Source organism: Cupressus sempervirens, chromosome 7, assembly GCF_028749045.1.
Source record: "Cupressus sempervirens isolate cs-2001-9-10 chromosome 7, ASM2874904v1, whole genome shotgun sequence".
Lineage (NCBI taxonomy): Eukaryota > Viridiplantae > Streptophyta > Pinopsida > Cupressales > Cupressaceae > Cupressus > Cupressus sempervirens.
Window position 1 is genome coordinate 343718878 of NC_143124.1, and position 144179 is coordinate 343863056.

General features: G+C 36.1%; 1 protein-coding gene across 1 annotated transcript; it reads right to left on the minus strand.

The window, feature by feature from the left end:
• Nucleotides 1-20870: 20870 nt before the first annotated feature.
• Nucleotides 20871-118916, minus strand: LOC149546834 (protein ABA AND ROS SENSITIVE 1-like). Its single transcript, XM_089791379.1, has 7 exons — nucleotides 118614-118916; nucleotides 118401-118500; nucleotides 77813-77996; nucleotides 76822-77128; nucleotides 21649-21724; nucleotides 21389-21435; nucleotides 20871-21250 (listed from the first exon to the last, which is right to left on the minus strand). The coding sequence occupies exons 1-7, from the start codon at nucleotides 118694-118696 to the stop codon at nucleotides 21070-21072; spliced, it is 978 nt and encodes a 325-aa protein (XP_089647505.1). The 5' UTR covers nucleotides 118697-118916; the 3' UTR covers nucleotides 20871-21069.
• Between the last annotated feature and the right edge of the window lie 25263 nt (nucleotides 118917-144179).

Genomic DNA, 144179 nt, shown 5'->3' on the forward strand with positions numbered 1-144179 from the left:
AAAGACAGTTGCATTAGCAATCAAGTCAAGTCATTTCTATTCTCTAATAATTGCAGCAGTGAATCAAATCTCCTAACAGAGTTAGCTTTATTTGAAAAATCCTCTAACAAGGTGGCATTTCTAGATTGAAGTGTCTAAAGACCTCTAACAAGGCCACTCTTAATAGGGTAAATTAAATCCTCTAATAGGGTCACACCTAATAGTTTGTTTTGTAACCTTTAATAGGGTTGGATCCTAACAAGGCTCACTTCAGAAGAGTGAAAAATGGTAACTAGTTGCAATTGGCGGTTTACCCAAATTGGGTTTCCACGTTAAATCTTAGTGTTTCATATGTTCATGTTATTTTCCTTATGTTTTTGCAACTAAGTTAATTAAGGTTAATCACATTTAATATATTAAGATCTCCATATTCAATGTTAACCGAGTGATAGTAATATATTTAGTGTTAACTGAGTGGCAATAATATATTCAATGTTAACTGAGTATCAGCAAGGATTTGTTTTAAAGTTGTGTTGACATCTTAAGGGACTTGGATTTGTTTTTGTGGTAACTAATTCACCCCTCCCCTCTCAATTACTCCTTTGCATTTCCAACAATTGGTATCAAAGTTGATGGTGCTTGCAGATAAGGTTTCAAGGACCTAAGCTAAAGATAAAACAGTCTTATAGAAGGGAAATTCCTAAGCTAAACAGAGATAAATTCCAAACATGGAAAGAACTCATGAAGCTGCATTTGGTAACCATTGGAGACACAAGCCTAAAATACCTAGAGAACAAGTATGTGGCACCTACTGGAACTTTGACTATGGAACAAATTACAAAAAAGAAGAATCACAACATAATGATGATTGACATTGCTTTCTACTCTCAATTATGTTGAATTTGATGAAGTTAAAGATTGTCCTACTTCTCACGAAATGTGGATCAAGCTGAAAGATATCTATGGAGGAGATGACAATTTGAGGAGAGCCAAGGCAGAAATTCCAAGAGGTCAGTTTGATCAAATGAAGATGAGAGAAGATGAAAACATTGCACAGTACAGTGAAAGAATCAAAGCAAATCTGAGTGCAATTAGAGCCTTGGGAGGTAAAATAGATGATGTGATAGTGGTCTACAAGGTTCTTAGAATTGTTCTTCATATTTATGCAATTAGAGTTTTGGCTATTCAAGAAATGAGATGTAATCCCAAAAATGGTATAACTTTGGATGCACTAGTGGGAAGGTTGACAACCTTTGAGTTGGACAACTTTGATAACTATGTTCCTAACTGTGGTAGCATTGAGTCTACATTTCAAGCTGAACTATCACTCAAAAAGAAAGGTGGAGAATCTAAAGGCAAACAATCTGACAGTGAAGATGAAGAGGATTCTAATGATGACCTTGAAACCATTGAAACTCTACTTGCAAGAAGATTCCCTAAAGGCAAAGGAAAGTACAAAGGTAAAATGCCCCTAATCTATTTCTCTTGTGTATTAATAAGTTGGTCATATTGCTACAAAATGTCCAAACAAAGAAGGAAAAGAAGAAAAGAAGTACAGAAAGTACAAAGGCAAGAAAGATTTCAAAAACTACAAAGATAACAAGGATAAAGGTAATAAGTCTTTTTACATGGCTAAAGATTCTGATAGTAGTGATGATGATGAAATGGTTTACATTGCTATTAAAGATGAATCGGATGATGAAAATGATAAGATGGCCCTCATTTATCATATTAGCAAGAATGGCATATGAATCATAGATGGTGATTGTTCTCACCACATGACTGTTGTTAAAACAAAATTTGAGCACTCAGAACACTATGATGGTGGAAGTGTCAGATTTGGAAATGATGAACTGTGTTATGTAAAAGGAAAAGGTTGCATTGCATTAACTAATGAACTCATATGTGATAATGCATACTGGGTTGAAGGACTAAAACACAATCTACTTAGTGTGGCACAGTTGAACAACATTGAATTCAAGGTAGAATTCATGAATGGAAAGGTCAAGTTGTTGGATGGGAAAGGAAATCTAGTTGGGACTGGCAATCAAACAAAAGGTAATCGATTTTATCTCAATCTAACTGAAAGTTCATGTTTCCTAAATCAAGTGGAGGAAAGTTGGTTGTGACGTAAAAGATTGTGTCATGTGAATTTTGATAATATGGTAAACATAAGCAAGAATAAAAGAGTGAGAGGCATTCCAAGCCTAAAGAAACCTGATATCTAAGCATGTGCAAGACTTGTCAAATTGGAAAGATGGGAAAGACAAGCTTCAAAAGAAAGAATTATCATTCTGAAGAAGTTCTTGAGCTGGTTCACACAGATCTTTGTGGACCTATTGGCATAGAAAGCTACTATGGAGATGAGCACTTTATTTTATTTGTTGATGATTATTCTAGGATGATGACAATGATGTATTTGAAAGATAGATCTTAAGCCTTTCAAAAATTCAAGTGGTATCTGGCTAGAGTGGAGAAAAAAATAGGAATGAAACTTGAAATGTCTAGGATCATACAGAGGAGGAAAATTCATCTCAAATGAATTCAATGAATTTTGCAATGAAAGAGAAATCAAAAGACAAGTATCTGCACCTAGTACACCTCAAAAGAATGGCATAGCAGAAAGAAGAAATAGATCTATTATGGATTGTGCAAAGACACTGATGATAGAGAAAAATGTTGCAATCAAACACTGAAAGGAAGCAATCAGTACAACAGTTCATACCTTGAACTAAGTTCAACTGAAGAAAGATTCAAATCAAATACCTTATGAATTATGGTATGGCTATAAACCTAATATAGGTTATTTCAAAGTATTTGGAAGCAAATGTTATATCTTAAAAGAGACAAGAAAAATTTGATGTGAAAAGTGATGAAGGCATATTCCTAGGATACTCCAACAAAAGCAAAGCATATAAATGTTTGAATCTTACTACTCACAAGGTTATAGAAAGTGCACATGTAAAAATTGATGAATTTGCAAAAAAGAGTGAAAAACAAAATAGCAAAGAACCTGAAAACTATAGAAACTGTGTCTACTATGAACCTAATACTTTACCTCAAGTTCAAGCAATTGAAAATGGGAATTAGCAATCTTCACCACCTGAGTCCCCTAAATCTCCAGTTCAACCCGAGTTGCAGCCAATGCAACCCAAGTCACACTCTAAGGGACCTGAGTTGCAGCAACCCAAGTGACAGTCTGAAGGACCTAAGTCACAAACAATGAGACCCGAGCATGATTCAAAAGATCATTTTGAGCATGGTGAACTGAGTGGATCAAGTCCAAAATCCAAAAAGAAAGAACTTGTACTTGCTAGATATGTCAGAAGGCACCATGCACCCGAGAAAATCATTGGAGATCAATTAAAAGGCACAGTGACAAGGAACAAACTAAAAGGTACATGTTTCCTTATTGAGTTTGAACCTAAAACTGTTAAAGATATATTAGACAATGAAAGTTGAATTGAGACAATAATGAAGAGAATGAACAAATTGAAAGGAACAAAACTTGGACTCTTGTTCCTAGACACAAGGCATAAAATGTAATTGGCACAAAATGGGTATTCAAAAATAAGTTGAATGAAAATGGAAAAGTATCAAGGAACAAAGCAAGGCTAGTATGCAAAGGTTATACTCAAGAAGAAGGTATTAATTATGAAGAAACATTTTCTCATGTTGCAAGACTAGAAGGTGTTAGAACACTACTTGCTTATGTTGCACATAAAGGATTCAAAGTATATCATAAGGATGTAAAGTTAGCTTTCATGAATGGAATCCTAGAAGAAGTCTACATTGAGCAACCTAAAGGTTTCATAGGTCCTAACAAAAGGAATGTGGTTTGCAGATTACACAAAGCTTTATATGGTCTCAAACAAGTCCCTAGAGCTTGATATGAAATATTGCATAGTTATTTGGTAAGTGGTTTTCCAAGAACAAATGACAACATAAGTCTATACATCAAGGAAGGACTAGAAAAGAAGATATTGCTGGTAGAAATCTTTGTAGATGATATATTATTCATTGGATATAATGACTTGTGAAAATCTTTTTCAAAGGAAAAGAGTAAGGAATTTAAAATGTCAATGTTTGGAGAGATAAAATCTTTGTTGGCCTACAAATTCAAGAAAAGAAGGATGGCATCTACATCACTCAATCAAACTACATCAAGGAGATATTGAAGAATTTTGGAATGGAGGATTCTAGACCAATTGGAACACCTATGTCTACTAGACATAAGCTTTCCAAAAATGATGATTCCAAAGAGGTAGATCAGACTACATATAGATCAATGATTGAGAAACTTCAACATGTAGTACACACAAGAGTTGATATTGCATTAGTAGTTGTTATAGTGGAAAAAAAAATTGCTAATCCAAAGGAAAATCATATGATGGCAATAAAAATATTATGAGGTATCTAAAGGTACTAAAAGACTATAGTTTGTGGTATAAGAAATGAGGAAACCTTGAATTAAAAGCCTTCACTGATGTTGATTGGACAGGAAGTATTGATGACTAGAAAAGCACTAGTGGTGGAGCATTCTTTCTTGGAAAGAGGCTAGTATCTTGGACAAGAAAGAAGCAGAATTGCATCTCTCAATCTACAGCAAAAGCACAATATGTTGTAGCAGTAGTCAATTGTTCCACCATCATTTGGTTCAAACAACCGTTGTCAAGTATGAAGGAAGAAATCAAGGATCCAATAGTTATCTTCTATGATAACACAAGTGCAATTAACATTTCCAAGAATCTAGTGATGCATACCAAGACAAAGCACATTGTAATAAAATATCATTTTCTGAGAGAATTAGTGCAAGAAAAAGAGGTGAGATTGGAATATGTAAATACAAAAGAACAAATTGCAGACATATTCACCAAGCCATTACCTAAGGATGCATTTTTGTATCTAAGAGGTAAGATAGGGATCATTCCCCTATCTGAAGCTCACTAAAAAAAGATTAGTGATGCATCAACTGAGCATTTGAAGATCAGTCATGTTGATGCAGTATTGTCAAAGAAAATTCCATATGAATCAGTACATCATGTACATGGAAAATCCATTGATTGTTTTCTTTTGCATGAGATGTCAATGAGGGAGAATTTGTTATCATATCAGAAAAATCAAATAAATTTGAGAAAATCATTTCAAAGGGAGAGATTGATGTCAAAGGGAGTTCTCACTGATAGAGAGAGTTCTCACATGGATGAGAATCAAAATCAAACTAAGGATATTACCCTTACTTCTATTTTTTTCTAAAATTTCATTGTAGGGTATGTGCAGGATCATGGTGTGCCAAAAAGTGGCAATGTGAAAAAAATAGAGTTTGAACATGTCTAAAAGCACTTCAAAATTCGTTTTGACTTTTTTTCACCTATCCAGGTACCAAACCTGAAAAGTAAGGCCCAAGCCTTATCGGATATCTGATTTGAGATCGAATATCCGATTTGAGATCGGATATCGAATCTCATATCAGATATCGGATCTCATATCGGATATTCGATATGAGATTCGATATCCGATAGCGGTGGCATAAAAATTGGAGGGAAAAGACACAAAAATTAGAGGGAAAAATAAATTTGTAAGTGATATAACTAATTTGAGTTAAGAAATGTGTAAAGATATAATATATAACCTATAAATATATAATATAATAACATAACTATTATATATAAAATAATATATAATCTATATATATATATATATAACGTAATGTAAAGATATAATATATAATCTATTAATATATAATAATATATTATGTTATTATTATTATTATTATCTATAAATATAATATATATTATTATAATATATTATTATTATTTTTACTATATTTTTATTAAATATAATAATGTAATATATTATATGTATGTTATTAATACATATTATTATTATTATCATATATAAATTATAATCTATAATATATTATTATTATTATTATCATATGTAAATTATAATATATAATATATTATGTTATTATTATTATAATCTATAAATTTTATATATATATGATTGTTATACTATATTATTATTATTTTTACTATATTATTTCTAGTGGAGTCATTTATATGGGTCAAAAGGGCTCACAGGATGACTTATGACCCCTTTCGACACATTCCATGATGACATATGTCCCTAAGGGATCCTAAGACCCCTAGGGACATATTAGAATAGTTTATATGGGTCGAAGGGAGTCACAGGATGACCTATGAACCATTTCAACATATTACAAGACGACATTTGTCCCTAGGGGTTCTAGGACACTTAGGGACATATTAGAATCATTCATATGGGTCGAAGGGAGTCATAGGGTGACCAATGACCACCTTTAACACATTCCACGATGACATATGTCCTTAGGGGTCCTAAGACCCCTAGGGACATATTAGAATCATTCATATGGGTCAAAGGAGATCATAGGGTGACATATGACCCCCTTCGACACATTCCACGATGACATATGTCCCTAAGGGTCCTAAGACCCCTAGGGACATATTAGAATCTTTCATATGGTTTGAAGGGGATCATAGGGTGAACTATGTCCCCCTTTGACACATTACATGCGACATATGTCCCTAGGGGTCCTAGGACACCTAGGGACATATTAGAATGCTTCATATGGGTCAAAAGGGGTCATAGGTTGACCTATGACCCCCTTTGACCAATTAAATGATGAAATATGTCTCTAGGGGTCCTAGGACACCTAGGGACATATTAGAATCATTCTTATCGGTCAAAGGGGCTTATAGGGTGACCTATGACCCCCTTTGACCTATTAGATGACAACATATGTTGGACATATTAGAATCGTTCTTATGGGTCAAAAGGGGTCATAGGTTGACTTATGACCCTCTTCGACACATTACATGATGACATATGTCCCTAGGGGTCCTAGGACACTTAGGAACATATTAGAATGCTTCATATGGGTCAAACGGTGTCATAGGTTGACCTATGACCCCTTTCAATCCATTAAATGATGACATATATAGCTAGGGATCCTAGGAACCTTAGAGACATATTACAATTGTTCTTATGGGTCAAAGGGGGTCATAGGTTGACCTATAACCCCCTCTGACTCATTACATGATGACATATGTCCCTAGGGGTCCTAAAAACCCTAGGGACATATTAGAATGTTTCATATGGGTCAAAGGGGTTCATAGGTTGACCTATGACCACCTTCGAACCATTAAATGACAACATATATCCATAGGGGTCCTAGGACCCCTAGAGACATATTAGAATCTTCGACCCATTACATGGCGATATATGTCCCTAGGGGTCCTAAAATCCCTAGGGACATATTAGAATCATTCATATGGGTTAAAGGAGGTCGTAGATTGACCTATGACCCCGTTCAACCCATTACATGATGACATATGTCCCTGGGGGTCCTAGAATCCCTCAAGACATATTAGAATCATTCATATGAGTCAAAGGGGGTCATAGGTTTACCAATGACCCCCTTTGACCCATTAAATGATGACATATGTCCCTACCGGTCTTAGGACCCCTAGGGACATATTAGAATTATTTTTATGGATCATCTATGACCCCCTTCAACCCATTAAATGACGACATTTGTCCCTAGGGGTGCTAGGACCTGTAAGGACATATTAGAATCATTCTTATGGGTCAAAGGGGGTCATAGGTTGACCTATAACCCCCTTCGACCCATTACATGACGAAATATGTCCCTAGGGGTCCTAAGACCCCTAGGGACATATTAGAATCCTTCTAATCAGTCAAAGGGGGTCATACCCTATGACCCCCTTCGACCCATTACCTGACAACATATGTCCATAGGGGTCCTAGGACCCATAGGGACATATTAGAATGCTTCATATGGGTCAAAGTGGGTCATAGGTTGACATATGACCCCCTTCAACCCATCAAATGACGACACATCTCCCTAGGGGTCCTAGGACCCCTAGGGACATGTTAGAATCATTTTTATGGCTCCAAGGGGGTCACAAGTTAACTTATGACCCACTTTGACATATTACATGATGACATATGTCCCTAGGGCTAGGACCCCTAGGAACATATTAGATTCGTTCATATGGGTCAAAAGGGGTCAGAGGTTGACCTATGACCCCCTTCGACCCATTAAATGATGACATATGTCCCTAAGGGTCCTAGGAGCCCTAAAGGCATATTAGAATCATTCTTATGGGTCAAAGGGGGTCATAGGTTGACCTATGACCCCCTTTGACCAATTACATAATGACATATTTCCCTTAGGAATGTCTTAAAATTGTTCGTGACCTATTACATGATGACATATGTCCCTAGGGGTCCTAGGACCCCTAGGGACATATTAGAATCTTTCATATGGGTCTAAGGCGGTCATAGGTTGACCTATGACCCCCTTCGATGCATTATATGACGACATATGTCCCTAGGGGTCCTAAGACCCGTAGGGACATATTAGAATCGTTTATATGGATCAAAGGGGGTCATAGGTTGACCTATGACCCGCTTTGACCTATTAAATTATGACATATGTTCTTAGGAGTTTTAGGACCCTTAGGGACATATTAGAATCATTTGTATGGGTCAAAGGGCGTCATAGGTTGACCTATGACCACCTTCGACACATTACATGATGACATATGTCCCTAGGGGTCCTAGGACCCTTAGGGACATATTAGAATGCTTCATATAGGTCAAACGGGGTCATATAATGACCTATGACCCCCTTTTACCCATTAAATGACAAGATATGTCTTAGAATTATTCTTATGGGTCAAAGGGAGTCTTAGGTAGAACCATTACATGACGACATATGTCCTTATGGATCCTAGGACCCCTACGGACATATTAGAATGCTTCATATGGGTCAAAAGGGTTCATAGGTTGACCTATGACCCCCTTCGACCCATTAAATGGTGACATATGTCCCTAGAACACCTAGGGACATATTAGAATGCTTCATATGGGTCAAAGGGTGTCATAGGTTGACCTATGACCCCCTTCGACCCATTAAATGAAAACATATATCCCTAGGACCCCTAGGGACATATTAAAATCATTCTTATGGGTCAAAGGGGGTCATATGTTGACCTATGACCCCATTCGGCCTATTACATGGGGACATATTAGAATCATTCTTATGGGTCAAAGGGGGTCATAGGTTGACCTATGACCCCCTTCAACCTATTACATGATGATATATGTCCCTAGGGGTCCTAGGACCCCTAGGGACATATTAGAATCGTTCTTATGGGTCAAAGGGGGTTATAGGGTGACGTATGACCCCATTTGACCCATTAAATAATGACATATGTCCCTAGGTGTCCTAGGAACCCTAGAGACATATTAGAATCGTTCTGATGGGTCAAAGGGGGTCATAGGTTGACCTATGACCCCCTTCGACCCATTAAATGATGACATATATCCCTCGGGGTCCTCGGGACATATTAAAATCATTCTTATGGGTCAAAGGGGGTCATAGGTTGACCTATGATCCCCTTCGACCCATTACATGACGACATATGTCCCTAGGGGTCCTAAGACCCCAAGGGACATATTAGAATCCTTTTAATAGGTCAAAAGGGGTCATAGGGTGACCTATCACCCCCTTCAACCCATTACGTAATGACATGTCCATAGGGGTCCTAGGACCCCTCGGGACATATTAGAATGCTTCATATGGGTCAAAGGGAGTCATAGGTTGATCTATGACCTCCTTCAACACATTAAATGATGACATAGGACCCCTAGGGACATATTAGAATCATTCTTATGGCTCAAAGGAGGTCATATGTTAACCTATGACACCCTTCAACATATTACATGATGACATATTTCCATAGGGGTCCTAGGACCCCTAGGAACATATTAGATTCATTCATATGGGTCTAAGGGGGTCATAGGTTGACCTATTACCCCCTTCGACCCATTACATGATGACATATGTCCCTAGGGGTCCTAGGACCTATAGGAACATATTAGAATCATTCTTATAGGTCAAAGGAGGTCATAGGTTGACTTATGACCCACTTCGACACATTACATGATGACATATGCCCCTAGCGGTCCTAGGACACCTAGGGACATATTAGAATGCTTCATATAGGTCAAAGGGTGTCATAGGTTGACCTATGACCCCCTTCGACCCATTAAATGAAGACATATATAGCTAGGGGTCCTAGGACCCCTAGGTACATATTACAATCATTCTTATGGGTCAAAGGGGGTCATAGGTTGACCTATAACCCCCTTTGACCCATTACATGACAACATATGTCCCTATGGGTCCTAGGACACCAAGGGACATATTAGAATGCTTCATATGGGTCAAAGGGAGTCATAGGTCAACCTATGACCCCCTTCAACCCATTAAATGACAACATATATCCCTAGGGGTCCTAGGACCCCTAGGGACATATTAGAATCTTCGACCCATTACATGAAGACATATGTCCCCAAGAGTTCTAAGATCCCTCGGGACATATTAGAATCATTCATATGAGTTAAAAGGGTTCATAGGTTGACCTATGACCCTGTTCGACCCATTACATGATGACATATGTCCCTAGGGGTCCTAGGATCCCTGGGGACATATTAGAATCGTATATATGGGTCAAAGGGGGTTCTAGGGACTTATGTCCCTAGGGGTCATAAGGACTTATTGGAATTGTTCTTATGGGTCAAAGGGGGTCATAGCTTGACCTATGACCCCCTTGAACACATTACATGACGACATATGTCCCTAAGGGTCCTAGAACCCCTAGGGACATATTAGAATAGTTCTTATGGGTCAAAGGGGCTAATAGGGTGACCTATGACCCCCTTTGACCCATTACATGATGACATATGTCCTAGGGATATATTAAAATCGTTCTTATGGGTGTAAGGGGGTCATAGGTTGACTTATGACCCACTTCGACACATTACATGATGACATATGTCCCTAGGAGTCCTAAGACCCTTAGGGACATATTAGAATGCTTCATATGGGTCAAAGGTTGTCATAGGTTGACCTATGACCCCCTTCAACCCATTAAATGATGACATATGTACCTAGCGGTCAGAGGACCCCTAGCGACATATTAAAATCATTCTTATGGGTCAAAGGAGACATAGGTTGTGCTATGACCCCCTTTGACCTTTTAAATGATGACATATGTCCCTAGGGGTCCTAGGACCCCTAGAGACATATTTGAATTATTCTAATGGGTTCAAGGGGGTCATAGGTTGAACTATGACCCCTATGACCCCTTTCGACAGATTACATGATGAAATATGTCCCTAGGTGTCTTAGGACCCCTAGGGACATATTAGAATTGTTTATATGGGTCAAATGGGGTCATAGTTTGACCAATGACCCCCTTTGACCCATTACATGACGACATATGTCCCTAGGGGTCTTAGGATCCCTACGGACATATTAGAATCATTCATATGGGTCAAAGTGGCTCATAGGTTGATTTATGACCCTCTTCGACTCATAAGAAAGATTCTAATATCTACCTATGGGTCTTAGGACCCTAAGAACATATATCATCATTTAATAGGTCGAAGGGGATCATAGGTACCCCTATGCGCCCTTTTGACCCATAAGAACGATTTTAATATGTCCTTAGGGTTCCTAGGACCCCTTAGGGACATATGTCGTCATGTAATGGGTCGAAGGGGGTCATAGGTCAACCTATGATCCCCTTAGACCCATAAGAATGATTCTTATATGTCCCTATGGGTCTTAGGAACCCTAGGGACATATGTTGTCATGTAATTGGCCGAAGGGGGTGATAGGTCAACCTATGACTGCCTTAGACCCACATGAACGATTCTAATATGTCCCTAGGGGTCCTAGGACCCCTAGCTATATATGTCATCATTTAAGGGGTTGAAGGAGGTCATAGGCCAACTTATGACACCCTTTGACCCATATGAAGCATTCTAATATGTCCCTAGGTGTCCTAGGACCCCTAGGGACATATGTCATCATGTAATGTGTCGAAGAGGGTCATAAGTCAACCTATGACCCCCTTTGACCCATAAAAATGATTTTAATATGTCCCTAGGGGTCCTAGGACTCCTATGGACATATGTTGTCATATAATTGGTCAAACGGGGTCATAGGTCACCCTATGAGCCCCTTTGACCCATAAGAACTATTCTAATATGTCCCTAGGGGTCCTAGGACCCCTAGGGACATATGTGCTCATGTAATTGGTCGAAGGGGATCATAGGTGAACCTATGACCCCCTTCGACCCATAAGAACGATTCTAATATGTCCCTAGGGGTCCTAGGACCCCTGGGAACATATGTCATCATTTAATGGGTTGAAGGGGATCATAGGTCAACCTATGACCCCCTTTGACTCATAAAAATGATTGCAATATGACCCTAGCTGTCCTAAGACCCCTAGGTACATATGTCATCATTTAATGGGTCGAAGGGCATCACAAGTAAACCTATGACACCCTTTGATCCATATGATGCATTCTTATATGTTCCTAGGGGTCTTAGGACCCCTAGGGACATATGTCATCATGTAATGTGTCGAAGTGGGTCAATTGTCAACCTATGACCCCTCTTGACCCATAAGAAAAATTATAATATGTCCCTAGGGTTTCAAGGACCCCTAGAGACATATGTCATCATGTAATGTGTCGAAGCGGGTCATAGGTCAACCTCTGACCACCTTTGACCCATAAGAATGATTCTAATATGTCCCTAAGGGTCCTAGGATCTCTAGGGACATATGTCATTATGTAATGGGTCGAAGGGGATCATAAGTCAACCTATGACCCCCTTCGACTCATATGAATGATTCTAATATGTCCCTAGGGGTGTTAGGACCCCTAGGGACATATGTCGTCATGTAATGGGTCGAATCGGGTCATAGGTCAACCTATGATACTTTTTGACCAATTTGAATGATTCTAATACGTCCCTAGGGGTCCTAGGACCCCTAGGGACATATGTTGTCATGTAATGGGTTGAAGGGTGTCATAGGTCACCCTATGACCCCCTTTGACCCCTAAGAATGATTCTAATATGTCCCTAGGGGTCATATATGTTGTCATGTAAAAGGTCAAAGGGGGTCATAGGTCAACCTATGACTCTCTTTGACCCATACGAACGATTCTAATATGTCCCTAGGGTTCTTAGGACCCTTTTGGATATATGTCATTATGTAATTTGTTAAAGGGGGTCATAGGTCAACCTATGACCCCCTTTAACCCATATGAAGCATTCTAATATTTCCCTAGGGGTCTTAGGACCCCTAGAGACATATGTCATCATGTAATGGGTCAAAGGGGGTCATAGGTCAACCTATGACCCCCTATGACCCCCTTTGACCCATATGAACAATTCTAATATGTCCCTAGGTGTCCTATGACCCATAGGGACATATGTCATCATGTATTGGGTGAACAATTCTAATATGTCCCTAGGTGTCCTATGACTCGTAGGGACATATGTCATCATATAATAGGTCAAAGGGGGTCATAGGTTGACCTATGACCCCTTTTGACCCATAAGAATGATTCTAATACGTCCCTAGGGGTCCTAGGACCCCTAAGGACATATGTAGTCATGTAATGGGTTGAAGAGTGTCATGGGTCACCCTATGACCACCTTTGACCCATAAGAATGATTCTAATATTTCTTTAGGGGTCCTAGGACCCCTCGGGACATATGTCATCACGTAATGCATTGAAGAGGGTCATGGGTCAACCTATGATCCCCTTTGACCCATAAGAACAATTCTCATATGTTCCTAGGGGTCGTAGGGACATATGTCGCCATGTAATGGGTTAAAGGGGGTCATAGGTCAACCTATGACCCATTTTGACCCATATGAACAATTCTAATATGCCCCTAGCGGTCCTAAGACCCCTAGGGACACATGTTGTCATTTAATGGATCGAAGGGGATCATAGGTCAACCTATGACCCCCTTCGATCCATATGAACAATTCTAATATGTCCCTAGGGGACCTAGGACCCCTAGGGACATATGTCGTCATGTAATGTGTCGAAGGGGGTCATAGCTCAATCTATGACCCCCTTTGACCCATAAGAATGATTCTCATATGTTCTTAGGGGTCCTCAGGACATATGTCGTCATGTAATGGGTCAAAGGGGGTCATGGGTCAACTTATGAGCCCCTTTGACCCATATGAACAATTCTAATATGTCTTTGGGCGTCCTAGGACCCCTAGGGACATATGTCATCATTAAATAAGTCGAAGGGGGTCGTAGGTCAACCTATGGCCCTCTTTGATCCATATGAACAATTCTAATATGTCCTTAGGGGTCCTAAGACCCCTAGAGACATATGTCGTCATTTAATGGTCGAAGGGGTTCATAGGTCAACCTATGATCTCCTTTGATCCATATGAACAATTCTAATATGTCCCTACGGGTCTTAGGACCCCTAGGGACATATATCGTTGTTTAATGAGTCGAAGGGGGTCCTAGGCCACCCTATGACCCCCTTTGACCCATATGAATGATTTTAATATGTCCCTAGGGGTCCTAGGACCCCTAGGGACAAATGTCTTCATGTAATGGGTCGAAGGGTGTCATATGTCAACCTATGACCCCCTTTGACCCATATGAATGATTCTAATGTGTCCCTAGGGGTCCCAAGACCCCTAGGGACATATGCCATTATGTAATGTGTCGAAGGGGGTCATAGGTTGTCATAGGTCAACCTATGACCCCCTTCAACCCATAAAAATGATTTTAATATGTCCCTAGGGGTTCTAGAACCTCTAGGGACATATGTCATTATGTAATGGGTCGAAGGGGATCATAAGTCAACCTATGAGCCCCTTCGACCCATATGAATGATTCTAATATGTCCCTAGGGGTGCTAGGACCCCTAGGGACATATGTCATCATATAATGGGTCAAAGGGGGTCATAGGTCAACCTATGACCCTATTTGACCCATAAAAATAATTCTATATGTCCCTATGGGTCCTAGACCCCTAGGGACATATGTCATCATTTAATGGGTTGAATGGGGTCATAGGTCAACTTATGACCCCCTTTGACCCATAAGAATGATTCTAATATGTCCTTAAGGGTCTTAAGACCCCTAAGGACATATGTCGTCATGTAATGCGTCGAAGGGGGTCATAAGTCAACCTATGACCTCCTTCGACCCATAAGAACGATTCTAATATGTCACTAGGGGTCCTAGGACCCCTAGGGACATATGTTGTTATGTAATGGGTCGAAGGGACCTATGACCCCCTTTGACTCATATATATTAATAATATACATATATATTAATAACATACATATTAATATAATAATATATATTAATAACATATATATATATGGTTATTATATTTAATAAAAATATTACGTTATTATATTTAGTAAAAATAATAATAATATAAATTATATTTATAGATTATAATGAGAATAACATAATATATTATTATATATTAATATATTATATGTTATATCTTTACATGACGTTATTTTATATATATAATATATTATAATACATATTTACATAGTAATATAACAAAAATAATTTATAAATCATAAGCTATAAAATATTATGTTATAATATATATTACGTTATTTTATATATTAATAATATATATATAAGGTTATTATATTTAATAAAAATATTACGTTATTATATATAAATTAATAACATACTTATATATATATATATATATATATATATATATATATATATATATATATATATATATATATATATATATATATATTATGTTATTATATTTAGTAAAAATAATAATAATAATAATTATATTTATAGATTATAATGAGAATAACATTATATATTATTATATATTAATATATTTTATATTATATCTTTACATTACGTTATTATATATATACAATATATTATAATACATATTTATATAGTAATATAACAAAAATAATTTATAAATCATAAGCTATAAGTCTTAAATCCGGTTTTCTCTCCAAAATGGGTTGGGATTTCAAATTTTTCACCAAAATTTACCTGACCATATCGGATATCCGATTTCAAATTCGATATCCGATTTGAAATCCAATATCCGATTAGGCTTGGTATTTACCAAGCCTACTCGGTCAACCCAAAAGACGTGTTTGAAGAGGGTTTTAGTGATACTCAGACTTCGGGTAGTCGTCTGACAATGTTATTTTAATTGAAATTGAATGAAACGAAAAGAGTTTTTTAATATCGCTCTCAAAATTCCATCAATATAATTTCTGTCAAATTCTGAGATCGATAAGTATTTATTAGTTAATTATCAATGAAGATTATTGTAAAGTGTTGATTGACGTACTGATTGAAAAACAGCTATAATTTTCAAACGGTGTAACATTTTTTAAATCTAAAAGTTGTGTCACATTCTATGCTTTGCCTAGTATAAGAAAAAAAAATTAAATTAAATTTGGTAAAATTTTCTATTAGTTAAGGTGGTCAGACACGGGACTTTTTTTTTTCCAAAAAAGTTTTGGTAGAAAATTCATATTTAATTATTTATTTGGAATAAAAATACCAAAAAATATGCGTCACATCCAGACATGAGTCTACTTTTCATATCTATAATTATATTAAAAAAATATTATCATTTGATTTTGATTAAGGTGGTCAGACATACACCTACTTTTTATTTTTGCCCTGAAATTTTTGTAGTACTGCATTAAAATTCAAACTTTTGACCAATCAATTTTTTTTTGTCCTGATAAGGCCTAGTAGTTTAGAAACTACATTCAATTTCCTACAGATTATTTTCTTACAACTTTTTGATATAAAGTTCATAACCACTTTAAAATTATGTATCAAGTTGACATAACCTTGATTTTCTGATTTTTCACTGCCACTTAAGGCCATAGTTTGGTACACCATGATCCTACACATACCCTGTACTATGACATGTTGTGTTGCCATCAACGCCAAAGAGGGAGATTGATGAAAACAATTATTCAATTGTATGTTGTCTTTGATGTTACACAAAATGTCAAGCCTTACCGAGTAGTCAATGTTAGTCGAGCTCACTCGGGCATTGAAGACAGTTTCGTGTGTATGTCAAGCATTCCAGTTATAACCAAATTTAGAGTCAATATTGACTGAGCTCACTCTGGCATCAAAGGAAGATCCTGTGTTGACTGAGTTTACTCAGTTACCAAAGGAAAATTAGCATGGATCTTGTGTTGACCGATTTTACTTGGTTACCAAAGGAAAAACAACACAGAGTCAGTATTGACCAAGTTGGGTTGGTTAACGAAGGGTTTTTTGCATTGACCGAGTACTCAATTTTGTATTAGCCAACTATTAGCATATTGAGTATGATAGATTTATTGGTTAATGCTAGCTGACTTAAGGGATGATAATTGTTTGATTAAAAGTGTATTCAAGCCGACTTGACAAGGTAATTCATATAAGGTCAAGTTGAGGATTAAAATATGGAATTGAAGAAGATGAATTAAGGAAGCGAATTGGACGAATATCTGCAAGAGGACAGAGTATCTGAGTTGATCGAGCTGCAAAGAACATTCCGATCAAGGAGAATCAAATAATCAAGCCAAAACAAAGATCTGAATCAACAAAGATAGTTGCATCAGCAATCAGGTCAAGTCATTGTTACTTTCTAATAATTGTAGCAGTGAATCAGATCTCCTAACAAAGTTAGCTTAACAGCTATTTGGCAAATCCTCTAACAAGGTGGCATTCTAGATTGAAGTGTCTAAAGACCTCTAACAAGGCCACTCCTAATAGGGTGAATTGAATCCTCTAACAGGGTTACACCTAACAATGTGTTTTGTAACCTTTAACATGTTTGGCTCCTAACAAGGCTCACTTCAAAAAAGTGAAAAACAATATCTAGTTGCAATTGGTGGTTTTCCCAAATTGGGTTTCCACGTTAAATCTTGGTGTCTCATGTGTTCATGTTATTTCCTTTATGTTTCTGCAACTAAGTTAATAAAATTAATTACATTTAATATCTTAAGATTTGCATGTTTAGTGTTAACCGAGTGATAGTTATATATTCAGTTGTTAACCGAGTGATAGTAATATATTCAATGTTAATTGAGTATTAGCAAGGATTTGTTTTAAAGTTTTGTTGACATCTTAAGGGACTTGGATTTATTTTTATGGTAACTGATTCACCCCTCCCCTCTCAATTACTCCTTTGCATTTCCAACGCATCCTTATTTATGGAGGTTATTCGCAAGTGGTTACCATTGGTTCTTTGTTTTTATCCTTCAATTGGGCTTGATATAGATTTTTATGTGGCATATTCAAAAAATAATGACATGGTGACATGTGAGACAATTTAAAGACTTGTACTTTTTTTGGATTCCACTCTCTTCTTCATATCTATAATGGGAAACATTCTTACATATTGTTTACTTGGTGTATAGTTCTTCTTGAGGGGAGACATGTTTTTAGTTATTAATCTATGTTTTTCCTTCAAGCACTTACCATACTTGGAGGAGATTCTTCATTATGGGGAGACATCATGTATCCTTTGTTCCTTCCTATTCAAGAATTATTTGTTGTATAGGTAATACATATATCATAAATAGGGGATCTTGATTACTCCATCCACCCATGCATCTTTATTTATTGTTTATCTCTTTTGGAGGGAGGGTTTTTCCCATGAGTATTTCCCTCTTTCTTTGTTTTATGAGATATCTTATTTTTGTGTGTTAACTTACTAAGAATAATAAGCTCCCAAAAATAGCAACTCTACAACGAGATAGCCCTTACTAATACACTTTGGTAATATTTTTGGGTCATCCAAGATTGTCCTTACACATATCAGTTCCATTGAATAAGATGACACATTAATTTTATGTCTTTTGTTATGGAGGCACATAATTTGACTCGTGTTAGTGTTTCCTTGTATTGACAGCTTATGCAAAATCACACTTCCCAACATTTCCTAGATTATTGGTGCCTTTTACATTACACTTAAAAAACTAAAAAAAATCATTAGCTTCATTAACCAATTATATATAATACTATGTACAAAGGACACACATTTGGAACACACAATGTAATAGGGAAAGACATTTGGTATGATCTATTGATGTTTTAATGGGGCATGTGAATCTTAGGATCATAAGTTTCATCTCAAACCCAATCGTGTGTTTGTTGAGAAAAAAACATGGCATTGCTCTTTCATATGCAAATATAGGGGACTTGTGAATGTTGCTATAAAGGTCATTTGGCCACATTGTATCTTGATTGTGTTTGGCATCTACTATTGACAACCATTAATCATCTACTATGATTTCCGAAGTGTTTTGCAATCTTTGTGAACCTTGTACATAATCAACTAAACATATAATGATTCATATGCATTACCATCAAAAATATTATCTTTGGCCAAATCAATGACCTTTGATATTGTCCTACATGTTTGACATATCCTTAACAAAGACCAAATTGCTCATCTTCAAGCTCTAATAGAGAGGATGGACTCAATTCAAGAAGACTGTTAATGCTCCATCTACTCCTTGAGGGACCGTTTGGCTGCAGGAATACAAGTGGAATAGGCATATGTAAATTCTTAAAATTTTGAATTCTCCATTTGGATGCACCAAATCAGAATTGGAATAGGAATAAAATAGGAATATGTATTCCTATTTTAGCCCAAAACGAACATTTGCAATTCCACCTAAATAGGTGAAATTGAAATACGTATTCCTATTCCAGTTTTATTTATTTTAAAAAACATAAATTTTTGGATTAGTGAATTTCCCATCAAATTCTGGCTAAACCAAACAAGAATAGAAATACGTACCCTCATTTTTTATTCGAGAATAAGCATTCCCAAATAAGTAATCCTATTCCCATATTTATATTCCCACAACCAAACGAACCCTAAACTAATATTTTTGCTTAGGGTCTATCCTCCTCTTTTGATAGAGGTGTAATATGGTGTACCCACTCTTTCTTGTTTAGAATTCTAACAAACTGCATAATATATCATTCTACCTCTTTAAACATAACTAAATTTTATTTCTATTGTACTATATCTTAGGTGTTGATGTAATTATTATTTTTTAACCTTATATTTTAATTTACCTAATGCACTTTCTATTCTCTCTTACTTTTATAAATTTCAAAAACATAGCACATATCATCTTAACTGATGCATGTGAGAACCTATGTACATATTTATGTCCTCCCAACTTTTGAATTATGTATCGTTAGAGACGTAATATTTTTTAATCCAACACTAGCTGTCTTATAGTTTAGTGGTATACAGATTCGTTCATATACTTGTTAAACGATGCATAAGACCTTTAGCAAGTGCAATCTCCGCTGCAGAAATACAAAATGCAGTAATCAACATTAATACTTTCACCAGTAGATTCTACACTTCCAAACAACGCTACGTATAGCATCGTTACCATGAAAGAACATTTATCTTATTACTCTATATCTAACGTTGCTTTTCCTTGTGATAATAAAACAAACATATCCAAATAGGCTTGGACCTTTCCAGTAAAATATCGTCTACAAGCATCCTAAACCCGTACAAACTGGTTTTGTAGGTATTTTACTAACACCTCCGAGTTCTTATTAGACAAAAAGTGTCTTACAAAACACACTGGTGGGGACCAAATGTTTTCTATTCAGATGGACCAAAATGTAGACATGGAATATCGGTTCGTTTCGAATATTTCGTATTATCTCACTACTAAATAGAACTATTTTTGGCTAACAATAACCCAAGCATATAAAATTCTTTCATGTTTAATGGCTAACTGGATGAAAGTGCATTACAAAAATACTTGAGTAGAGGCTCCATAAACTGGTTTCCACTGCAGGGAGAGAAGAGTCCTCGAAAAATAACAGCGAATAAGAAAATCCAGACAAGAACGATAGCAGCAATGAGAATGACACCAAGAACAAAGACAACAACAGTAAAACAATGACGACAACAACAACTACGTCAATTATTCATATATAAAATTAAATAATTGAACAAAAACGAAAGCATGGATAAACTATTTTTTAAAATGAAGTATTGAAGAATTAGAAAACAAAATTAATGATGTAGTTCAATCCATGCATCAAGTTACAAGCATCTTTCATCATAAAAACTTTGACCGTTCACTATTAATTGATGTTCTAGAAGCGTTTAGCTCTCCAATCAATCAAATAGTTCTCTTCGTGTTCATCTTCATCACTTGAAGAAACATCACTACTTTCTGCGCCCATATACGAGGGAGATTTGACTTGTGCAGAAGCTTTCGACCTGGATAGTTCCTGTTGCTTCTTTTTCAACATTTCTACACGCTCCACATATGCCCTGCAAAACCGTTTTTCAAATTTTTAGTCCTTACAAGGCAGCACAAGAACACCTTTAAAATGGAAACATCTTCGTAGAAAGGATTTAAAAAAGAACAAATAAGTAGAGGATATTGCGAGAGAATGTTATGTAGCAAACCTCTGCTCTATAAGTTCAATCTCCTCTCTCACCTCAGCGGCATCAAACTGTAAAAAGAGCTTCATACCATAAGTGTAATACATCTGATAACTCATATAACAATAAAGAAAATAGCTGGCCACATAATACAAACTTATCAACAAGAAAACTGGTCATCTAAAATTCCAAATGCATCAAAGAATTCAGAGGATAAAAGTCACATCAACGACATAAATAAATCGAGGAAATAATCTGACATGTAAACAAAAGAAAGATTGTACCTCCTCTTCTTCCAGGCGATAATCTACTTCCTGCAAGTCCTCTTGAATGGTCTTTTGAAATTCTTTCCATTCATCCCTGCATCATTCATTAATACAATAATTAGCATACCATATATCTCTTATACGTGGCAATCAATTGTTAACCCCATATACTCTTCAAATATGCATTTCTTCTTTTTTCTCCAAAAGTATCAACCGAAGTAAATAATCAAGAGGTTTCATCTCTTATTGATAGGACAATTGGTGAACTAATACAGTTTATTTATAGACATCACGTGCTCAATAAAAAAAACCACTACAATGGTTGACTTCTAACGGGAGAAATTATTGGGAGACAAAAATCGTGAACTTTGGAGACAATCATTCATATTCACATGTCTATGATAATCATGATACCCAGCCTTACAATCATTCAGTACTTCTATCAACAACATCAGTTGGATGTGGATGACAAATTATTTTCATCGTGGTTGTATCCAACCCATTAATGAGTATTCTGAAGACACAGATAAATCAAGATTTTGTATTTTTTGCATGTACTCAAGTTAAATTCGAATCGGAAAGAAAATGAATTGCTGCCATCATTATTTACATGTCATACAGAGCGATCCTAACCATGGCTTATCAAATAGGACAGCTGCAGATAGGGATTGTGTGCACCACAAAATGAGATGACCTTTATAACATGCATGTTATGCCAAAAGGACAATTTGAATGAATCATACATTGAAAAGGCTAACATGCTGTTAACATTCAAGTTTATATTTTCATATATATCTATATCAACATGGGAAATCTTGCAAATGTGGGAAATGACTTGCAAGATAACCAACCTCTAAGACTTAGGAGCCAGCTCTTCATGTGATTTTCAATGGGTTTATTATTCTATAAAGGGAAAAAGGCTTATGAACAGGATTGAATAGAAAGAATAGAAACTTTGAAGAATTGGCTAAGTGTTAAATATCCATCTCCAAATCTCAAATGCCCCAATGGAAGAGAATTGACTAGAGATGTAAAATTGAAGTTCCTGAGGAGATATTTTGATAAAACGTAGCATTCTTGACAAGTTAAGAGGATGAAAGACATCAGTGCAAGAAAATCCAGTATAAAGAAGTACAGGGACAACATGAGAAATCTAGTTTAGGCATTTGAATTCCAAACATTCAAATTCCAGAACTTCAATTAAAAACAATCTAGTTCAGGGCATTCAAGGTTCAAGACCTCAAAGATCAAAGTGATGGAAGCATTGTCATTGATTTCATAGAGTTTCATGAGTAATGAACAAAACTATGTGTTAGTATCATCAATGTCAAAGGTTTGAAGAAGTCGTCATTGAAGTCAAATATAAGGAGTTGACTAATATTAAAATGATAAACAACATTACTATATGCTATATTCAAAAGTAAAACATTAACGTGGAAGAGACTAACGAACAATAAATATTGAAGCTGAAACAGATAGCAGCAGAGAGATATGTATAGTTATTCAATGTTATATAAATATATATACATTCAATAAATGGTAAAGTAAAGAGTACATATAATTAATACATACTACATATACAGTAGTATGAGAAGTTGCCATACCAATTAACAGTATGAAAGACAACAATCAATCACAACAGAAGCACATCAAGACAACACTGAAGACTAGTGTAAATTCTATGGCATAAATAAATAAGCAGTGATATATATAATATATCTGCAACAACATGTTTATTTCCTATGATATGCATGAGGAATCAAATCCTTAAAGACATCCAGCACCTAAAGAAAACAACGAATAGGATTTTGGCAGCAATATTAGAAGAAAAGATACATTGAACAATGGAAATGAATGCCAGCCCAAAAAAATGTTTGTCTGCAGCAATGAAGCTACAACTGTTTACAATCAAGCAAACAATGGAATGCTAACATATTAGATACAAGAATAACAGTCTGCAGCGATAAAGACACTGTTAGATAATAATTATTGAGTCAGGAGTGTTGGTCATACATCTTGGACAAAGCAGCGACACATAGATGGGTTGAAATATATAAGACGAAGGCTTAGTTAATATACGCTGGGTTTCAAGCAGCAACAACAAAATATGTAGCATCCAATACATTTCATGAAGCCACACAAGCAGCGACAACAAAATATGTAGCGGCCAATACATTTCATGAAGCCAAACAAGCAGCGATGTCAATGTTCAAACAAGAGTAGAAGTCATGAATGGTGAGTGCATCATAAATTGATAGTAAGAAGTTGGGCATTGGAAACAATGGAATAAGATTGTGGAACCTAACATGGAAGGATACCATACAGCGATGCCCTGAATGTAAACAATGCCAAAAACATCATAAGATCGAAGCCATCGAGCAAAGTGTATAACGTCGAGCAAAGCTATATGAACATTACGCAAACAAAAGCACCTTCTTTAATGCCGTATTCAAAGTGCAGAGTCAGCAATGTTCCAGAAAACCATAAACAAAAACTTGAAGAAAATAATGTGAGGAGTTCAAGATGTATCCTGGGAAAAACCCTCCTCAAAGAGGGAAACAACCCAGACTTTACTGATTATCTAAAATCAAGAGCTACAAGTCTTTTGCTTTCATCACATCTCATGTTTCATAGGAGGCATACAATATAGCAGAGATGAATACGCCAGTAATAAACGGATGGGTGTGCCTCTTCATGAAATGAAGCTCTGCAAGAGTTTATGATCTGACATAGGCTATACACTCTCAAAGATTATACACAATCATATCATTGCTCAAACTATTGAGCATAAAAAAAATGATTATACCAAAGTTGCATGGATATGGATGCAGATACAAATACAGATACAGTATTGGGTATGGATACGGCCATTTTTTAAGACCCCCTATATAGATATGGCTGGACACGACATTAATAAATAACACATACACATATATTTAACATAGTTTTTTAAGTTATTGTAAGAGTTTTTCATTACTTCAAAAGAAATATTGACACATAAATATTTATAAGTTAATTTAATGCTTTACAATATGTAAACATAGTAGAGTTGCATTCTCATTCGGTGGAAGTTTTGTTTATACTATTATTATTTTTTAATTGCTTTAATATATTAAAGGGAAGATCTACGTCAAATCTTTTTTTTAAAAATCCCATAGTATTTGGTATGGTTTAAAAATCAAGTTTACTAGGCAGACATGGGTACAGTATTCAACGTGTATCCGGGCAGTATTGGATACGGGGATACGCGTGCCCAAGGAGGGAGGGACATAGGAGTTTCCGGCAACTCTGGATTATACGCAACTTATATAATAGCTTGACAAATAATCGCAGAATACATTTAATAAAAGAGTCCATCTTCTGGCAAAATCTTAGACATAATCTCAGCACACCCAATGATGCACAACAAACAGATAATATTAAGAATCTCTGCTCAGACGAATTGACGTGCACAGGTTACTGTCGCATCATATAATGTTTCCCACCACTCACAACTTTCAACAACAAAGATAATTGAAAAACCAACTGAAAGTGAAATGCCAAAAACTGAGAAGCCTTTACGCGGCGAGCACATGGGAAGACAGTTACATAACTGAGCTGTCAAGAGTCCTCAAACATGCATATCATTCATGCTGCCAACAAGGATACCACATGGCAATCCTAGTCAGATATCATAATAACATTAAACACATTTATATTGAAGATGCTGCCTCATAAGAAAATACAGAGACAATCAAGAAGCTGAGAATGGAGAGTATGAACTGTCTCGAAGCTATACTATGACAATTAGGTGAAGCATGGACAGAAGCAGATAATCAAGTAGATGAACTGTCTCGAAGCTATACTATTCAACACTCCCTCTTAACAAGAGAGAGTTCTTCAGAATGTCTTCTCAAGACAAGTGCAGGTAGCTGCAATCAAAGATAACTGTTAACCCAAAATTTATCATAGATTTAAGATTGTTATCCCATTATAACAATAATCATCATAGCAACTCTTATAGAGTAAAAACTAAAACTGATGTCATGAAGTCACACTCATGACTTTCATCATGCTTACTAGCAAAGGATGAATCAAGGGATTTCACCTCAAACTTCTCTCTTTGAGAAGAACTCATTAACAAGGGATTGCACCTCAAACTTCTCTCTCAGACTCTCTCAGAGAAGAACTCGTTAAATAAAATTTGTAGGATCACTGAAGGTGAATTTCCTTCTCAGCAAGGAACTCATTTTTCACTATACCAAGCTTATCTCTGAAGTAGAAGGACTTCACTCTCAAAAGAGGTTTGGTAAGAATATCTGCAATCTGCTCTTCGGTATAGATGTACTTAAGTTCAATAGCCTCCCTTTGAACCATCTCTCTTAAGTAATGGTATTTAATTTCCACATGCTTTGTTCTGTCATGAAATACTGGATTAACTGAGAACTTCACATAGCTTTGATTATCACACAAAATTACGCTAGGTTCCAAGAATTGACTTAATAGATCTATAATTAACTTACGAAGCCACACAACTTTTTCAGCCGTAGAGCCTGCAACATATTCTGCTTCAGCAATACTCTGAGCCACACAAAATTGCTTCCTGTTGTACCAAGAAACCATGGCTGATCCTATACTGGAACAACATCACTAAGTATTTTTCATGTCAGGAACACAACCTGCCCAATCAGAATTAGTGAATCCTTGTAGGTTCAACCCCACGTTAGAAAAATATTTTAAACCAAATTCAATTGTAACACAAATATATCTCAGTATATGTTTCACTGCCACAAGATAAATTTGTCTTGGTTCACACATAAACTGCCTTCGCGTATTCACTGTATAACATATATCAGGTCTTGTGTTAACCAAATACATTAAGGAACCGATAGGTTGTCTATACATGGTAACGTTAACTAAATCTGATACAACAGCATCGTCATAAGATTTTTTCAGAATAGCTTCCATAGGAGAGTAACCATAGATTTACACTCAAGCATTACAAATCTCTTCAATAAACCTATTGCATATTTTCCCTGGCTGAAGATAATTAAATTTGATCTTTGCAAACTTCAAGTCCAAGGAAATAATGAAATATCCCAAGATCTTTCATTTCAGATTTGGAAGTAAGTTCTCTCTTACACTTGACAACGAGATCATCATCACTAGTAAGAAACAAAACACCAACATAAAGGACTAAAATCAGCATTTTGTCTTTATTTACCTTTAAGTTTGGATCAACATCATTCTTATTAAATCTAAAGCTAAGAAGATAGTTATCGATTCTCTCATACCATTCACGAGGGGTTTGTTTAAGACCATATAGAGCCTTCTTCAGCTTGAAAACATAAGACTCCCTGTCATAAATTACAAAACTTTCTAGCGGCTTAATGTAAACTTCTTCAAATAATCTATTTAGAAAAGTTGTTTTTACATCCATTTGATGAAGTTTCCAACCCTTTACTGCTGCAATTGCAATTATCGATCTGATAGAAGAATAGCTAGCAAGCAACAGGAGCAAAAGTTTCTTCATAGTCTATTCCTTTCGTTTCGGAAAAACCTCTAGCAACAAATCTGGCTTTATATATCTCCATACTACCATCAGCAACATGTTTAATTTTGAACAACCACTTGAAAAAACTACAGATTTATCTTTTGGTCTTGGAACTATATCCCATACATCATTTTTAATGATAGCAAAATACTCTTCCATCATAGCATCTTTCCAAACTTGTTAATTTGATACTTCCTCAACATTGGAAGGTTCGGAGGCAATAATGTGACTCATTAGTGTTATATAACCAGCATACTTGTGAGGCCTTTTGCTTTCTCTAAAGGTGCCACATGGAGCTGCAATCGGTTCAGCTTCTTCCACAATGTTCCTAGCCCACAATGGTCTCTTCTTGATGATTGAAAGAGTACTAGGACCTGTTGAAGTATCCATGGGACCTAAAGGATCAACCGAATCATTAAAATCCGTAAACTCCCTCTGAATCTTTAAGGGTAGATCTGGATCTACCATAACTGTATCTTGAGGAATCTCAATTCCTTGTCATTTTCAATGTTAGACTCATTGGAAGACTTGCAAGCTAAACCTTCATCACAAGTAACATCCCTGCTTAATTTAATCTGTTTTTGTCCTAGAATATAGATCCTGAAAGCTTTAGAGGAATCACTATAAAAACAAAGATACATTTCTTTCCTGGTGGTTCTAATTTTGATCTTTTCTCTTTAGGAATATGAATATAAACTGGACATTCAAAAAATTTAAATAACTAATGTCTAGTTTGGAACCTGTAAAAGCTTCTTCAGGGCTCATGAAGTTAAGAAGTTGATGAGGGCTATGATTCTAAATATAAACAGCACTTCTACATGCCTCAACCCATAGGAAGGTTTGATGACTTTAATCATGAATCATTGCCTTTGTTGCCTCAATTATTGTCCTATTCTTTCTTTTAGCTACACCATTTTGTTGAGGATTATAGGGAACACGAAACTCCCTCTTAATCCCATCCATCTTCAATATAATAATCAGGAAATATTCCAAAGACATATTCTCCTCCATTATCAAACCTTAATATCTTAATTTTCTTGTTAGATAAGTTTTCAACAAGAGCTTTGAATTCCTTGAATCAGGACAGCACCTCATCAGACTCTTTAGACTTAAGAAAGAAAATCCAACACTTAACGAGAATAATCATCTATGAAAGTAACATAATACTAAAAACCACTACGAGAAGCAACTGACATAGGACCACATAAATCTGAATGAATCAAATCTAAATAAGAAAATGATCCCTCAAAATTTTCACTCTTTTTGAGAAGGGTTTTCAACAACTGTCACAGTTGCTCGAGTCTTTGGCATGGTATTACAATTTCTCACAATATGTCCATCCTACCTGAAACATTGAATTTTAGAATGATATTTCTTTTCTCTTTTTGGGGCCAAGGGTAGGTTCAAAGTTTTTGTCTCTAAACCTCTTGAAGCTTCCTTTCTTCCCTTTTCCTTTTGAGGTATGAGCTGCAAGGACATGATCATCTTCATGATGATTTCTATGACCATTTCCTCTTGCTTCTAATCTGCATTCTCTTGAACACAATCTGCCCTTAACCTTGCAAAACTTGGTAGCTCATCTCATCAACTAATGCCTTGAATAAAGGATTCCCAAGAATGGAGAAGTCCCTTCATAGCAAGCACAACAAGATCTTTTCCTGAAAAATTCTCACCAATTGCTGGTGCAGGAGCACCCACATAAAGTATTTAGGTCAAGTTTTATGCACGAGCCGACTCGAGAAATTTATTCCGATTTTGTCATTAGGATAAGATCTTTTCTTGGGATTTGTTCAGACCCTCGGGTCATTCTTCCCTATTCTATATTAATCTAGAATTTTCTATATTGTGATAATCTAGAATGTTCCGTAAACTATCGTAGAAAGTATAAATAGAGTTTTTAGGTTTAGGTTTAGGTAAATTTATTCCGATTTTGTCATTAGGATAAGATCTTTTCTTGGGATTTGTTCAGACCCTCGGGTCATTCTTCCCTATTCTATATTAATCTAGAATTTTCTATATTGTAATAATCTAGAATGTTCCGTAAACTATCGTAGAAAGTATAAATAGAGTTTTTAGGTTTAGGTTTAGGTCAAGTTTTTGGAGAACAAAGTTTCTGGATACGAAGTTACAGGGAGAAGAAATCTGTAGGAGAGCATGTGTATGTAATGTTCATTCGATAAATTAATTAGAAGAATTTTATTATCTATCTCTTGCTGGTGTTGGTTCCTGTTGTGTTTTCTTTCATTGCGTTTATCTCTACATCATTTTTGGTATCAGAGCTTGGGGAAAGCTCCTGAGGCAATTAGATTTTATGTCTGGATCAAAGTCAGAAGCTGAAACATCAAACATGGTCACCAATGCTGAACTGGCAAAGAAGATGCAAGAATAGGAGAAAATCAATAAGTGGTTATTAGATGAATTTGAGAAGATGAAGGACCGGATGGAAAAGAAAGCAAAGGTTTCCTCAGAGCAAGAGGAAGAAGAGGAAGAAGAGGATACTCCTGAGTAGGAGGTGGTTAACATACCTGCAGACCAGAGATACTTTATAGAAGCCCTTGAAAGAGTTGGTAAGAAGGATGCCAAAGGTGACCTACCCATCTTCTCGGGAAAGATGGATGTTGATGCTGTTGTGGATTGGATAGAAGCCTTGAACAACCATTTTGAATGTGAAAATATAGCAGAAAAGGACAAGGTAAAAATTGCCAAGTCAAAGTTGAAAGGACCAACCCTCACTTGGTGGAATTTCACTCAAGGAGAAAGGGTCAAAGAAGGTAAGAACATGATAACTTCATGAGAAAGGATGTGTGCCAAGGTGAGAGAAACATACTTACCTGAGGATTATGAAATCCAACTTCATCGAAGGAGACAAAGTTTAAGACAAAAGGAGCTAGATGTCACTACCTATACTGAAGAATTCCAAAAATTAAGCCTAAGGACAAAGCAAAGTGAATGTGCAAGTGTAAAAGTTGTTAGATATCTCAATGGATTGAGGTTGAACATTCAAGAAGAACTTAATTTATTATGTCCGGATATAGTACAAAAATGTTATCAACTAGCATTGAAGGTGGAAGCCAAATTGAAAAGAAAGCAAGAACAAAATAGCAGAAGAAGAGGAAGAAATCAAAGGGGAAGAGGAAATTTCCAAGGAAGAGGACAAAACCAGGAAGATTATAAGGAGAATGCAAGAAACTAGTCAAAGCAAAGGAAATTTCAGAGGTAACTTCAGAGGTAGAAGAGGTAATTCAAAAGGTGAATTTGGTGGTAGAAGGTCAAGTCCGATTGTTTGTTTCAATTGCAATAAGGAGGGACATTATGCATCTAGGTCTCCAGATAGAGCTAGTTCAAGTTCACAAGGTGAAAAAAGAACACATTTGGTACAAGATGATGAATACCAATAGAAGGAGATGGCTGACTCAGATAGTGTACCTGAAAGAGGAGAAAGTTTAATGATGAGAAGAACACTTTTGAAAGTGCCTACTACCATGGAACCACTACAAAGGAAAACTATCTTTAGGACTGCTTGCAAATCTAGAGGTAAGGTATGTAAAGTCATTATTGATTCAAGATCTACTGAGAATTTAGTTTCTCTTGAGATGGTTGAGAAGTTAAAACTTAGGAGAATACCTCATCCTTTTCCTTATAAGGTTTCATGGCTAACAAAGGGTCAACAAACTCTCGTAAATGAGCAAGCATGGGTTGATTTTCAGATTGGAAAGTATAAGGACAGAATTTTGTGTGATATAGTTGACATGGATGCATGCCACCTATTATTTGGCAGGCCCTAGTAGTATGATTTGTAGGCACAACATGATGGAAAACTCAATATATACACCATCAAGAAGGATGGAAAGGTGATTAGATTGATTCCATTTGCTGATCATGAAGAAGTGGAAGAAAATAAAGAGAGGGAAGCCAAAATTATGATGGTTGATAAAAAAGAATTCTTACTGGACATGAAGGATGAGCCTAAACCTTGTTTTATTTTGCTACCAAACCCACAACCACAAGAACCTGTTGGAAATAATAGAAAGGAGGCTGAAACAAAGAGAATTCCTAATGAAGTGAAAGAACTTTTGGATAAGTATGAAGGTTTGATTTCAGAAGGTATGCCAAAGTCTTTAGCACCCATACGAGACATTAGTCATTGCATTGATTTGATTCCTGAAGCTACTTTACCCAATAAGGCTGCATATAAGATGACAACTAAATAAAATGAGGCGATTGCTAGACAAGTAAAGGAGTTACTCAATTCTGGCTTGATTGCGAAAATCTTAAGCCCATGTACTGTACCTGTTGTTTTGGCACCCAAAAAGGAAGGAACCTGAAGGTTGTGCATTGATTCTAGAGCCATTAATAAGATTACAATCAGATATAGGTTTCCAATGCCAAGAATTGAAGATTTGCTTGATTGTTTGGGAGGTGCAAAGTATTTCTCCAAGACTGACTTAAAAAGTGGGTACCATCAAATAAGGATAAGAGTTGGAGATGAGTGGAAGACAGCATTCAAAACCAATGATGGATTATATGAATGGAAGGTAATGCCATTTGGACTCTCTAATGCTCCTAGTACCTTCATAAGACTTATGAATGAAACACTCGAAGACTTCAATGGCAAGTTCGTCATAGTATATTTAGATGACATATTAATTTTCAGCAAGACAAAGGAAGAACACCTAGAGCACATTGATATGGTTTTGAGAAGACTTCATGAGGAGAAACTGGTAATAAATTTGGAAAAGTGTTTGTTGTGCAAGAGGAGTTGACATATCTGGGTTTTGTGATCTCCCAAGGTAGCTTGAAGATGGATAAAGAAAAAGTAAGTGCTATAAAATCCTGGCCACCCCCAAGAACAGTTGGAGATGTTAGAAGCTTTCATGGTCTTGCTACATTTTATAGGAAATTCATAAGAAATTTCAGTCATATATGTGCTCCTATGTTAGAAACTATTAAAAGAGGAAGGAAGTGTAAGTTTGCATAGAGTCAATCAACAAATGAAGCTTTGGAATTGCTTAAGAAAAAGGTTAGTGAGCAGCCAATTCTTTCTTTACCTGATTTTAACAAAGTTTTCCAAGTAGAATATGATGCTAGCAAGGTTGCTATAGGGGCAGTTCTTAGTCAAGAAGAAAAACTAGTGGCTTTCTTAAGTGAAAAACTCAATGAAGCCAAGCAGAAATACTCTTCATATGACCTAGAAATGTATGCATTGGTTCAAGCTCTCAAAAGGTGGAGACACTACTTGTTGCCAAAGGAGTTTGTTGTGTATACAGATAACCAAGCACTTAGTTTTCTGAATAGCTAAGACAAATTAAGTCATAGGCACATGAAATGGATGGAGTATTTACAGGCATATACCTTCACCATCAAGCATAAGAAGGGCATATCAAACAAGGTTGTTGATGCTCTTAGTAAAAGGAATCTGACTGTCTCCCAGATATAGCTAGAAAGTGTGGGAATTGAAGCACTGAAGGACATGTATGTAGCAGATCCAGATTTTGGTGACATCTACAAGGTATGTATGGAGTTTGGTGAAAGATAACATGCTGATTTTCCTGATTTTTTGATACAAGACAAACTTCTTTTCAAAGGAGGACAACTGTGTGTACCTAGGTGCTCTATGAGGACAAACATTATCAAAGAGAAGCATAGTAGAACAATGGGTGGACATTTTGGTTTGGATAAAACCTTAGAATTGGTTAGAAGGTACTACTATTGGCCTAAACTTCAGACTAATGTTAGAAACTTTGTGCAAACATGTATGATTTGTCAAAGGGCCAAAGGAAGGACTACAAATGCTGGGCTTTATCAACCTTTGCCAATACCATCTAGACCCTGGGAAAGCATAACGATGGATTTTGTAATGGGGCTGCCACGGACACAAAAGGGGCATGATAGTGTATTTGTTGTGGTAGATAGGTTCAGCAAAATGGCCCACTTCTTAACATGTAAGTCGACCTATGATGCTTCTCATATAGCAGATCTCTTTTTAAAAGAAGTCATAAGGATTCACGGGCTACCTCTCAACATACTTTCAGATAGGGATGTGAAGTTTGTAGGACACTTTTGGAGAACTTTATGGAGGAAACTTGGAACCAATTTATCATTCTCATCAGCTTACCACCCTCAAATTGATGGCCAAACAGAGGTAGTTAATAGAACACTGGGCAATTTGCTAAGAACACTCACAAGACAACATGCAGCAAAATGGGATGTAATCCTACCCCAAGCTGAATTTGCATATAATAACTCCATCAATAGAAGTACAGGAAAGTCACAATTTCAAGTGGTGTATGGAATTCATCCTAGAGGGATTTTTGAGTTAAGAGACATGAGTTCACAGCAACAAGTTAGTGCCCAAGGAGAAGAATTTGCTACAGCCATAAAAGAAATCCATGATGAAGTCAAAGCGCAACTCCAACAAACCTCTAACAAGTATAAGAAGCATGCAAATCAGAAACGAAGACACGTAGAATTTGAAGTGGGAGATTTAGTATGGGCAAATCTCAAGAAGGAGAGGCTACCAAAAGGTAAGTCTACCAAACTTATGTTGAGAAAACTAGGTCCTTGTCAAATATTAAAGAAGTTTGGACCAAATGCTTATGAGATTCAACTGCCACCTAAGATTGGCATTTCTCCCATCTTCAACATAGCAGACCTCACACCATTCAAAGCACCCATTGAAGAAATTGATACAAGACAGATTGTTGATACAGAAAACATTCAACGTCTACCATTTAAGCAGACACCACAGCTAGAAAGGATACTTGACACCAAAGTCATAAAGTAAAGAAGAGGAAAGGAGTCCAAGCAGTATTTGGTAAAACTCAAAGGTTATTCAGATGTAGATGTTGTGTGGATGACCGAACAAGATATCAAGAAGCAGGGTACCACTCTACAAGAGCTCATCTCAAGTGGGCTTGAGATAAAATTTCCTGGGGAGTATGGTGCAGGAGTACCCACATAAAGTATTTAGGTCAAGTTTTATGCACAAGCCGACTCGAGAAATTTATTCCGATTTTGTCATCAGGATAAGATCCTTTCTTGGGATTTGTTCAGACCCTTGTGGGGTCATTCTTCCCTATTCTATATTAATCTAGAATTTTCTATATTGTAATAATCTAGAATATTCTGTAGACTGTCGTAGAAAGTATAAATAGAGTTTTTAAGTTTAGGTTTAGGTCAAGTTTTTGGAGAACAAAGTTTCTGGATATGAAGTTACGGAGAGAAGAAATCTATAGGAGAGCAAGTGTATATACTGTTCATTTGATAAATTAATTAGATGAATTTTATTATCTCTCTCTTGCTGGTGCTAGTTCCTGTTGTGTTTTCTTTTGTTGCGTTTATCTCTGCATCAATTGCGCTAAGCTAATACTTCAATTTTGAGATTTTCATGAAGTATGTAACTACAGAATCTCCCTTTTCCATCTAGACATGCAACAGTTGATGCCTCAAGGCAAGAACTCTATTGGTATTATTGAACTCATACAATCCTCAAGAGTTTTGAACATATTTCTGGCTGATTCCAATTTTGAAATAACTGGAATTAAATGATCTTTGACAATCAATCATGATCTTCTTAGCCATAATCTTGTTCTTCTTCCACCGAGTTCTTTCAGCTTCATCAAATGGCTCTGTAACATCAAAGTTAACATAATCAAACAAGCTACAGAGTTAAAATAATCCAACAGATCACTCTCTTCTAGAGCAATGAGAACCCTAGGTTTCCAAGAAGCAAAATTAGAGGAACCATCTAACCTATCTTCAACTTGGAGCTCATTTACCATTTTTTACATAAAAAATAACTAGACAAAACAAACACAAGAAGCTCCTATAAGAATGATTTATGCTTCAAGATCGAATTTCTTCAAACCCGCTTTGATACCATGTTAAATTTGAAGCAGAAAGCATAAACAAAGACTTGAAGAAAATAATACAAGGAGTTCAAGATGTATCCTGGGAAATAACCTTCCTCGAAGAGGGAAACAGCCCAGCCCACCAAACTCAAGTACTTTATTGATTATCTCAAATCAAGAGCTACAAGTCTTTTTTTTCATCACATCTCATGTTTCATAATAGTTGTCATGTCCCCATTTTGGAGGCAATTTGATTTAATTAATTTAATTAATTAGGTTGTCCAAAACAATGAATATTTTATGAGGATGACTAATTAATTATTTTAATTAAATAAATAAGTGGTATTAAGTTAATTATTTATAAAGTTATCAAATAAATAGATATTAAAAAGGTAACTTTATATTTAATTAATTTAATAAAGTGACTTGAATTATAAAATATTTTATAAAGTCACTTAATAGATAAAATAAAATAATGTTCTAGAAGTTTCTGGAGAAAGTGGAGAAAAAAGAATAAATAGGCATCCCGAGTTTCATTCTGATCATCCAATTGTTTATTTCTCTCTTGACATCAAATTGTGATTCAGTCACATAGTCTATTGTGGAGCCAAGTGGTTTCAGATAGTCAATTGATCTTTGGGAACGAAAACTCCTTTGGATTAGCATAACTAAGAAAGTGAAATATCTTCTGAAGGGTTGCACATTTGGAGGTGATACTTCAGTCACTTCAGCTAGGGCATCATTAGGCTTAAGGCCATTTTCAGCATTTCAGTATTTCAGGAGGCAATTTTAGCAGGGCCGAAATTATTGGAGGTCATTTCTAGCAGGTCTGAAATTATAAGAAGCCATTTTAAAGCAGGCCGAAAAAGCAGTCCGAAAAAAGCAGGCTAAAAAAGCAAGCCAAAAAAGCAGTCCGAAAAAGAAGCTCCGAAAAAAGCAATCCGAAAAAAAAGCAGTTTGACAAAAGCGGGTTTGAAAAAACAGTTCAAAAAAGCGGATCTGAAAAAAGCAGTTTGAAAAAGCAAAACGAAAAAAGCAAATCCGGAAAAAGCAAGTGGAAAAAGCAGATCGGAAAAAAGAAAAGCAGAAGGGGCAGCATTGAAGTAATTTATTGCAGCCATCTACAATCAGGGACGGCAGCTAGAGAGGCACGACTTGGGCACTTGAGGAGGTTATTTTCTGTTCATTGGTATTGCAATACATCTATTCTCTAAGGCAACTTCATATGCCAGGTCTGATGTGTATTTTCATAGTTGCCTTTCACTATAGAGTGCTGTTGTAACTGTCATTTCGTATCAGACCTATCATTCATTAATAGATACATCATTCATTTTTACATTTCTCACAATGGTATCAGCAATCCATGGCTTTAGTTGTATTTAATCATGCATGTGAATAGCATATTGCTGTAGGGGAGTATTGAAGTTAGATATTTAGTATTGCATTAGTTTTCATTGGCAACTGTAGGTGCATATTACTTTACCAGCAATCATCATATTTTGATATCTTTGTAAATGCCAAGAGTCTTGGCTAACTTAGTATGAATATTGTATTGGATACTCATTCTCAATCAAGGAGATACAATTCCTAGTCATTAATAGTTGTCTTTGAGCGTTAATATATCATTTTTTATCAGCCAGTTAGCTTGCATACCAACTATTTGTTAAAATACCAGTTGGCTGTAGGTGATCATTTTCATGATTAGAACTCATATATGCATTCACTATTGCCAAAATTAGTTGCATATTTATGTTAGGTCATTGTTCAGACAATTTGGAGTCTTTTGTAAGCATTTTCTTTGAGGCAAATCCAAACAAAAATCACTGCAGCAATCTGAAAAGTTATATCAGTCAGAGGACCCTTGCTTGCAAAGTGTTTGACGAAATGTCAAACAACTGAAGTATAAAGATTTTTTTGGTGTTTGAAGAAGTTATAACTTGTTGAGGTTATTACAGTGGTATCAGAGCTATTGACCTGCCATCCTGTTGGGTAGATTGGACATTGAATTAGTTAGTTAATCATGTTTGCTTCAAGTACCCAAAAGCAGTGGGACAAGGATATGAAGAAGCTTAAACAAAATTTAAAAAGGTTGGATGAAAGTCAAAAAAGGATGAATGAATTGATGGTTTCCATGTTTAAGAGGACTACATCACAGAACAAAGACAAAGAGGAACAAGAGGTCTCTACAAGTGAGGTATCTAGAAACCTCTACAAGGAGTTTGCAGCAATTGGTGACCGGCATATAGCTGAATCTAGGGAGGACAAAAATCAGACTAGCTTGGAGGAAGATGTTGGGCACAAAATACTTCAGAAGGTAGTGGGAATGGATATTACGCAGATTGATAGTAACGGTCAACTTGATACTCAAATTGAGACAATTGTATACAGGTCGTCAGAGGGTGATGTCAGAGGTACTCGGGATGGTTTAGTTCCAACAGGCAGTGACTACAGCGTAGTGGGTTCAGATGATGATTATGAGGATGTTGTTGTGCATTATGGTGAGATACTTGGTAGAGATGAGCAGACATTGAGCATTCATGACTTTGCTGAGAGAGAGTACTAGGCACAAATAGATGCTTCGTCACATAAGGTTGAGGCTAGTAGTACTTCACATGATTTGTCCAACCAGCTGAAGGTGAGCGAAGATAGTATTGTGACTTCATTATCTCATCATGACAGAATGCGGGGTATGATAGAGGATCACATCCGGATGATTCAGTTACAAGGTAGACATAAGGGAGTTCAGGGAAAGTCTTCTTGTGTTGACTTACAGGTGAGTAGGGAAGGAATGGAAACGATGAAGTTGAGTTATTTACATCTATCAGATCCTGACCATCTTCTTACCTTTGTCGGAGACTATTCAGATGCCTTGAGGAGGAAGGAGGAGGAAGTTGGCAGGCTTTCTCGCGAGCTTGAGGACACTCGAGCTTCTTTGGTGAATACTCCATTGGCATTACAAGACTGGGAGAGACATGGGGATAAGCATGGCATGGAGTTGAGTTTAGTTTCATCTTGCACTCCTGATACTCAGCTTTCTGCGGCACATAAATCATATGTGGTCGTTGATAATGTTGTGAATTCATCTTGCATTCACATCCAAGATATAGGGACAATGTCAAGCAGGTATGTGGAGTTAGTTGGTATTGGTCATATTACTCAGGTGAGAAGTTTGCTTGGGTTACCAATTGATTTTAGTATACGGATATGGACTCGAGATTGTTATATTGGCATTTGGGATTCAGTTGACTGGAGATCTTTAACACTTTTTGGTAGCAATGATTGTTTGGGTGCTATCATGGATTTGATTAGTAGATTACACAGTGTTGTCTTTTCTTGTGCCAACAGCTCATCTGATGTTGGTATTAGTTTTTATACACCGGTGTTGGGCTTTGTTCATATATTCAGTCGACCATTCTTGCTGGAATGTGTTGATGATCTTTCATATTTGGCAGTGTGTACAAATGAGTCCCAGGATCATATTGGCATTGATGACATCCAGGAGGATGCAGTGGGCAGTTTTGAAGACTTAGTTTCCTTGGCAGTTTCTTTTGGTACAGAGGAGTTGGATAGTGATGCTACAATTTTTGATACTCCATATGTTGATATGAGCTTTGGAGTTGATTCATAGGATATGGATGGTAATACTCTAGAGACCAGTAACTTTGAGGATACTCGTTTAGACAGTGCATCAGAGGAGTTTGGTAGGAGAGTCTAGCCAGTGCCATCATGTGTCTAGTCAGTTGAGAGTTAGTGAGCGAGACATTGCTATAGCTTGCCAGCATTTCGATGCTGCTCGTCAGTTGTTAGCAGTTTATGGATGGGGTTCTCCTACTAGTGATGAGTAGGGAGGCAGTTATCTTTCCTTGACAGAGTTCCACTCTTTATGGGAGGCTATCCGGATTCTGAGACAAAATTATATGCAGTTGGTAGCCGACAGAAATTATCTTATGGAGTGGGGGAGTACAGCATACGATGCATTATTGGCCAAGGAAGATGAGGTGAGTGAGCTTACTTAGCAGCTCGAGGTAACTTCTGAGATTCTTGAGAGTACACAGTTGGCTTTCGAGGAGTCACAATTTCATTTGGCTAAGGTGACCGTGGAGTTAGAGCGACTGCAGTCTTTACCAAATTCTGTACAGTCACAAGCTGTGGTGTCTGGTGATCCGAGGATGTCCATGGTCGAGATTGTCAAAGACAGTGGAGATGGGGATGCATCCATCCTTAATACTAACATTGGCATATCGGGTTCGTTCCCACTAGAGTCAGGTTCAGTTGAGTTGGGTGTTGTAGTAGATTGTATTGCAGCTAGAGAGGCACGACTTGGGCACTTGAGGAGGTTATTTTCTGTTCAGTGGTATTGCAATACATCTATTCTCTAAGGCGACTTCATGTGCCAAGTCTGATGTGTATTTTCATAGTTGCCTTTCACTATAGAGTGCTGTTGTAACTGTCATTTCGTATCAAACCTATCATTCATTAATAAATACATCATTCATTTTTACATTTCTCACAATGGTATCAGCAATCCATGGCTTTAGTTGTATTTAATCATGCATGTGAATAGCGTACTGCTGTAAGAGAGTATTGAAGTTAGATATTTAGTATTGCATTAGTTTTCATTGGCAGCTGTAGGTGCATATTACTTTACCAGCAATCATCATATTTTGATATCTTTGTAAATGCCAAGAGCCTTGGCTAACTTAGAATGAATATTGTATTGGATACTCATTCTCAATCAAGGAGATACAATTGTTGGTCATTAATAGTTGTCTTTGAGCGTTAATATATCATTTTTTATCAGCCAGTTAGCTTGCATACCATCTGTTTGTTAAAATACCAGTTGGCTGTAGGTGATCATTTTCATGATTAGAACTCATATATGCATTCACTATTGCCAAAATTAGTTGCATATTTATGTTAGGTCATTGTTCAGACAATTTGGAGTCTTTTGTAAGCATTCTCTTTGAAGCAAATCCAAACAAAAATCACTGCAGCAATCTGAAAAGTTATATCAGTCAGAGGACCCTTGCTTGCAAAGTGTTTGACGAAATGTCAAACAACTGAAGTATAAAGATTTTTTTGGTGTTTGAAGAAGTTATAACCTGTTGGGGTTATTACAATAGTCATACAATATAATAGATATGAATACACCAGTAATAAAAGGATGCATGTGCCTCTTCATGAAATGAACCTCTGCAAGAGTTTATGATCTGACATAGACTATGCACTCTCAAAGATTAAACACAATCATATCATTGCTCAAACTGTTGAGCATACAAAAATGATTATACGCAACTTATAGAATAGCTTGACATATAATCGCATAATACAGTTGATAAAAGAATTCATCTCATTGCAAAATCTTAAGACATAATCTCAGCACACCTAATGATACATAACCAACTGGTAATATTAAGAATCTCTGCTCAAAAGAATTGACACACACAGGTCACTATTGCATCATATATTGTTTTCCATCGCTCACAACTTTCAACAACACAGATAATTGAAAAACCAACTGAAAGTGAAATGCCAAAAACTGAAGGAAGCCTTTGCGCAGTGAGCACATGAGAAGACAGTTACATAATCGAGCAGTTAAGAGACCTCGAACATGCATATAATTCATGCTGCAAGTAAGGATTCCACATGGCAATCCTACTCAGATATCATAATAGCATTAAACACATTTATGTTGAAGATGCCACCTCATAAGAAAATATGAAGACAATCGAGAAGCTGAGAATGGACAGTATGAACGCCATTTGTGAAGCACGGACTACCTCCACTAAGGAAGATATCAGACGGAAACCTATGCTGAGCAAAAGGAAAACATTTGAACAGGAATCGCAGAGTTATTGAAAACAAGAAGACAGCAGCACAATTAAGTGACAAGATGAAGCAGGTACGGAAGCGAATAATCAGGTAGAGGAACTGTCTCACAGCTATATTATTCAACAAGCAAATGCGGTAAATATAGGAGTATCAGGTTATGAACAAATATATTACTAGAGGTCTTTGGCGGCATTTCTTGTGTGTATGTAAGTCAATACGGACACATGGCGATGAAATCAATATAACCCAATAAGTCAGAATTAAATTAAGCAAACACGAGTGATTAGAAAGTGCGATATTGACTGTGTGGTAATTGCCATCAAGCAAAATGAAACCGTCGATAGTAGAAGGATTTCATGACAAGGAAGAGATTAGCGCTAGATGTTGTTGGGAGTCTTCAAGCTTCATAAGGTTCCTATTAAAGAATAAAATCAATAAGTTTTAAGTTTATTAATTGAATAGAGATTAATAAAAGAAAAGACACAGTCTTTCTAAATAGTTACGTCTTTAGTTTGCAAGATGTAAAAATGTGTGAGGTCAGCAATATAAGAGTGGAAAGAAAAGAACAAGTGTGAGATAAGAATTAAAAGGAAGCCATATAATCAGATTAAAAAATCTGATTTATATATATTTCAGAGTGATGTGGAGTGATTAATAAGAAGAATGTGTATACAAGGAGAAATATCAGAGTTGAGAGAAGATATAAAGAAGAAAGGTGGCAAAAATATGAAGAATGCTTCAGGCTCATTTTAAAGAATATAAACAGCATATAGTATGAAATTTTATGCAGAAATAAAGGAAATGTATGATATTCGCATATGAATGAAGAAAAAACATACAGGCTTAAAATAGAGGTATAATATAGAAGGTATTAAAACATCCATCACCAATTAAGCAAGCAACATTGATAAGGTGGAAAAGTTTAAGTGGAGTGTGTTGGTGCTCACGAAGACAAGCAGTGGGAGTTGCTGCTTCCAGTAGGTCAGTGCCAGCGAATTGTGGGAGTTGGTGCTTTCGGTGAGTTGATACTCATAAACATAGAAGTTGCAACCTCTCGTAGGTTGGTGCCTACAAAACATTGTAAAACAACAAATTTATATAAAAAAGCAATAATTTGTCATGATTTTCTCCCACATTTGGTTTCCAAGTAAATAGTGTTCATGTGCATAATTGTTTATTTTAATAATTGATTCTATTGTGGCAATTAAAGTTTTAAAAAGGCAAAAGTTGTTATTACGCTGATTCTCACCCCCCTCTTAGTATAATTATGTGCTCTTCAATTGGTATCAAAGCAGGTTCCTTTAATAAAGCCTAACCACTTGAAGGTAGATCTGAAGAGCACAAATAGCCGAAAGTTTTCAAAACAAGCGACCAACTTTTGATGGGAGAAATTATGCATTTTGGAGTACAAAGATGGAAGCCTCTTTAAATTCTATCTGAGTACAAAGATGGAAGCCTCTTTAAATTCTATCGGATTTGGTGTTTGGCAATCAGTATTAGATGGGTATACACCTCCAACAACACCACCAACAAATACAGTCGGCAAGAGAAGTAAACATAATGTCAATGCAAAACATGCCATTTAATGCAATCTTGCCAATTCAAAGTTCATGAAAGTTCTGCATTGTAAATCTGCTACGGAGATATGGGACAAGTTAAAAAATATTTATGAAGGAGATGATAAGGTGAAGAAAGCCAGAACTCCAAACCTATGCTCCACGGGGACGCGTCCCCTGCCTTTGTACCCTAGTACCCGTACCGGGTACGAAACGGGGACGCGGGTACGGATTTTGGCCGTACCCTGTGACGTCCCTTTTTAAAAAAATTCAGAAACGTCCCCGAAACGGCCAATTTTTTTGGGCAGGAAACTTGGGGACGGCCAGCAGTATCGGGGACAGTTTTGCCGTCCCCTATCCGTCCCCGAAACTGCTGGCCGTCCCCTTTTTTTCAGTCAATCTGGTAAAGGCAAACCATCTCCAAAAAAACATTTTTTCCTAATTTTTGTTGTTCGTGTGGCCCCTAGTCATCTTAAAGACATAATAACAATATGCAACCCATATTTGGTCCATTAAAACACTAACTCTTCTACTCATTTTTCGATTTAACATACTTGCTAAGAGGAAGGAAAAAAACATAAGAGCAGTAGCAGCAATGAGCAAAGATTGTGTTTAGTGAGGCAAGACTGCATTCGGTATTTACTATTTACTAACTATTTTAGTTGGACTTCTCTTTATTTCATTCTGATTTCAGCATGATACTTGAAGCCTTTAGGCATTTTAATTTTTGCTATATATGTATGTGATATTGTTATAATGGAAGCACTTAGTATTTGCCATTTGATAATATTCCATGTATTTATCTTCTAAAATGTCTATGGTGAATGGTTTATCAATGTTATGATATACATATTTGAATTTTGTCTCTATATTAAAAAAAATCCCCTATGTTTTTAATCGCCGTCCCCTGATGTCCCGTCCCCTAAATTTTGGCTTCGACCCGTACCCGTACCGGAAACACGTCCCCGTCCCCTAAAACGTCCCCGTCCCGGAAACTCCGTGGAACATAGCTCCAAACCCATTGAAGAGTATTTGAAAGTCTTGAAATGAAGGATGATGAAGACATAGCCTCTTTTCTTGATCGTATAGATGATGTGGTCAATTCAATCAAAGCCCTCAAGTAGAAGAACAGCTTGTAGTGGAAAAGATTTTAAGATCCTTACCAATGAGATTTGATTCTAAAGTGTTCAAAATCCAAGAAAGAATAGATATAGACACACTAACAAAAGATGAATTACATGGGATCCTTACCACTTACAAAATAAGAATTGGAAGAAAAGAGCTACAAAAGAAAAAGCATTCAAGAAAGGGAAGTATAAAAAGAATGATTTTAGCAAAAGCTCAAGTAGTGATTAAAATGAAGCAGGGGCCTACTTTAAAAGAAAGTTGAAAAGGGGTAGTGGAAAGTACAAAGAAAAATTTGCCTTCAAGTGTTTCAATTATGGAAAAGTGGGACATTATGAATCAAAATGCCCTCTAAACAGACGTGACTCCAATGATGAGAAGAAGAATAATACTCAAAGAAAAACGGAAAGAAGCATGTTAAGCACAAACATAAGAAGAAGAAGTTTCACAAGCCAAAAAAGAGTTTTTACTCGAAGAAAGAAAGCACCTCATTAGAAGAGAGCGATGATGAATACCAAAGTGATGATGTAGAAGATGAGATACCATTTTTTGTTGTAACCATCGAGCAAGAAGAAGATGAAGTTGATTGGACAAGTAGTGAAAATGAGATCTTGATGAGGCGTGTAGTGAAGAAGAAGAGATTAAAGAGTCGTCTAGTGAGGAAGATGAGGTAGACATCATTGAAGAGTTACACTATGCATACAAACATAATAGGAAACTAAAAGAGAAGGTTACTAAGTATAAGATGCAAATTCAAGAGATTTCAAAAACTGTTGAAGATCTAAAGACTCAACTAGATGAAGCCAAACAAGTTGAGAATGATGTGAAAGGCAATCTAAGTGCAAAAGAAGAAGAGAACACCAAATTTCATCAAGAAATTGAAAATTTGAAAAAGAACCTACAGGAGAGCAACATCAAATTGAATAAGAGTCTTAAATTTGAAAAGAGCTTTGCAATTCTAACCAATACAATTGATAGTCAAAGATCATCCACAAGCAAGATAGGAGTGGGATATGAAGGAGAGCTAAACAAATAAAATCATAAATTCAATAGCTTTGTCAAGGAAGTAGTATGGAAGATTTATCCACGAAATTTAAAGAAGATTATATAAAGCAAGGATATAAACATAGACATCAACCTAGCTTTTATGGATCTTGTTACACATGCAGCTATTTTGGTCACAAGGCAAGAGAATGCAGAACACAAATAAGAAATTCTCAAGAATTTTGGAGAAGCGGAAATTATAATTCATATTTGAACTTTGTGTGCTATAAGTGCAATATCTATGGGCGTGTAACAAACATTGCAGACTTGATGTTAGAGAAACACAGAGGGATGATAAGAAATAGGATAATCACAAAGGAAAAACTATAAAGTTTGGAGAATGAAAATAACTAAACGGGAAGGAAAAACCAATGCAAGTGCAACTTGCAATTGATAGACCTAGTTTATAAGGAGAAACATGAGTTCACGGGGATATACAAATGAGACTATCCATTGGACCCTTATAAAACAATGAGAAGAAATATGACTGTTCTGAAATCAAAAGAGAAGTATTAGTATGAAGATTGATAGCTGATTGTATTGATGTCAAAGTTTGAAAGATGAAACTTCAAAGAAGTAGATGCATTAATGACAATACTAGAGCATGCAAGAACATAAAAAGAATCCTTCTCAGGGGGAGTACTCGAAAACTTTCAAAAGGGGAGCAATACATCCATATGCATTTGATGATTGGTTTGTAGGTGGAAATTTCTTAATCATCCCTTTGCCCATGTGGACCCACTTATTTATGATGGAATCTCTCTCCATGACCTAACCCTAATTAGGGTTGAGGTCGCAAAATGTAGGCCCTTAATTTCAAATCAAACTTGATCATTCACTAGTAGGAGTTCTATAAAAGGTCATGCCTTCTCATTTGAAATTCATAAATAGATAGATAGCTCATTAGAAAAAAGGAGCTCTTCCTCCTTACAATAGTAGGTTAGGAGGAGAAGAAATTGTAAATTGTAAGACTCGGAGAAATGAAAAATTGATTTCATTGAAGATATGATGGATTCATGTTTATTTCAACTTGTTGCATCGTGTTCTTCCAATTTCTCAGTTGTTTGAAAAGCGCTTTGATTTCCATGGCTCATATTTTTACATCTTGTTCGTTAAAAGTTGCAACGTAAAGTTACTGTAAGCCCCTATTATATAGATGCTTAACTACTATGATTAAATAATTATTTGTTAAGATGGTGTACATTATGATATGAAAAATCTTTGCATAGCCCTTAGAAGATTGCACTAGTACTTGTAGAGTTGTAGTTGATCTTGGCGAAGAAGAACTTAATCAACCTAGAAGTCATCCACTAGAGCAATATCCATTGAGTATCATTGTCCTTAGGAATAGACTATATTTCTTTCACCCTTTCCCCTTTTACTTTACTAAATTTCAATGGTGTCATTCCAAAAAGAAGCATCATGTTCTAGCCGGCACTGTGGAAGAGGTGAAGAATAATTCAAACATAAGTCCCTTTGAATTATCGATATATCACAATAACTGTTGAGCTTATCCACATGTCAAGACTAGACAAAAAGCTTGGAGTCACATATATGATCTTTTGCAATCTTAGCATACACAAGATTTTGCTCAAGAGATGGAAAGCTATTCTTTGTTGGTATTGTCACTAAACACCCATCAACATTGTTTCAAGTTTTTTCAAATGAAGAAAGAATGCCAAAACAATTGGTTGTTGAATAGTCAAAACAAGAAGGATCTCGATAGAAGGCCCACACTCTACAAGAGTCTATCTTTTATGCTTTTAAGGCCAAAAGACTTGCAAACCATCTCAAATTGTTTGTTGGGCACATCTATTTTGGAGCTTCACAGCATTTCATTCATCAATGGGATTGGTTCATAGAATATACAACATTCAAAGATTATGTATCTTTGGAGGAGATAAGATAAGATAAATTTATTAATGTCCAAATAGAGACCACCAAAGGTCCAAGGGAATGAAAACTTACAACAAGGCCATAATCAACAACACGAGCACCAAACGGTGCCTGTGGAAAGAACCAACAAGAAAGAAAGCAAGGAAGGAACAAAACCAAAGAAGACAACTAAATACTCCTCACAAGCAAGAAGTTATACAACACGGAAGGATATTGCCCATGGTGAACTTGTGCTTTGGAACGAGTCGAGGAGCCACTGGAGAGAGGGAGGCAGTATTGAGTAAGACCCCTATGAAGTCTCATAAATCTAGTGTAATTAGATGAAAGACCGAGAGGCTGCTTCACACCATGGGAAAGAGGCCCAAGAGTGAAGGAGGTGATGAGATGATCTGAAGGTTGTGTCATCAGTAACTGAAGCTGGAAAGTGTGATCACGAAGCCGCATGACCTCCTGCAAAGAGAGGGCAAGACACAACTGATCAATGTACCCAAAAAATGAGGAGAGAAACTTGCACTCTCTAAACAAGCAGTAAAACCTTCCTGTGATCTCATATTAAATAGGGTAGTGGAACACAAAATGGTTCTCAGACTCAATCTCCCTCAAGGGGAAAAGATGACAAATCATGTCCTCCTGATAAAGTCAATTATCAGTCTATATATGTAACCGGTGGGAGCACACTCTAAAGGATCCCAGAGATATGTGGAGAGCGTAGGTCCAATAGCGGATGAGGTACCAAGGACACAAAATAACCTTATCTTGGACATCCATGTAGTGCTTGGCATAGAAGGCCATCCTTGGGTAGAGCCCCTTGGGAGGATTCCTCCAAGTCGCGATAATGTAATGCCTATAAATGTCAAATCTAACATGCTCATTCAACTTCTACCAAGATGGGAGGAGGTGAGTGGGGGCATCCAAAGAAATCAAAACGAGGGGAAGGTGGTCCATTGAAAATCCCAATCAATCCAAGAAGAGAAGGGGCATGAGTGAACTGACAACGAGCTTTGCCAGTAGGAACAAAAGTCACAATCGTCTCAGAGGAGCGGTATGCTAGATAGGAGAACCTGTTAGAGCCCTCAAGAGAATCCACAAAGCATCGGAGCCAATCAAGAAACCAAACCAAATCTACGATGGTCTCTAGCATGAAAGGATAAGCCCCAAACTCCGCCAAGATGATACTGTGGGGAGTGTACTGGTGACAACTGATAATGCGTTGAAGAAGGGTTTGGACTCTCTCGACTGCAGCCCAATCAAACTCCAGGAGAGAAGGCCCCCAAACAATCGACCCGTACAGGATGGTCAACCTAACCAAGGAGTCTAGGAGGGACAACTTGGTCGTGGTGTCTAAAGCACTGTCTCTCGAGCAACACTAGGGATCTGAACCCCTTATTTAACCCCGGGCTGCATGGCAGGTCTCATGCTAAAACAAGGGTCAAAGAACTTAACCCCAAGGTATGTATAGAAGGAAGTGACCTCAATCCTGTCGCCCTGGAAGTAGAAGTTGAGGTGCGAGGTCTTCAAGCAATTTAAGACCATAACCCAAGTCTTAGCCAGGTTAACAAGTTGGTGTAAGTCACAAAGAGAGGCCAAACAATCAAACAATTGTTGAAGCCCCTCTGAAGAAGAAGTCAAAAGAACCTCATCATCGGCAAACTATAAAATAGAGATCAAGACCTGGTGTAAAAAGCAACCATCACTAGGTAACAAGATGTCCTAGAGGAAAGCCTCAAGCTCATCAATGTAAATACTGAATAAAGTAAGGGAGAGAGGGCATCCCTACTTGATACAAATGGTGCTATGAATAGGGTCAAAAAAACCATGTGGGGTCCTGTATCTGCCCACAACCCTCTCATTTAACCTCATGATAGCTATCAATAAATGCTCAAAAATCTCGATGTCCCTAACTCTCTAGAAGGGAGTCATCTATGTAATAGAATCAAAAGCTTAGCCAAAGTCTACAAAGCAACAGTAGACTTTCGTTGAATGATGTCGAGCCTCCTCAAAGATAGTCCGCAGGGTCAAAATACGGTCCATGGTCTAAAAGTCTATTTGAAAACCGACCTACACTCTAGCCTAACAATGTTGTTTGATCAAGCTCCCTAGATGAGATAGTGTTCAACATGGTGGCATAGAGTTTGGCAAAAGTATGCTCAACCATAATAGACCTGTGGTTATCGCGCTTTGAACTAACCTAGTTTTATGGATTGCATAGATAATGTAGTGTGACCAAGAGTCGAGAAAGAAAGTGCACACCACCTTGTTGAAGAACACGATGAGAATGGAACCCAAAAAAAAATACCAAGAAGCTTTGCTTGGAACCTTTCCTCATTTGCAACCCTTCTACTACTCATGTATCTAACTACCTCACTGATGTTGGAGATCGTGAAAAGGTAGCAATGAGGCGAGGGGGTGAGGTTGAGAGGGGGCTAGACAGGGTTCTCATAGAGAGTGGAGGTGTGGGAGATGAGGGAAAAATGATCTAAAGTGGAGAGAGGGGGAGAATGGTGAGGGAATTGGGTATGTTAGAAGAGCTTTAGTGACTGTAGGAGATAGGCACAAAGAGATCTATACAATAAGGTGATGAACAATCACTTCTTACAATGGAGGAAACTGAAGAAGATGAGCCTCAACTGGCCGAAAAGGGGGAAAGGGTGGCAAAGGCCAAGCGAACCAAGCAATGAGAGGAATTGTAGTCCTCATCAAACCATTGGTTCATGGGGCAAGAACTCCTGCACTTGGGGCTATGGAAAAGAGAGGAGGTGGGGCGGGGGATAGAATGGAGGGAAGACTCCAACAACAACGTTGCAAGCGAGTCAAACATGGAGGGAGCATCCCCGATAACAATGAGGGAATCTTGAGAGAGGAGCTACCTAAGTTGGTGGAAAAAAGGTCACAGTCACTCTCAATTAAGGACAAGGAAGCATGGGTGGGGAGAGCCACCAACAAAGGGTAGGAGGGGGCAGCAAGATGGAGAGATGGGGTGGGGGGAGAACCTTAGGGTAAAGCTAAGGAGAGCATGGTCGGCCAAGGGGATGCGAGAAGAGGTGAAGCAACTGATGGAGGGGATGAGAGAAGCAAATGAGAGCGTAGTCAACAAAGCTCGTGAGGCTAGCAAGTGAAAAGACAGAAAGAAGGGACAGAAGGGAAGCCCATTCAAGACCACCTAATCAAAGGACTCGCAAAACTGCAACAGATGGCAACAGTATCTGGGGAGGGGTCCTTGACTATTGGCAGAAGAGCGTTGTAAACCCAAGGAGCGTGGATCCAATTCAGTCGTACATACCGAATCATATTCGTAGTTGTGTAGAGGAGTTTGCAAGTTTTTGGTCTTAACATTAAATTCACCTAGAATAATGATGTCACCCACAGTTGAAAACCTGGTAAGATGCTCCTGGAGGTCAACATACAGGTCACCACTCTCTGAGTAATGAATCACAAAAGATGATGAGGCTAGTGGAAAGTAGCAAGCCGCAATGATGATATATTAAGGTGAGGAGCAAAGCGATCGACATGGATCCACAGAAACCTGGCTGAGTTGTCGGCATGAACCACTGACCTCATGCTGAAAAAAAGGGTCCTTGGTCAACCAAACGACACCCCCATAACCCCTGATCCCACTAGAAGACCTGACCTCATCTCTAAAGACCAATAACCAATGATAGCCAAAGAAGACTGGGAGATTACAAATCGGGCTCATAGGTCTCTGTAACCACTAGAATATCTGCAAAACCAATAGCATCCTGGAAGAGGCCAAGCAAGGACCATAAAGTGTCATTGTCATTCTAGCAATTGACAAAATGGGAGTAACTAGGAGACTCCTCCCTATCAAAATGTTATTTTGGACCATCATTTGGCCTTGGAGGCTGGCCTCGATTCCCAACCTGGAGGAGGGGGATCTCAAATAAATGCTCTCAGGTCCCTGATATCTAAGGCGAGTATTATGTTGTCAACAAAGGCAATGTTCAGATTACATCTAGGAGAAATATGGTATTTCTAAATGTATACTATATTTCAGTTATAGAACTAAACCTTCTCTATATTAATCAAATCGTACACCATTCTCTGAAGCTAGATATGATATTAAAAGCACACAAATGCAATATTGTTGACAAGGGACTCACACCACTATTCATGTTAGCCTTGAGGATCATTAATAGAGTTATTGACACTTGTGATTCTCAAGAGCTAAGTTGTCGGTACGGGTATAGGTACAAGAACATTGGTAAGATACACTTGTATGACAATTTTTTGGGGGCATTTTGGGTACGTCCATAAAGAAAAATATATAAATTATAACTATATAAATATTTGCAGGCTTAAAAGTAAAAAAGAAGATTAAATTTTAGAATACCACAGATCATACATTCTAAAGAAACTCAAAACTACCATTAATATCAAAAATTAAAATATTTCAAAACACGAATTTTATGACAGATTATTCAATTCATTGTTCATTCGTTAAACATTAAAATAACACAATTACTAATTACTAATTATGTATCAATGATAGAGGCATTATATAAGATCATCAACATTAGGATACCACAGATCATACATGCTAAACAAACTGAGAATTGTCATTAATATTAAAATTTCAAAATATATCAAAACATGAATTTTATGACAGATTATTCAATTCATTGCTCATTGGTTCAACATTAAAATAGCACACTTAGTAATTACTAATTATGCTTCAATGTTATAGGCATCATATATGATCATCAACATCAACATCATCAGTGACATTAGATGACATAAGTATATTTATAATCACATGCAAACCCACCGCTACTTGCACTAGGAGGACAGTGGCTACCCGACTACACATCCTATAAAGATTGTGTGGCAGCTGAAAAATCCAAATCAGTTCGCTCAAGATCTACATCCCAAAACTTTATGCCCCCTTCCTTGTACTCATTTTGACTATGAGTAAGAAGGCGCAAGTAAGAATGCATATAAACCAGTTCTTTTGCCTTACTTGCAGCCAATCAATTGTGTTTCACTGAGTGAATAAAGGAGTGTGTACTTCAATTTTGCTCAAATGAGGAACTAGCTACCTATTGAGACAAAGTTAGGAGCATAAAAAATTGTCATTCAGATTTTAGAGTTAATATTTTTTGTTATTTTTACAAATTGAAGTTGTAAACAATATAAATTTAGAGAGTGCAATAGAAATGGAAAAACTTACTTTTGATAAGAGTTTGATTGCAAGAGTTTGGAGGTGTGCTGATGTATGACCATTAAGGTACCACCAAGCATGAGCATCCTTTGTATACTTGTCACAGAGAGTAGAAGCACTTGACCATTAGAAGCTACAAAATCAGCAAACTCACTTGTCACTATATTCTCCATTTCACGATCAGGGTAAGAGTTTTGTAAGTGTTTTCCTGCACCCTTCACTAACTTTTGCATCTCTATACAGTGGTACCTTTTGGTTCCCAAAACCGCAGATTGGAATCCTACAAACCTTGCCAGCTCAATGCTAGGATATCCAACCGATTATGGCCAACTTGATGGGACTGATCGATGCGATCCAAATCCCCTGCACTTCTGGCTCTGCAAGGCCAAGGCAGGTGCACCTGATCCTAGACAACAACTTAGATCCAAGATCTTTATAGTAGATTGGTTAGAATATGAATGCAACGAAAGTTTTCCAAATGGCAAGAATTATAGAAAGCTTTTAACTTGCAAATTACGAATTAAAAATAATGAATGAATATATGAGTGTTTTTAATAAAAATAATTATTATAAATGATTGCAACAAATGAATATATTAATTCTTCAAAGGAAAGATATGAAATAATTGCCAGTGTATGGATTGCGAATTATGAATAATACAAAGACCAGTGTCGAAGGGTGATAGAGTCAGTATTATAAGTTTAAAATATACAACTTTATAAAATTCTATGCACATAAATTATAAACAATTTGGTAATCAAGATGCGACAGATCAAATATATGGACACAATTTTAAAATAGTCTAGAATGTATTTTAACTCCTGTGGTTTGGAGACAAACCAGACATAGATTCGGAAACAATTAAATATTTCTCAATATCTATGATGTTCGATTTTAGAATGCTATAATTGATCCTCTCCACTTATCTATCATATAAATTATTTATAAAATTAAAAATAATAATTATAAAGGTCGAAACTATATAATATTTTAACTCTAAAGCTTCATGCAAATAAAATAAACTAAATATTTCTTACTGATCATGCCGAAAATTAAATTGCACTAGAGACACTCCTTACAGATGATCCATCCAATGCAGTTTGACTCTAGAATCGCATATAAATATATTTAATAATCCACAATCCACGGGCTTAGTTAAAAAATTCATTTCTTTGCAAATAAAGCATAATACATCAAATGCACATGTATAGTTTATGGTATTAAAATTTGTAGGAATATGAATTGTCCCTTTTGTTTGATTTTCACATCTATATTTATAAAAGTTGAAGGATATCAATTACTTTTTCAAGCACCGCACCTCTTCATAACAAATAACTGAGATAAACTATTTATGATTTTGTTAAAATAAGTGACACCTAACTAATTTAATGTCTCTTTATCCTTCAACGGTGATTCAAATTAAACCTTAAATAGTCTTATTCAAAAGTATAAATATATGAATATACTCGAGTCTCTTCATTCCAACTTCGCACAAGCTACTCCTCTTCTCACTTGTGCTTTGTCTACTTCCACGGTGATGCTCAATTGTTAACATAGATGTTTAATGACTTGAAGAAAACATGACCAGCAATCTCCTCCCACTATAGGATTGCCATTGTAGCTTCCCTTCTAATAAGCACAATTCAATTTCCGGGAGACATGATGGAGATTCTGCCATTCAAATGCTTGACTCCATCATTATTTTGCGTGTATCCCTACAATAGAACCAAAGCAATATTAGATATGGATTAAAAAATTAAAACTACAATTGAATTGAATGAAATGAATTTCTCGTGATTCTGGATTGAAAGGTGCGTGAGTTTGTGTGATTTCCGGTTCACACTCTCAATCATCAATTTATTGACCTTCATACATCTACATCCATGTAAGTAGTGATGGTGTAAATGCTCTAAATCATTCCTATGTGTTGGTTATGACTCCTATGAATATTTGATTGCTCCTTCGACCATAGCTTCACAGACACACTTCCTGTTTAGTCTTTCACATCCAGCAAATTCATCCACATTAAACACTCATTGGGACTCTTAAAATGAACTTTGTCTCGATTATGATAAAAGCAGTCTTCTAAACTTTGACTTCAGTCAAATTCCTTACTCGGTGGTCTTAGATCAAATGAATGCTAAAACCATGTAAGCACCTCATATTGCCCTTTGGATTATTGGATTCTGAAAAAACTTTATCTTGCGTGGCCATTCACAAATTGTTTCCATGTGTTGACTTGATCCAATCTTCCTAGTTGCGGGAAGAATCTTTACCGTTATGTAATTTCTTTGACTCAGCATGCATCATCTTTATAAATCGGTCTATGCTTGAACAATAATGGTTGCTTATGAATTAAAAACTTCATGTCTAATTTCCTTTCTATATGAAGACTCTCGATGGTACTTTAGCACCATTGTCTCATAAGCTGACTCAGGTCCTGTTAGCAGATAGATACACAAATGCTTTGTCTGGGGCCAACTCGTATTCCATATTATTGAACCCTCCTTACAATCATTTTGATAGCATTTGTGTTGTTGTACATCTCAACATAGTGATCCAAACTGTTGCAAGATATATGCTCATGGCAATCGCAAAAAACCGGGCTGTTGGCTTCTAAATTAACAATTTAACAATGTTTTAATAACCCAGTGATAAGAACACATACACCTAGGGGCAGCTAATTCCCATGTTTAATGTACCTATTTAGACACCAAGGCCAACTATAAGGCTATTTACTCTCCTTCCTCTTCAGGCTCTACAAGACCTAGGGGGTGGACCTCAGATTCATTCATATGGTACTAGTATCAAAGCATATAACTCAATCTAGATATAACAAATAAAAAAACTTGAATCTTCTATGCTTATGCAAACAATCATAGATATGAAATATCTAATGACATAACTCATGAATTTGATAAGCTAAGCAAAGGCAACTCTTTTCAACTCTTCAACATGAAAGGGAAAAAAAAATTTGATTAATGTGTTGAATATCAGCATAACTCAGGTATGCAACAGCAAGAACATGTAATCTCCAAGTTGATTAGTCCCTTATCTATTGGGCATAAACTAAATCAAAACATACACAAGGATACCCAAAATATGCTCATATACTCAAATATTTGACCTATCCATTCACCTTGCAAACAAACCTCTATCTTCCAAAACGAAATTCATACTTATCAGGTCCTATGATCCCTACAATTCTATCAAAAGAAAATTACTCAAGTCTTTGACCCAACAGCAAAATACGCAATGGCATACAACTTCAAAGCCAAGCTGCAACTGGACAATATGCACCTTGTACATATATCAACAAAAAATTATAAACCCATAAGGAGACAAATTTCAGAATGAGACTTTCAATGAAGCTCTCTATTAATTTCTTTGAAAATCAACACATCAAGTGTATGCAAAAAACTCAGAGAATACACTACAGACGACTATATTAACTAATTGCTCAAAATAAACTACAATGCTTTTCATAACAGAGAAAATATGCTGAGAACAGTGGTATCACAGCAAGAAAACTAGAACTGGATCACAGTTGCAGAAAATGGAACTAGAACCCCTTCCTCCTCATCTTCGAAATCCTTATAAAAGATTGCAACAAGCTACAAATGAGAGGAGGATACATGTCAAAAACTAACTGGAAAACACATATAGAGATATTTCATATAGTTACATTACATTCTTTGTATTCAAACAAAACTAGGGAAGTAGTTGCAAAGCTGGCAGGAGGCACTTATTGCAAGAGTCCTCAACTTAATTCTATTTGTCTTCAACTGCCCTTAATCATGTAAATCTCTAACTACTTTCTACCGGCAAAGCTTTGATATCTATGCCTATTTTTAAAAACATTCATTTCTTTCTTGGTAGTCGTTCCGAGAATCTAATTTTATCTAAATATCTCACCGCTTTACTCTTCCTAAAAATCTGATCTCCATCAAAATTGTGCAGCTTGTTGCACTAACTCATCCCTTTGTTCGATGCCGACCTATGCCTATTTCTGTTCGAAACTAAAAATTGGTCTTTACGATATTACGATAACAACCATATTGCATGATCGAGCTTTGTCTTTTCTTATCTTACGACCATACGATAATCGCCTTGTGTAGCATCGGGCCTCATCATTTCAAGACTTATGCTCATAGCACACTTTGTAGCTTCGGAAACCTTTCACACCATCCTTACGATCTTATGCTAGCAACTCAACTCCCCTTTTGTCTTAGCTTCAGAAGCCTTAGCATTCATCTATATGATCATACAATTACTGTTTAATCGTAACTTCGGAAGCTCATTAGTTAGCCTTTGCGATCTCACGACTATCATAAGATCGTAACACTGTATCTCCTCAGGCACAGCATCGTAGCAATGCATCACTGGCATATCATCATAACTTTATCACATTAGGCTTTTTGATCTTACATTGTCCTCTTGGAGCGTGCCACGTGTCATCATCTAATTTGCTAGATTTTCCACCTTTCTTCTTATCGCACCATCGGAGCCTTTACTCTTACCATACTTCAACCTAAGCGACCATGCAACAAACCCTTTTCGCATCGTCACAACTCATTTCCTTGATCATGGGTTAAGGGCTATGATCAGGCGATATAAGCTTTCGCACCATCGCAATTGCTCTATCTGCCCTGCAACCACATGATCAAATGCTTCATGTGTGCTCTTATCACTTTCACGCAATCGCGGTTAACTCAAACCCTTTAGTCTTTAAGGTCCCAACCATATGAACACCACCAATCACGCCATTGCAACCCAATACTCATTAATTGTTTAAACTACCTGTGAAGCTACGATGGCCTCGACCTTAACTTCCAAGTTGTTTGTTCGCACAATCGCAACTTGAAATGTAACTACATCATTTAAGCTTGCGAAGCTGCGACTACCATCAACTTGACTGTTTACTCCCTTTTTGCATCTTCACAGCTTCAACCTTTGGGTTAACATTTAACCTTGTGATGGTAGGACCACAAGCTTTTCGATGAGTCGCAACTCTGACCCTGAGTCAATCATAAACCCTTGCGAACATGCGATCACAAGCATTTTCCATTTTGCTGCTCAAACCGTGGTTAACATTAATCCTCTACGATCATGCGACAAGCCTGAACCTTAACCACTGTGATTAACCCTTTCACTTAGTCACAACACAATCCTAGCTACAACACAAACCACTGCGAAGCCGCGAAAACCATACCTTAACCATTGATTGCCCAATCACAACCGCAAACAGCTACCTATCATTTTACCCTACAAAGCCGCAACTAAAGCAGTCTCTGCTTTGCAACATTAATCATGAGTTATCTTAAACCTTGTGCGACACCGCGAACACACTGAAACTAAACCACCATGGTAACCATGTCGCATCATCGCACCATAAAACATTCAAGCCAAAAAACAACCGCGACCATGCGATCTAAAGAATCACCCCTTCGCACCACAAAACGCGCAGTCAGCCCTAATAGCTGCAAAACCGCGCTCACCAATAGATGTTACTTTTTGCACTGTCACAGCCTACAAAACTGTTAACTCATGAAATGGAGCGATGTTGCGACCAAAGCAGTCGCAACATCACAACTTGAAAATTAAGAAGGCATGACATAACATGAAAGGGGGCCTAAGGACTTAGGGATATCAAGGATAAGCAATATTTTCATATATCCCTAAAACATGTCAACTTATGAATATGCGTCAAAATACATGACATGACCATTGACCTAGGGTTTGTTCATGAGATAGACAAATATTTTATTTGAAACCCTAAGCAGTCCTTAACAGAGTTCTTCCTGATTTTCACAAGATTTTACAAATTTTTTGATGGGTGAAAAATCAGGCCAACACGGGCATCAACGGCAAAAATCCCAACTCTTTTATCACTCTATTTATTTATATCAACTCTAAGAGGATCTCCTTAAAGAACTCAATCATAGGAATTTGTCTCTGCTTTTAACTCTGTACCATAGTTGTTGTATGAGATTTAACTGCTACCATTTTCATTTTCAAGGCAAAATTACTCTAAATAGTTTCATTGAATCAAATAGAGTAATTCATGTTTGACATCTGAGCATTATTGAGTATAAACTTCCTTGGTGCTACCCTTGTTGGAAATACTTGCATAGTTCTGACAGAATCCTTAATCACTATTAATTTTGCATAAATTTGTTTATAAATGGTTATCACCATGACAGTGACCACAAATGGCGCATAAGGTCTTCACGTATCTATTCAAGGATATTATAGTGAATATGGATCAAACTAGAAAAACATGTCAAGTCTTTCAATTTCAAATGCTTTAGATTCTTCTGTCCACATCATTACTTAGCTCACATGGAGGCACAAAAGTTTGGAAATTTGGGCTCCATCAGTGGCTCTCATTGGGGACATATGCCCCTTGTAGGCATAATGAGATTCCAGCTATCTCTGCAAGAGCAGACCAAGCATCCATGCTTGACATGGTGCAAGGTGAAATTTGGGGTGGCCCCAGGCCCCCCAAAAAAGTGAACACTTATTCTTTCCTCTATCGAATACCCGATTTTGATTGTTTAACACTTTGAAACTGTTGAATATGGTATCATATTGTTCCTTAGTAAAATCCAATTCATTAACAAATGTTAGAAAACAACCATTACATAACATGTGTTTTTCCTTCATCAATTGTCTAGAATTAAATTTAACAAAATCATTTGAAAAGAAATAAATTTCATTGTTTTTTAATCCTAACATATGATCTCTTGCTTCACTCCTTTGATCATAAAACATAGAAGAAAAATCCTCAAAAGAGTTATAATGAAAACTTAAAAGCACTTCCCTATGCATATTCTTAACAAATATCACAGGGTCTTCAAGGATACTTACCTCGGTGTACTGCTTATACTTCATACTTGTATCAAATGCATCATCCTTATAGGAAACACTTACTGATCCTACTTCATTAATGCAACTTTTTGTAACTGATTTTTGTTTTACTCTTGAAAAGCCATTAAGTGCATTGTGATATTTGCTGAATAGAGGGCCCCCGTGCAGTTGATTTGTCATACCAATATCTAGATCAGCATTCCCTGCTCGGATATCTTCTAGCACACAATTTGATTGATCTCCACATTCTAATTGCTGATTTTCCTCACAAAAAGGTTTTGAAAGTAAGTCACTTTCAGGAAATACAGGTTTCCTATGATCAAGATTCTGATTAGATATGATACTTGAAAAAATTTCAGAACTATGTTTCAAGTTCAACACTCTCTTCATTGTGCTTGTCTAATTTCATATCATCCTCATATCTGATATAATTTTGGCTCATAGGATGAACTAAAAAAGATCTTGCCTTGTGAATGGATACCATGAATTATATCGTCTTCATCATTAGGCACAATATCTTCATTATGATGCTGATAGACTTGATTGCATAAAAAATTTGCCTCAAAAAATGAATTCAAGAAAGTAGAGACCTCGGGCATATCTTCATGACAACTTTCATCTGAAACTTCTTCATGTTCATATGTTGTACTTTTCTCTATTTCAATTTTATAAAATATTCTGTCAGGATTCACTATCACTTCACCATATGAGGGACATGTTCTCGGATGCACTTTCTTCCTCTTCCTGAATACTCACATTCTCCTCAAGATCTAGAAGTGGATAAGGGCTATATTCTTCATTCTCTTCTGCTAGTCCATCATAAATGGGATCTGAGAACTCTTTGAAATTGTGTCCACATAAATCTCTCTCTATACATAGACCACAATGCACATCTTCAACAAATATGTCATCCTCCTGAGAACTGTATGCTCCTAGTTTATTGGTTTCCTCCTCATGAAAGTAATATGGATTTGGCAAGATGAATGAATTTTCTTGTTCAATGAATGTTGCGTAGGATACATTTATTGTCTCATTAATTTGTTTTTCTGTGTATTGGAAGAAGATTTTGACCAATTTTTTCAACATGCTTTTGATATTCCATGTCTAACAAGGTTGAAATCTCATCCACACTAAGAGAATCCTTTTCATCGTTTCCATGTTCTTCATAGTCTAATTCCTTATCAGTCTCATCATGATCGGATTCTTCTTCGATTTCTTCTACATTTCAATCTGAAACATCATTATGTTCTTGTATTATTTTGGTATCTTTTTCTTCATCTTTAATAGCTTCCTCCCATATCTAAAGAAAAAGCTTCACATCAGGGTCCTTCAACGAGATTCTCAACTCGAGAATTTTGTTTAGAAATACCTTGTAAGGAGGCTTGAGGTTTGATGGAGTTTCATGATAAGTGTTTATCATCCTCAAAAAAAATATGTTGAAGTCTCGCCTTCATATCTTTCCAATTTGAAAAAGGCATCAAGTGACGACATGTTGAGATCGTCTTCCATGCTGCAGTTTTGGTCTTCATCTTGCTCATAACACATGTCATCTTCCTCTATTGCATCATGAAATTCATATAGGAACCATTTTTCAAATTCTTTCCAAGACGAGATACATTGTTTAGGTAATGATTCATATGCATGTCTCACATTGTCCTTCAATGTTCTGACAAACAACTTTATCACCTGATCTTTTGCATCGACTTTGTAGCCTTCTACAAATGTATAAAATGCATCCAAATGTTGAATGGCTGATTCACCCCACTCTCCATGGAACTTTGGTACAAGTTGTGAAAGCTTTGGGGATAACCTGCTAGGTTCATAATCAAACTTGCTAAAATCCAATGGCCTGACGCCATCTGGAATAAAAGGTTTTCTTTCAAATGATCAATACATTTGAAAGACTATCTACCATTTCCTTATGAGCCTTCTCCATCAGCAGAGTCACTGATGACCTAGGTACTCCCTTGTCTTAAAGTACCAATCAAAATTTCACCAAAACACAATAGAGTCGCCACCTCCAAATGGAGGAAATGAATTGTCACCGAGAATATAAGTTCTTCTCACCGGTAGAATACACCTCATCAAAGATCAAATCTACAGCAAAAGCTTAAAGATGACATACAATGCTCTACAAGATAAAATCTCCAACAAGTAATACTAAACAAGAATCATTAGACATCAAAATCTTTAAAGAAATCCAATGCACTTTAATGAATATAAAGAGCTCATTAATAGAGATATCAAAAATACGCTTAACAAATCAGATAGAACTTTAACTCTTACTAGTATGAAATCATAAACTCTTAGGGTTTTATTTTTCAGCTCTTCCCTAGTAGAGTCACCAATCTGTTGGTTCCCAAAACCGCAAATTGGAATCCTATGAGCCTTGCCAACTCGATGTTGGGATATCCAACCGATTATGGCCAACTTGACGAGACTGATCGATGCAATCCAAATCCCCTGCGCTTCTAGCTCTGCAAGGCCAAGGCAAGTGCACCTAATCCTGGACAACAACTTAGATCTAAGATCTTTATAGCAGATTGGTTAGAATACGAATGCAACAGAAGTTTTCCAAATGGCAAGAATTATAGAAAGCTTTTAACTTGCAAATTACGAATTAAGAATAATGAATGAATATACGAGTATTTTTAATAAAAAAAATTATTATAAATGATTGCAACAAATGAATATATTAATTCTTCAAAGGAAAGATGAAATAATTGCCAGCGTATGGATAGCGAATTCTGAATAATGCAAAGACTAGTGTCGAAGGGTGATAGAGTTAGTATTATAAGTTTAAAACATACAACTTTATAAAATTCTACGCACATAAATTATAAACAATTTAGTAATTAAGATGTGATAGATCAAATATATGGACGTAATTTTAAAATAGTCTAGAATGTATTTTAACTCCTGTGGTTCGGAGAAAAACAGACATAGATTCGGAAACAATTAAATATTTCTCAATATCTATGATGTTTGATTTTAAAATGCTATAATTGATCCTGTCCACTTATATATCATATAAATTATTTATAAAATTAAAAATTATAATTATAAAGGACGAAACCATATAATATTTTAACTCTAAAGCTTCATGCAAATAAAATAAAATAAATATTTCTTACTAATCATGTCGGAAATAAAATTGCACTGGAGACACTCCTTAGGGATGATCCATCCAATGCAATTTGACTCCAGAATCGCATATAAATATATTTAATAATCCACAATCCACAGGCTTAGTTCAAAAATTCATTTCTTTGCAAATAAAGAATAATACATCAAATGTGCATGTATAGTTTTTGGTATTAAAATTTGTAGGAATATGAATTGTCCCTTTTGTTTGATTTTTGTTAGAATCTGAAAAGATTAATAACCCAGAAAACTAGTGCAAAGAGTAAATATCTAAACTATGAATGCAAATGATACAAAATCAAAATAGCATCATAGAGTTAGTCTCCAAGAGAGTAATGCAAATGCTAGAAGCAAAATAGCATTAAGAGGATGCAAAAACAAGAGATGCAAATACAAGCCAGGTAGCATGCTTATATAGGCTAGGAAGAGGGAGGAGGTGTCAACACCAACCAATGAGGAGCAACCATCTATCGGACTAAAGATAGCAAAGTATCTTCCCAAGATAGCTAATGGATGCTCACATGTAGGAAGGTGACACCTCACAACCAATCACCTAATAAGACATGCTTTATTAACCTAAGCGAGATTATTAAAAAGTGTAGAAAAAACCTAGCAAAATAGGAAAAATAAAAAACTACACTAACACCCCCCCATAAGCGAAGCTTAGGTGGATGTAGAAATGGGTCCCGGCAACGAGGCCATGTTAGGTACCCAAGTACAATGCAAGAAAATGCAACCTCTGAAAGTGGGGAAAGAGAGAAAACCACATGGGAAAAACCCTCCCCCAAAAAGAGGTAAGAACCTAGTGAAAAACTGAAGAAGTCTCCCGCTAGGTAAATTGTCCCCTAAAACAAGAACAAGGAATGATCATGAAGAAGCAGCATCACTGAAGCATGAAGAACCGCAAAACTCTGTCAAAATGTTGATCTGTAGAACCTCCATGGAAATAGAAGGCACGAACCATCAACCAAAGAAGCATAGAACAACAATATAACCTCCCCTTAAGGTAGGTGAGGTGACAGGCAGCTGAAAAGATGGGCCAAAAATCTCCTACAACACAGGAGCCAAACTCATCGAGAGTGAGGTACAAACACAAATAAAGGCATGTGTCATCGACACTGCATGAGGAATTAGAGAAAGAGGGCCTATAAGCGGCAAACAACTATCCCCCCCATGGCACTTTATATAATAGTGCGAGTACAACGAATCACAATGATGAAAAGGATCCCGAAACGCAAGAGTGGCACTTTATCTCAGTGTGTTGCATAAAGATGCTTACAATGAATATCAACAATGATCAGAAAAAACATAAAGCTGAAACAACAGAAGGTAAAGCCCAAAATGAAGCAACTAAAGCAACAAAATCGATCTCTGGACCTGAAACAAACAGAATATCCACCAGAATGCTAAAACGCAAAAGACTGAATAGGATGTGTCTGGAATAGAATCTGGAACAACAACCAGCATCACCGGAAAGAGCACAGAAAGAGCTTTCCAGTGATATAAAGAAGTCCAAAATCGGAGATCGGAAGCTCAAGATACGCCTCCCGGAGTGCAAAATAGAACATCCGGCTTTGACTGCCATAACAGGAAACCAAACTGCATCAAAACTCAAAAACACCTATACCAGCATCTCCGTCTCAGAACCAGCTTTCTAGCGCTTCTTTCAGATCGGAAAAATACCTCCGTATGCAAAAATTATGGCCAAAAAACCGAAGGTAGGTCCAAAATGACCCTAGGAGAGGTGCAAGAAGGTGCTGATGCAGGATGACGTCATGCTGACGTCAACAAAGTACCCGATTAAATTTGACGGCCTGCGGCCCGTCACAGCAAAAAAGAGTGCCATGTGGCAAAGCCGACGTGGCAGGGGTGACGTGGTGGGTCCACGTGGCAAGGTGCCACGTGGAGCGCAGGCCACGTGTCACCCCCGCAGTAGCTGCAGATGCTGACGCAGCGCTGACGGAGACGCACAGCTGGTGGGCGGAGGGAGGCGGTCGCAGGGCGGCGGAGCTGCCGGCGGAGGTGGCCGCAGGGCAGCAAACTGGAGGCGACCGGGAGGCGGCCGGGCCGCAGCAGAGCTCGGGCAGCGCTGCCTGCTGCAGCCGCTGTGGGCTGCGCACAGGTGGCGCGGCGGCGGCGCTACGAATTTTTTTTTTAAATCGCAATAAATGCCCTTTTTCGTCCGTACGGCTCGTACGGCAGCGACCCTGGAGGCTTCAAAAAATCTCCAAAATTGCCCTGTGTCCAAAAACGACAAGTTTTATATGAATTCTGACTACAAATGGCCTTCCGGATCCAATGGTGATGTCCGTTTGGGCTGAAAGTGCTCCGAAAATTTGCTGATCTCCTGATTTGAAGAAAAATTGCATTCAAATCTGCGACTGCCAACGGAGAGAGGTATGGCTGTAGCTTTGCATGCTCGATTCTGAAAAATATACAGCTTGCATGCAAAATCTAAAAGATACCCAGATGGTTTTTCGGGGCTGCAAACAAAACCCAAAAAGCGTTTTTTCTTGCTGATGTACAAAAGATGTTGCTGTAGTGTAAATCAGACGCCTTTAACAGTAAAAAACGGCTCCAAAAATCAGAAATGACCCCAGCAACCAAAATATGACATGCAAATGCTAGAGCAGCTTCTTAAGTCCATCAATGGCATGCTGGAACCTGCAAAATTGATTGAAAACTCCAAATATGCAAGTTGGTTGTCAAATTTGAGATTGAAACCCCAGAGAATAACTGTTTTTGTCAAAACTTTTCTGATTCTCAGGATCATCCAAAGATGCAAGAGAAGAGCATACTTCGTTTTTCAAAAAACTACACTAAAGTTTATTTGCCCCCCCTGAATCTCTCAAATAAGGAAACTAAAATCTACTCTTGCACATAGAAAAGCTCTGATACCATGTTAGAATCTGAAAAGATTAATAACCCAGAAAACTAGTGCAAAGAGTAAATATCTAAACTATGAATGCAAATGATACAAAATCAAAATAGCATCATAGAGTTAGTCTCCAAGAGAGTAATGCAAATGCTAGAAGCAAAATAGCATTAAGAGGATGCAAAAACAAGAGATGCAAATACAAGCCAGGTAGCATGCTTATATAGGCTAGGAAGAGGGAGGAGGTGTCAACACCAACCAATGAGGAGCAACCATCTATCGGACTAAAGATAGCAAAGTATCTTCCCAAGATAGCTAATGGATGCTCACATGTAGGAAGGTGACACCTCACAACCATTCACCTAATAAGACATGCTTTATTAACCTAAGCGAGATTATTAAAAAGTGTAGGAAAAACCTAGCAAAATAGGAAAAATAAAAAACTACACTAACAATTTTCACATCTATATTTACAGAATTTGAAGGATATCGGTTGCTTTTTCAAGCACCGCAACTCTTCATAACAAATTACTGATATAAACTATTTATGATTTGTCAAAATAAGCAACACCTAAATGATCTAATGCCTCTTTATCCTTCAACGGTGATTCAAATTAAACCTTAAATGGTCTATTCAAATGTATAAATATATGAATATCCTCGAGTCTCTTCATTCCAAGTTCGCACAAGCTACTCCTCTTCTCGCCTGTGCTATGTCTGCTTCCACGGTGATGCTCAACCGCTAACATAGATGTCTAATGCACATATGATTTAATGTTTCGATTTTCTAGTTATCTGGAACTTCAAGAAAACATAACCAACAATCTCCTCCCGTTATAGGATTGCCACTGTAGCTTCTCTTCTAATACGCACAATTCAATTTCCGAGAGACCTAATGGAGATTTTGCCATTCAAATGTTGGACTCCATCATTTCTTTGCGTGTATCCCTGCAATAGAACCAAAGCAATATTAGATATGGATTAAAAAATTAAAACTACAATTGAATCAAATAAAATGAATTTCCCGTGATTCCGGATTGAAACGTGCATGAGTTTGTGTGATTTTTGGTTCACACTCTCAGTCGTCAATTTATTGACCTTCATGCATCTACATCCATGTAACTAGTGATGGCGTAAATGCTCTAAATCATTCCTATGTGTTGGTTATGAGTCTTGTGAATATTTGATTGCTCCTTCGACCATAGCTTCGCAGACACACTTCCTATTTAATCTTTCACATCCGGCAAATCCATTCACATTAAACACTCGTTGAGACTCTTAAAATGAACTTTGGCTCGATTAGATAAACTCAATCTTCTAAACTTTGACTTCAATGTTGTCAAGTTCCTTACACGGTGGTCTGAGATCAAAAGAACGCTAAAACCATGTTTAAGCACCTCATATTGCCCTTCGGATTATTGGATTCTGAAAATACTTTATCTTGCGTGGCCATTCACAAATTATTTCCATGTGTTGACTTGATCCAATCTTCCTAGTTGCGGGAAGAATCTTTGCCTTTATGTAATTTCTTTGACTCGGTATGTATCATCTTTATAAATCAATCTGTGCTTGTACAATAATAGTTGCTTATGAATTAAAAACTACATGTTTGATTTCCTTTCTATATGAAAACTCTCGATGATACTTTAGCACCGTTGTCTCATAAGCTGACTCAAGTCCTGTTAGCGGACAAATACACAAATGCTTTGACTGGGGCCAACTCATATTCTATATTATTGAACCCTCCTTACAATCAATTGATAGCATTTGTGTTGTTGTACATCTCAACATAGTGATCCAAATTGTTGCAAGATATATGCTCATGACAATCACAGAAGACCGGGTTTCAACAACAAAAGTCCCAACTCTCTTTTGTCACTCTATTTATTTATATCAACTCTAAGAGGATCTCCTTAAAGAACTCGATCTTAGGAATTTGTCTCTTCTTTTAACTCTATACCATAGTCGCTGTATGAGACTTAACTACTACCATTTTCATTTTCAAGGCAAAATTACTCTAAATAATTTCATTGAATCAAATAGAGTAATTCATGTTTGACTTCTCAGCTTTACTGAGTATAAACTTCTTTAGTGCTACCCTTGTTGGAAATGCTTGCATAGTTCTAATAGAATCCTTAATCACTATTAATTTTGCATAAATCTGTTTATAAATGGCTATCACCATGACAGTGACCACAAATAGTGCATAAGGTCTTCATGTATCTGTTCAAGGATATTCTAGTGAATATGGATCAAACTGGAAAAACATGTCAAGTCTTTCAATTTGAATTGCTTTCGATTCTTCTGTCCACATCATTACTTAGCTCACATGGAGGCACAAAAGTTTGGAAATTTGGGCTCCATCAGTACCATTCATGACATAGCAAGAATTTCATCACTACAAAATTTGGGAGTCAATGCAAATGCAAGAAGATGAAATGGGGTGATCATTTTATTCCACCACTCAACACAAATTGTTTGCACCTCTTTGAAGGAAGTTTCTTCAGGATCTTGCTCGTTTTCATTGATGGCGTGCTTCATTTTTTCAAGCATTGAATCAATTCCATTATATACCTCTCTCAAACATGGATAACCATGTCAGTATAATGAATCATACTCATGATGAGCTTAGTGAAACTAAGAAGATACCACTCGTTCCCACCAAGTTTCATCCAGGATCATTCATTTTACATTTGTAGCCCTTTCAGTGCTAGATTGCCTCCATAGTGACCAACTTTGACTAATAACCATACTAGCAAGTGACTCAAGCACCTTCACAAGTCTCCTCAACACAACTGTGTTGGATACAAATCGAGTCTCAGCAACCTATTCAAAAGTTAAAAATTTGAATTTGAAATACAAACTAAAGATGTGCTAATATTAAAAACCAAATTCATTAAAGTGAAAAGCAAAATTCAAAACTTAAGAACTAAACTTAAAGGTATTTCAAAATTAAAATTTGAAATACAAACTAAAGATGTGCAAAGTTTTAAAACTAAATTCATAATTATTAAATGAAATACAAAATTCAAAAGTTAAGAACTAAACTTAAAAGTATTTCAATGACCTTTAGCAACTCCAACTACGAAAATGATCTAAAAATGGCCTATGACATGTGAGGGTTTGTGATGAACATTTGAATATCTTCAGCTTCAGCATAGATTTCTTTGATCCAATTTATTTTCCTACCCAACTTTTGTAGCATAAGATTGAGATAGTGCACTGCACAAGGTGTCCAAAATATGTATTCAAACTATGTCTCAATCAACATGCCTACAACTTTACAATTCTTTGCATTGTCTGTTATTACTTGGACAACATTTTGAGGGCCCACATCCTGAATGTATTGTATAAGGATGTTAGCAATAAATTGTGCATCCTTCACCTGCCCTTCATAATCCACAGCTTTAAGAAACATTGCCCCTTTAGGGCACACTGCAATCACCTTGATTAATGGACGATTTTTGGGATCCTTCCACCCATCAGAAATAATTGACACCCCTATTTGTTTCCATGAATTCCTAATAGGAGCCAATGCAGTGTCTATGTTTTTTACCTCTTTTTCTAGTAAGATGCTACGCACCTTCTCATATCCTGGCCCCATGTACCCTTTTGGAGCCTCGTTTCCTTTTCTCAACATATCATGCCAATATGGTGATCGCACAACATTAAATGACAAACCATTTGCATATAAACATCTTGCAACACTTTGATCTACAATCTCCCTAGCATCATTCTTAAACGCACTCTCTAATGGCCCCTCGCTTCTCTTCACATTAATAGGTTCTTCTTCAATTCTACCCAAAAATGGGTGGCTCTCTACTACAACATTAGGAAAGTCATTATGAGATGGAGGAGGCTTACTTCATCTCTTCCTTTTCTTTAAAGGATGGTTTGTGCCCCGAGAAACTCTTGCATTTGCTTCCTCTTGCTATCTAATATAGCCTGCTATTTGTCGAGGTGATAATCCATCACCATCCTCTCCTGGACATGCTTTGATACCATGTTGGGGAATTGCACAAAGATAGGCTTTCACACGACTAAATGAACGTTTGTACCTCACATTACAAAAATTGGATATCCAAACAAATGTTCTGCCCCCTTTTACTTGTTCTATCATTTGGACATATTTCCACAAAGGTGAATTTGGATCGGTTTTGAAAGTGGGAGACTGAGAGCTAACCTTAGTTGTCATTATCCTATTAACAGCAAATTAAAAACCAGTTATTACATGATAAAGGTCAAAGACCTGATCAACTATAAAAAATGAATTAATATAATCATAAATATAATTTATAAGTTCTATTTTAATAACAAATTTATATTATTATTTATTTAATACTGGAAACTTCTATTATTGATTATTTAATATTTTTATTATTTAATTAATACATTAAAATATAATCTACTAATTTAACTTTTATTTTTTATATTTTAACTATATATTAGTATTAATTTATTTTCTTATTATTATATATTATAATTTTTCCTATATGAAGACAAGAATTTTAAAATACATTAATACCAACCATAAAACTATTAAATATAAAATAAATGTTTAATAGTAGTTTGTACACTTCAAAATAAAAAAACAAAAATAATATAAATCAATTTTTATGTGCCATTTAATAAAGAAATATACAGAAGTGAAATTTAATAAACTAATATCATATAAAAACATTTAATAATCTAAAATTTCTAATTTAATAAACATATTAAAAATATATGACATTACAAAACTATAGTCCAATCTCACGGAGGGAAAAATATTCACAGACGGCGGAAGAAATATTCACAGTGGGAAATTTTGCAAATAAATTTATTCTTCTGTGTTTGTCCTCTGCAATCATTGTTCTTATGCCACTTGATCTCCTTCTGCCTACTACATTGTTTGTCTCCGCAAAAACAAAAACATTTGTTGTTGCCTATGCTTTTTGTTTTCTGCAACGTTGTGCCTAAAACTGTATCATATTTATTCTTTCAATAGTGCATTTAAAAAAGAGGTTTCTATTTTTTTACAGCTAGGAAAATGGGAAAAACATTCCCAAAATTAGGTAAACCAAAAATCCATTCCTAAAAATGTTGATTTTCGCTGAGATTCGTTTTAGAAATTTCCCATATAAGATAGCAACAAATCCATGAAACTGGGTGCCTCATATACATATAATGCCATAAATGGTGACATCTGTATAGACATGTGATATGTGGAATTATAACAATACTCACATAGATATATTCACTTAACCCAAGCCTTATGTTGCCCTACTATGTAATTCCTGAGGTATCCCTCTACACATTTGTTCACTATCTCTGTCTAACCATCTGTCTAGGGGTGGTAGCTACTACTCAAAGTGAGCTCTGTCCCACACAATTTGAACAACTTCTTCCAGAAGTGACTCATAAACCTGTCGTCCCTATCGCTAGCAATGCTCTAAGGTAAACCATGCAACCTGAATAACTATTTGAAAAATAAATCTGCCACCTGTGTAGCAATGTATGTAGTGTTGATCGAGAAGAAGTGGGCAAACTGCGTAAGCCAATCAACAACATATCTACAGTCTCTACCCTAGGCTCTCGATAGTCCATGGACAAACACTCACACTTCCTGTCAAGAATCGGAAGTGGCTGAAGTAAGCCAACTGGGTAAGAGTGCTCTTGTTTATTCTGTTGGCAAGTAGGACACTCTCTAACATACTGCAACACCTCAGCCTTGATCCCTTTCCAAGAAAAACGCTCATGAATCTGCCGGTAGGTTTTGTAAAAACCTGATTGTCCTACCATAGGTGAGTCATGATAAACTCTCAACACCATCCTACTCACCTCTGACCCTCGAACCAAATAAATGCACCCTTTGTAAATGATGAGCTCATTCACAAGGGTGAAATCACTATTCTGGAACGTTCTATCTATGAATCTTGATGCCCATGTATCCTTTGCATACCCTGCAAGGATCAAATGTCTCCAATCCTCTAATATATCTGTCATCAAGCTCAAGTGGGGTCTTCGTGATAAGGGATCTGCTACTACATTCAGTGTCCCCTTGAAATAGGTAATATCAAAGTCATATGCTTGTAATTTACTTACCCATTTATGCTGTCTATCATTAAGATCTCACTGCCCCAAGAAATGTTTCAGGCTATTATGGTCGATTTTTATGTTGAATTTGCTACCCACTAAATACTGCTTCAATTTGGCCAAAGCAAGCATTATGACCAACATTTCCTTATCATTAATGTTGAAGCTCCTCTTAGACCCCCTGAGCTTCCTATTCTCATAAGCAATTGCGTGCTTGTCCTGCATAAGCACTGCTCCAACACCTTCACCAGATGCACCGCAATGCAGCTCAAAAGGTTTGCTAAAATTTGGCATTGCTAGAACTGGACAAGAAGTCATCAACTCCTTGAATTTATCAAAACACTTCTGTGCTACAAGAGTCCATAAGAAAGCCTCTTTTCTCATCAAGTCTGTCAAGGGTGTTGCATGCCTCGAATATCCACTAACAAACCTCCTGCTTAACCCACACAACCCCAAAAATCCTCTCAATTGTGTCTGGTTCACTGAAGTAGGCCACTCAATAATAGCACAATTTTTTTTGGATCCATGCGTACTCCCTGAGCACTGATAATGTGACCCAGATATAACAACTCTGATAATCCAAAATCACATTTGGACTCCTTTGCATACAAGGACTTCCTGCTCAGAATGCTCAACACAATGAAGTGTTGCACATGCTCATCCCAAGTCCTACTATACACCAGGATGTCATCAAAGAAGACTAACACAAATTTCCTCAACTGAAGCTAAAAGACCCTGTTCATCGCGGATTGAAAAGTAGTTGGAGCATTAGTTAACCCAAATGGCATAACTACAAACTCAAAGTGGCCACAATGACACCTAAATGTCATCTTCTTTATATCCTGCTCTCTAGCTCGAATCTGATGATAGCCTGATCTCAAGTCAATTTTGGAGGAGAAATATACTCCATGTAGCTCATCTAATAACTCATCAATATGTGGGATGGGGTACCTATTTTTGATAGTCTTCCTATTCAGGACCCTGTAATCTATGCACATCTGATGACGGGCCAACTCTGATACCACTTGATGAAGAGCCACACCACCCTTACCCACTCATAACCAAGAAAGCAACAATATAGAGACCAAGAAAAAAATGCTTCAGAAATAATTTTATTGTACTTGAAAAATCCTTAAAACACCCACAAGATGATATGATAGATATGACTTCTTCAAAAAGAAGTTTACAAATTCTTCAACATAAGAGAAATCCCAAATAAGAGTCTTCATGCCAAGAGCTTCACCAAGAATTTCTACTTTAAGAGCTACACCTTTAGAGCTTTCACACCTTGAAGTCTTCACGCCTTCTAGCTTCTACTTCTCAAGTTTCTCCTTCTCGAGCTTCTATTTCTTGAACTTGATTACAAATGATAATAAGCCTTGCTTAAATAGGCACTTCTAACCCAAGACATTACAAACACAACCAATGTGGGATAAAAAGTAAATACAACTACCTTTAAATAAATATTAAATTCCCACCCAAATACAACTAAGAACCCAACAAATATTAAATTTATGATTCAAGGAACTTTCCACAAACTTCTAAATTGCCACCTACACACCTCGATTAATGGAATGACAACTAATTTTCTTATTTTTCTATTTACGCCACCCATGCACCTCGAAAATAAAAATCCTATTTTCCTTTCTTCATATTTTCTATTTTTAATTATTTTTCTTCCTATTTTCGTCACTTTCTCTCTCCTCCACAATTTTTTTTTTTTATTTTTTTTTTTCAAATTATTTTCCCATGCAAGATGCTCCTGCATCAACATCCTAAGAGTACCATCCTTCTTCACCAAAACCACAGAAGAAGCGAAAGGAGACTTACTTGGTCTAATGTGCCCCATAGCAAGTAGTTCCTCGATGGTTTTCTCAATCTCATCCTTCAATCTCTTTGGATGCCTGTAGGGTATGATCATGATGGGTTTAGCACCCTCCTCTAACTCAATAATCTGCTCACTACCTCTATCTAGAGGTCTACTTGGTGGTATGTCACTAAAAACCTTGTAGTGCTTGATTCTTAGTTCCTGTATGTCTAGATGGTGTCTCAGCAAGCTCTCCATGCGTCTACAAGACATCATCCTAAACCCACTGTCACGAATGGCCTGAAGTATGTGGGTCTTCCCTTCTGATTGAAACTTCATCTCTATGTTCCCCCGAGTTTCTAGGACGAAGATGGCAGGGGACAACGAGACAAGTTTCTGGGATGGCAAAAAAATTTGCCGATTTTGGGCATGGGGGGGACGGCAAAAGTGACATTTCTGTTTTTTTTTTTTTTTTTTTTGTGTTAAAAAATTGGGGAAGGATGCAAGTCCCCAATGAAGTCTCGGGACAGGGATGTCCCCGTCCCCGAAATGCTAGCTTTTTTGGGGGGGACGCGTCCCCGAGGAACATAGCTTCATCTCCATATCTCTCAAATTGAGAGTTAACTCTCTAATATCATGTAGCCAAGTCATGCCAAGAACTAAATCCGTATCACCCATGTTAACAACATGAAAATCTGCTTTGAAATCAAAGTTGTTGATCTTTAGGGGTAGACCTATAATCTTCCTGTCACATTTGAGGATGTAGCCATCAGCTACGCTCACTCTCAGACCCTCAAACTGCTCTGTCTGTATCCCACACCCTCAACCTGGCTCTGATACCAATGTAATATCCCTTGTAATTCTGATTTTAATTTTCTGATTTCTTAACCTCAGAATTTCGTCAAACACTTTACACACAAGGAATATATCGCTGATCTAAATTTTGTTTCCTTTTTGTGTAAATGTCAAACTTGAATTGATACGCTTGCAAAACTCCAAACAACCAACAAAAAGATGCAAGTATTTTTTTGTATTTTTTTGAAATATATAAGCATTGACTACAAATGTGAAAATATGCATCTACAGCAATAAGACATTAAGGCAACACCTTCTATGATGTTCAATGATATCCTAATCCCTTATAACTAATTCTGATGTAAAACTCTGATATAAATCAGATTACAATACTTCACAATTGATTTCTAAATTCTTACACATGCCCTAAGATATTCATCTCTATCCTCCATGCAATGCAAAACGAAATGGATAGGAACTTGGAAACCGCTCAAGAAATCTGGATTTTACTGTAGTGAATCACTGTAGCAGCAGCGGCACTGTAGCAAATCACTGTAGCAATAACCGACTTATTCCTTCAATCGCACTCCACAATCTGGCCCTTGGCCACAAATTTGGCACAATGAAAAGACTGATTGTCTTCTCCAATAGCTGCAACCCTTCAGAAGATCTTTCACCAATATGCTCAAATAAAACACCTGTATGATATCCTCCCAATGCCAAATTCACTGGGTATTTCACCAGCGCAAATGAAGGCAAACAAAAGAGCTCCGTTCTCTAGTGGCAAATGTTGAAACCCTTGCTTAGAGCTCCAAGAAATCAAATAAGCAAATAATGGATAACTAGCAATGAAGCTCTTGCCTTTCTTTATTCTTTTCCTTCACCCTTCTAGAAGAAAATAAAATATTATTTAATTGCACTCTCTAGAAGCTTCCCCCTTTCCAATACAATAATTAGTTGTGCTTCTAGAAAATGCACTCTCTAGAAGTTCCCCCCTTTCCAATACAATAATTAGTTGTGCTTCTAGAAAGTTAAATTAATTAAATATAAAGTCACCTTTAGATTTATTTATTTATTGACTTTAATTTAATTTATCTCTCCACTTCGCCTTCGGAGAATGAAAGGCTAAGAACTCCACTGAGGGCCTAAAAGATGGGGGACATTACAGGATAGGTGTTTATAAGATGTTAGGTGTGATTTGGAGTAATACTAGACCATTTCATGGTCATAATGTCATCAAATGTGTAATGTTGCAAAAAGTTGCAAAATTGCAATGTTGGTCAAAAATGCAACTTTTCAACCCAACGGCCATAACTATTTGAAAAACAGTTATAGATGTTGGTGTTGGTCTATTTAAGGAGGAAATTGGAATTGTACGGACTTGATAGTTTTTGTATTAAAAAAGCTGACAGTTTTGAGCAATTTTCCAGTTCTCTGAGTTTTAGCCATACTGTACAGATTGGTAGGACTGATCAAGTGGTATGGAAATTTGAGATTCAGAGTTAACTTTCAATCCCATTTGATTTCATCTGATTTAGTTCATTGGCTTGCAAGATACTGTCATTTTACTGCAGACAGGCCTGAAACCCTTGTGAAACTGAGTCTATTCCAAAAATGGGAGTCTAACTGGTGTTTCCACAGATGGATTTTCAAGGCCTTCAGGGAAATACTAGTTAGATCTGTAACCTATCATATTCTAAAGGTTCAAGGCTGGAAGTTGCAAGGAAGTGTTCTTTCCATCAAGCCCTAGGTCAAATATCCCTATGTATTTGACCCCGAATTGTGCAAATAATGCTACAGAATGAGTCTAAAGGCCCAAGTGACCCAATGAATGATGGATTTAGTGTATGCTGAGGTAGATCAAGGTTCCTGAAGAGTTAGTTGAGTTTCATGTACCCATCTACTACCCTTTTCTTTGTAAACCAAGCCTAATTAGGCCTATTAGGTCTGTGTGCATAGTATTGGTTAGGTGGTGCAAGAGTGGAGCCACAACCTAGGAGTTTGGAATCTTGTAATTGATCCAAAAGGGTATCATAAACTGTGATTTGTTATGTGGGTTGCTTGGACAAGTTGAGAGTTATTCCAATTTTTCCTATTAGGCCACCTAATTGAGGCTACTAGCCTAGTTAGGGTTTGTTGTGTTGTGGACACCTAGGAATCAAATAAAAGGTTGACTCTTCATATAATTGGCCTAAGGAAGCTATCCCAACCATAGAGTTGCATCTGTGAAGTCTTTTGTTAAGATCTCCTCATTTTGCCCAAATGGAAGGAAGGAGCCCCTAAAGGTTAATATTGGGTAGACTTTGTTATTGACCCTAGGAGTTGGTAGGGTCAATTAGGGTGTCTAACCCTGCCGAGAAGGTGGTGTAGACTACGAAGAAAGAATGTGCAAGGTTTTGAATAAGGTTTGGAGAGTTGAGGTGAACAAGAGGGGAATTCCACTTAACACTATTCTTGTTGTGTACTCTGCATCACTCATCCTGAATGTTATATTTTAAGCCATTCACTTACCTAGCTACCAGCTCCTTCTGAACTTCACTATGTTGTGCCCTCATGCTCAACCTATGGAATTCCTCAGTATAGGTGGCAACATTTTGATTCTTGATCCCTCTACGCATGATTGTGGAAGTTTCTAATCATTTGCACTTCAAAATCTGTTGGCTTAAACTTGCTCTTCATCATAGCAATCATCCTATTCAATTTGGTAATAGGTTTCTTACCATTCCTCTCTCTTTCATTTTGAGTATAATTCCACCAAATGATGACAGAACCCTTGAGCTTGGTCCTTGTATATTTGACCTTCTTGTCCTCTTCCACATCAGTCAGATCAAAGTGAGTATCCAATGCTGCTATCCAATCTGTCAACTCTTCACATTTCATTTTGCCATTGAAAGCGGGTACTTCAACCTTGAAGTCCTTTTTCTTTGAATCCTTTATAGCACCTAGAAAAGATTGTTGTTGTTGTCTAGCCTCATCTTCAGCCCTAGCCCTCAGTCCTGCTCTTCTACCTCTTCTTGCTCTTCTTCTTCCTCTTCTTCATCACAGTCTGAATTATTCTCCTTGCCCTTGCAATATAATCATTAATTTTCCTAACTGGAATATGAATTGAAGTCTAACAATCTTGAGGAAAAATCCCCCCATTGATCAGAAAGTTAAGGATAAAATCCCTTAATTTATTAATCAAGCAAGTGGACGATCCCCCTAGCTTTAGAAAAACTATTTCAAGACATTTATACAAAAGAAGTAAATGCCAACTATGGCAGATGTTCAAAAACAAGTTTATACTTTCAAAGAGTATTGAAGTTTAAATTCTAAAATGTATATCCAAAAGTATAGTATACAGATGAAATAGTATTTGCAGGCTCTACCGTGCATGTGGCATACTGATATAAAGCAAAAATAAGGAAATTATAAAACCAGACATTACATTTCTCCTGAGATATGTTAATGTTCAATGAAAAATTTCTTCATGCCTACTCCAGATTCCAACCCAATATTTGAAAATTTCAAAGCACACAAAAGTTACAAGCATAACAATAATTATGTTTTTTCTACAAAAAATGAGGTGGTATACTGAATTCAAGAAGATAGAGAGAGAAAAATAAGTCTTTACTTGATATCATATTTAACAGGCTCCAATCCTCTTGCACGCAGATCTGCATCCTTGTTGTCAAAGAATCCTTCCGGAAGAGATCCCTTCGCTTCATTTGCTTCTGATTCTACTGTTGTTAGATTGGAACCATGCAACGGATGAACAAATGGAAAATTTTCCTTTTCTCTATCCTTCATATCTGACACATCCAGAGGATTTTTATTCTCCTTGGTTGAGACACTTGTTGTCTTAGATGTAACTGTTTCTGATGTTATTTTATTCAAATTCTTTGCCGATGTAGTAGAATTACTAGCCTCTTCCTGTGATACTACAATTGCCAAAATCCTGTTGTCAGTTAATATCTCTGGTATATGTAGAACCCCACAGACTTACAAGCTATCAAAAGCCACTGCAATAAATAAAAATATGACTATATAAATGCAGTTTCTTAAGTCAGAATAATTCCCAATAGAGCAATATGATTCTAAAACCAAAGTATAAGAAAATTTTGGCAAATGTTCCTTCATTTTGAGGAAAGTACCACTGCAAGAATATTTTATGCAAAAGATTTTAAGAAAATCCAGATTTAGAAATTACAGTATAATCTCAAACAATGACAAGCCAAGAGAAGTGTAACATGTTGCACTGAATATTATCTCTTCTAATGTTAGGACACCAACCAAGACTGAAGATAACAAAAAGGCCCGAAGAAACAGACAGCTACCACACATGGTAGTACTATACTAAGATGCTTTACAGTTTACAGTGCTCAATGCATCAAAGTGCTACAAAATACAAAGCATAACAGATTATGGTTCTCTCAACAAACAAGCTATGATTATGGTTATCATTAAACTGATACAACTAGTTATGGTTCTAACTTCTGACCCATGCATGAAAACTATATCACATCACGTTATGTGTCATCAGTCACACAGTGCAAAAGGTTGTTAAAAATAGTAGGCACTGTCAACATATAAATGCATAAAAAGCTACAAAGCAAGTTTCTCACCGCGATTCTGACGTTTGGCATCAGGTTCATCAAAAAAACTGGTAGGAAGAGATGATGCTGGTCGAATCTGTTGAGGAACAGAGGACAACACTGGAGACTCAGTATTGCCAGCATCAATTTTTGTGGACTTTGAATTATTGCCAGGTTTAGATTTTGTAGCACGGGCCTTGAGGTCTTCCACAGCCTGCAATGTGTACAACACGTTCAATCAGCTCACCTGCACATGAAGGTGAAAAGTTCACCACCTTGCTGATTAACCATTATCTTCTGAAACACCAATTGATGACAGTCTTTTATATACACTAGAGCTTCAAGCTTGAATTACACAAATACTATAAAAGTGTTTAAAAGTTTAACCTGCATCAAAAGAAATTAATTGACAGTTATCCTTCATCATGGTTGCCTTGACCATATCACCTATTTCAATTTGTGTTAATCCACAAAGGCACTTGGTAGATTGTATTCTTTTGCTTCTCAAGGTTTCGTAGGATCAAGCTACAAAGCATTGCAACCCATTGTGAATAGTAAAAATATTGTTTTATTATTGCTCCATGGAAAAAAGAACAGATTATAGACTCGTTATATTATTCAAGATGCCACAGATTTGGATTCTATGTTCACAATTCTTAGCTCTCATGGCTACTTGGAGAAGGGCTTATCAGGGCCTATTTGACTAGCACCTACATTTTCAAGATGTGCAAGTTTACATGTGTTCACAATTTTAAGCTCTCATCACAGTTGGCTGCTTGGACAAGGGCTTACCATGGCCTTTTTAACTAGCACCTACATTGTCAAAATGTGCAACAGGTCCCCCCAATTGCTAAAATCGATGCATGCTAATTTATAGAGAAACAGATATTTTCCAGCATAAGTAAAAATATCAGAGACTCGTGTTCAGACTTCTAAAACACAGGAATATCCTACTGATTAGGTCACAATAACATGCATTTTATTAAAACAAAATGTATTCACCGGATAAAACAATATTGCAAGTGCACTAAATAAAATATAATAAAAAATAATAATAACAATTGTTTTAAGGCTGAAATACAGGCAACACCACAAAAAATTCCCACCAAATAATAATAACCCACTTTGATTATTAACCTCTATTGCACCAACCACTTGCTATCAATGATTACGAAAACATAAATAACAAAAGAAAGGGTTTTAAACAAGAAGAATAAGAAGCCATACCAAAAGGGCTGAGAGTATCAACATTCAAATGCAACTTGGAAGTGCTTTGAGCAATGATTCTATCTATTGTCTACTATATAAGCAAGTCATTCTAAGAGTTCTCAATTAAACTAATGTTATTAATAATAGATAATTTTTTAGACCTTAGTCAAGGGCTATGAGATAAAAGCAAGATAGTATGCTGGTAATGTCCAAAGTAATCTGTGTTCCCCTTAAGAGATTTTCATATAACAATATTTCGATGATGCTTCTCAAGGCAACCCAAGTTGTAGCTTCAGTCAGATTGAATTGATCTAGAGTTAATTTCTAATGGATATCGGTTAAACATTATTGCATTTGGTTAATCATATATATATATATATATATTGCTGTTAATTATGTCTACTGATTATTAACTCACCATAACCAATATTGATTAACATAGAGACATGTCTCTTCTACTCCTATATATATGCATTTGGATCTGTACTTGGAACACACAGAAATATAGGCAGAGCTTAGTACATGTGCAGTGATCCCTTAACATGGTATCAGAGCCAAACTGCAAATGTAGAAAAGAGATGAAAATAATAGAGATTATATTTTTTTATAATCATACACACCAGCATCATACACCATTGTACTTGAACAGTTTCTAGCGATAACCAAATCTAAGAAGGGACCAATCCTGAGCCTTCCACACAAACACTTGAGAATTCCATTGATTATGGAGGTTGGTTACAGTAATAAATCCGCTGATAATTAATCTCTGTGACAGCAATATAACTTCAGGCGATCAACACTTACAGGCCATTAGACCATGAGCTGGCACAAGGTTCAAAGCAGTATCATAATTTTTAATTACAAGAATACATAGAGAGGAGGAGATGGAACCGAACAGACCTGAGTAGAAGGCAGCGAAAACCAAACAGACAAAGAAGTTGAAGTGGCAGATAATATGAACAGGTACTCTGTTGAAGATGTTTTAACAGAGGAAGGCGAATTCTAGAAGCTAGTCAGAAAAATGTATTAATTCCTCACTGAATGAGCAGGAAGGGTAAATTTTAATTATTTGGAACTCCTGGTAATCAGTAATGAGCCAAGGGGAATCTTACTCCCTTCCCGGCAAAGACAAAGAGGATCAAAACTGTGAAAATAGAGAGGAGGCAAAGGAAGAAGACTGCAATCTTTAGAAACAACAGTCATTACTGCCAAGCTAAGTTTGCAGTCCTTGAAATTGGTGTGATGCAGAGGCAAGGCATATCCGTCAGTTTAGGTGCGATAAAGCTAAATCTAAATTGACATTATCTACACCTATTTTGTAACACATATGAAGCTAATACAATAAAATAATGGTAAATGAGCAATGTCTCCACTATTGTGACACACCGGAGAAGAGAACCATGCTATAGGAGGCAAATACAAAGTGTGACAACAGTAGCCATTGTGAACAAATTGTGAATGCCACCTGACATCCCTTGGACACTGCAAATTGATTGTCTATTATGGTTCTGCATAAGTTCTAACCCGGGTCTGTGGAAATCATCTACCACTAATAACGATCCAGATCATATCCAACTGTAGTTACAACTGAGAGGTTGCTTTGCGTGGTAGAACATCCACATCACTCATAGTAGTAAGCAGGCCCTGAATCTAGCAACATAAATTTACTGCTACCACGATATTTGGGATTAATGCTGCTAGCAACCTGCTCTGGCATTGACTGAAGAAAAACACCATTTGTGGGAGCTAGGTATGTGGGTATCATGAAATTGCATGGATAATAATCAACAGTGTAAAGGGGAAATCACAGTCCATCAACAGCATGACACAAGCTCAGTGCAGGAGATCTGTTGGAGAACCTAGAGAGATCACAACTTCAAGTTTAGCTCCCTTCAATCTAAAGCATATCAAGATTACCTTTTTATGACACCAAACACCAAAATATCATTAGAAGAATAGGTGCAACATTTTTTATGATTGACTTGAGTGAAGCTTCAGAGGTTCTGGGTTGGTGAATTCAGATTTTCTACTGAGATAAAAATTCACTGTTTTGCAATTTTATTGCTCAGATTCTTTGGTAGTTTTACTTGCTATTCATTGTTAGTTGCCCTAGGATATGTCAATAATGGCTAATACAATAAAATAATGGTAAATAAGCAATGTCTCCACTATCATGACACACCGGAGAAGAGAACCATGCTATAGGAGGCAAATACAAAGTGCGACAACAGTAGCCATTGTGAACACATTGTGAATGCCACCCGACAACCCTTGGACACTGCAAATTGATTGTCTATTATGGTTCTGCATAAGTTCTAACCCGAGTCTGTGGAAATCATCTACCACCAATAACGATCCAGATCATATCCAACTGTAGTTGCAACTGAGAGGTTGCTTTGCGTGGTAGAACATCCACATCGCTCATAGCAGTGAGCAGGCCAATCATAAATTTATTGCTACCACCATATTTGGGATTAATGCTGCTAGCAACCTGCTCTGGCATTGACTGAAGAAAAACACCATTTGTGGGAGCTAGGTATGTGGGTATCATGAAATTGCATGGATAATAATCAACAGTGTAGAGGGGAAAGCACAGTCCATCAACAGCATGACACAAGCTCAGTGCAGGAGATCTGTTGGAGAGCCTAGAGAGATCACAACTTCAAGTTTAGCTCCCTTCAATCTAAAGCATATCAAGATTACCTTTTTATGACACCAAACACCAAAATATCATTAGAAGAATAGGTGCAACATTTTTTATGTTTGACTTGAATGAAGCTTCAGAGGTTCTGGGTTGGTGAATTCAGATTTTCTACTGAGATAAAAATTCACTGTTTTGCAATTTTATTGCTCAGATTCTTTGGTAGTTTTGCTTGCTATTCATTGTTAGTTGCCCTAGGATATTTCAATAATGGCCAACATATAAGGACATTTGGTTTTGGTGTATAAAAACATTACAAGTGGACCCAATATTGGAGGCTATTTAAAAGGAAGAGGTTAAGGATTATTATAAAACAGGTGATTCAAAGGGAAGTTTATTAAGAGGCAAAGACATATTATAAGAGCAAAATTTCAAAGCTAACGCATGGATCATATTTAACATTTGAATGAGGTAAGGATCGAGGACAAGAAGCCTATGTCAACATCAACCAAAGCTCTAGTATCATGAATTTGTTAGAATGGGAAAACTATCCAAATCATATGGTTATGGTTGCCAAAGCATTTGAACCACCTATGGTTATCCCCTTGATGAACAAAGCTCTGAGTAAGAGTAATAAATTCATTCTTATGGACCAAACTAGAAAGAAGAAAGAAGAAAATACTAAAAGAGATAGAGGTTGATATCATTCATGGATGATTGTATCTCATTAGACTTGATATTGATTGAAAACTCTATAAAAATGAAGTATGTGGGAATTTTACATTGTGGGGGAGTGAATAATTACCTTAACCCAATGTTTCATTCCCACTGGAGGCATATGGATCTTCATTGGAGAAATTAGTATCAAGGATGTTGATGTACAGATAAGTATTTATTATTCTTAAGTATTACATTTATCTATTCATTATAGTCTCTCTCTTATTCGTATTTCTATATGTACTATATGAGCTGTTTGCCTTGATATTTTCCTTTGTATCTAAAGATGATCTTGCAGGAAAAGAAGAATGGTAAATTAGGCATATTGTGTAGACTCAATCTCATGATAGTAGCTCCATAAAAAGTTGTGATCTAGAACTCATTAGTCCTATGATGATCAAGCTGGATAAAGAAAAGTAGGAGCTCAAAAGATTAATACTCAGAGGGAGTTTGAAAAATACTTGGGTGTGACTTTATGATTTTGATGGGCCTACCCTTGTGTACATCATGAGGAAATAATGACTATCACTAGAAAGTCGGAAGATTGATATCAGATTCAAAAGGAGTTCAACAAGCATCCTTGGGCAAAGAGAGCTTCTAATGGAGAAACTAGAGGACCTAACTTCCTAGGATCATTGTTTAGAGGGAGAAATTTGAGGTGCAGTCCCTTGTTAATGGTCTCTTCTCTATAAGGGAGAAGTTCAAAGTGAAATTCTTTGTAATGTTCTCTCCTTTGAGAGAGAGAAGTCTGAGGTGCAATCCCTTGTTCCATCCTCTAACTTGGTTCATGGTGATCACTATTTTGCATATGTGGATTATGTCATCAAAGGTGACAATCTTGCATTGATATATATATTTAGAGGGTAGCTATTGAAAGGTGACGAACTTATCAATAGTTGGACATGTTATCATGACAGACTACATTAAGTTGTTGTCTCGGAGTGCCGGAAGTCATGATAACAAATGTATCATGATTAGACTACATTAAGTTGTTGTCCTGGAGTGTTGGATATCATGATACTTGTCATGATAGAGTTCACAACATTCTAATTACTTGTTACCTACTCGACTTCATTAAGTTGTTATGCCGGAGCATCAGAAATCAGATAACTTATTCTCTTGATAGACGTCATTGTACATATCAAGTGAATATCACTAAGGTAACGAAACATAAATGATCCAATCCTCCCTCACTAAGAGGGAGTGTTAAAGTTGTAGCTTCAACCGGATTGAATTGATCTAGAGTTAATCTCTAATGGTTATTGGTTAAACATTATTGCATTTGATTAATCATAAATTTTATTTATATATATATGCATTTGGATCTGCACTTGGAACACACAGAAATGTAGGCAGTGCTTAGTACATTTGCAATGATCCCTTCACATCACTATTCTTAGTTAGGACTAATAACGACGCAGAATGCAAGGTTGTAACACACATTTGTATACTGCACCCTCCCAATTCATTAAAAAGATGATGGTCAATGGCAATTCTATGGGATTTATAGAGAAGTATTGCTAAGAATTAGAACTAAAAACCATATGTAGATGACCTTTGAAGTAAAGGAACTGGAACAAAACTTTGATCAAATGAGATTCGAGCATCATGCAAGGGTTAACAAGGTGGCAGACTTCCTTGCCAATCATGGCATTGATCACCCTCTATTAATGACACCTTGCCTAATCAATTACTAGGAAGGATGTTGTCGGTAAAAAGTTAAAACCATATACTAGCCGAGGGGTAGAGTTGGTATCTGAAAGGTCATGTGACAGTTGAGTCACCCCTTCGAGAAGTATATGTACATCGTCTGAATGGGTGACTCAACTGTCACACGACCTTTCAGATACCAACTCTACCCATCAGCTACAATATGGTTTTTACCGACAACAAAGGATTTTTAAAAAATTATGAACACTCAAAATTAATATTAATTGGAGGCATATAGGTAACAAGTATTGGTGGAGAGTTTTTAGATGTGATATAAGGAGGTTGCATCAGGCATGAGAAATAAGTGACTTTATGAGCTAGATGTGAGAAGATTTATTGTGACCTATTAGTGTTACTTGGCAAGGATTGGCTCAAGAGTTATTGGCAGCTAGGAATTCTAGTATAGCATTGTACTTGCAATGGCATTTGGGAGAAAGGCAATGGTTGTGGGAATGGAGTTGAAATATCCCAATAAAGACACAAGAAAAAATAGACAAAAGTGCAACAATTGACCATCAATAGAATTTCTTATGTCGAACTGAATTCAAAATACTGTGCAACTACATGAGATGCACCTTGGCTACTAACAATGTAACCACATTGTGAGTCATGGATGTCGATATCTTCGCTAGATTTGGAAGGGGCTCTTAATAGTTCAAACTCCTATGGATTTGGAAGGGACTCTTTATGAAGGTTTCAAACTCCTATCTATTGCTCAATCCAAAGTTCAAACGCTATCTCTTCGTAACTGTAATGTCCCCTCTTGTAATCTCTTAGGATTTGCGACTATCTTTAACTAAAAAAGACTTCTATTGCTTAAGACCAATATAAACATCCCAACTATACAAGAATTATATCCCTTTGAGACATACTGAACTGGATAATTACTTGATGTTGTTTCTTAATCTTAATATTTGTACTGATGGATCTGATAACCTATTTCTTCAATTGAGCAACCTGCAAGTCTTTTTCGTTGATATTCATATCTTTGTTTACTTATTACTGAGTGTATTCATTGTAGTTGCTAATAGTAAATTGCTAACTAAATTAACTATGTTGACTGAAATCTCAAAACCTCCTTGAACAGTAAATTCCAACATTATTTTGGAGTTGATTGTCTGTAGTATAAGCAGCGATGTGTGAGGAGAGATGCCCTCTATTCCTCCCTTCCTCTCGCTCCCCCTTTTTTAATCTTTAGATGATGTCAAATATATATATATATATATAACTATTTCTTCAATTGAGCAACCTGCAAGTCTTTTTCATTGATATTCATATCTTTGTTTACTTATTACTGAGTGTATTCATTGTAGTTGCTAATAGTAAATTGCTAACTAAATTAACTATGTTGATTAAAATCTCAAAACCTCCTATGAACAGTAAATTCCAACATTATATTGGAGTTGATTGTCTGTCGTATAAGCAGCGATGTGTGAGGAGAGATGCCCTCTATTCCTCCCTTCCTCCCGCTCCCCCTTTTTTAATCTTTAGATGATGTCAAATATATATATATATATATATATATATTGTGTTTGATAGTCCTTAGTTGATGAACCGGCATAACCTTTCACAACTATAAGTCATTTTATTCCAAATTGTTATAATAATTTTCTGATTGATTGATTGAATATTATAGCATCGTTCATCTCAGGATATAATAAAACTCTTGACATCTGTGGAAGACTATAATTTCCTAGTCAGCGGCAGATTACTATCAGGATGATCATGTATTGGCAACCATTTTATGATTGTTCCTTCTCCCCCATAAGAGACTCGTACCCAGCTTATGTATAATTTCTTTGCCCTTGTTATCTAGTTGTTTAGTGTTAATTCACCTAGACTGTCTCTGGGAGATAATCCCAATTTTATTCTTCTCAATCGATTGGTTGATGATTTGTTGCTTGTCGAGCTTCCAAATATCGTCTATCCCTTGTTCCCAAGAGCATATGCCTTCTATCTCGTGGTCAAAGACTCTAGAGGATTTCTCAGAATGCAGTGATGGTTACTGGACTTGGTGCACTTTCTGAATCTTCTGCCTACTATAATCTTCTTCCACGGTAACAGCCCGAATGCTTGGTTTGAACTGAGACAGGATCAGATTGAAGTTGGTTCACAGCTTCTTCCTTGCGATGATGGTAACGCCATGTGGGATACAGTCATGCTACATCAAGGTGGGTCGGTTTCTGTCTGCCACGTTTTCCTTGGTTTCTATCTGGCTTGATCTTCCTTCCAATTGCTATTTATTCCTTCTACATGAATTGTTATTTCCTTTTGGTTCTATCTGTAATTTTTCTTCCTCCTTCAAGTCATGTCCACGGTATCTAAAAGTTCTTGCCATCTTCTATTATGCGATAGTAATTCCTTCCTGCAGATCGATTTGTCCATTCTTCAGTTTCATGTCTCTATTGCCTATTTTTTTCTTTTTTTATTTCCCTTCAATGGTTTTCCTTTTTTTTTTTTTCTTTCTATCACCCCCTATTCCTATCTATTTATATTCCTTATATGGAATAGGTGTGTCCCTTTTAGTTAATAAATTGTGACCTTTTGCTTTCTTAATTATACTTAATGTAATCACTTCTTTGTTTTAATAAATCTTTTAAAATATTATCTTTGTTTCTCTAACTATGTTGGTGTTGATTCATTTAACTAATTATTACCATTATTATAATATAATAATATTTTATTTAAAAGTTATATATTATATTATTATATTATTTATTCCTATCATGTTCTCTTATTTTATTATATTAACACTATAATTAATTTAATAATAAATTATAATATAATTTATTATTAAATCAACTCCTTATTTTGTTCTTTATTATTAATTTCTAAGGGGCAAAATAGGGGACATGACAGTAACACGTCCAAGAACCTGGCCATTATGCAAGGTTGCATGGGTACGCATAGCCACACCCCTCAAACGCATACCCAAGTACCGAGTGTACGTTAGAGAGCATCATAACAAAGGACCTTGATTAAGATTTCTGATTTTTAATTGGGTCTTTTGTTTGCCTACCAGCTTGTTGTTCATCAAGATTAATTCGATACATAATCAGTTTGAAACTTTGATACAATAGTGATTAAGAGTAAACTTTATCACTGTTCAAGTCAGAAGTTTATCATTGCAATATGTCATTGTTATATGATTTATGATCTTCTTGTTCATGTTTAACTTATGTCTTCTCTATTATGCATCTTAACATTTAGTATATATCGTTATTACAAACATATTGCAAATCTGAAACTTTAGTATTCTTATTTTGAAAAACCATTGTTATGACTCGTATTTTTCAGATTTTCAATATATATTAAATAATATTTTTTTTAAATTGATGTACCCAAGCACCCACACTCCCTATTTTGAAAAATAGTCATACTCCTACCTGTACCCGTACCCTAAGTACCCAAGTACCCCCATCCTAGTGCAACCTATGTCTCAGAAATATGTATCCTTCTATTAACTTTGTTCCCAGTTGCTCCAGCAATTCTCCTAACCTTCAGGGGATGTACATAACCCTTCCTTCAATAGTTATGATTGGAAAGCAGATGCACAGTTTAGCTGCAGCAGAGAAGATGTTGAAATATCAAACAAATGGCATCAATAGTGTAGTATATCAAACAAATGTAATATGCCCCAACTCAATGTGATGGCTCAGCTTGATGAACTTCAAGTTTCGCAGATTTAGATCTTGATCATTTCATTTGATAGTTCACAATCTATTGATAAAATTTGGTAACTGTATCAAGTTTAAATAATAATCTCTAAATGTGCCTCTATCGATAATATCACTCACATAGACAGATGTTGATATATCAAACAAATCACATCAATGGTGTAGTATATCAAACAAATGTAATATACCCCGACTCAATGCGATGGCTCAGCTTGATGAACTACAAGTTTCAAAGATTTAAATCTTGCTCATTTCATTAAATAGTTCCCAATCTATTGATAAAATTTGGCAACTGTATCAAGTTTAAATAATAATCTCTAAATGTGCCTCTATCGATAATATCACTCACCTAGACAAACATATATTTCCCTAATCACTTGTTGACAACAATAGTCTGCAACAATTATCAGACTTAAAATCATCAGGGCCCAAAACATATTATGTCAAGAACAATAGTTTTCCAAACATGTCGAAAACACACATCCCAATGCAAATGGAGACCCCCTCTTTTTTCTCTTACTGGCTACGTAAGTGTTCGTTAGTTTTGGTCTAGCTTGGCATTAGTATGTGTCTCTTTGTATCCTAAGAAATTGATCAAGTAGTTTGGCACTAGTTTGTGTCTGTAGCTTGGCACCAGTTTGTGTCTCTTAGTTTGAGTTTCTTAGTCTCCTAAGAAATTGACTAGATAGAACTTTGATTAGGTTTTTGATCAAGTTTAGAAGGTTGACTTTAAATGAGTTATCAAAAGCCTATTAGTCATCGTCATTTTTGGGTCAAGTGTTAACACAAAAGTTTGCACCCATGCTTGGGTATGACCCCCAACCATCCTAGTGAAACATGGAAATAACCTTCAAGTGTGGGACTTGCGTTAAGGTTGAATCTTTGGAGAAGGTCGGCTACCTTAAAATCAAGATGAACCTAACTACAACTTTTGAGGAAGGAAAAGGAGAAGGAATGCATGAAATTAAAGGTGGGTGATGCACCAGATAGAAACATGGTTGCTCCTCGCCTGTAGCTGCACAAAATACCAACAAAGCCTCCCAAATATACACAAGTTTCACTCTAATCTACCCTTAAAGGACTCGTGCAAGTCTGAACCAATGAGATGTTACAAGGAAAAAATTATTCACAATATAGCATTCATAAGAAAATTAGACACAACATATACGCTTGAAAGGCAAAAGATAAGCATCCAACACAAAGCAAGAGATATGCAGAAGCTAGCTGCTGACTGATAGATAAAACAAGAATTTTCATTGATACAAGGCAACGGCAAATTCACAGATGTAGAGCATAGCTATTGCAAAAGAAAAAAGCAGAACAACCAAGAAAATATGTAGAAGGCTGCCTTTTGCTTTTTAAAGAGATCAAGCATAATTCATTACAATAGTTTAGTTCAAACTCCAACCACACTAGAGTTAAGTTACAGAATTGCAAGCAAAGAAATATCAAATAGAATCTGGTCTCATGTATACATTGATCATAGAAGTAACAGAGAACAACCAGAAATGAAGGTACCAATACAAAGGACAGAACAAATTGGGACAAATCTAATTTCTGTGTAAATCTTATCCATGAAATGATGGGAAATCGGCCAATAAATATCCTTATAGTCCATAAAATCATGCCCATACCCTCTACAAGTGGTAACAAGGAAGAAAACATGTTTGTATCACGTGAAGAACCCAAAAAATGTAGTTCTACATTAAATATAATGCTCTTGGGTCGTGTCTCAGTCACCAGGAAAAATTAACGCAGGTACAAAAACACCCAACATTGTCAACCCCGCACACCTACACACTTTAACATTTCATACTCCTTAGATTTAATCGCAGAAGTGCAATGAAATCTGAGTCATCGATCTCAAAAAAGATGATTGGCAATTAAATACTTTGAGAATAAAGCAACTGGGACCAATGCGGAAAACACACAATGTTTTCAGCCAGGAGCATACCGACATCAGAGAAACAACAAAATGTTACTCGATAGGAGCTATTGGCATAACATTTCACATTGGGATGAGCCAAATTACATCAATGGCGAAAACACACAATGTTTTCATTTACATGTGAAAATGAAGAAAACACAATGCACTTCATGTGCCAAAAACATACAGAACATAGCCCATTAGAGGTATCTCAGATCATTTATTTATAACGGACTAAAGGGTGGTAAAAATAGCCAACAATAAGCAAAGTTTGGGAATTACCTTCTAAGGGTCATTATCCCACCCTTTGGAGGATAATTAAAAATAAGAGTTGAATAATGAAAGTTTGTTTCAAGGTGAAGAAAAGAGTGGAATTTCATGGTCAAATATGAATTTCCATCCTTTGTGAAGATAACCCTCCTATAAGTCAAATTTCCACTCTTTGAGGGAAAGATCAAAATAGAAGCATGAGGACGAATTGAGTAAGATTAATAAGGAGTTTGAAAATCAAAAGTTTAATGTACATATGAGGTCAGCCTTGAAATCCCTAATACATGTGTCCTTTGGAGAGAGGCCTATAGAAGAAGATTGAATGAAAGCCTTGCAATTACAATTCAAAGCACAGATCGATTATAAGCAGAGTGAAGCCAGTATTCTGCAAATGTGAAACTCGAGAGGTCTGATCTCTCAAAGGTGCAAAATTAGATCAAGAGGGTGCGAGCATCAGATATAAGCACAGAAATCAGCCCTAGAATTGTACGAATCATAACAAAACTTGAGCAATTTTGTGAAGAGAAAATCAGAAAAATGCAATACAATTCAAATCAGGAATTATGTAAATTTGATGGCAGAGATCAGATTAACACAGAGCTGAATTGGTTTCAGAGAATGTGCAAGTGAGTTGTGTGTTGAACTGAGATTTCCACCCTAGATTTATAGCCAGAAAAAAGATCAGGAATAATGTGAATTTGATGGCAAAGATCAGATGAATACAGAGCTGAATTCGTTTTGGAGAATGTGCAAGTCAGTTGTGTGTTGAACTGGAGATTTCCACCATATAAAGATTGGAAGCCTCCTACTAAAGATGTGAAACTCGAGAGCTTTGTTCTCTCAAAGGTGCAAACTTAGATTAAGAAGGTGCGAGCATCAGGTATAAGCTGTCATGTCCCCTTTCTAGTGACATAACTTTTACCGGGGATTTGCCTACCATTGACTCTTGTAGGCAAATGATTTTGGAGAGAGAGTCATTCTGTTGACAGATGATTACATTCTTGCTCTCAAAAAGTTATTATCCAGTAAGTGGGGCCTACTTGTTTTAATGTCAAACTGAGATTGCACTTTAACTTTATAAAGTTATTTATTTAATTTTATAAAGTTAATTAATAATAAAATACATTATAATAAGTTATTATAATAAGTTGTTCTGGAAGCTTCCAGTGACTTCTCAAAAAGTAAATAAATAGAGGGCAGGGGGTACCCATTGGGGACAAGCGGTTTTGAGGATTCTACTTTTATTTCAGTTGGAGCAATTTGTAGTCATTTGGTCTGCAAATTCTCAATTTATCTTTGGGAACGAAAACTCCCTTAGGTAAGCAATTTTGAGGGTGTGGAATATCATCCGAATTATTGCAAAAATTGGAGGTGACGTTACAATCATTTCATCAGGGCGAAAATCTGTGGCCTAAGGCCAAGTTGGAGTTTCTTGCATCAAGAAGGAAATTATTTAGTATCAGTCCCGAATTGGTTTCACACCTCAAAAAACAGTCGGTTTAAATTTTGCCAATGGAAGGGTGATTCCAAGCAACGACTCATTCACAAGCAAGCAAAATTCGAGTTGGCTGGTTCAGAGATTTGACATGCGAAATTCGGATTAGGGCTAGGATGACCTGTCACCGATTACATTAGAAGGTTATGCGGTTTGTTTGGACGAGCCGGCAGTTACTTCAAGATCCTTCCCGACTCAGACTGGGAACCCATTTACGGCGAATATCCAAGGGTTGGTTGCGGGGGTAGAGACTCGCTAATTCCAAGTTCTCTCAATCGGCATTGCTTACGGATTACATACTGCACATTTCGATCTCGCACTCCAGTCGTGGCATATCTTTCGGCAAACACACGCATTGTGAAAATTCGAATGAGATGAATTCGGCAGTAGTAACAATATAGTTTGGGCGCCGCATGAAAGGATTCGTATTGCACAAGTTTAGCAGGAGTGGCAGGCGGGTCAAGAAAATATCTGAGTCACAATCCAGACCATCAACGTCCATCACCTATTGGAGTTTAGGAAATCGCAAATTTGGATAATTCCGCAGGTGTCAGTATAACTTCTCCACAAGTGACAAATGCGATCTTTTCCAGACCGGGCGGAGCTCGATTTGCATCAAGATTGGGGAAATTCATTCGATTAAGCTGGGACAACTTAGAATTCATTCCAAATCCGGCCAATATCATCACCATAGCTGGAGCGGTTGTGCACGGGCCCAAACAGTCGTTGCGATAAGTCGGCGGCATCAGCATTCCTTCCAGATTGTGTAAGGCAGACTTGGAATAAATCTGGCAGTCCCATGACGACTAATGGTGACGGCAAATTCAGGTTTTTTCTTTGATATTGTTATATATATATCCAGTCCGGGCTCTGTATTCAATTATTGGATTATTATTGAATATTGAAAGGGTTTGCTTGTAATAAGATTCTTTCCTGAACATTGTTGGTATTATTATCTATTGCATTTTGTTACATCTATATTAATTGGTGAATTTGCTGGAGACAATACAAATTAACGGTTACATCCAAGTATTTGACGAATTGCCACATTTCAGTATCGAGTTTTTTTGGTAACCCATATAGTGAGGGTCATCTCATAAGCATAGAAATGTGCCTTAGAAGAGTACAAATCATATTAAAACTTGAGCAATTTTGTGAAGAGAAAAACAGGAAAATGCAATGTAATTCAAAATCAATTCAAATCAGGAATAGTGTGAATTTGATGGTAGCGATCAGATTAATACAGAGCTGATTTGCTTTTGGAGAATGTGCAAGTGAGTTGTGTGTTGAACTAGAGAGTTCCACCTTATATTTATAGTTTCAAACAAGAAAAAGGTCATGATCAAGGACTGACCTAGCAACTATCATTAGTATCCTAGGTTCTTGCTATGTTTAGCTCTCTTTTTAAGAATCTTAGCTAATGGTCATTTTATGCTTTATTTTTGAATTATCTTAAAGAGTTCTATTTTTAGTCATCGTCTTTATTTAGACAACTCTAGTATTTTGTGTATCTTTCTTATAGCATTTGTAAGCACTACTTATTGTTGGTATTTGGTCAATAGAATCATTCAATTTTTTAGAATTTCATCATTCAAAGGCGATTTTCTGGTGGATTACTTTTTTGTAATTCATGTTTGGAATACATGAGGAAAAATAAATAAATAAATTTGAGCCACATTTGGTTTTTCAGGTTCATTTTTCTGTGATTTCCAGACCCACGTGACTTGCTTTTGGTGCCATTTTTTCCTTTGTTTTATGGTGTTGCACGCATAAGGTTTCTATTAAATCATCCTATTTTTCTGCAATCTTTCAGTCCGTATTTTTCAAGCCACTTGTGTTTTTCTCTGTTCATCTGCATACTTCAGGCTCTGATTTGTTAAACTAAAAAACTGGCTCAGTGAAATTCAACTAAACAATGCCTTTTAAAGGCAAAAATACAAATCATGAATATAAAGTTCATGAGAGATCTAAAATTCGAGCTAACAAATAAAACAATAAAACTAAAATTCTAAATAACAATTAATAAAAGTGCACTAACTACCCAACTGATTACATGACAAGAAACGACTTATCAAAAAGCATAGGAGATTATAGCCTTCGGCTCTTCAGAATGCTCTGCAACATGGGCATGTTCCTGATCCTGAGACCCTCCTTGGTTGAGTTTCTGATCAACCAACTTTTTGCAGATGCTATTGGGTTCACCACAATAATGACATATGAATTTCTTCTTGGACTCGCCTTTGCCATTGTCCTTCGCAGTAAATGCATGCTCCACACTTATAGTTTCCATGTTGCTCCCAAACTGTTTTCTCCATCTGTTTTACTGTAGCAGATTGTTGCAAAGATCCGAAAAAGTCAATGCAACATTCGTAGAGGTATTATTGAGTGTGTCAATGAAATGCTCATATGTTCTAGGCAGACTCTTCAATGTGATAACCACCATATCTTCTTCTTCCATAATGCGAACAATAGCCTCAAACTAGTCACGATTATTCTTGATCTCTGTAAGATGTTCTTGCAATGACATCTTCTCATCCATTATGATAGATAATAACATGTTCTTCAGAAAGAATGCCGGACTCTTATCAGATGTCTCATGAAGATCCTTCAAATAATCCCAAATCTCTTTTGTTGTTTCCCCAGAAGATACCTGAGGGAGTGTATCATCTGTGACTGGAAGCTTTATCAACATGATAGCTTCATGATTACGTTCATCCTATTTGTCTTGATTTGACTGAGCTTGAGTTTGGTGCAGTGCACTCATATCTGTCTCTGATTTTTTTTGCTTTGTGCTTGCAATAAATGGATAGATCTTGGAAGATCATCCTATTTTGGCTTTGGATCCATTTGTTTGGTCAAGGATCTCTTAGGCAATCTTGTAAGCCTAGAGATGCCTTAGTCCATTATGATCACCCTTTTAGCTTTACGTTGGTTTAGGTGTGTTTTCTTGTCTTAATAAGGCCTTAGGTTGGGAATTCATTTAATCCTGGTCAGTTTTAATCATATTTTGATAATTGGGTAGGTCAGCATCCATTCAAAAGTCCAAAAGTTGCAAAAATGTTGCAAAAGTTGCTCGAAAGTTGCAAGATGGAAATCCAAGAATCATAGAAGGTTTTGAATCGATTTGACTTCATATTTGAAGTGTTTTTTAGTTGTTACTTCGAGCCCAAGTGGCAAGAGGTTCAGATGTATGATCTTGATGCAATTTTGATGGAAGATGAAGAGTTTTTCTGAGCATTCCTGAGTTGTACAGCCGTGTCTGGTGTGATTCTTACAAACCAATTTGATGTTTTGAAGCTCCTTTGTGTTATTGTAACATTTCAATTGATTTGAGGTAGTTTAGTTTTGGTTTCAAGTATTTTTAAGCAAGTTCTTTAAAAGCAGTCCAGGAAGAGGCTTGTAAGAGCTCATTCCACAAATGAAGTCCTAACTTGCATTGGAACTAGTGGAATTCTCTAAGATTCTGGAAAATGCAAGTTAGGATGGTACACTTATGGATTCCTAAAGCTCAGGAAGTGGCTCGAAGGACAGACCATGTTTGCATCAGACCCTAGGCTGAATAGCTTAGTGTATTCAGCTAGGATTGAGAGCAAAAGGAGTAGAAATTGATGAATTGGATTGATGGAAGTAGTTTAGTGGTGGATTTGAGTTATTTGTGGTTAGTGGAGGAGGTCTGAGGCCTTGCACCAGCTTCATGCACCCATTATCTAATACTTGCTTTGAAAACCAAACCTAGTGTGGCCTATTAGGTCTGTGTACTTTGCAAGGGTTAGGTGCTGCAGGAGTATAATTGGGAATCTACGTTTTGGAACCTTCAATAACTTCCAAAAGGGTATCAGAATCTACCCTTAGATTTGTTAGATGCCAGCCTAAGAGAATTTAAGTCCAGAAAACCAGAGGAGAAGACCTACAAGGGATTCTAGGACAGTCAGCATTTCGTACTGTACGGTAGTCGAGGGGTCAAACCAAAGGTTGATTCTCAGTTATTATAACACAAAGAAGGCGCCTCAATAGAAAATTGAGATTGGTGAAGCCACTGGTGAAGAGTTCCAATTATTGGCTAAGAATAGGGCTAGTGTCCCTAAAGCACAAAGGTGTTAAGGTTTTGATTGGAAAAGCATTCACATTGGACGAGTTAACAAAGGGTCCTATCACCTTGGATAGGTCACAAACATAATATCCCAAAGGAGTAAGGAGCTAGGAAGGGTACAAGTGGAGTTTGTGGGTTAAGTTTGAAGAAAGTGCTTACACTACACTTCTTGTTGATCACCTCTGCATTAGAGTTAGACGTGTTTCCTTACCCATAACATCTTCCCAAGACACCTGTACTCTAAAATAGAAATCATACATTGCTTTCAGGTATTATAATTCTTGTTGAAGTGTTGATTTCCTTCCAACATGATATGAGTCAATTATGTTGTTGTACAACTTGTGTTAGAGCAAGATAAAAACTGGAAAAAAGTAGATTGTCCTATCAAAAAATCCCTAGCGATCCACTGTAAGAAATTCCGAGACACCAAAAACCCTAGCTGCGAGAAGACTAAAAACCACCAAGCCAAAAAATTAGCCGATGTAGCCTCCACACAAAAACTTCAAAACAACCTAATTAGGATTTACAAAAAAATTGAAAAACCTCTAGGAAAAAATATAGTAAACTCAAAACCAAATTCTAGAATTTGGATTAGGGTTTCCTATCAGAAATCTAAACAAGTATTCGTCAACAAAATCATGCCCAGAAAACTCATAGATGGCACTTGAAAACCCAAAAAAATGGTGCTAAAGAATAGACCAATTGTAGGTATTAAACAACGACATTTGTAACTAGCATAGAGACAGGAAATAGGGTCCAAAAAAACACGTCGAAAACATGGGTTAGAGTCATCGTGGGACGATAATTTACAAAAAAGCAAAACAAATGATCTTGCTTGCACGAAAAATCGGTCAAAAGTCAAAAAAATTGTATCGACAGAATTTCATTGCATTTTGAAAAATGTAGAAAAAATCACAACTTTAAAACAAAATGTGAGCACTAGGGCTCATAAATTTCTCCGGGAAAAAACAAACAAACACGAAATTTCTTGAGGAAATGCATGTCTCAAAGAAAAATCTTTGCCTTAAATTCTTCTTAGAAGTAGGGTCGCATTTCAAGAAAGAATGACCCTCAAATTTTCCAAAACACTTGTCTTTGAAATTCATCAGAAAATAAAAACGCCGAGAAAGGAAATTTTGCTCTGATAGCAAGTTAAACTAAAAAAATGGCTCAATGAAATTAAACTAAGCAATGCCTTTTAAAGGAAAAAATGTAAATCGTAAACATAAAGTTCACAAGAGCCCTAAAAATAGAGCTAACAAATAAAACAATAAAACTAAAGTTCTAAATGACCATTCAAAAATCTAAATGTAGCTAATAAATTATTAAATTATTCTAATATGATTCTAATCAAAAATCTAATATTTTTTGCCTATGACTTCTGATATTTTTAGCCTGCAATTTTCTCAGCAAACCCAAGATCCTTTTGGTCATTTTTTATAAAATCGCAATGCCTATGTATTTCCAATCACAATTTCTAAGCTCGGAGATATTTGTAAAGCTCTATGTGTGCAATTAGAATTTTCAAATGTGTGTTTCGTGGCCTATTCACACGATTATTACCATGATTTTTTGCTTCTACCCACGCTCTTTTGGCACTGCCTACTCACGTGTGTCTTTGTGATTTTTGGTCCTAAGACTTGTGGTTGTGGGTCTCTCTAGTACATAGTTTTAAACCCAACCAAGGTTTTTTATAAATTGCGAGCACAATAAATTTTTCTTAGATCTTATTTGCGCAATGAACCCCTAATTCATAAAGTAGGATTTTTGCTAGTGGGTTTCTTGTGGAAACAAGTTTCTTAACTTAGGTTTTCTAGTAATTTTTCAAAAAATGGTTTCTTCTGACAATTTTTTTGTTTTCTAGTTGCTCAATTCAATTTCTTCCTTTTGTATTTTATTGTATTATGCCTTGAAAATTGTGTCAGTTCATCGTAGGCATCTACCCCAATGTTTGTGCCTTGACAGGGTTGACCAAGACCTCAAATTTCACGATGGCATCTTTGAACAACTTTATATTGGAGGGAAATCAACAATGCAATGGTTGCAATTGCAACACCTAGAAGCAGGGCATAAAGACAACATTCGAATATTGGAGTCTTGACAAAATTGATCTTAGTAAAGAAACACATCCTACTCAGACTCAACCAAATGAGGACAATTTTGGTGAGCCTAATCAGGAAATTGTCATATGCTGATAAAATATTCAATTACACATGATTGGCTCCCTCAAGTGCCTTCCACTCAAACTGCTAAAGAGATCGAGGAACTCTTGAAGGATCTTCATGAGACATCCAACAAGAGTCGCACTTTCTTTCTGAAAAATGCATTGGTTCCTATCATGATGGATGAGAAGATGTCTCTCCATGCATGTCTTATGAAGATCAAGGACATATGTGACTAGCTAGAGGTTACTGTCCACAAGATGGAAGAAGAATATATGGTAGTGATCATGCTGAAAAGCATACCCCAATCCTATGAGCATTTCATTGAGACGCTCAATATCACTTCTAGTGTCAATATGAAGTTTCTTAATCTCAACAACAAGCTCTTGTAGTAGGCTAGATGGAGGCAATGATAGTTAGTCCTCTTCTAAACTAGTGACCTTCATAGCCAAAGCCTTGGACAAGACCAAAGGTAAATCTCAGTCCTCCTAGCAAAAAGCATCAAGTAAAACTCTCGCATCTTCCACAAAGAGGAAAGTTCGGTGCAATTATTGCCATAGATTTGGTCACAAGAAGATAGATTGCAAGAAACAGTTGGCAGTTGTGCAATACTCATAGGGAGGGTCTCAACAAAAGGCACAAACTACTACGAATTTTGCTCAAAAAGAGTCTTCATGCTATGTGCTCATGGCCACATACCCATCAAATCACGAGACATCATTTGCCTAGTACATTGACTCTAGTATCTCTCGGCATTTCACACATCATCAGAATTGGTCCATAGAGTTCATGCATTTCCTTGATTTAGTGATCTTTGAAGAAAGCTAAGAGTATACAGCTCAATCCATTATTAGTCAGTCATATTATTAGGCGTCATTCACCACAGCTGGATGTCATCTTCAATTTTCACAAGTGCAGTATTGTTTATAATAAGTCTTGCACTACAATTGTAGTTGGTCTTGAGGACCACAGTCTTTATAGACTCATTGATATAGGTAATTGTTAGCAGGCCATGGCAGCGAAAAATACTTCCATCAGCAATCTTTAGCATTAGTGGTATAGGCATCTAAATATTCAATATCTCTCTCGATCGGTTTGTGTACCGTTGTAAATTGGAAGCACTCCAATTTAATGAATGTTTAGCACCTATTTAATGTGAGATCATCAATCTCCTTGCACCTTTCCTTATTTCTTCCCTTTTCTATCCTTTCTCCTAGGTGGAATTGGGGTAAAACCTAATAGATCTTCTTTAAGAGCTCTTATTTTCATGGCGTAAAGCTCGAGGTAGGGTCTACCCATCTAGGTCCTCCCTTCCCTTCATCTAATTACTCGAAATCTACTCTCCACACCAAAAATGGGCTTTTCTTGAGCTTTGTACCTGATTTCCCAAATTCAAGACCTGATTCAGGACCCCGAGGGCCTCCCAAAGGCTCTTGGCATTAATTTTGCCCTCTTTTGGATCCATTGCTTGGATCCCATATCCAGTTAATCTCAAGGTGTTGATTTCTAGGCAGGTTGGCCTATAGGAGTTAATCAATTTTGAGCCGCCCTTTATAAACCCTTCCATTTCCTCCATTTGGCATGATGCATTCAAAAGTTTTCAAGTTTTCAAGGATCCTTCAAGCAATTCCTCCATTGAAGATCAAGGATTCAAGCATTCGAGCAATTGAGAGAGCCATCTTAAAGATCTCCTTTAGTCCATTCAAGATCCTTTGTTGCATCTACTACATTCATTTATCTCCATCTTCTAAATCCAAATCAATTGGTGACGTAAGCACATTGCATTTGATTCAAGAGATCCTACTATTGTAAGGTGAACTCGTACATTTTCTTTACATTTATCCAATTTCAATTATTTCAATTCAAGGTTAATTCCTAAACTAGGGTTTGACTAAGGAAAACCCCCCATCAACAACAAAAACCCCTTTTTATTGCACGTTGTCTATACCAGATTAGCGAACAGGTTACAGATCGAAGTACCCTTTTCGGCTTCCTTCAAAACTAAAAAAACAAAATAGCGTCGCACTCATTCTTCCAAGGTCGAGCGGGTCACCCTTGGCGCCCAACATCAACCAAGTCACCTTGGTCATCTAGTTAGGCCCTAGCAGATGTCAAACAATTTATGGGTTTTGTCCGTCACATGGTTTTATGCCGATCTTTGATGATTTCCACCTACTATAATCAGCACAACAAGCATAAAATCAAGTTTAAAAGGTGTTTCTTCTATCCTCCTTGTCTTTTTAGCATATTTACTTATTTCATTTACATAACTAGCCCTAGCTTATCATATCATCTAGGATTTTCAAGGATTTGGTTATATCTAGACCTAGTTTGTATTGGTGCTCCTTTCTCCTTTGGTTAGCACTAATCTGCCTAGATCTAGTCCTTTAGGATTTGGATTGAAAGGGTGTATCCCCTTAAATTCCCCCTTTGAGTTGTCTAAGTGTGGTTATGTGATGAACTTAGGAATTTATGTCCTTGATTCACATTCGCAACCTTAACAGTTTCAAATAGTTTGGTCGTTGGATTACCTGAAATTTAGACATAGAATCATGGATCTTGCAAAACATGTCAAGCTAAGAAGCAACATCGGACTTGCTTTCAAATGGTAATGCTTAGAGGGCATATAAGGTCTTGCAATTGGTTCATGCAGATATTTGGGGACCCATGAACTCTCCATCAATCATCGGATGCAGGTGTTTTTTGCTCTTTGTTGATGATTTTAGTAGAGAAGTGTAGGTGTATTTTCTTCAGCATAAATCAGAGGTGTTCAACATGTTTTAGAAGTTCAAGGCCTTGTCACTCTTGGGTCGGACAATGGTAGAGAATTTTGTTCATCTGATTTCTCCAAGATTTGTGCACCACATGGGATTAAGCATCAACTTACCACACCTTTACCCACAACAAAATAGTGTTACTGGGCATAAGAATCATAGTCACTGTGATGGTTCTTTCGATGTTGTAGCAAAGAAATGTTCCAAAGAAGTTGTTAAGGATGAGGCAGTCTTTACAACACTTTATACCTTCTAAATCGATCTCCCATTCATGTGATTAAGAAGAGAACCCTAGAAGAAGCTTGGTCTAGACAAAAGACCAAATTCAGTCATATAAAGGTTTTCGATTCTACAGCTTATGTTTAGATTCCATATGCCAAGCATGCCAAACAAGATTATGAGACTTGAATATTGATGTTCACAAGGTGTAGTGATATTGTAATACACAAAGCTTATCAATTGATTTATGCCGATATTGATTATCTCATATTCAACCAAGATGAGATGTTTGATGAAGAACGAGGTCTATTTCAACCTCCTCTAGTTTTGAGCCTTGAGGATTAGCCTCCAAACGCTCAAGATTTGTATATTTGTCTTTTGTTCAGCTCACTTGATGGGAGGAAGTCAGATGACATTGTGCCACCCACCCCTCATAAAGACTCTCAAGTTCCACATTCGAAGACTCTAGGCAATGGTGTTCCTCCAGTAATGGATGTTAGTTCGTCTACTCTATGGCCTAAGTGGTGTGCCAAGACTGGTAGTGATCTTCCTGATGATGAGCTCGTTGAGGGTAGATTTGCTTGGAATAAGAGCAAGCAGCATACTACAATCAACCTTTCTCTTATGACAAACATGCACAGTATTTTTGAACCTCGAACATATCAAAGGCTAAAGGTATACCAAGGTGGGAACAAGATATGTTAGTCGAACATCATAGTGTCAAGAGAAACACCACTTTGGTGTTGTTAGATCTTTCCCTAAGGAAGAAGCCCATTGTTTGCAAATGAATATATAAGGTAAAATATAACGGTGATGGAACTCTTAGTAAGTACAAGGCATGGTTAGTAGCGAAAGGGTTTTCACAGAAGGAGGGTTTGCTCCCACAACCCTTTGTGCTCGGTGTGGATGGTGAATTCATTAGATGGGTATCAAGAGTGCTTCCCTCAATGATGATTTGCAAAAAGAGGTCAAGATGACACAGCCTCTAGGTATTCAGGATTTTGGTAAAGAACACCAAGTTGCAAAGTGGTAAAAGCTCTCTGTGGCATCAAACAAGTTCCCAAGCATGATACCTCAAGATTGGTAAGTATTTGATTGATCAAGAGTTTCAATGCTTATTCTTGTCATCTATGTTGATGATCTATTCATTATTGGCAGTGTAACACATTTGGTTGAGCATGCCAAATATAATTCATGATAGACTTTTGATACGACAGATTTGGGTCTTCTCCATTATTCTCTTAGATAAACTTGAAGAAACATATATAACTCATATTTATAGTGAAGGCAACAAAGAAGCAGACTATCTAGCTAATAAAGGTGCTGACCGTGAAATTATTCTAGAGAAGACTAATCAATACTAACAACTCCTTGATTCAAATAACATTAATGGAACAATTAAATTTTATTTATCACAGAAATATTTTGACAAATCTAGATTTGATCTCCATATTTTCGTAAAGACTTAAGATAGATTAGTAACCTCACTAACATACAAATCAACTAACTATTTCCTTCTTTAAATCATGTTTGTAGTACGATGAACTTCTAAGGTACTTGATCCTCCAAGCATCACTATCTGATGCAAAGCAAGATGGGCCTTTCCAAGTTCTATGACAAAAATGCTCAAAACAATGTGTTTTCCTAAGGTTTCCCAACACAACCTTAAGGCTTAGGTTGCCCAAATCAAGTTACTTGATCTCTCCAATGACTACTTCAGACTCTAAGGGCCTTGAATCGCCTAGTCCAACCCAAATAACAGGTTTACCAAGTTTCAAGAGCCTATCCTCAAGGAAAAACCAAACTGCCTAGCCTACTAGGCCTACTAGCCCCAATCAAGCCCCCAATTTTGTTCCCCCACATTTTCCTCAAAACTTTCCCAAAACATCAGACAAATAAATTGCATATTTGGATACCCATTTGGCTTCTCTACAATATATCAAAATCTTAGATAGGGTTGTTTTGGACCGTGTCTCTGCTGTTACACTATGGGCCTCTTTTTAGGCTTAAAAACCCCATTATTTACAAAGGAACTATAAGGAATACTTATCCCCCAACCCTATAACTTGGCACAGTATCTTAAGATGATCCCAAACTAAGGATTCTTGAAATATTTTGAACCCAATAACTCCCTATATATGCTTTCTATGAAACCCTCATCAAACAAGACCAAAAAATAGGGCCTCTTCAAATCCAACCAAGAACTCACTTCCAGAATCAAATGAAAGTCATTCCACAATCCATTCAACATATATCAACTATTCCAATCATAAAAAGTTGCCCTCGAATGGTCGGATCTCTTACTGCTGCTCCTTAGCCAAGAAATTAATGCTTCTTCCAAGCATAGAAGTAATGATCACCAGCAATTACTTCACATTTTCTGCATATAAAATGGTTAGGAACTATTATACATGTTTATCTATGATCATCTCAAAGGAATCATAACCCTACATCCATGAGATGATCACTTTGCCATAGAGGAAATCAAACTAAGTTGGAGATAAGGCAATTTCCCACAACCTGTCAACAACGTTTTGCAATAATATAGCAATGTAGACTTAAAAACATTAAAAATGGATTCCTTAAGGATGAATACGCGTGCCTAAGTCATTATAGAGAACAGAAATCACTCAATGAACATAAGAAATTGCAAGAAAATAATGAATTTTATTGCCTTTCCTTGATCAATCCGTACAAACTGCTCTCCAATCCGTACGTCTGCCATCCCTGTGCCTTGACCAGGTTATACGGCGTGCATATTAACTTCCCCAACCAAGAAAAACTTTTTTGGGTCATTACAAATGTGTTTAATAGGCTAAAACCATTTTTCCCTCCAAATTCATCCTAAACATTGGAATTCAAAAATTTGAATTTCCAACTTCTATTTCTTTGCTTTATTCTATTCAAAACTTATTATCATTTGTTCCAAATGTTCTTAAAGGTTAATATAACCCATCTAAGACCCTTTCCCTTTATTTTATTCTCATATGGGCAGTATTGGCCCCCCTTACATCAATTTTATCCTGAGGTTCTCATCAGGGCCTTTAGGATTTATACATATGCTATTAGTTTGATCATTAAATATGGCCATGATTGACCTTAAAACATTCCAATTGACTCTCAATAATGTCCCTTGATCTCCTTGCACACTTGATTTCTTCATTTGATGAAGCCCTTGCTTGGGTGCCCCTGCACCATACTCCCCTCTTTTGAAAGTGTTCTTGCCCCAAGAGACAAGGGGTGTTGTTCTTCTTCCTCCCATCCTCCTTGATGGAACTCTGCCTCTTTGACCAGGCATCTGCTGCAACATATCCTTAGGAGTGGTCATTTCACGTGCATTCAACCTACATAAAGAGTTAGAAACAAACATTTGTTTACCTGCTGCCTTCCATGGCATTTTGAATCAATTTGCTGCTGCAATTTTGTATCCCCTTACTTCTGATCTCCAATCCTCTTTACCACCTTATCAATCACACCAATCTCTGCAACCAAAGAACATTTTCTGGTTCCCACTATCACTCCATTTTCAGCCCTTCCAATGGACTGGGTGTTCTCCTTTTCCTTACCATTCAAAACCTTGTCTTCCTCAAGATCTTGTGCCTTCTTATCTGTCTGCAACTTCAAAGGTTCTTTGCTTCCAAAGAAAATTGTCAAGTGCTCCTGCTCTTTGTCATCTTTAAGAGGTCTCAAAAAAAATTTCTCATTGCCCTTGTGCACCAAATAAGTGTTTGTCAATCCATCATGAAAAGTCCTCCTCAAAGCTTGACATGGTCTCCCCAAGATGATGTGGCAACAAGACATTGGAATTACATCACAAAGAACCCTATCATGGTAGTCCCCTATGGAAAACTCAACATAGGCTTGCTCCCTCACAATGATTCCTTGTTCCTTACTGACCCATGTGGCTTGATAAGAACTATCATGTGGTTGTTTTTGCAATCCCAACTTCTCAACCATCTCATAAGATACTAGGTTGTCATGTGAACCTGCATCAACTATCATTTGACAAACTTTGCCTTTGCTCTTACACCTAGTTCTGAATATGGTTGGCCTTCTTATTGATTGTCCCCTTCTCACCATTACGAACTCTCCTTCCTCCAGATCTGCATTCTTTGAAATAGTTTCCTCTTGCTTTTCCTCTTGAACCAAATGGACTCTTCCTCCTGTCTTTTTGGGTTCATTCATTGCGCATTTGTATGAAGTATGCCCCACTTCATCACATATGAAACATCTTCCTATAAAGATTCCTCTTCCTCCAGCAAATCTTCCACCTCTTGTGCTCCTATTCTGATCTGTCATAGGTTCCTTGCTTTTTTCTTGTCCATGTGATTCCTGATTGTCATTTGGAGGTCTGCTACCTCTTCCTCTACCTTTGTTGCTGTCATTCTTTTGCCTCTCTTGTCACCTTTTAATCTTTTCCTCGGCCCTCATTGCAAGTTTATAGCACTCCTCAATAGTGCTAGGTGTTGCAAGATTGATTTCATCCTGAATATTGCATCTCAGTCCTTCTGTGTATTTTGCCACATTCTCTTCTTCTTCCTCATCATGAGCAGCTTTGATATCTAATTTGTGAAACTCCTCCATGTATGCTTGGACATCCATGTCCTTTTGTCTTAAGCTTTGCATTCTTTTGTATAGATGAACCTTGTAGTCTTTAGGGAGAAACGTTTCCCTTATCTTCTCCATTTTTGTCCATGAATTGATCTTAGGCTTCCTCTTCTTCCATATCTCTGCCTGCGAGCAATTCCACCATAACAATACATGACCTTTTAGCCTTGATTTAGCAATCTTGACCTTGTGTTCTACCACATCCTCACAACCAAAAACATTCTCCACCTCTCCAAACCAAGCAATCAAGTCCTCCTTCCCATCATACATTGTGATATCAGAATTCCCTTTATAATCATTTCCTCTAATGGCTTTAGCAAGTTTAGCCATTATTACATCATCCGGGTCCACCTCTTCTCTTCATGTCCTTTCTTCTTCTTCTTCAACTTCCACTTCCTCCTCTTCATCTTCACTTTGATCCTCCTGACCAATACATTCTCCACCTCTCCAAACCAAGCAATCAAGTCCTCCTTCCCATCATACATTGTGATATCAGAATTCCCTTTATAATCATTTCCTCTAATGGCTTTAGCAAGTTTAGCCATTATTACATCATCCGGGTCCACCTCTTCTCTTCATGTCCTTTCTTCTTCTTCTTCAACTTCCACTTCCTCCTCTTCATCTTCACTTTGATCCTCCTGACCAATACCTTTCTTCTTCTTCTTGTTCAGCTTTTCCAGCTCTCTTTCCATCTTCTTCATCTTTTCCATAACTTTCTTGTCCTCTTCAGCCTGTTGTGTCACAAGTATGGCAAGTTCAATATTTGTCATCCTAGGAGGCATGTTTTGAGCCTCTCCAACCTCTTTCCCTTCTGACATGTACTCTCTACTCCTTTCCCAAAGGATTCTACTGCGCTTTGATACCACTTGATGCAAAGCACAAAGGGCCTTTCCAAGTTCTATGACAAAAATGCTCAAAACAATGTGTTTCCAAAGGTTTCCCAACACAACCTTAAGGCTTAGGTTGCCCAAATCAAGTACTTGATCTCTCCAATGATTCCTTCAGAGTCTAAGGGCCTTGAATTCCATAATCCAACCCAAATAACCAGTTTACCAAGTTTCAAGAGCCTATCCACAAGGAAAAACCAAACTGCCCAGCCTACTAGGCCTACTAGCCCCAATTAGGCCTCCAATGTTATTCCCCCACGTTTTTCTCCAAACTTTCCCAAACCATCAGACAAATAAATTACATATTTGGAGACCCATTTGGCTTCTCTACAACATATCAAAATCTTAGGTAGAGTTGTTTAGGACTGTCTATGTTGTTACACTATGGGCTTCATTTTAGGCTTAAAAACCCCCTCATTTACAAAGGAACTATAAGGAATATTATCCCCCAACCCTATAACTTGGTACAGTATCTAAAAATGATCCCAAACTAAGGATTATTATATTATTTTGAACCCAACTACTCCTTATATATATTTTCTATGAAACCCTCATCAAACAAGACCAAAAACTAGGGCCTCTTCAAATCCGACCAAGAACTCACTTTCAAAATCAAATGAAAGTCATGCCAACATCCATTCAACATATATTAACTATTCCAATCATAAAAAGTTGCCCCCCAATGGACGGATCTCTTTTGGTGCTCGTTAGCCATGAAATTAGCACTTCCTCCAAGCATAGAAGTGGTGTTCACCAGCAATTACTTCACATTTTCTACATATAAAATGGTTAGGAACTATTATACATGTTTATCTATGATCATCTCATAGGAATCATAACCCTACATCCATGACATGATCACTCTGCCATAGAGGAAATCAAACTAAGTTGGGAATAAGGCAATTTCCCAAAACCTGTCAGTAACTTTTTGCAATAATATAGCAATGAAGACATAAGAGCATTTAAAAAGGGAATCCTTAAGGATGAATACATGTGCCTAAGTCATCATAGAGAACAGAAATCACTCAATGAACATAAAAAATTGCAAGAAAATAAAGAACTTTTATTGCTTTTCCTTGATCAATCCGTACAAACTGCTCTCCAATCCGTACTTTTACTATCCCTATGCCTTGACCAGGTTATATGGCATGCATATTAACTTCCTCAACCAAGAAAAACTGTTTTGGGTCATTACAAATGCGTTTAATAGGCTAAAACCATTTTTCCCTCCAAATTCATCCTAACCATTGGAATTCAAAAATTTGAATTCCAACTTCCATTTCTTTGTTATATTATATTAAAAACTTATCCTAATTTGTTCCAAATGTTCTTAAAGGTTAGTATAACCTATCTAAGACCCTTTCCCTTTATTTTATTCTCGTATGGGCACACTATTGGCCCCCCTTACATCAATTTGATCCTAAGGTTCTTATCAGGACCTTTAGGATTTATACATATGTTATTAGTTTGATCATCACATATGGCCATGATTGGCCTTAAAACATTCCAGTTGACTCTCAATAATGTCCCTTGATCTCCTCACACGCTTGATGTCTTCATTTGATGAAGCCCTTGCTTGGGTGCCCCTGCACCACTATCCAAGAAAATAAGCTATTATTTAGCAGCCTAATCCAAGAAGCTTGAGAAAGATTAAGTGCTCTATGTATATATGTTACTAGTATTCATAATTTGTAGTAGGGCCTTCGGATATTGAGAAGTATATACAGAAAAGCTCCAACTACGCAAGTTTAATCAGTGTTAATCTTAAGAAGGCATTTTGATCCTTTCTTCGAGCTATCTTGACCTGTGCTAACAGAGTAAGATGATAAATTTCAAAGTCTTTAGATCTATGAGGACTTTATTTCTAGTTCTAGACTCATATATGTCCCCCTGCCCAGTCTATTATAGTCCTACTTGTTACAGTTAAACCTTTATCCTCCTTCACATAAACGTTTATAGACATGAAAACATATACCCTACAATTTACATATACCTCATTATTAATATATCCCCACTCTTAAATCGTTCCCCCCTAGCCTCTAGTTTTTCTTCTTTGTTTGATCATGTTTTGTTTCTTTTGAACATTTAGCATCTACTATTTATTAGGTTTTCTTTTTAGTTTTGTTTAGTTTTGTCCTCCTTTGACTTGGTTTCATCTAGCTTTTGACTTTTTCGGCCAGATATGGCACTCTTTTCTTTCTTTTAGCTTAGTTTCTTCGTTCTTAGGTGTCCCTTTGCTTAGGTTAGTTCTTGGCTCCCTCTGTTTGTTGTTATGTCCATTGCCTCGCTTGCTTTAGAGTTTCGGCAGCCTTCTTGTAGTTAGGCTCTTCTCTGTTCTCATCCCTCCTTTTCCTTTGGTTTCTTTTTGTTCCCATTTCTTGTCTTTGGTTTTAGTTTAGTTTGGTTCCGCTTCTTGTTAGCAAATAACTCATCCCTCCCATGATGGGTATGTTATTTTCCCTCATCATTTTGTAGTTTTCACAGTATTGGCTCGATCTCTTTGTAGCTCTTGCTTAGTCATCTCCTTGTCATCATTTTTTTTCACTTTCCTCTCTAGCTCCAAGTTGTACTTGATCTTTCTAGAGTTCTCTAGACCCTTTTCCTTTCCTCTTATCTGGCTTTTCGTTTTCTGAGTTTATGTTGTGTCCCTGTGAATTTTGCCTTGTTTGATGTGTCCCTGTGAGTTTCTGATATGGAATTGGTGATTACCCTTTATCATGAGCTGGAAGATAGGACAATGGCTTTTAGAGCCTCTATCAAGCCAGAAAGGTAGAATAGGATCCTTAGGAATGTAGATAACTTGTCTAGATTAGCAGGCAAGAGAACTTTGGGAGAAAAACACTTTGACTATGAGTTCTCTTGAAGAACTAACAATGATGTCATTGAGATTTTCATAGCCTGTTTAATAAGGGCTAAGGTATCTCACTGGGACATCATTCGTCTCTACACAAACATTTTCGACAACACCTAGATGAAAGGTCTATACCAAGCAGTATTCAATATTAATTGGAAAGTATAGATTCCCTATCCGGGGGAATATATGAAAGCCCCAGTTCGTAGTCTAGTATACGAGAAGAGAATTTGCAGGCCTACTAAGAGGATTAGGGACCCTGAACACTTCCATAAAGTTTGGCTCGACATGGAATGTAGCATTCATTTCCTTCTACGCTGGCGAGGTATTATCATTGATCCTAGCTAGGATTGCTTGGAGGCATATTTGAAGTCTTTTGGGTATCAGATCTCTTCTCGCCTAAACCTCAAACACTACTCCGATTTAATCTTTATCTAGCCTAATTAAAAAAAATCCAGTAAATGAAAGATCTTTGTGCCTCAGCATCCCGATCAAGAAAACATAAGAACAATAGATTTCAAGGAAGAATCCAAAGAAGATATAATAGTGGCTTGGCTTCCTCCTGGAGGTTTGAGCTGAAGAATGTTTTTTGATCTTCGTGGCACTCTAACCCTGTTATGATGTAGGTTTCATTTTGGTTAGGGTATTTTGTTATGGTGTTAGCATATATTAGGTGCCCGTCTAGAAAATTTTGGCTTTAGCTTTCTTCTGAGCCATGCTTCAGTATGTTTTGGGTTTTTTCCCTTTGCTGAGATCTCCCTATTTGCAGTTGCCTTTTCCCTTGTTTCCTTTTCTCTTTGGTCTATATTTTGATCCTCTTCTACTTGTTTATCCTTGTTTTCTTCCCTTCTATGGAAATTATATAGTCTTTTGTCCCTAGTGTCAAACAGTATTATCAAGCATCCTCTGTATAATAATTGTAAGCAGTTACCAATGAACATAAAATATAATTTTATCTAAATTCTGGCTCAGCTTCAATATGGTGGTCTTTTAATTATCATGTAAATAAACCTACACTTGTTAGCATGTTAGAAAACAAATCATTTAACAATGAATGTAAAGGTTGAAGCAAATAATCGTATATAAGATTAAAATCGTGGAATAGAATGAGTTTGGTTGAAATAAGACCTGATAGATCAAGCAGGGTTTAGGATTTCCTTTACAAAGTATTCTTTGATTTTTGGCTTGATTCAATTAGTAATGGAAGGATATTTATAGTAATAGCAGACAATATTAGCCCAGTTCTGAGTTTTTCTCTTTCATATGTTATCTGATGTACATGGAATAATGCACAAGATGGGATAATCATATATTGCGTGTAGCGAACAGGATAAGGTCTTTGTTTAGTTTGGTTAGCCTCCTTAAGAGGGTAAGCATAGCCCAATACAAAGCAGTCTTTGTTTCAATTAATCAAAAGGATAATGACCAAGTATTAATATTTAGATAACCCAAAATCACAAGCAAAATGCTATACAGAATTTCCAAAAATACTAGTATCAAATAATCATTAGATTTTATGGAATCAAGTGTCATGGTTCTTGCTATCTGCGGCCTTAATAAGCATTAATGTTTGGCTTTCCTTAACAGGACCGACGATCAACTCAAATAATGAACTCTAATTAGCAAGAATTAACCAAATCTTGGTAATGCCTGCTACCAAATTTTTGATTTGGTGTATAATACCTAATTAACAATAAATGATCAGAAGGGATCTGGTATTTATAGGAATGTTGATTAAAAACAAATAAAGGGCTCTTCAAGATAACTATTTATAATCTATCTGTTTATAGCCGAAAATTGTTAACAAAGCTATTGCTCACCTTTATAAACATTCATCATATTGATATGGACCATTTTTTACAAGGGTAAAGGCATACAGAGGTCTCTCTGGAAGTGGCAAGTGCACAGAAGATGGTGTAAATCAGCACATGAGCAAAACTCTTGATCTACCACTAGTTAAGGAAAGTAATCACTAGTATTGAACATAAAACAAGAATGAGAATCCTAAACTGGAAAATATTTTGAATCTCGGGATCCCTAACTCACAAGATTGAATAGGACAAATAAGTAATAATGGAACTCAAAAAGTAAACATGTTTACAAGGATAATAATTCATTTTACTGATGGCCTTATTTAATTACTAAGATATTGATCCCGTGCTCAAAACTTAGTCTCTCAAAATTGCATAACTCAATTTGAGATCTATCCCCTTTCAGTGCTCTTAGTATTCTATAGAATTCTCTCTATTCGTTATCTCTAGTTGGTTATCTCTCCGTAAGAAACGGAGTCTTTTCTTTGCCAGTGGTCTCTCAAACAAAAATGTCAATCTTAGGTCTTACTGTGTTAGTGATAGGTTTTATAAATTTATACGGCATACATTTAGAGTTAGAAGTATGCTCTTTTTATCCTTCTTCATAAATGAATAGGTAAGGAATTTTATCTGATTATGTTATTGGGTCGAGTCTCTCTTAGCTTCACTCACCAAGCATAAAATAACTCATTTTTAAAGGATGAAATTAATAATAATGTTACTTATTTTTTAAAAGACAAGAATCTTTAAATTTAATAGAAATATGACCTGTAAACAGAATGCAACTTAACCTTAAATCATTTCATGAGTGATAATACAACAAGATCTTTCATGGTTTTGTGGCTAATGCATATTAGTTTTAAAAGGCTGAATCGATTACCGGGAAGTCAACCAACACTTAAATGGTTGACTGTTCATTTCAATTTGTCAAGCTTTTACTAATTAAGTAGATAGTACTAAGGTATTGTTGGATTAAATAAATGGAAGTTATTAAGGGATTTCAATTATTAACTTTCCAAAATCATACCGGTTAGATCTAACATGATCTTGGCCAAGAAGCAGTGTATGCAGGCTAAATACAATAGGCAAAAAAGCAAGAAGACAAAACAGCAAGGACATCTACTAATATGGCAAGACAATAAAGTCTGCAAAGAGCAAGCTGAAATAAAAATATGTAAAATGAGGAAAATTCTCAAAATACCAAAACTTTGTAAAAAGGGGAATGGCTGTAAGATGCCCAATGATACAGTTTTCTCAAGATGCAAGTTCCAGCAGTTGTTATTATTTATTACTAACCACACACCATTCTAATAAGCATGTATCAGATAAAATTTATCAATTTACTTTGATCAATCCCACAGTTCAGATGAAATTCATATTTCATAATTGACAGGGAATTTGTATCTGTAAATTCCAAATTCTTCAATGAATATGCCAGATGGCAACCGCAATGACAATATGAATATACTAATTTGACTTCTCAGGACGGATATGAATCTTACAGAACATTATGTACACCATTTGTATTTAGTAATTTGAATACTTTACAATTTGAATATTGTATGAGTATCAGAAATACCTTCAATTGTATCCTCCGTGATCGGATTCATTGCAAGGTCGTTGTGGTTCCAATGTCTTTAACTTGAAATGAACTCCACTCTATGCATGATGTTAGGATAGGCTGGAATGCTCCAGAAACTTCCTTCTACAGATACCATACAGCATGTTTGTTCCATGGCAACTTTTCCCGTCATGCTCCAACTCAGGTCTCCTTCCCGTCAGACACACGATCTTCCCATGACAATATTTGGCAGCAATTATGTTACTACTATCACACAAACAATCTCCATATTCCAGCAAGCTTTAGCATTTGTTTTCATCTGTCGGCAAACAATCTTCCTCGCACACCTGCATCAAGCCTTCTCTATATACTCCAAAAAGTTAGGCTTTGGTCACAACCTGACAAAGTCAATGATTTATTCTCTATAACTATCCAATAGGCCAACCTATGTTGACGAAAGGATGTCTTATTTATTTCTCAAAAGATCACTTCTTCCGATTCATGTTCGTTTCCAACTCCAATGATTGATTTCAAACTCCTTGCTTCGATGTTTCGTGCAGTCTCAACTTGTTGCTTTTAAAGGTGCAATTCCATCATTCCTGTGTGCAACTGAATTCTGGGAACCACTTATTTGTTTATTTAACGATAATTTTTATGAAATAGTTTCAGATATTATTAATTATTTTATATTAATTCATTAAGAATTGGAACTAATATAGAATAATTAATATAATATATGTTTACTTTATTTCAATATGATATTTCTAAAGGTATATTACAAATCTCCCCTTCCCCATGTTGCTTGCCCACAAGCAACTGCAAATTTGGATGTTGTAGTATCTATTCACCCTCCCATGTAGCATCATCAAGTGGCAAATTCTTCCACTGTATTAGATATTCCCTGATGGATCAATTACACAAATGCTTTTCACGTATAGCCAAAATCTTTTCAAGTATAGTTTCCAATTTCCCTTCAAAATCCAAGGGTGGTAAATCTTCTGACATCATCACTTGTTTACACAACGCCTTCTTAAGGCAAGAGACATGGAAAATGTTATGTATGTGACTGCCCTCCGGTAGGTTTAGTTCATAAGCAACTACACCAATTTTTCGAATAATCTAGTAAGGCCCATAGAAACGGGCTTCAATTTTTCAGCTCTGATGCGTTTGAGTGAAGATTGCCGATAGGGCTGTAATCTGAGATACACCAATTCACCTTCATCAAAACTGCGCTCAGTACGTTTCTTGTTTGCATAGATCTTTTGTTGATTCTGCGCAGACTGTAAAATGTTGAGGGCTTTTAAAATATCTTGACTTTCCTAAAGCCAGTTCTAAGCTTTGGGTACATTACTATTGTCAAAAGCAATATCAACAAAAGATACTGCATCATATCCATACAAAGCCTTGAATGGAGTCATACCAATAGACATATGATATGTCATGTTGTAACAATATTCCCCTAAATATAACCACTTGATCCAAGCTTTTTGATGCCCAACCACATAGTTGCAAAGGCGATCTTCAACCCATTTGTTCACAATCTTTGTTTGCGGATGGTTCTAGTGCTATGATTCAATTTCGTACCTGTTAACTTGAATAATTATTCCCAGAAAATGCTCAAAAATCTACTATCTCTGTCACTTATGATGTTCTTGGGCAAACCTTGTAAACAGAATACCTCCTTGAAAAATAATTCAGCGACCTAAACTGCAGTAACTCTATAGTGATAGCAAAGAAATGTGCGAATTTCGTCAGTCGATCAATCACAACAAAAATACAATCTTTACCTTGTATTCGGGGCAAACCGGTAATGAAATCCATAGAAATACTTTCCCATTTTTGTTCTAGAATGGGTAAAGGTTGAAGTAGTCCTATTGGATAAGAATGCTCAGTTTTATTTTGCTGGCATGTGATACATTCTTTCACATATTGTAATACATCATTTTTTAGCCCTTTCCATGTGAACCGTTCACGTATTTGCCTCTAAGTTTTGAAATGACTAGGATGTCCTGTCAAAGGTAAATCATGAAGTGTCTGCATAATCTTCAATTTCAATTTAGATCCTGGTACAAGGAAAATTCTATCTTTATAATAAATGATCTCATTTATAACCTGGTATCTGTCATCCTGAATATTCCCATCCAAAAAGTCACATGCAAATGTATTTTTAGAATATTCTACTAATAGCAGAGATTTCCAATCAGTTGTTACTCCTGAGATAGCATTTATTTCAGGTTTCCTGGATAATGCATCAGCAACAACATTGTTCTTACCTTTTAACATATTCAATTTCAAGATCATAAGCTTGGATCTTGTTGATCCACATCTGTTGCCTATCATTCAAATCTTTCTGGCTCAAGAAATATTCCAAACTGTTATTATGATCAGTTCTAACCACAAACCTACCACCCACCAAATATTGTCGAAATTTAGCCAGAGCATGCATAATTGCCAACATTTCCTTATCATATATTGAATACAATCGTTCAGCACTATTGAGTTTCCTACTTTCATAAGCAATAGGGTGGTTACAAAGGAAGGAAAGAAGACCACAATGTCTATGACACGTGGGTAAAAGCATTAAAGGTTTGGCAATGTACGGATGGAACTATTGCAGTTATTCAAAGTACAGGTCACCAGGACAGAACAGAGCCAATGGAAGAATAAAGGCATTTGGATTAAGGAATTGTTTTAGTTCACCAAAACAATTACTTGACAATGTTGGGAGGACATCCTAGCTGTTAACCCCACACATGGAAAAAGTTAATTCAAAAGATTTAGCAAAGTATCAAGCAGCAATACCGACAGGATGAAAGAATCTGGTCTAAAGGAAGACCATTTTGTTAAGCAAAGTGTGGCATTGTATTGTAGTAATAGAATGTTTGAATGCGCACTCTATATGATCGGTATAGATGCAAATTTATGCTAGTACAAAGCAGTACCGTTGCATGATCAGTTTTGAAGAAGGAACTAAAAGGCAAATCAGATATTGAAGATAGCACTCTATAAGGGTTTTTGTATCTATCTCTATTGATAGCATTGTAAAGTTGTATTTGCATGTTTGAGCAGTGGACTCTTCTTGCACACTTTGGTATTGTAATACCAACTCCTAACAGGGGTGAACCTTCTAACAAGGAAAGATACACTATACGGATGTAAAAGAATTCTAACAAGGTCCATATCTTTCACAAGATACTTTTGATTAATGGATCATTTTATGGGTACCATCCCCACCGGGGTTTTCCCTTGGCCAGGGTTTCCCTAGTTAACAAATAATGGTGTTATGAGTTGCATTGTGTTATGGTTATGTTTACTTGTCAGTTTGATTATATATGCAAGTTTAAAGATTGTTAATAATATCCATAGTTGGGCAAAAGTTTGTGGAACATTGATTCACCCCCCCTCTCAATATTCCCTATTTCGAACAACTCCCAGCTGATTGTTTGAGGCATCGTGAGAGGAGAAATGGAGACTTGGTATCTAAATAAGTACATCAAGCAAATTAGGTGCCTTCTAAATGATATTGAAGATTTTCGAGTCGCCCATGTCCTAAGGGAGGCCAATGATGTAGCAAACACATTGTCCAAGCTTGGGGTAAGTACAGTCGATTTGACACTCTTCAAAGATTTCAAAGATATTGCTCCATGTGAGCTGGATTTTCCCTTATGCTAAGGCCGCCTTAATATCATCCCGTATTCAAGCAATGGAGGGTATGTCATCACCTCATGAGTACCCGCAATTGTGCTACGTGTGATCGGCCACAACTTCCATAAGCATTACGGAGAAATCATTGATTAATCCCCCTTCTTGAGGCTTCGAATGCAGCTTTTTTAAGCCAGGTTCTCTTGCTATTTTATCCATTTACTATTGAGAATTGCATTGGTGGGCACATTTGAATATGGATGCTAACTTCTCATTGAGCACGACTAGTCAGATCCCAACTTATGAGGGTTCAATTTCTGCAAAACGGCTTCAACATGTGTTCATGCATAACGATGAGCCTTTTTGTGAAGCCATGAAATTAATTTTTAGGGAGGAGCTGATCGGAGGTTGAGAAAGAATCTCAACATTTCTTCATTATTTTGGGCATTTGCTTTGATGGTCACAGATTATAAGTCGGAGGCCCTGAGTGTGGCTCGAGCATGCATTGAACCAAAGTGGGGAGTGGGTCTTGCTGATATCATCATCGGGGAAGAATTAGGGGTCGGGATTCACATGGAGGATTGCCCGTGAAAACTGATTGGGAGTGGCTCAGGGGAGTTGCAACCCCTGTTGGTCTGGTCCTGCAACACCCTAGAGGAGGTGCACATGTCGCTGGCCCAGTAGGGATGGCACAAATTGGGTCTCTTTCTACAGGCCATTGAAATTGAGTGTGCTCTGGTTGGTGGTTGAATGGTACGGTTGAGAAAACGGAACTCGAAGCCTATCAAATCCACTGCCTCACTGGATGAGTGGGGGAGGCCCTTAGTTCATCGGCAGATTCTTCCAAAACAAGTGAGGCAAGGTGAGCGTTAGAATGCTAATGTGGGTGCTTGTTCAAGGGGGGTTTTGGGTGTGGCTCATATTAGCATGCTTGTACAGCGACAGATGGTGGAGCTAAATGTTATGGGTGGCGCTACTTCTGTGGAGACTGTATCGGGGGTGGATATCTCTTTGCTTCTTGACCGGGAAGAAATTCCCAAGGTGCTTTATCGGCAGGGTACTGATGCACGCAATGGAGCTCGCAGAGGTCAATCAATGGGGGCATCAACCAATGCCATCCCCAATTTCACCCGTGAGGAAGCTACTAACTAGTTCAAGTGAACCAGTCATCCTTGCTTCGGGTTGCGTATCTGCTAGGTGCTTTTTGCAATGTTTCTATTTGATCACTTTTTGTGGTTGGTGATCATTTCATGCTAGCTCTTTGTGGGCAGGTTGCTAGTGAGGATGTGTAGGTCTTGGACATTTTACTCTAAATGCCCATGAAGGGGCTCCTTTGATGTAATGAACTTTTCGATATTAATAGAGATACTCTTATTACAGATCAAAAAAATATATTGTTCTAATACTCTCTAATTTTCAGGGTTCTGAACACGTGCAAATATTGTTCTAATAATATTTAATTCTCAAGGCTCTGAACACTCCCTTGTAATACCAGAATTTGTACGATATTTCAAACAATTGTTTGAAAAGAAAAAGTTATTCATCATTCAACTGTTATACCTGGGATTTTAGAACTTCTGAAGCTGCTTAGAATAGTTGTTATTTCCCTCATGCAAATGTAGAAGTTGGTACTTGATTCCGTCCAATCTTCTCATTGTATCTTTTTATTATTTATATCTGCAGTTTTCTCTCTTAGACTGCTACCATTTTATGTATTTCAGCTTTGTTCAATATAAATAAAAAGTTATTCTATAAAATTTTCATATTCTGTCATCTGATTGATTAGATAGTCTATAGTACATTGTCTGCAGACGAAGCAGCAGCATCTATGCAACCCGATTATTTATATCTCGCATGATAATTTATTTACATTTAAAAATTACAGAACTGTTGTTTTTATTTAGTTAACAAATATCAATAAACTGTCATGTCAGGTAGAAATAATTGGCTGCATAGGAGTCGAAAGGGGTGTGATAATGGCATTGGGTACAGTCATGCTAATGACGACCAACCATGGCGATGCCCTGGTGCAGATCTAAAATTCAGCCCATTAATACATCATTACCTCAGGATTTGAGGCGTGTCTGTGTCCACAATTGCATGTGATATGTTAGGTGCGTATCTTAAGAGATTGACGGAAAAAAATAGCACACATAATGAATTTTGTCTATTTTGGCATAACCGCATGCAGTTAATGTTTTAAAAGAGTAAAGCAACATTAATTGACATGGGACGTAAGTGCGCCCCATTTTCTAAAATGAATTGTCCCAAAAATACCCAAATCTTCCAGTGTGTCAAGGTAAACGTTTGAATTTTACTGCACCACGTTTCTCCGAAAGAAAAGGGTTTAAAGTGATTGGTGCATACCTCTTTGTGCTTACGTGAACCCAGGTGGGCGGGCCATAGAGGTTCCGATTTTATAATAACATTGCAGACCCTGCACACTGCCTGGTCAAGCTCATTATACCTGCAATCATAAAAAAAATGTATCTGAGCTTACATTCATCAATTTGTACAAAATACAAACCCTAATAAACCAGAGGGTTTCTAAACCTGAAAGCTAAAGCAATAATTATTTACCTTACAAGAGGAGAATCAATCCGCTTCTCTCCTTTTTCTTTCTTTTTTTCTCTGAACATGGCTTTTCTGCTTTTCGCGTCCATCGTGCAAATTTTATCCTGCAATGTTTCTAATTCACGGGCTACTCTGATCCTTCTTTACACGATGCACGTCTTGAATGATTTATTTTGCAATTCAGGTTCCAAATTGTGGCTTTAGTATGCACTGGAAACGCATTGCGGACTAAAAAGTTGAAGTTACTTGACAGTATGGCCACCTGACTCCCCTTGGGCATAAATGGTTCCAAATTTAATTAAATCCCATGAAACGCAGGCCTGGAAATTGATGGCCGTATAACGGTAAATTTACAGTTAAATTTCATAAGAAACGTCATAATAAATTTACAGTTAAATTTATAGGAAAAATATAATACTTCTAATATAGATATATCATTATAACTCGAATTAATAATAAATAAATAATACTATTATGTAATTGCTAACACATATTTTATATTATTTATTATATATTTATATTTATATTTTTTTAACATAATTCATTTAATTAGTAATTAAAATCATTTTTTTCTATAAAGCATATGATTTTAGAAACTTGTTTATATTTACATTGATAATTTCATATTTTTTATCTTATAAATAAAATCTTCTATGTTTTAAAATTTTCTTATATTATTAATTTAGAAACACTATGATTTTTTAATATATGACTAATTTGTACTTATTTTTTCTTATTATATTTAGAATTGTTTTCAAAAAAAATATGAAAAAAATAGAAACTTGTTGTAAATATGAGATTTTTTATTTGTTACTAATTTATACTTATTTCAATTTGTATCTATATAAAACAACCATATCACCAAAAAAAAAAAAAAAAATCTTATCAAACAATTGTATCTATGTTTTATTATAGCTTCAAAATTCTTCTTCATCATATTGAATCACATAAGATAAATTTTATGTAGTTTTCAAAATTCTTCTTCTTCGTCATATTGAATCACATAAGATAAATTTTATGTAGGTTTCCATTATCTATACAAAATAATTTTCATACATAGTTACTAATGATATATTTATTTTTGGAGATACATCATGAATATCTTCAAAGAGAAGGAAACAAGCAACTATTGGAAAAATGTATAGGTGGCCTAAAAAAAATGATTCAGAATCTTCTAGTATTTCATTATTAAATCAAAATGAACAATCTCACAACAAGAATTTGAAACATTCAAATAAAAAATTGGGTTTTCTTCAGATAAGGATTTAAATGAACAAATAAATCAATTTGGGGAAGGGGGTAGTTTTAATGATGAAATTGAAGATAGGTCAAATGTTACTAATAAAGGGAAGGAAAAAGTATATGTTCATAGAAAATTTCGAATGGAATGGCTATAAAAATTTGTGTGGCTAAATCATTTTAATAATGATGGTAACATAGTAATGAAATACAATTATTGTGAGAAGTACAAGATGTCAGGGATGGATGCAGTAATTTTCAACATGATGCTTTGATTACTCATGAAAAATCATGGATACACAAAGATGCTCAAGCAAGATGGATTAATACATCAGGAAATAAGATAAATTATATTCCTAATCACATTTTAGAGATTGAGGATTTTAATAGAGAAAGAATAATAACCACAATGAAAACAACTTTTTGTTTGTCAAGAGGATTTGTCTTTAGCTAAATATGAGAAAAAATGTAAATTTCTCATGGATTTGAAAACCCCCAATATGTCAAAAAATCAAGATTACTCTACATACACAAATTGTAAGGGTGCCAATGAGTTTCTTTTTCACATATCAAGATATCTTGAGCAAATTCAAATACATGAGATGTTAGAGAAGTCCTTTTTTCTCACTAATGATTGATGAAAGTATTGATCAAAGTTTAGAGCAACATCTTATTGTTTATGCAACATATTTGACTTTGGAGCGTAATGGGACACTAGTTTCCACGTTTATGAAGATAATGAACATGTCAGATGGTAGAGGGAAGACTATATATGATGATATCAACCAATTAATGAATGATAGAGAGCTTCCATTAACAAAGGTAATAGTTGTCTCAACAGATGGTGCTTCTACAATGGTTGGTCGTGAGAATGGATTTGTTTCTCTTATGAAAAAAAATGTTTTGAATCTTATTCCAATGCACTATATAGCTCATCATGAATCATTAGCAATAGTTGATTCTTCCAAAAGGATACCAAAGTTGCTTTGTGTTGAAAAAATAGGAAATAAAGTGCATTCATGGATCCAAAATTCACCAAAAAGAAATAATGAGCTAAATGATTTACTTAAAATTATGTAGATTGAAGTTTTGAATGTTTTGTAGATCCACACAATCAAATGGTTATCTAGAGGAGAAGTCATAATAAGACTTGTGAAGCTTATGCTAGTCATTTTAACAGTGTGGAAAAAAGATAAGAAGTGTTCATCATTATATGAAAAGGTAAGGATTTACTCTATTCAGTTTTGTTTGCACATGCTTGTTGATGTTTTGGGAGAACTAAATAAATTGAATAAGGTTTTTCAAGAAGAAAATGTAGACATCATAGTTATTGGTTTGGCTCTTGATGAAGCTATAGGAAATTTATATAGATGATTTTTGAGAAGTGGTAAATTTGCAAAAGGTACAAATTATCTTCCAAATTTCTTAATTGATTCTCAACTTGGATTTATTGAGTTTAAAGAAGAAGATGTTGTAATTGATAAGCATTAATTACTATATATTCCTATTCCAGACGAGGGGTTTTAGTATGGGGACGTAGGGAAGAATTTCATGAAACCTTATGTTAAAGGAACACAAGAAAGTTGTTGACAGTTGATAGAGGGTTATATTCGATCTCTCATTGATTGTTTGAACGAAAGATTTCTATATCTTCTTGTTCTTAATGCAACAAAACTTTTTAGCGCTTCTTATTATCCATCAAATCGTCAAACTCGAGATAGTATCTCAAAGCGTTGGCTTGATAAGCTTCTTCAACATTCGTAACATACTAATTCAAACAATGTTAATGGTCTTGAATCTACATTTGATTTTAATGGTTGCAAAAGGAAGATAAACTCTTTTGTTGATGCATTGCATTTGAGTTGTGAGGGTTTCAAAATAAAAGATGCATGGAGAGTCTTTCTTAATATAGAGTATTGGCATAGAATTTATGCTCATATGATGAAGTTATGGTAGGTTGTGCTTACTATTCCTACAAGTATTGTTGATTGTGAAACATGATTTTCAAAACAAAATATCATCAAGATGTCAAAACATCAAATCTAGGTTTAGATACACTAGATGCATTAATGAGAATATCATTAAATAAATGTAAAATAAATTATATAAATTGCAATGAAATATATCATAAATGGAAGAACACAAAGTCAAGAAGAGTTCTTAACCTTTGATTAATTTGGTTTTAACATTCTATGTTTGTATCCCAATTTTAAATGAATTTTATTTCTTCAAGATTAGAATATTAGATGTTTTACTTTTGAGTATATCTTTTATATTTAATATGTTGAGAATTATATTGAAAATTTATTTAATTATTTTTTAAAATTATAAATAAATAAAAAATTGGCAATCAATAATTATCTTAAAATGTAAAATGAAAGGCACTAAAATGACCTAACTGTCATCAAAAATGCATATTACAGGCAGGGGTGACCGTCAAATTCCACGCTTGGTGCAATGTCTCACAAATATCCACATGACCGTTGTTTTATAGTTCATGTATATTTTGTTTGTTTTAATCTTCTATTTTGAAGATTTAGTCTTTAAACAAAAATTTGGTCAACTTCATATTATTTGATATTTTAAGGGACATAATATGGGTGGAAGGCACCAAGTTATGAGAACAAATGTTAAAAGGAGGAAGCACATTTTGTTTAGTACCTATCTATTTGTTATCATACTTTCGGGGAGCTTGTGATAATATAATGTAAAAATCTAAGATCTTCACACACATGAAACAACAAAAATATAAAGTAGCAAGACAAAAATGGAATGGAGGGTTTTGGTACAAAGAAAATACCGAGGGAGGAAGAAATGCAGAGGAATGGAGACAAAAAAATAATAATAGAAAAGCCTTCATGATTTCCTCAAAAATAATTGGTCCAACGATGGAATGCCTAAAGGATCGTGCCCTTATTGTGAAATAGTGTTGTATAGAGGGATAGCTAGGTGAAAGTGGAGAATGGTGGCTATATTGGTTTGTGGGCAATGTATGTGATTGATCCCTTCCAAACAATTTTCTATTGATCGAATACAAAGACTTTGCTTAAAAATATACATCATATGTTAAGACCACTTATTGTTTGGAGGGTTTAGGTTTCAAAAATTGGACTAGGATCCCAATTTCAACCTAGGATCCATAAATTTTAGACAATGCCTACTTGGATTAGTTTGCATAGGCTCTGTACAACATATTGGAGTACTAAAGATCTAACTTATATTAAGTATGTCATGGGCTTAATATTAGGCATAAAAAAAGATTCCATCAATGGAGTAGATTATTTAATTGCTAGAATACTAGTGGAGGTTGACACATAGTGTAGAGTTTTGGAGGAACTCAAAACAAAGTTTGGGATATGGGTGTAGAAAATTATAGTGGAGAAAAATTAGGTGACAGAAAAATGCCACTTTCCCTAATATATAAAGGTAGGTAATTCTAGGAAGGGCCACAAAGAGACCCATACGATTCAAGTTGGTATGCATCAAAGATTAGTTAAATCAATTGAAAAGCACCTTGTGGACTTAATAAGCCCACCTACAAAGGATATACCACAAATGGATAATCATGTTTGGATTAAAATGGAAAGGAAAAGGACAAATCACATTGGAGAGAAGGAAAGGAAATTGGCTCCACAAAAAAGAGGAAGCTAGTAGATACCCTAGTTCTAAAGGAGGGGGGAGCAAATAAATCTAGATCTCTTCAAAAGAAGAAGATTAAATGTGTGACATTCAATGCAGCTAATTAGGGAGATCACTCAAGGCAAGTGTCTAACCTTTATCAAAGAGTTTTGGGGTTCATGAAGAATTCTCCAATCTTGGAGGAACAACAATCTCCACAAGATCCTATGATCAAAGTAAATAAAAGTCTTAAAATATTATAATAAAGACCACTTAAAAATCCCCAATGTGAGAAAGTTTTCCTATTAGATGAACTACACTATTAGAATCTACATAATAAAGGGAGCCATAACCTTTCAATGTTAGAAGATTAATTTTTTAGAGAAGGCCTATAGTTTGACAAATAATTTCATACAAACCCAAAAGGAACTAAGGCAAAATTAACATTTCCTTAACTTAGACACCCCTCATATGTAAAGTGGTTCCACAAGTATTAGTCTAGACACCTGAAGTAAAATATTATTTTAATTATTTTATATAAACTAACTATAGTATTTCATATAGCTTGGTAATGGGTTGTAAGGGGTTAATCCTTCCAAAGCAAAGGAAATTTTGAAGGTTTGTGTACCTCTAGATGTAGTGTAGATACAAATTAACTTTGACAAGGCCTCCAAAGGAAATATGGGCCTATTAGGAGTAGTATGTGTAGCCAATTACTAGAGAGGTAATGTCTTAACTTGGGGCAATACATTATAATTTAGACTGTGTAGGTTCCAAATATGTAAATTATATATATATATAATTTTTATTTTTTATTTTTGTATTTTTCATTGAATTTATATTGAAATAGGTCTATAAAGCTCTAGAAAATATGGTATTTTGTTATTTTAATAACTTTTTTATTTGAAATTTTCTTGAAAGAACATAAATGTGACGTCAAACTAGAGACAATTCTACATTATTTAAAAAAAATCATATGCTAAGGTCATATTGTGTTTGTCATACACAACAAGCTTTATAAAAATTAACAATGCCTAAACAATTAATAAAAAAATAATATTCAATAAAAAAATATTAAAAAATATTTTCATCAGTTTCTTAACTAAGTTACATATCATTCCCCAAAAGGATTTAGAGAAATGGTTTCATTTAGATTAATTTTTTCTTGTTACACATAGACATGGTATGATCCTAAAACATGGATTTTTAAAATGTAGGTTTTAGTAATGCCTGTTGAAAAATAAAATTTATTGTGTGGTTATTAAGATAAATTACATATTTGTAAAGTAGACTTTGAGTACAATATTTATTATTGACATTTTTTTAGATTCAATCTCCAAGTGCTTCAAATATTGAGCTCAAACACGATGAACTTGAAGAAATAGGAAAAATGTTCTACTTTTTAGCAAAAAAGTGGACTCAACTTCTTGCTAACATCCACCTCAATTGTTATTTTCTAATAAAACAAATTAGGGTTCAAACACTAGCAAAAGACCCAACTGCAAAGACTCAACTTCTTGCTAACATCCACCTCAATTGTTATTTTCTAATAAAATAAATTAGGGTTCAAACACTAGCAAAAGACCCAACTGCAAAGACTCAACTTCTTGCTAACATCCACCTCAATTGTTATTTTCTAATAAAATAAATTAGGGTTCAAACACTAGCAAAAGACCCAACTGCAAAGAACCAAGAAACTCTACAAGAGGTGTTGAGGTAATAAAGAGGATGACCTGAAACACAACATCATTGAGTGCATATGCAATCTCAATCATTAGGATATTGTGATTTCTCTTCTCACTTGAACCCTTTGGAAGGAGTTTTCGGGATGGAGTCTCTAAGAAGCGTTGGCTGCCGACTGGGCTAGGGTTTTTCCCCTAGCCTATTCTTGGTGTTTGATCTTTACTATTTTTCTGTTCTATTTGGATTGTTAGCTACTGGACATAATTTGCGTCGGTGTTTTTGGAGATCTTCTACAGTCAATTTTGGATTGGGGGTTTTATTGTTTGCATGGCAGGGCTTGGGATTTCTTCTCTGTTGGTGAGAACAGATGGTTCTTCTCCAACTATGCATGCAATGCGATCTGAATCATTTTATTCAAGGGAGAGCTCCAAGCTGAAAAAAGTTAATGGTTGTCTTCCGCATAGCCATGATCGCCCTGTTCTGGTTATTCCTCCAATGGCTGTAATGGAGGACATTGATTATTGGACCAAGCATGCTTTGATATGCAAATTTCTTGGAATCCGAATTTCCCTATCCGCTCTTGAGGCATGGATCCGCCACTCTTGGCAGGTGGAAGGCGATATGGAGATTATGTTGGCAGGGAATAGTTATTTTTTTGTTGTATTCTCTTGCATGTCTGATCGTGATCGTGTTTTTGAAGGAGGCCCTTATTTCTACAACAATGTGGGGTTATTTGTCAAACCTTGGCATTCAGGTTTTAATTCTGCTGAGGATCTCCCTTCAACAGTGCCAGTTTGGGTTCACTTGCCTCGTCTTCCCTTGGAATTTTGGCGTGAAGACATCCTTCGACAAATTGCTACTTTGTTGGGGAAGCCAGATGTGATCGCACATCAAACCCTCGATAAAAAGGTTATTTCTTTTGCTAGAATTTGTGTTGAAATTAATTTGAATAACCCATTACCAGATTCTTTGGAAATTTGTCTGGGGGATTCTTCTTGGGTGCAGCACTTAGATTATGAATCCCTCCCTTTTCGTTGCCGGATTTGTCATGAGTATGGTCATTTATTGCGGCAGTGCCCCCGTAACTCGAGTTTCAAAGGAGTGGATCGATCTACAGCTGGAAATGCTGGTGGTTTGGCAGATACTACAGGGAAAGGACAATCTCAAATGGTTAATACTACCAAGGGGATGAATCCACAAGATGCTACAGGTAAGGGTAAGGCTCCAATGCAGGATAAGGATGGATTTACCCTTGTTCGTCCTCGAGCTAAGGGACGTGGTCAAAAGAGGCCTTTGAAAGAAAGATTATCTGATTCAAGTTTTAACCATTTTGAGGTGCTGGATAGTATGGTTCTAGAGGAGGGTATTCCTCCTCCTATCTCTTCTGATCCAGCTTGCCCAGATGAGAGATCTGTTCCTAATGATGCTTGTGGGGCATCTCAAGTTGTAGTATATCAGAATTGTGAGGTTCCTGTAGCTCCTGTGACAGCGGCTCTGGTGACTCCTGCAGTATTGGAAGATGATGATGTTGTTTTGGCTGACTTGGTTAAGGATGTGCTACCATCAGGTATGGGCAAGGGATCTCCTCTCCCCTTGGGGTTGCTGCCTCGACCCTTTAAGCGGGCTTCCTCTTCTCCCCCTCTAAGGAGTGGGCGCAAAACAGACCAAGAGAAGATTAAACTCACAGGAGATATATTGATTGAGTCTGGTTCAGCGAAACCTTTGGATTCTCATTTTCCCAAATCTACCCAATGATGATTATTCTCTCATGGAATGTAAGGGGGTTGAATAGCATCCCTAAACAAAAGGCTATTCATAACTTGGTGGTTGATCATAGTCCTGATGTTTTTTGTATCCAAGAGACTAAGCTCTCTGTGGAGTCTATGGTCCAACATGCCTTTAGTATTTGGTCTCGTGGCCAATGCCAGTGTGTTGGGGCAATAGGCAGTGCTGGTGGTTTAGCTATATTTTGGGATCCTCAAAAAATTTCTCCTCTTGGCTGGATGTCTTCTCGCTCAGCTCTCTCTATGGTAGCTTCTGCTCTAGACTCAGGAGAGGTAATCATGGTTACTAATGTGTATGCACCTATTGATCTTGTGGGAAAGGAGGAACTTTGGGAACATATTCAATATGTTAGAAATTGTCATCCTTATCATCCTTGGGTGTTAGCAGGGGACTTCAATTCAGTTTTAAGTCTAGAAGAGAAGCATGGTGGTTTGGCTAGATTGGGGCCTTCTTCTGCTCTTCTTCGGAAACACATATCTCTTTTGCATCTCTCTGATGTTAAGCCTTCTAATGGCCTCTATACCTGGAATAATCGCAGGACTGGTGTTGCTGCTTTCTCAGAACGCCTAGATAGATTTCTTGTTTCTTGCTTCTGGCTTAGTGGCACCCTTACTATCTCTTCAGAAATCCTTGATTGGAGGGGTTCAGATCATTGGCCAATCAAATTTTCTGCTATAGGGGCTTATCTTCTGAAGCATCCTCCTTTTAAGTTCCAGTTGATGTGGCTTCGTGACTCCTCTCTTCATGATTTTGTTTTTTGTTGGTGGAAAGATGGTGCCCCTGCATATGGTACTGCAATGTTCTCATTTTCTAAAAGGCTTCAATATGTTAAAAGGCAACTCAAGATATGGAATAGGGAATGCTTTGGGAATCTTCACTTTATGAAGAGGCTTGCTCAAGAAAATCTTGATGTCATCACAAGGGAGATTAGAGATCGAGTTTTCTCGGAGGATCTTGGCCAGGCTGAATCCCTTGCTTCTAGAGCTCTAGAAGAATGGGAACTTCGAGAGGAAATTTTTTGGAAGCAAAAGGCTCGAGTTGATTGGCTTCAGGAAGGTGATCGAAACACTACCTTTTTCCATAAAATAGTGCAATCTCGCCGGAATCAGAGCACTATCTCTTCTTTGGTTAATTCTCAAGGTATCCAACTGAATTCCTTGCCAGCTTTGTTCCAGGAGGCTATTTCGTACTTCTCTACCCTCTTCTCTGAGGACTCTCCTCCTGTTGATAATGAAGAAAATATTATTTTGTCCTGTATTCCTTCCCTTATCACTCAGGAAATGAATGATTATCTCATGCGTCCTATCTCTTTGGAAGAGCTGGAGGCGGTGGTCTTTGGCATGCCTATGGGGAAGCTCCTGGTCCTGATGGTTTTCCAGTTGAATTCTTTCAGGAATTTTGGGACATCATTAATCATGATTTGTTGGAGGTGGTTAAAGAATCCTATGCTAGCAAGCAGATGCTTCGAGCTTTGAACTCTACATTCTTGACTCTTATTCCTAAGAGAGAGAGTGCTAATCAATTGGAGTTTTTTAGATGAATTGCCTTATGTAATGTGGTCTACAAAGTTATTACTAAGTTGATTGCTGAGAGACTGAAAAGGTGGATTCCCATTATTATCTCAGAAGAACAAGGTGGTTTTGTTGCTGGAAGACAAATTTTGGATGGGGTGGTTATTGCTACTGAGGCTATTCACTCTATGGCTACTTCAAGGGAGAGAGCCATGTTTGTTAAGCTGGGTATGGCTAAGGCCTACGATAGAGTTAAATGGAGCTTCCTAAGGAGTATTCTTCTTTCTTTTGGATTTAGCTCTGACTGGGTGAGTTGGATTATGAGTTGCGTTACTTCTGCCTCTTTTTCTATTCTTATTAATGGTCAACCTTCACAACTATTTGGTGCTTCTAGAGGCCTCCGCCAGGGTGACCCTCTCTCCCCATATCTATTCATCATCATGGCTGAAGGCTTGGGTAGATTCATTAAGCATCAGGTGTCCCAGAATTCTATTCAAGGTTGGCGGTGGGGTAATGGCTTACCTTCTCTTTCCCATCTTCAATTTGTTGATGATTCTGCTCTTGCCGGTCTTGCTAGGATCAAGGAAGCTGAAGCCTTTCGACATGCTTTGGACGTTTATTTGGCAGCTTTAGGCCAGAAAGTTAATGAGCACAAATCTTTCATTTACTTTTTTAACACTCCTAATTCTATTCAGCACAGGATTGTTGGTATCCTACGGTTTCATATAGGTTCACTTCCTTTGACTTATCTTGGCATTCCTATTGCTATTTTTAGGCAGCCACGTCTCTTCTGGCAAAATTTGATTACCAAGCTTTAGGATAAGGTAAATCATTGGACTCATAGATGGCTTTCTACTGCTGCCCGGGTTACTCTTCTTGAAGCTATTATCCAAGCTCTTCCTACTTATAGAAGCATGGTTCATGCTGCACCTATTTACTTTCTCAAGGAGTTTGATGCTCTTTCTCAACAATTCCTTTGGAGTGGTAATTTGCGTAGTACTAAATGGAGCTTGGTTAATTGGGCAACTGTTTGTAGGCCTAAAAAGGAGGGTGGTCTTGGTCTTCGTTCTGCTCTATTGAGTAGACAAGCTTTGGCTGCTAAACTTTATTGGCGATGGTGCTCTGGACAGCATCAACTTTGGGCTTGTATTATCACTCATAAATATTTTCATGGTGCTGATCCTTGCTCTGTTTCTACACTTCCTGTTGAAGGTCGTGGCTCAATGGTTTGGCATACTTTGAAGACAGGTGCGATGTTGGTGAAGAGGGGTATGTTCTGGATATGTAAAGGAGGTTCTCAAGATTTGTTTTGGTCTGATGCTTGGGATGGATTCCCTTCCATTTTATCTGTATACCCTAATCTTCAGCCTCTTTGTGACTCTTTTCTGGCTGCTGGATGGGATAAAGTGGCTCATTACAAGACTCCTTATCAATTGGGACCTGTTGTTGGTTATAGATGGAAGCATTCCTCTAATTGGCCTCCTGGAGGTACAGACATGGATCGTCAGGAGCTTTCTCAAATTCTGGCCTCTAGAGAGTGTTCCTCTTTGCTTGGTCCAGATGTATTGGCTTGGGGCAATACCTTGTCTGGTAAATATCATGTCTCTGCTGGGTATCAGGAGATAACTAGACAATTATTTGGGGATGCTGAGGTCCCTTGGTGGAAGCAAGTCTGGAATAAAGTTTCTTGGTCCAAGTGCAATTTTTTCATGTGGCTAGTGGCTCACAACCGTTGTCTTACCTGGGATAATCTTTGTAAACGTGGATTTCAGGGCCCCTCTTATTGTGTTTTGTGTGGTAATGGAGAGGAGTCTGTCTCCCATCTGTTCTTCCATTGCTCCTATTCTACTCAGATATGGCACCTTTGGTGGAGCGCTTGGGGTTGCTCTTGTCGGCATGCTTCCTCTTTGCCTGAGTTTTGGGCTCGCTTAGGTAGTGCTCCCTCCAAGTCTTCTTCTCTCCATGCTGCTTGGATTGCTGGCCCATCTTTCATGCTTTGGCATATCTGGTTGGAGAGGAATCGTCGCATATTCCAAGATGTTCGGCTTGGTGTTTTGCATCTTTGGTGGAAAATATCACATTCTCTCTAGGAAACTATTCTTGTGAAGTGTGAGCTTGATGGGGGTATGGATCCGGTTGATCTTGCTATCTGTAATCGCCTCAATTTTCATCTGTAGGATGGGGTTGCGGTCATAGGTTTCCTTCTATGTCCAGGTAGCTTCACCATCAGAGGAAGGGTCGGGTTAACCGGGATGGGCACTGGACTCCTCCTCCCTGTGGAGTTCTGAAAATTAACACTGATGGTTCTTCTCGTGGGAATCTTGGTCCGGCTGGTATTGGCGGAGTGGCTCGTTGTAGTTCTGGGAATGTTAAATTTTTCTTCTCAATTCATAAGGGTGATTATACTAACAATCTCATGGAAGCTCAGGCTATTTTATATGCTATGGAATAGTGTTGCTTGTGGGGATGGAGTAAGATTATTTGTGAGTCTGATTCCCAAGTGGTGGTGAACATGCTTTCTTCGCAAGAGCTTGAGGATGTTAGTTGGCAGCTGGCCACTGTTGTGAAGCAGATTCTTTTCTTCTCTTCCTCTTTTCAGTTCATTAGGTTCAAGTATATTTCGCGAGAATGGAATAGACCTGCTGATTGTTTAGCCAAATGGGCTTCTAGTCATGATCCGGGTTGGAATATTAGGGATAGGGGGCAACTGTCCTTTGAGATGGTGCAAGAATTTGATGATCTTGTTGCTCAAGATCAAGCTCCTTGTTGTATTCCTTTCTGTCTTAATAAATTTTTACCCCTCTTTTTGCGAATAAAGAGGATGACCAATAGGAAGCAATAATGTGAATGTACATGTGGTTTTGGTCACTCTTGTCAATGTGCCAATTTACCAAGTTAGGGTTATTTGGTGTCTTATGAATTCTCATGTTTTTGGCTTTGGATCATGGCTTGGATGAAACTTTTGATGTGCTTTGCTCAAAGTTATTCAATTTTCTATCTGCCTATAAATACACACATGTTTTTTTCTAAGAAATTGTAACTTGTAGGCATCTGATTAGTGGAGTAAGGTTATATGTTTCATATCTTTCAATCACTCTCTCCAAGTGATCTGATATATAGTTTGTTTTATAAGCATGTCTCATGGCCTTGGAGATGGTTCTAAAGGGGGATAATTTGATATTACATTTTTATTATAATTATGTAATCATTTTCCTATTACCCTTTTGCCTATGTCCACTTACTATCGTAGTACCTTCATTACAATACCAGTAAAATGGTATAAAGAAGCACGAACTGTGGAACTGCCATATCCCCATTTTAAGATAGGATTTTAATAATAATTAGATAATAAAATGTTATTAAATAAATAATGATAATAAAGTTATATTTATTAAACTAGGAAATAATAATTGTTTAATCTATATTATTAATGAAATAATATTTAGTATGATATTTTAAATAATTAAAAAATAATAAATTTTCAAAATGTAAATAAAGAAATAAAATTAAATACAAGAGACAATATTGTAGAAAGTATGTTAACTTTCTAAATAGAATTTCATAATAAATAATAATAAACACAAATAAGTAAGTAAATAAATAATATAACATAGAATAATATAAATTAACTAAATTTAATGAAAAATCAAGAGAGATTTAACAAATAGACATGACTTATTAAAATTAAGATATAAAAGGGAGGAGAGTTTATTTTAGAGAGGGAAAAAAAGGGAAGAGGAGAAGAGAGGAGTTCAAAAAGGAAAAATGGAAGAGGAAAGTAATATGAAGAAAATAAAAAGGTGACTTTTTGAAAAGGATTTGTATTATGAAAGGTTGTGACTCTTCGAAAAGAAGAAGGCAAGAAAGGTATTTTTATGGATTTTATTTGTTTAATTATGTTTATGTATTTATTTATATTTATGAATCATACTTGTGGATAATATTGTGTTAGCTCATGGTGTTAACACCATGGATATTAATGAGACTTGAAGCATGGAGCATGGAGATATTAAGATCTCCATTGTCCACCATGGTTGAGAATCATTATGAACTCGAAGCATGGAGTATGTGAGATATTAAGATCTACATTGTCCAGTTTGGTCGAGAATCGATATTGAAGCATGAAGCATGGAGATATTAAGATCTCCATTTTCTGTCATGGCTTATAATCAATGTACCAAAATATTCTAATGTTATCAAACATATGCATATGTCATTGGCCTTGGATAGAGGATGCCCATCCAAAAAAAATCTTAAGGGGTGCACTCCCGAGATGATGGCGAAGTAGCTATGAGCTAAGAAGCTCGATCTGGAAACATCCTTAAGATTGGGATTAACTTAGAGGGTAGAATAATATAGTTAGTTTTATTATTATTGTGATTCTAACATTTATTTTGCAGGTATTACTTGTCCCTAAATAACCCTATTGCTGGGGACATTATAGTGGTATCAAAGCATGATCTTGCCATCCTATAGGGTTAAAGGGGATTTAGAAAAATAATTTATATGAAAGACTAATGTAGAAATTTAATGACTATTTGAAATGATTCAAACACATCCATGATAGCAACCTAAGAATTTGGACTAAAAGAAATATAAATTTCAACTCAATAGAAGAAGTTATATAATTGCTTCAGGACAAGCAATTTGAGGAAGGACGGACTGTCATATCCTCATTTTAAGATAGAATTTTAATAATAATTAGATAATAAAATGTTATTAAATAAATAATGATAATAAAGTTATATTTATTAAACTAGAAAATAATAATTATTTAATCTATATTATTAATGAAATAATATTTAATATGATATTTTAAATAATAATAATAACAATAAAATTCAAAATATAAATAAAGAAATAAAATTAAATACAAGAGACAATATTGTAGAAAGTATGTTAACTTTCTAAATAGAATTTCATAATAAATAATAATAAATACAAATAAGTAAGTAAATAAATAATATAACATAGAATAATATAAATTAACTAAATCTAATGGAAAGTCAAAAGAGATTTAACAAATAAACATGACTCCTTAAAATTGAGATATAAAAGGGAGGAGAGTTTATTTTAAAGAGGGAAAAAAAGAAAGTGGAGAAGAGAGGAGTTCAAAAAGGAAAAATGGAAGAGGAAAGTAATATGAAGAAAATAAGAAAGTGACTTTTTGAAAAGGATTTGTATTATGAAAGGTTGTGACTCTTCAAAAAGAAGAATGTAAGAAAGGTATGTTTATGGATTATATTTGTTTAATTATGTTTATGTATTTATTTATATTTATGAATCATACTTGTGGATAATATTGTGTTAGTTCATGGGGGTTAAAATCATGGATATTAATGAGACTTGAAGCATGGAGCATGAAAATATTAAGATCTCCATTGTTCGCCATGGTTGAGAATCAATGTGAACTCAAAGCATGGAGTACGTGAGATATTAAGATCTACATTGTCTGCCATGGCCAATAATTGATATTGAAGCATGGAGCATGGAGATATTAAGATCTCCATTGTCTTCCATGGCTGATAATCGATGTGTCAAAATATTCTAATGTTGTCAAACATATGCATATGTCGTTGGCCTTGGATAGAGGATGCCTATCAAAGAAGAATCTTAAGGTGTGCGCTCCTAGGATGACAATGAGGTAGCTATGAGCTAAGAAGCTCGATCTGGAAACATCCTTAAGATTGGGGTTATCTTAGAGGGTAAAATAATATAGTTAGTTTTATTATTATTATTATTCTAACATTTATTTTTCAGGTGTTACTTGTTCCTAAATAACCCTAAATAATCTCCATATAGGGTTTTTACCCAAAGGACATTAACAATGTTGAACGTGATTGACCAATAGAAAATTTGCCCTCGACAATCGTGACATTAGCCAACATACCAAAGCTAGTTGTAGTGCCTACCCCTAGTTTACATTCAGTTATTATTGTCAAACTCTTTTAGGCCAATTTATGCTTGATGATTATTAGCATTATCTTTTAGATTATCAGATATTGTTTCATACTCAGTTGATTTTATGATGAGACTACTTGGTACTAGTTACTTCATGTATGCATGATTATACCTTAATGATAATTATTACAGTGATTTCAGTTATTTGATGATGTTATTTAGATGGATTATTATGCGTATTTTCTTATGGATACTTACCCCATACTGCATGTGTATGGTGTGCGTGTATGTTTTCTTTATGTATGACATTTTTGATGTGGTTAAGGAAGGGAGTCGTAGTCACCTGCTAGTTGGGATCTACATGATGCGCCACTTCCTTCCATTGCTTTTTTAGCTTAGTATATATGTGTTTGTACATGCATGAATTTTATGTAGATTGCAGGTACCGGGTATCGACTTCCTTGAACTGCCAAGATGAGTGTACCCTATCGCAATATCTCAATGGTAAGAGAGGGGAGATAAATTCTAGAGTCCAAATCCTAACCTTTTAAATCAATTGTTCTAGAAAATTTGGACAAGTATCTGTGATGATTACCCTTCCAAAGTCATCGTATGACGTAAATTTGTGATTATAACCCTTGAGTTTGATCTTGTCTATGGTATTTTATGATGGGTTTCCATATTTCGTCTTGTAAGTCTTTGGTGATTTTTCTGTTAATTAAGTCAAATCAAAAGATTAATTAATGATTTAATTTAATAGAAAATTATTATGATAATTTCAATATTTAATTAATTGGTAAATTAATTAAATAAAAATAATTAAATTTAAAAAGAAAATTATAGTCTAATTTGAGAGCATAATAATATTTATTTAATTTAATAATAATATATTTAGGAGATCATTTTTAAATAAATGCTAAATATTATTATTACTTAAGTTAATAAGTATTTTATCAAAAACACTTTGAAAATTATTTAAAGAGTGAAAGAGAAATTAATTTATTAAAGATATTTAAAATTGCATATAGTATGCATAAATATTCGAAAAAGTTAATAAAGAGTTAAAAAATTGTGATCAACAAGTTCCCTCGCGTGATTGCACAATCACTGCCCCGATTTTAGGGAAGAACTCCATATTAGAGATTAGGAGTTCATTTCGTAGGGACTCAGAATTTTGGAGAAGGGAATTTTCAGAGAGAAGGTTTTGAGAGAAGAGATTTCTCTCACAATCTTCAGGTGAGTGTGAATTAGCATTAGAACCAGGTAGAGCCTTGTGTTTTGTTCACCCAGTGAATTATGTAATTCAATATTCTTGTCTTCGTCATGATTGTGAATTAGTTTTCCAAATTGTGTTGTGATGAACTTTTCAATCTTTCAATTGAATTTACTGGTATTCATATCAATTTCTTCTATTTATGTGAGGATTAAAATTATCAGTAAAAGCCTCATTCTGTAGATTTAAAAGTTGTTAATTAAACTCGGAAGGGTTTTGAAAGAAATGAAAATTTTAGAATATGAATTGGGTTGGCTGATTGTATTTTTCCTATCAGAGTATTGATAGAACTTCTGGTATATATATATATATATATATATATATATATATATATATAAGTTTTGAATTGGGAGGGGGATTGTTTTATTTATAAAAAATGATTTTATATGAAAAATTATATTATTATAAAAAAAAGGAGGAGAGGCGAGTTTTACCTCTCCTCCCCCCTTATCTCCTCCCAGTGGCAATTATGACCTCTGCTGCTCACAGTGGGTACTGCGGCAATAGTAGCAGTACTTTGTACTACTACGATAGTACTCTAACTACTGCGACAGTACTCTGTACTACTGCTACGGCCATAGGCCACTACGACAGCAGCCGTCCTTGGCAGTAGCCTAGCCATTAATGACTGACCGTGTGGGCCTTAAATGCTTGTTTAAAATATTTTTTTTTAAAAATTTGTTTTACTAAATATCATTTATATTAAATTTAAATTATTATTAATAAATTTATTAATAATTATTTTATTAATAATTAATTTAATTAATGATTAATGTATTTTAATATAGTTTGTTTTAAACAATTATTAAATTAATTTAATAAATTTAGTTTAAACTAAGTTTTGTTTTTAATTAATAATGAAATATTAATTAATAACATTTAAAATATTTATTGATATTATTATCTAATAATCTTGATTATTTATAAAATTGCGGTAATTTTATTTAATGATCAATTATTATTATTTTAATAATTTATTGATGATAATTATTTTAAAGCCAGTTATGAGATCTAATAGTGAAGTTTTAAATAAGGGTAATTATGCCATATGTTCAAATACAAGAAAGGGTTAATTTGTAAGGGTAATCTGTGAATCTCATCTACTTGAAACATACATTGAAATGAATACTTAAACCTTACAGTTAATTCAACTATGTGTTTTCAAAATCAAACCAAACTATGAAACCTACATTGTTAACTGTATGTTGTCTTATGTTTTGGGTTTGGGTTCACTAGAGTGTTGACCAATCTTAGGATGTCTACCAGAGGCTTGGGAGTTTTGTGTTTGTGCTATTATGATGATTTGATCTTGATCTTTTAAACTTAACCATGGTAATGTGTCTAGTATGCTCTATGATGAGTTTGGTTATATTGTTCGTATCGCTTTCAGTGTTCTTGTGTGATAACGAGATGAGTGTTATGACATACTTGACTTAACCTTTGAGTCATCAATCAGTTATTTTTGGGATGCTTTCCAATTGCTTGTAAAAAACTAAGGTGTTATTGGAAATTATCTTTTGATGCTTTCCAATCACTTGTATAGGACTGAGGTGAAAACTATGATTCTTTGATTTGTACTTTTATGAGCTTAGGGTAGGTTATCTATAGGTAATGTCAGGAAGTGGCTTGCAATGAAGATCGGAGCCCAAAGTGGCTGCCAGGGTAACCCATTGTAGGTTGTTTAATAAGTGAAAACACTACACTAAATGAGAATAAAATGAACCTAATAAGAGTCTTTGTCTTTCCTCGCCCATGCCTCGAGTGCTAGTACAGGCTAGGATGTAGAGAGGATGCTTGGTTGTGACCATGCATCGTTAGTATGCCTTGTCAGTACTAAAGGATACTAGTGCCACATAGAGTCACTAAGGGATTGGGGTCAAGTTAGATTGCCAGGGTAACTCTAGCGTTGATTCGTGTGATGACACTTGCCCGCTTGCATAGTAGATTCCCTAGGTGTCTTTGTTTGCCTCTAGGTCTAGATGTCAATTTATCTTGGAACCTTTGAGTTAGATCACTTTTAGGGTTTTCCTTGACCTAGATATTACTTTGATTTTTGGTATTGATATCTTGTTTGAGACTTGAGACTATCTCCTTAGCGTGGTGGGAGTGGACCTTTTTGGGTTGCCATGAGGTCAGGTGCTAGTGCTTTTTACTTTTACCATTGAGATCCGTCCGTAGATGCTATGGCTAGAGTTCCTTGTTATGCATTTCCTTTCATTCTATCTTTTCGTATTATGGTGGATGGTTATATCTATATGATGGATGATTTTTCTTATTGTATTGTATCTTGTTTCATGGATCTAAAAGGGATGATGTAATCTATTTTTATAAATGTATATTCTTTTAGCCTTTCATACCTTGTGACATGTACAGTGCATGATTTTGCATTCTGAATTTTATTGCCAAGTGGCATTCAGAACAAATGTATATTATTTAAATAGACTTAGACTTGTAATTATTCTTCCATGTGGATGTGGTATTTATTAGACTTAGTATTATTTAAATTTAAATGTGACTCAACGTCTTGGGATCCTTAAGGAATGTAATTTGTTATGTTTGCTTATGTATGATTGTATGTTATTGCTTCCGCAACTTTATGATTGTTGTACATGTTTTTTTTTTTTTTTAAAAGATATTTGGCAAACTTAGTAAAACTTTAGGTTAGTTCTTTTGGATCCCTTGGTGGGGCGTTACACTAGCAATGGTTCCACCAGTTGTCGGAGATGTAAGAACTGAAATATAGTTTCCCCCTTACCCACTTCATCTATTAGATTAAATCAATTCTCTTATCTATTTTAACTTATTTATTTTTACCCTTTGTGTCCACTTGGAATTGAAACTGATTTTAAATTTGTCTACTCAATATTTATCCAAATGTCACATCCTCCTATCTTTCTATTAATACCCTTTCATTAATTCAATCTCCTCCTCTAATCATATTAACAACCCTAATTATGTGATTAGTAAAGGCCAACTCATGCATTAAATGACATCCTTCCCAAAACCCACTTGGCCTTTACCGCTAGCAACCTTTTGAAAATACCCACATGGGCACACTTCCCTCTTGTCACTTCCATCAAATTTTGAATTCCTTTTTTTTAATCCCCATGTCCTTCGGAGTGTGAGGATGAGAAAAATCTTTACGGAAAATCTTCCTTACACTACACCACATTCCTCTTCCCAACTACATTTGTCCTATTCGGCTCTTTTAAGCTTACACTTGTCAACCTCTCACAAAAGGTGATAGCCCTAACCATTCCTATCATGGGTCCTAATATTAGTTGTGTAATCTAACTTGAGGGTGTGTGATGCTAAAGTTATTAGAAACTTTTTGAGATCTACAAAGTCTTCAAACACCAATATCGTTTATGACATATAATTTGACAATAGAAAATAAGAGTAGAAAATAACCAAACATTTATAAAAATCAACAATAAATTTTATGTCAATATTTAATTATAATTTGTAAAAACTAGCCAATAGTCTAAAAACAACAATATATATTTTTTCTAATATTTGTTTGAATGTATTATTAACTTTACCATTGTTATGTGTCATTTAGCTTTTCAAGTGACTTTGTTTTTTTGTAAAAGGAAACAAATGTTTCATGTAACTTTTCTTTTTATAAAAGGCAACAAAAATTAAGAAAATTGTAAGTACATTGTTACACTTGTAATCACTTTAATTAAATGCACAATCAATGCTATTTGTATAAGTCTTTCAATATTTTTTTTTGGATTTTCCTTCCTAAAATCCAATTCCTTCATTGCAATTTTTCAAAGGGACCAATAATTTTTTAGATAAATTATCCTTTTGTATTTTAATAAATATAGAAAAACCTTAAACTTTATAAATAATTATAAACTATAATTCTAAAATCTAATTGGTGAGATTAATTGCTTTCTAAAACTTATTGGATCCAATAGTTTACCTGCATATGGCAGGAACTAATAATGGTGGTGCATTATGGAATGGGCTTCATATTACACGGTACAATTCAGTTTATATTACCAAGGGTACTATTATGTCCCTTTCTATATACGAGGAAGACATATACCTATTACTCACACAAGGTGTGCAGAGAATAATATATTGCATACTTAGTCCATAGGTATACTTGGAATAAATATAATTGTGAGATGTTATTATTGATTAGAGCTAATCTCTATTTTTATTATGATTATTGTGAATAAAATTTAAATGTTCTATTGTAGTATAAATAGAACTATTTTAAATAATAAAAGTAATAGAATCAAAATACAATTAAAATTATCATTTGGAATTAGAGTGATTTTATACTATTAATAATAGAAGTAATTTTATTATTATACTTAAAATGTAATTGGAGACATACAATGTTATAGGAGAAATTTAGATATTTTTTTTCTTTATGGGATTACCAGGAATGGGTCATCTCAATTCCCCACCCTTGATCTCCTTCTTCTCATCCTACCCTTCTATTCCATTCTCTTTAGGACAAAACCAATAATATTCTCATATTATTTCATTGTGCAACTACTTTATGCATATGCGATAAAAAAGATTCACTATCTTTGTGCAATTTTATCTTTAACCAATTTTGAGAACTTTGAGCACAATCATAATGCCAAAATTATAATAACACATTCAATCTACAAGAAAATATTACATCAAAGAGGCCTACACTTTTAATTACATTTAGTTTATCTTGGTGTCCTTTTGTCCTATCATGATATGTTGCTTTAATTTATGTTCCGAGTTATTTTTATAGTTAAATCAACTCCTTTTGAAATACCATTTCCTTACATGCATCTATAGTTAGAGGATGAGGAAATGATAGAGAACATTTTTTTTGGAGACCCTATTAATTTTTCAATAAATGTACCTATGAAGTGTAGAAATTAGGAATTAGTTAGATCCCTACAAATAGTGTGAATTCACATTGTGGGGAAAAAACTCAAGAAATAAAGTTTGATTAGGAAAATAGGGCCTTTTAAGGAGAGGCCAAATAATAGGTCAAAAATAATAGTTACTTAGATCAAGTAAGGGAGCCCCTTCCTAAGTTATAATGATGGATTTAGTATGGAATGTTATAGGCTTAAATACCCCAAGCAATAACATTTTGTCAAGCAGAACTTAATTTCTAAAAGGGGATTTAATACTCATGCAAGAAATGAAAAGGCCTAGTGTTCATTTTAAGTAAAAGAAGTTAGGATTTGGCAAGGATTCATAGTCTAGGTTGATGGGGCATCTAGTAATTCAACCTTCTAATGGAATCCACTGGATATTGTTGTATAAAGATTGGCAAAGGCATCAAATTAGATAAGTGGCAAATTTAGTAGTATGAATTTTTATCTCAACTTTGAATTTATCAATATTTAAGGGCTAGATGCTTGCTTTAGGAAGAAGGAAGAGAGGAAGGATGTCAAAATGTTCAATAGCTCACTACAGAATTAGAATGTCATCTCTAGTGGCCCATTTAATGCTATTCTTCACAAAATTGATATGTTTGGTGGAATTGGCAGGAAAATCATTCATAAAAAGATTTTAGTGAGTTAGTAAAAAATAATGACCTACTAGAGATTAATGCGTCTAATGGACACTATAAATCAACCAATAGGCACATGGGTTATAGCTACATGGCTAAAAAAGTTGGACTATGTTTCCTTCTATGAAGATCTAATATCCTTCTCCTTTAGATTTTGAATGCTACATCCTCCTATGTCCTAGATTAGATCACTTTCCACTCTAGCTATAAATTCTAGGATATAGAAGGCCTTGTAAAAATATGATATTTCCATCCACAAAAAGGTGGACCCAAAATGCATTGGCCTTAAGTTATTTCCCTTATGTATCAAAGATGCACACCCTTCCAAGTTTCGTTCAAGCATGCATCTAAGGATTGTTTCATCTCTTTTGTCTCTAGGCTTTCCACTCGAGTGTCACATGTCTTTCATGTCACCATAATACCTTTTCTTTATAGGCTTGGGTCCTTACTCAGACTAGACATGCATTAACCTCACAAGGCCTCATAATGTAGGGAACACATGTCCATAACCTTTAATGTCACTCTACCATATGCCTCTACCTCCCTAGTCTCAATAGTACGCTCATGTAGATAGTCCCAATTTCAAGCCATGACTAAAATGGTATATGCATTCAAATACCTACATTTATGGAGTCCCTTTGCGAGTGATGATTACTCTTTTGGAGTTTTCTCATTGTTCATGGTTACCACCTTGACCATGGTACTCCCTACTAATGTTATTTTTTCCTTAACAGATCATAGTGTGATTATCACCTTTTTCTTTAGGGTCAACTAAGAAAGCGATGTTTTAATTTCTTCAAGTGCGCGATGTTGCATCTTGTCAATGATCACTTTCTTTGTTCAAATATTGGGGTGTTTTCCTACCCAAAATATAAAATAAATATGATTTTATGAAAAGGGATTTCATCTTTTAGTTTCTATTCTAACCTTTCATGTGCTTAAGTGACTTTCAGCCTTAAGTTATAAATATTTTTGAATCATTAATATAATCAATCGTACATCTGGCCCTTTGATTATGTCTGGTGTTTCCTATCCAATTTAATATGTTTTTATGCAAGTTAGAACTTGTGTTTGGTGTTTATGGTGGATGTATTGATAAGACTACGCTTCTTTATAACTTTTCTATTCACTCTATACATTTATGAATGATCTTTCTTTATGTTTGTATATCATGAGTTCAGATATTAGTTAGGTGGTTTCATAATTTGGCCTTGATATCTTTGTTGGGATAACTTGTGAATCAGTTTATTCATTCAAATTTTGGTATATCACCTTTACTTTTTATGCATTTCTAACTCTTTTCCTTACAATAATATAAAGAGTTAGCTTCTGAAATCTCAAAGGTCAATCAATGAAATGAAATGATGTCCTACATTCACTAATTTCCCATAGAAATGGTATTTTTACCCTAATAATAACTTTAGTAGTCAAAATAATTTCCTCTTCTGGCATGTCATGTGGGACACGAAGCTAACTCACAACTAGTAGAAGTTCCAAATGGTGCATGAGCCACAAAATAGTCACTATGTCTCAGTTCATTTAAGCTCCCCATTTACTAGTTCCTTTGTTTTTTCTTGAGGTTATAGAAGTAATAACCATCCAGTGAGGGATAAAAAATCCCAAGTTTCTAATATAAACCCTCACTCAAGCCAACTGCAACACACAATACAAAGAAATTTTGTGCCCTAGAATATTGGAAGTCCCCTAGTTCCCCCAATAATTTTGGTACAATGGGGATATATTCCACTTTTTCCTTAGAGAGATTACCTTAGTTCTTAGGTAAAGACTTCGAAAATCCTATAGAACATCTCCAAGATGTAGTAGAAATGTGCACATTGCATAACATCATTGGACTCTTGGAAACATTTCTCAAAGGGGAGGATCAAGACTAGTATCGATCCATTCCATCCAATTTCAATAAATTAGATACCTCTTCATTGTTTTAGTATTTGATCACAATCAAACAAGCCCCTCAAAAGGATGCCACAGACTTCAACACTAGATTTAGAAAGACTTGGAACATAACACCCATGAGTGTAAGGTTGACAAGCAGTATGGAATTTATTTTCTATCTCAAGGAATTTGAACCTTGTATCTTTGTCATGATATAATATATGGGTGGAGTGATGTTACCAGATGCTTACAAAACTTTTATAAAAGTAGAAAATAGGCTTATAGATATTGTTCATCTCCCACCTAGATTGGTCATGCCCGTATTTGCAGATTTGCAAGCTACACTTATCCCTATAGAAAACACTCCAAGTACAACCCTTACCCCACATTTTTACTATTACTACCCATATTTACTAACAACCTTGTCTAGTGCTACCCAAAATACCTCAGTCGCTCATACTACTCTAGTCATAGAGGCAAGCGAGATGAAAAACATACTTCACACCTTCTCTAATAAAATTATCAATTTAAGAGTAAAAAAACCCCTACCACAAGATGAACCTACCAAAATAACTTTTTGGGAGAATCCAAGTGATAGTCCAACTAATACCAAGGAGGGAACAAGTATAACTAGTCTTGAGAAAATAACTAGCTAATTATTGTCCCTACCCATTTGCAAGTAGTCCCACTTAGCCAAAGTAGAAAAATGATCCTTGGGTAGAATAACTTGGCAGATGATAAGTCATCATGATTTCTATGAAAAAATGGAAATGAAGTGAGGCAATATTAAGAGGAAACTTATAATAATTAGTCGTCAAGTAGCGAGTACAAGGGATAATAGTTGATTCAAGTGTATAGATTGTGCCTAACATGGAGACTCTAACATTGACAAAATAAGTGCAAGGAATATCCATGGAAAGGGAAGTTGAGATTACTCCCAGTCACACTCTATTCTCTTGGATGTAAAATGATGAGGTGGTGTTAGTAAACTTGTTTTAGCAAGGTTGATCCTTAAGTAGAGAGCTCCCCTGCAAGTAGAATTTAACTATCACTTGCATTTTAAATGATGAAACACTAGCAAACTGGTAGTACCATAGAGTATACCAAGTTTAAATAAAGAGGTATATGGACCTGTTACGATA

What these genes read in the sequence shown, in the direction of transcription:
- LOC149546834 (XM_089791379.1), bottom strand. Translation starts at nt 118,696, where the DNA reads ATGGACGCGAAAAGCAGAAAAGCCATGTTCAGAGAAAAAAAGAAAGAA. An exon ending in GTTCACGTAAGCACAAAGAG is followed by an intron (nt 77,997 to 118,400) that starts GTATGCACCAAT and finishes TACACATTGCAG; the next exon opens with GCTGTGGAAGACCTCAAGGC. An exon ending in CCTGTTAAATATGATATCAA is followed by an intron (nt 21,725 to 76,821) that starts GTAAAGACTTAT and finishes TGAATGATGCAG; the next exon opens with GGATGAATGGAAAGAATTTC.